Raw genomic sequence first — 115,381 nt, forward strand, 5'->3', positions numbered from 1 at the left:
TGGCGCCGCTGCCATTCTAAAGACCTAAGGACCTGTGCTTACAAACTGGAATTGCTCTACGGGGAAACCCCCCACTCTCATCCTTTCATTTATTTCATTTTCTTGAGTTTCTTCATTTTTTTTTTGAAATTTCCCGCGTTTTGCTACTGATCTGCATACTTCTTTTGGTTGCACTTACAGGTTCCAAATGCATCGACCTAGAAACTAGCTCACTACACCATAATAGGATATTTGCAACACACACCTTTTTTGATTTGCAACGGTTATTTAGCGTTAGTAAGTTTCCAACGTTAAATAAGCGTTGGTAATGTTGTAAAGCGTTGCTTTATTTGGGTGAATTTCCGGAATTAACTGCTAACGCTTAAAAAGCGTTGGAGAAGTGTTAGAAATTAAAAACTTAAAAATTTCTCTCTCACTCTCACCGCCGCATTATTTCAAGATCCCTAATTTTCTCACTCCTCAAAATCAAAATCAAAATCGTTACTAGTAAAGAAAGAAGAAGAAGAAGAAGAAGAAAACAAGGAGTTTGCAGTTTGAGGTAATAATCTTTCATTTTCCTTCTAGTTACTTTTGTTTCTGTTATTTCATTATGCAGTCATCTGGGGCTTGTTGAGCTAGGTTGCAGTTTCTTTGATTCAATAAGTTTAGTCTACAAAATGGTTCCATCAGAAGAGAATTTCGGTAGCTTAGTTGATTTATTTTCACGAAATGGGTTCCTTGAAGAAGCCAAACATGTGCTTGAAGTAATGCCCTTCGCGCCTTGGCCAGCTGTTTGGAGATCCATACTGAATGGCTGTAGGATTCATGGGAACAGAAACTTGGGTGAATGGGCATCCAAGCATTTACTTCAGTTGGTTCCTAAAAATGATGCAGCTTATGTTTTGTTGTCAGTAAAAGCTTAAGGCAAATGTGACTGGTCAAATGAGGGAGAGTCCTAAAAAAGAAACAAAGAGTGTATGTTAACAAAGAAGAAATATGTTGCTAATTTCATCTCTATTCCATTCTTTTCTATAGTTCGTCACCAAAGGTATCAATCTGGCTTTCCCTGTAGAATTTGCTTAATATTGTTTCAACAGGGAAACTGTGTAATCTTGAATCTGATAGCTGCAACTTTTGTTTCTGTTTTATTTTTCAAAATTGCACGCCAGGTTGGTTACCGAAGCTTTTCTATAATAGAGAGAAAGTAGCAGTCAATGTATCTGGAACTTAATTCAAAACAAGTTACACTTAAGCTATGAACCTCAAATTGCTCGTGTTTGGTTGGAAAGTTGCAAGTCTGACAAGGGTGGATGGAAGGATATCTTGTGGAAGTATTGGTTTTGTGTTTAAGTTTAAACAACCATTTTGTTACAGGTAAAACCAACAAACAAATGAAGCGGCCCTGTTATTTTTTTTTAACTCCATTGGAAGTTATCAAATTATGTTGATGGTCCTAAGGTTACAACACCTTATTCAGGTTTATGGTGTGATCTGGTATCCCCTCATTGACAAAATATGGAGGGGAAAAATCATGCAGAGAGAGTGGCATTGGACATCAAAGTGATGATTTGGTACTAGTTGTCTAGTGCTTATTTGCAAGGAGGAAGGACTGGTTTCAAAACCTGGTTTTCTATTGTGCCTATTTATTCAAGCGATAAAAGTTCAGCAGGCTATCTCAAGTAAGTCAGTTTTCTACCTAGTACTTACATGTCAGTATGTCACAGAACAGAGTAACTGAATGCAAGGGTGTGGGCATGTAGCTCTGTTTATGTGGGGGTTTGCAGATTTAGTAGGAGATCTACATAGTCGCTTTGGACTTTAGGTGCCACTCGAAACCATTGCCTGGTAACTACTGCTACTTTAAGGCAGAATTAGGATACGCATTTGTTTCAGTGTCCTTTGCTTTTCTACTTTGGGCCTTTTTGTTTTAATGACATAGGTCCTCCAAGCCCATTTTGTCAAGATCTTATTAATGTTTGGTGAACTCAACCACTGTATTCATTTTTTGTCAACTTTACAACCTGTCCTTATTTTACTAGCTTAATTAAAGAGAGAGACCAGAGGCTAGCTGGTCTACTTGAGAACATGATTTTATTAATACAAGTCGAGGTCTGCCTAACCTCTAGCTTCTTAAAAAAAAAAAAGACTAGCTGATCTACTGTAACGACGTTATTGGATGCAGACTTGGCAGTAAATTATGGACACTGCAAATAAATATATTTACGGTCTTTATATGGTATTTTAAAGTTTTGAAATGGAATCAATCAATTGATTTTAAGTGGTTGTAATAACATTTGTATGTTAAACTGTTCTAGCTTTTTAATAGTAAGCTTTCAATGGAATGGAGGCAATCTCTAACCCACCGGGAGGGTATAGGTTTGAATGCGATTGTGATATCTCTCAACTGCAGCAAGCATAACAAAATGAAGTAGAAATTGACGGGCTCACAGTAGGCTCAGAATGCTACGCAATGAGACCCAACCCAGAGGTCAATGTATTTAGAAAATGGTTCCATTTGTGATCGTGTGGGATATGGTTGGAAAGTATTAGATGACAGTTTGATGGTAGAGGTATGAATATCCAGAATGTCATCCTGACCATAAAAGGCCTTCTTTGCTAGTGGAATAAAGTGTTTGTGGATTTTAGAAGCATTAATTTTGAGTCTTTTATTGCGAGATGGAGTGATATTATTTATAGAGTTCCTGGATGTGGGGTTGTTAGGGTTTTAGTCTTTGATGATGTTCTTGTATTTTTTTTCTTTCCTTTTTTCCTTGTGCTTTTAGGTTACTCCTTTTTTATTTGAATGAAAATCTTCACTTTACCGATGAAAGCATAAAATAAGAAGTCCCTACTGATAAAAAAAAAAACAGAAAAGACAAGTTCTACCCTACTACTTGAGTTATTAGTTATTACATATTGCATGTTTTCTTATGTATTACACATGGACATGTGTTTCCTTATCTATGGTACTACTTACCAGCATATAAGTAAATGCAAGTAATTATGGTACATGTTTATCCATTTATGCACTTTTTTGGTTAGCTGGTTATATTACATTTAACATTGCATAAACTGCTGGCTTTCTTGAAACCTATAAGCTCACGCTCCTGAGAATTTATGCCATTGCAGATGTTAGAACTGCAGTGAAAAATAAAGTTCCCCTCGTCCGCTCTTTAACCTTGAATTGGGTTACATATTGTATCGAGACTAGCAACAAGGCTGTTGTTCTTAAGTTGCATAAGGAATATGTGCCCATATGTATGGAGGTCAGTGAATATGTGCACATCAATGCTCACTTATTATTCTTTTTACTTTTTTTTACATTATGATGTTGGGCAAAATAAGTATAAGCTGTTTATTTCGTACATTTGATAAACTTTTATGTGTTTTGTAATGCTTAAATGATGGAACCCCTGAAGTTAGAGATGCCTCATTTTCTGTCATGGCAGCAATAGCTAAGGTAGTTTGTTGTAAAGTATGTTACTGTTAGTGAGATTACTTTGATGGTAAATAAAGGAAAAATCCAACCTTTGAAAGCAACTGTGTTTTAGATTCTACTTTTGTAGTCTCTACTTCTCTCTTTTGACATGGAATGTTTTTTTATTGTTCTTTGTTCTTTCTGATAGTCTGTTGGAATGAGACCTTTAGAAAGGTCTCTTGAGAAACTTGACGAGGTGAGGAAAAAGAAGCTCGCAGAAATGATTGGGGGCTCTGGAGGTGGTCTTCTTCCTAGCACAACTACAGGTCCGCGTATTTTTAATTCAGTCATCCTTTTTTGTTAGAATATGCATTTTTTTGAATTTTTTATATTCGGAAGGCTTTTGGCGCTGTTCTTTTCGCTGTTTTACTCACAATTTGGTTTACCAGCACCGGTTTCAACTTCAAGTGGGAGCCTCTCAGGTCCAGAGGTGTGTTCAGTTCTTGGTTTATCTTCTTTCACATATTTTTACTATTTTTTTTTGTTGTGGCAATGATTCAACTGGCTTCATCGTTAGGATCTATTATCGTTGTTGTGTTCTTCTATGAGTTCTGTCTCTCGTTATTTATTTGATAGATAAATATTTAGTTAGTTCATATTTCTTATTAACACATACCTAATTGATTATGCTCCGATCATGCCAATACTAAATTTTCAAGTGTATAATATTGTTTCCAGTTCCACAATTAACAAACTTATTTGATATTCTCAGGAAATCTGCTTTTAAGTTTGAAGGATCGATTACGTTGTATTATTGATTAAGAAAAGAAAACCCTCGACACGCATACTATTATGTCTACCTGTTCTAAATGTTATCAGGGGCTCTTTGATTCTTCTACCAAATTTGTTCCTCTTGTGCTAGTTCATTGTCCATTTTGTTTGTTTGGTGTATTATTTGTTGTTGTGAAAACTACAATTCAGTGATTAAGTAGGTTCATTTGACCCTCCTTTACTGCTTATTTGTTAAAGTAACATGATGACCAATACTTGTAGTCCTGTACTGAATGCATACCATACCATTAGCATTAAGCAACCACACATTTCTTTTATGTTTTCTTGTTTTTGGGTTTGTTATTTGTATCCGCTTAATATGATTTTGTACCTTTTTTCCTTTTATATTTTCATTTGTCTTGTGGCTTTTATATTGTACTGTATTTAAGTGTATTGCCTGTGTTTAACTTCAGTGCTACAAAGTCCATAAATATTTTTATAAGACTGTTGAAGTAATAGTTTGAATTATTTGACTTGAAGAGTTCAATGTAGAAGGAGAAAGAGAAGATAGAATGATGAAAGAAGACGAAAAGAGAATGTTGTGTGTTGTTGTCACATGCACTTGCACTTATATTTAGTTAAAGTGATTGAGCCACTGCATGAGAAAGCATAAATGGCCATTTTGTCCAGACCTTGTAATAACGCAATTTGTTAATTGTCTCGTACACTTGCCTCCATGTTGGTGCACTCTCAATAATGACAGCTATGAAATTACCTAGAGTTGATCTTTTGGTAGGATGTTAGAAAATAGCTCATTAGTCTTCAGGAAGTGGGCACCTATAGCTCCTGATGGTGTTGTCTCATGAATGAGATTTGTATAACTTCAACATGCTTTTGAAGGCCATATGTATTGGATTTTTTGCAATATACTAATAGCAGCCCAAGTGACTAATAACAATCTGGAACTTCCTGTTAGATTTTACCTCTGTTATATGGCTCCTAAATAATGGTCCTGGGCTCTGGTGATGAGGGGAACTGAGGGACTGTCTGATGTTGTATGATATAGAATCAGAATGGTGATGCCATATTGGTTACTTTTCTTTTTAGGTTGTTGGGAGTTCACTTGTAAGAAAATCGGCAGCAAGCATGCTCAGTGGGAAGAATCCCATTCAAGCTGTTGTGAGTATCTTTCCTTTTCATTATTCTTAGTTAAATATGCAACATTTTGTCAATATCAACATGGTCATCGTCATTTTCATTCGTTTGACTTCCTTGGCTATTTTAATAGGCAAGCAAACAAAAAAGTGTTGTTAGCAAGAAAGGGGATGGTGGTGTGCATTCAAAGGCTTTGGGATCAGTTAAACTTGAAGATGTTGAGGTAAACTATCTATAGTCTGAACTGGTTTCGGTCTTCGGTTTGAGATATCTATAAGAGCTTTTGGTGGTTGTATTGTTCAATGTTTTCAGCCGGCAGATATGTCCCTTGAAGAAATTGAAAGCCGATTAGGGTCTCTTCTAAAAGAAGATACAATTTCCCAACTGAAGAGTACTGTATGGAAGGAACAACTTACAGGTTCTGAACTATCATCTTGTGTCGTCTCTTCTTTAATTTTAATAACTCTGGTCATATGATCAAGTCCTGCCTGTTGCTTTTGTCTGTGTTACTTAATTTACTTCATAAGATCCTATTGTAAATTTTATTTCTAAAGGATTTGAAATGATATATTCCTCCCAAAGCGTCAATTTCATGCAATTTGTTGGAAGGCATGTGATGCGGACATCAATTAGGCCCAAGCCCAGGACGTTCCATAATAGGAACGCCTCTTTTCTTTTAGTATTAGTTCTTTCCTTTTAGAAGTTGACACATGTTGTGTTACTATTAGTTGCTTTTATTCTAGCATTATTATAAATAAGGGCTTGGAATCTAGGGTTAGTTAGTTCATTGGTTGAATGCTATTTTAATTCCAGAGTGAATAAAGAGAAACCTTCGTGGTTCTTTTCTTCTTCTTAGTTGTAGATTTCTTTTATTAAATCGCTTCCGCTCGATTAAATCTACATCATATCATATGGCTTGAGAAGATTTTTGGAAAAAAATGTAATTGCTTTGAGCATATTGTACATAATTTTGATCATTGTCGTGAGGTGTTGGGCTTCGGGGCACTACACCATAACATGCTATTTGCAACACACTTTTTTTGCTTTGTAACATTTTTTTAGCGTTGGTAAGTTGCCTACGCTATATAATTTTTTCTTGATCCCCTTATTGTCTGCTTCATGATCTTTTCTTGGTTGACTATTTTATCTTAATGCTAGGATCTCTTTTGGAGCATTTGTGGAAGTAAATGGGCGTAGGGTTTTCCACAACGCAAGCTGTTATCTCTTGTTTAGGATCATATAGTATGAAAACTTTTTTTATGGTGATAGTTCAACAATAAGTTTGTGAGGTTTAGAAAATCGCTCAAAATTGTGAATGTATATGGTTGGATTAGTTTTGTACTTCATCAGTTTTTTTTCCCATATATATTATGGTTTCTTTGTAAAATAGTATGAAAATGTATTGTGTACAGGATAAATTTAGCTTAAATAAGAATTTATGATTTATGTATATGGTGTAAGAGGGGGTATCTTTTTGTAGGTTTAGCTAGTCGCTACAAAATATGAGAAATTATTTTTTTTATCAACAACCCATCAGCAACGGTTCATAACCGTTACAAATGATTTTTAAATTAATTTTTTTTACATTAACTAACAACTTTGCAACGGTTAATAACCGTTACAAATTACCAACGCTTAAAAAGCGTTTGTGAAATAAAAAAAACCGTTGGAAATGTTTTAAATTTGTATACAAAATAGTTATAAAAAGTGTTGCAAATCATTATTGCAACGCTTATTAAGCGTTGGAAATTTCTATTTGCAACGCTTATTAACCGTTGCAAAAATTTCTAACACTTTATCCACGCCATATTTGCAACACTTAAAAAGCGTTGCGAAAATTATTAACAACGCTTTTTTGCCGTTGTAAATAGCATATTATGGTGTAGCTACAACAAACACTAACCTTATTGTGAAAATTTTGGCCTGCTGTGCACATTTCTTTTCTTTGGCGGACTTGCGGGAAGCTTGCAGGTTCCAAATTTTAAATATTTTTGCATGATTCACATGTATATAGTAGTTATGTCGTAACATGGACTATTATTTGTATATTATATTAGAAATATGCATGAATCATGTGAATACGCCTGTGAATATGAATTGCATCTAAATATATATGTACATGTATATGGTAATGTTTTGCATGGTTATATATATATATATATATATATATATATATATATATATATATATATATATATATATATATATATATATATATATATATAATAAGTTGCATGTTTAGCATATATATAAATATGGATGGAATAGTTATACATAGTAATTAGGGTGTGTTTTGGTATTTTGGCCATAACTTTGGCTACGGTTCTCTGAATTACGCGTGTGAGCTCAATTCGGAAAGATCTCGACGGTGCGCACGCTGTTGCCACCAAGCTATGAGGTCATTTTCGAGGTCAAAATCAACTGTTTTCCCCTTCAAAATCATTATTTTAGAAAATTGTCTTGTTTAATAAGTCGATTTTGTCATGAAAGAGGAGAACATTCCAATGAGGGTTAAAATCTGAGTTTGGTAAGTTGTTTCTAAACCCTCTGGGGTGAAGTTGCTCTCTATATGACACTCGCAATCTCAATGAGTATTGACAAAATCAAATTATTATGCAATACAAGAGTCGTATTTTAGTATAATACATTGCATGTTTAGTATGTCTTTGCCTAGTCGTATATATCTATGTACGTATAGTATCTTCGCATGCTACTGTAACTAGATACGTATGAGTGATTACAATTTACCTATTACTGTAGATTTACGTATCCGTAATATATATCTACCTATTTGCCTATATATACATATTACTGATGTGTATTTGCCTGTACATATCGAAGTATTTATTAATGATACAACATTGCCTATTCGTATTGCTATACATATGAGTAGAGTATCTTCACATATTACTGTATCTAGTAATGTATGAGTAGGTCGTATTTGCCTGATTATACTTTCTCCCTTGCATAAATTTTAAATTTAAAAAAAAAAAAAAAAAAAAAAAAAAAAAAAGTAAGACATTGCATAAATTTTAATTCCATAAATCTTAATCATATTCCAACGGTGTCTAGGAAACTTGAAAGATTGAGGTTACTTAATTAGAACCGTGCTTGCACGAAAAGCCTCCCTCATATCTCTCTTGTGACCTGGCTATTGGTTTATGCACACGTATTCCTAGCTTCATTGCTACGTTAGCATCAGCTTAGGCCTACGTTGTTCAACTCTAATGCTTGAATATAATCATAAAATTCAAGAAATAATAAGTTTCTTCTGTCAATTAGATCTAATTTTATGCTTGCATGAGATTAAGGTCTGGTTCTACTAAAGAATTTGAACATACTTATCGTAGGAGAAAATACGATAAGCATTTGGCGTAAGTTTTCACCTCCACAAAGTTCTTCATCTATTAATCCAAATCAAAAGATTCGTCACCATTCCCATCATTCATTATGGCTGACGAAAATCCACCAGCTGAGAAGCCCCTTTCGGACTTCTATACAGCATTACAGGAAGGACCTTCTTCCTGCATCAAACTCGAAGACATTGTCGGTGATTTTCAAATTCTGCCAAATATTTTTAGTTTGTTACCTGTGTATCATGGTTTGGATCATGAAAAACCGTACAATCATTTTAGTAGGCTTTAGCAAGTGGCCACAACATTTCACCATCCAGCTGTCTCTAAGGAACAACTCTTGCTACGGCTGTTTCCATTCACTTTAGCGGAGAAAGCGTCAATTTGGCTAGCAGGACAACAACCACAATCCATAAACACATGGAATAAACTTGTTCAAGCTTACATCCTTCAATTTTATACTCAGAAGAAAACTACTTAAATACTTCAGAAAATTCAATTCTTTCATCAAAATCCTCATGAATCCTTTACGGAAGCATGGAGTTGCTTTACTGATCTTCTTTTAGAATGTCCTCATCACCAACTAGACAAAGCTGTCCTTGTTCATTCATTCTTTAATGAACTTTCTGATCATCAAAAAGAAACTCTTGATATAATGAACGGCGGTTGCTTCATGGACAAAGGAGCAACTAAAGCATATACTTTTCTAGAAAAACAAGCGAAAAAAAGATACACATTGGGGTAACACTGATTCTTCTAGGTCATCTAAGGATAATGTTACAAAAGCTACGTCTATTTTTGAGGTAAAACTCGACCCCGAATTAAAAAATTTTGATAAAATCCTTCACTAAAAAAGTAGATGCCCTTGCAGTTCAAGTAAACAATCAACTCCCAAAACAAGTCATGAACGTTGACACATCCCTATGTGTTATTTGTCTCAGTCCTGAACATCCTGATGCTTATTGTCCCTTGTTATATGCCTCACCTTCTCAACCATTAGAAGAGGCATGTGCATTCAACATTCCTAACACACCTTGGCGACAACATCCAAATTTCGTTTGGCGCCCACCTCCACCACAGATGGCTCCTCCAGGTTTCGCTAATCTACCTGTTCGACCACCCAACAACTTGATTCCATACCGCCAAGGAAATAATCAGCAATACCAACAAAGTCAAAATCAAATTCAAAGTAATTCTAATGCTAACTATCACAACAACCGTAGTCTTGTTCCCACAAATCCCAATCCTGGCTATAATAAACAACTTCTCAGCAATAATCGCGAACTAGTACCTGTTGCACAACCTGAGCCAATCGTTATGGATAGGACAAGCAAGACTTTCTTAGCTTACATGAACCAACAATATCAAATTTTGACGTCTATCCAACAATCACTTCAACAATTGGAGCAAGAAAAGAGTCAGAAAGGCGTGTTTCCTGGACAAGCAGTTCCAAACCCTAACCCCCAAAACACGCCTTTGAACTCACCAATGCACCTGGTACAAGTACTCCAAACCAAGGTGAGGTGCACGCAATCACTACTCTTCGATCTGGCAAAACTATAGACAATCAAATACGTATGCCAGATGATCAACCAAAGGAATTCGAAGGTTCCAATGAATCTATTTCCAATAATGAACATACGGAGGATTCACTATATCCAACAAAATCAACATCTCAGAAATTAGGAAACAAGCAAGTGGACCCCTTTGCCAAATTCTGCCCTAAGGCACTGTTTCCTGCACGCTTGGCAAAGAATAAACCTGATGAGAATTTTGATGAAATTCGAGAAACTTTTTAGAATTTGAAAATCAACTTACCTTTTCTCGATGCCCTAAAGTTATTACCAAAACATGCAAAATTTTTGAAAGATATGTGCACCACAAAAAGGAGAACTAATGTTCCTCAACAAGCATTCCTCACCGAACAGGTTCCATCCATCAACGAACACAATGGTATAGTCAAATACAAAGACCCTGGTAGACCAACAGTTCCATGCACCTTAGGTGACAAATATACGGCTACTACGCTACTAGACCTAGGTGCTAGTGTGAACTTACTTCCATATTACTTATTTAAACAACTAGGTCTTCATGAGCTTAAACCTACCACCATGACTCTATAGTTAGCCGATCGTTCCGTTAAGTATCCAAAAGGAATTGTGGAAAATGTCCTTATAAAAGTCCAAGACTTTTACTATCCTATAGACTTTGTTATTTTGGATACAAAAGTTGCATGTGATTCCATTCCTATTATCTTAGGACGCCCGTTCCTAGCAACTGATAATGCTCTCATTAACTGTAGGGATGGTTCTATGACCATGTCTTTCGGAAATCTTTCGGTCGAGGTGAATGTGTTCAAGTTGATGAAACAAATTCCAGAGCCTGACATTGATGGTGAAGTGAACATGGTTGACAGCCTTGTGCACGAGTATTTAACAAACTCTTTTCTTGACGATGAAGTACAACAATTTCTTTCCTTTGGCGAATCTGAATTTGACGTCAATGATTATACACAGAAAGTAAACACGTTATTAGAGTCAATACCACTATTTGACCCTACTACCGTGATATCCAGTGACTTGGATGAACATCAATCTGTTTACTCCATGGAAGACGACTTTTCTCAAGAATCTTTAATACCCACTCCTCCCGCCCTTGATTTAAAGCCTCTTCCTTCGGAATTAAAATACGTACATCTTGATCCAGATGGTAGTCATCCAATTATCATATCCTCACAATTGACTGACAATCAAGAATCCCGTTTAATAGATGTCATTCAACAACACCGTTCTGCTATTGGATGGTCCCTCGATGACATTAAAGGCATTGACCCTACTGTGTGCACCCATCGCATACACCTTGAAGAAAATGCTAAGATGTCGCGCGAACCACAGCGTCGTCTAAACCCAACCATGAAAGATGTGGTACGGGAGGAAGTTTTAAGATTACTCGATGCGGGTATTATTTACCCTATCTCTGATAGTGTTTGGGTGAGTCCAGTACACGTTGTTCTCAAGAAATCTGGCATTACAGTTGTGCGAAATGATAAAGATGAATGCATTTCTGCTCGTATTCTAGTGAAATGGCGAATATGCATTGACTATCACAAACTTAATACAGTCACTCGTAAGGATCACTTTCCACTTCCCTTTATTGATCAGATGCTTGAACGATTAGACGGTCATGCATATTACTATTTTCTTGATGGTTATTCAGGATATTTTCAAATAGTCATAGATCCTGCTGACCAAGAATAGACCACGTTCACCTGTCCATTTGGTACATTTACATATAAAAGCGAATGCCTTTCGGCCTTTGCAATGCACCTGGTACTTTCTGTTTCGACCCCCACCTACGTGGCAAATGTCCATTAGTAGGGGTCTCTATTTTATTCATTTAATCAACAGGGCTAAAGCCCAATTCGCAATATCATGGATCAATGTATAAGCCTATTAACTCATGTGTCTAAGGCTGAACCTTAGCCACATGACTTGCCACTAATGTACATTGATTTATGTCCAGATTCATTTCTTATCAAAGAGATAATTATCAGTTGACAGTTGTATTCTATCACAATTACTCAAGCAACAAGATTACTTGAGCTACAAGGACTCTCTACTCTACCTATATAAATATCACATTATTTTTCATAAGGAACTACGTGGAAACTTGATCCCTAGATAACAGATCTTGGGTACGTAGGCAGCCATTATTTGGTTCAGTTTCATCTCCCCCAACATCAAATTCCTCTATTTCTTAGTGTGTTCTTTACCATTGCTCTCGTTGTGTTGAAGCAGTTTATTGCCGAAACACTTTCCAACGCTGCATACTTCACATTTTCAGTGATATGGTTGAACGTTTTATGGAAGTATTCATGGATGACTTCTCAATATATGGTGATTCTTTTGATAATTGTTTGTCCAATCTGGAAAAGGTTTTCACACGTTGTGAAGAGAAAAACCTCGTTCTTAATTGGGAAAATGTCATTTCATAGTTACAAAAGGAATAGTTCTAGGACATATTGTTTCAAAAGACGGAATCAAAGTCGATAAAGCTAAGATTGAAAAAATTGCTTCACTTCCTATACCAAAAATAGTTCGCAACATTCGCACATTTTTAGGACACGCAGATTTCTATAGGAGATTTATTCAAGATTTCTCAAAGGTTGCTCGACCTTTAACCAATCTCCTGCTTAAAGATGCCGTTTTTTACTTCACTTTCAATTGCAAACAAGATTTTGAGACATTAAAATCCGCCTTAACTACCACTCCCATAATTCAACCACCTGATTGGTCTAAACCTTTTGAATTAATGTGTGATGTGAGGGACTATGCTATTGGAGCTGTACTAGGGCAACGCCGAGAAGATAAGCCAATTGTCATTTACTACGCGAGTAAAACCCTTAATGAAGCTCAACGTAACTATACCACCACTGAGAAAGAGTTTCTCGCCGTTGTATATGCCTTGGATAAGTTTCGTCCGTACTTAGTGGGTTCTTCCACAATTGTCTACACTGACCATGCTGCGCTTCGTTACCTATTAACGAAAAAAGATGCAAAACAAAGGTTGATCCGTTGGATTCTCCTCTTGCAAGAATTTACTCTAGAAATTAGAGATAAAAAAGGTTAGGAAAATGTGGTTGCAGACCATTTATCACGACTCGTCAATGAGGTCGATAATGATACAAAATCTGTGATTTTTTCTCGATGAGCACTTGTATTCTGTCTTTTCGTCTCCTTGGTATGCTAATATAGTAAATTACCTAGTTACCGAGGAAGTTCCTTCATCTTGGTCTCGTAATGACATAAAAAAGTTCTTATCCACTGTGAAATTTTATTTCTGGGATGATCCTTACCTCTTCAAGTATTGTTCTGACCAACTAATCCGCCGTTGCATTCCCGACTGGGAACACAATGACGTGTTATCCTTCTGCCATGAACAATCTTGTGGTGGTCATTTCAATGGAAAGAAAACAACGGCCAAGGTTCTACAATGTGGATTTTATTGGCCAACACTGTTTCGAAATGCACATGATCATTGCAAAGCATACAACCGCTGCCAGCAGCTAGGATGCATTACTCAACGCAATATGATGCCCTTAAATCCCATTTTAATTGTGGAAATCTTTGATGTATGGGGCATCAACTTCATGGGTCCCTTTCTAAATTCTCATGGCTTCCTATACATACTGGTAGCTGTTGACTACGTGTCAAAATGGATTGAGGCTTTGGCATATCGTGCTAATGATCATAAAATGGTCGTTTTGTTCGTAAAGGAAAATATTTTCTCTCGATTTGGTGTTCCCAAAGCTATAATTAGTGATGGGGGAAAACATTTATGTAATAAAAAATTTGAATCATTAGTAAAGAAATATGGAGTCACGCACAAAGTGGCAACTCCGTATCATCCTCAGACCAGTGGCCAAGTATAAGTCTCTAATAGAGAGATCAAATCAATTTTAGAAAAGACAGTTAATCCATCTAGAAAAGACTGGTCTCTAAGATTATCTGATGCCTTGTGGGCATATAGAACAGCTTTTAAGACACTTATAGGGATGTCTCCTTATCGCCTCGTTTTTGGAAAACCTTGTCATCTGCCGGTTGAACTTGAGCATCGTGCTCTATGGGCCATCAAAAGCCTCAATTATAATACCAATGCGGCAGGCGAGAAGCGAAAATTGCAGTTAAATGAGCTTGAGGAGATTCGGAGTGATGCCTATGATCTCTCGAAATCCTATAAAGTCAACATGAAAAGAGTGCATGACAAGCACATATTGAGAAAAGATTTCAAAGTTGGTCAAAAAGTTTTGTTGTACAACTCAAGATTACACATTTTTCCAAGAAAATTAAAAACTCGATGGTCTGGTCCTTTCATTGTCAGTGCTGTTACCCCTTATGGGTCTATATCTTTGAAAATTGTAAACGATAATAGCGAATTTCAAGTAAATGACCAACGTCTAAAACATTATCATGAGTTGCGCTCTCTAGATGTCGAAAAGACTCTTCTCCAAGATCCAGTCTACACAGACTAATAGATTCGCTGGTGTACTTCCTTCCATGTGATTAAAACAGGGAAAGTACGCCATTAGGGTAGCCGAGCCCTCTTCTATTTTCTTTTCTAAAAATCCCTAGAGTGTGTGGTTGCAAGCGCCGAAACCTTAGTCCACAAAAACTCTAATAAGAACTGAGTATAAATATCTTCTGTTAATTGAGCAAACGTGCCTTCTGGTAAACAATGGGTTCCAAAAATTTCCCCTCCTTCATTCTCTTTCCTTTTCTATTCTTTCCCACGCGAACTTCAGCTCATCATTTGGTGTAAGTCTCACCCATCTCGAATAGGTAATGGTCGTAGTACTTTTGCTCGAAAGCGACGTGAACAAAGGATGGGGTGGTGTATGAATTGTCAAACACCTTTCTGTCCAGGTCTTGAACTACTATCCGATATAAGCCGGTATAAGGTATATTATTGTCTGACACCAGCTCAGCAGGATAAACTTTGTCATCATCCCATTGCTCCCACAGGTTGGGATTCATATTGAGGATTTGACGTTAAAAGACTCACATTCGTCTTGAGGATCTAACGTTAAAAAACTCAAAATGTATATACTCGTGTCTTTTATTTTCACCTTTGCACTAAGCATTGTGCACAAAGAGAGTCGTGATGTGCAACATCGGATGGTCCCTCGTTCGCACGGGCAATGGATTTCACCAGGCTAACCCCGAATAGTTTTCTATTTGATGACAATTCGGGGCGGTTTGAGGCTATACCATATGTACTAAGGGTAATATTATTATTAGACCATTGCACATTGGTCAGGGATGGTACCGTCCTGAACCCTAGTCCCCCAAAATATAAAGGTTAAGCCACAGTCTGGCTGGATTGGGTTCGCCCCAGAACCGACATGACAGTTGCTTGATTTTACAGTAATGGTTTTCTTCTTGAAGTCCGGTGTTGTTGACCCGTTCATCTCCCCTTGTAAATTTGTACATAAAAAAAAGGGGGTTGCATTCTATTTTTACAAGACTCAACCAAAAACAAAAAAAAAACAAAAAAAACAAAAGAAAATAATAATAAAAAAAAAAAGGTTTGAATGTGCATTTGTCATATTTCGTTGGATAGCATTTTTAATGTCGGTCGTTTTGACATCTAATTCGTTCAATTTGGAGTTAAAACGAATCGAAATTCGGCATTTGAAATTTTGGGACATTTCGAAACATAAAGGGAATTTGGGCTTGGGCCAAAAATTAGAACCGACCCAAATCACGTGTACGGTCAGATACCCAACGGTCAGATTTCTAAATGATCAGATGTTCACCTATAAATTCCGACACTCCTCATCACCTTTCACTCACCACATTCTCTCACTCTCCAAAGCTTAATCTTCACATATTATCTTTTCATTCAAAACAATGGATTCGATCGAGCGGGATTGGAAAAGGAGCAACGTGAATGGGCTATCACAGTATTCGTGATAACAGTATTTATCATTGTTATACTGTCGATCATGCATAACTTCATCCAGAATATCTAGATCTATGTAACCTACGTATTTATTTCCCTTTGTCGCTTATTTCTTTCCCTTTGTCGCTTTATATATTACTATGGTGTGTTAAATAATTCTCAACCATTTGTACGGTTACGTATTAAATGGAGAAGTCGTCTATTTAATAAATATGTGTATTACTTGTATTACTTTCACCTGATATATATATATATATATATATATATATATAAAGGAAGAAAAATCAATAATTCACAAAGATAATTCAATCTGAACTCAATAGGTTCTTAGACGCTCACGCACGCCGCTCATTTTGTCTATCCATCTTCCATTATTGAGGTATGATAATCAATTCTGAAATTACGTGTAGGTTTAACTGCCCTGTGAAACCTTCCTCCATACTTTCTATCATTTTAATACCTCATTAATTGTTGTTAGACATCTGACATGAAAAAGACATACTATGGATACCTATAGTTTCTGTACATAATAGTGTGTACCAACACCACATGGTTCACTTGTATTTTCACATATTAATTATGGACCTAACTGCACTTGGCATCCTGATTCGTACAGACTCATATATTGGCTATAAATCTCTTCTTTTCAGCCAGTTCTTCTCATGCATTCTTCACTATCCTTCCCTCACTTATCACTCAAGAAAGATAGTGCCCGAGAAGAACTACCTGAAATTTTTGGATGATGGTCAATTTTCTCCTTTTTATGACACAAAAATTGTACGTCGAGGATGGATGCCTCTTCTATATCATGCAGAAGCAGCTTATTCCAGAGATTTGGTCTTGATGTTTTACCAATTTAGCGGACCTGAAAATGGAAAATTATATTTCCATGCCTACGGACAACGATTTGAATTGACTAGGGAAATTATCTCCGACATACTTCAAATTCCAATTAATAACTCAGAGTTCAATCTTTCAGAGCCCCCATTTCATTCCGTCAAAAATTTAATACGGGCCACCGTATCTCATGGCGAAGTCGGAAATAAAAATCACGTTGTTCTTCAACGCTCTTTGAAACAGAATCAACGAGCTGTGCTCCACTGGTTGGGACACAATGTGGTGGGTACGTCACACCAATCTGAAGTCACCAAGCCACAACTCCACCTACTTTGGATTATGCAGAATCAAAGAGATAATTTTTGTATAATCCAACACCTCTGGAACGTGATCACCAGGAAAACAAAATGGTTAGCACCTCTGCCTACTTTAGTCACGAAAATTATGATGCATTGGGGTTATCCAGCAGTTTCTCCAGTAATACCTCTTCAAAAAGCGGTTGTTACTGTACTTCACAAAGACTGTGCCAGTGGTTCTTGGACTCCAGATACTCTGACAAAGGAACAGGACGACCCAAGCTCAAACTCATAACATTTCCTCTATAAAAATGTCATACAGAACATTTTTAATCCCATGGAAGGCATTCAATTTCTTCATCAAGGCATGAGGGAACTACACGCACGTCTAGAACTCATCATCAAAAGCTTCATGGAATTCCAAGAACGTCAAGCAATGCACGATGTTCAACAGGGGGAAATCTTGGAAAATCATTCTCAGTCCTTGCAAAATCACGATCTCCTAATGGAAAATCAATCTACACTTTTTGTCAACCAAGGCGACATTCAACTGCAGCTAAGCCAACAAATTGATGAACTAAACAGTCTTGTGCATGATCTGCGCCTCCATAGTCATCATACTGATCCGTGTTTTCCTTATATATAATAATACTAAGTAAATAAATAAATAATCGAATATATTATTACATTTATCATCGTATTATGAATTTTGTTGTTATTTTTGTGTCTTCTTTTGTAAGAAATGTCTACTAGCATTGTCATAATTCACGTTGTGACAAGAACAATTTTAACATGTGATTTTCAATGTCATTACAGGAGGGTCTATTTTCTTCCATACTCATTTATCCATCCAGTTTGCCTTTATCCTTACCCATTTCTTTACTTCATCCAACATGGCATCTTCATCAAACATTGCATCTTCATCAAACATAACACCTCCAAAACTCATTCCTGAGCAATCCTTTCAGTCTATGATGGATTCCAATACTTATGGTCATCTCTTCTGTGACTACATCACTAACATTGGGTAGTCTTCCCTAGTTCTTCAACCTGACCAAACTTATTCTCTGAGTTTGGCTGCATACTTTTATGCTAATATGGAAGACACCAGCATTTAACCATGTGCATGGCTTTTACTTAGACGACTTTACAATCCTAGTTGGTGACACACGACATATTTTTTCTGAACAACAACTTGCCCTAACTTTGGATCTTCCATATCACGAACCGGCCACATCATGGCATTACATCTATCACAATTCTTAATGTTCCTTTCATTGGCATGTTTTTCGCGAAGCTTACGGTGATGGTCTTGGGATTACACGAGAAGGAGATGGCCATGTGCCATGGCGCGACATCACCATTCCCTTAGCAAGCATGACCATGAACATGGGGACTACAATGTTGTTTATACTCCTAAACATCATGGGAGATTGGCACTTTTCTACGGCCAATGAGGCTGCCTGCGTGGTATTCAATGCACTGGCTCAAGGTCATACATTATTTGATATCTTAGGTTGTGTTATCTCAATCAAACGCGAGCTCGCACTCTTCGGGACCGATATACTTTTACTCAGACCGCTTGCCGAATCATGAAGACACATTTCCCATAGTTTTCAGCTACTTTTCATGATTGGGTCAAGGTAGATTCTATGTGCCCAGCAAACAAAATCATTCGTTCATTAAGGTTTAGGCAATGGAAACGTCCTGCTCGGTACCTGAGGCATGTTCGTTGTTACCCAAAGGATGAAAAAATGATGACACATTTGAACAAATCCAGAGACAAAGAATGGGCAGAAATTTGTCGGACTATTATCTTTTGGCGCGATGCTAAGGAAATGCATTTCATTTTAGAAGACGCCAGACCAACACACCCTGCTAGATGGTAAATTTAAGCATGCCATTGTACATATATCTAACTGTAAATAGTTATGTTTCGTGTGCTACTGTTTTTCTTTGTTTATTTATGTATAATATATTAGGTTATCCAAACTTTGTGTTCCAGCAATCCAGCCCTAATTTTGCTCACGGTTCTCAGGTAATTTCTTTCTTTATCTATTGATACTTCGAGGACTAAGCATCATTCAGTTTGGGGGTGCTTTAAACCTGTAGCAAAAATTAGGCAACTTGTAGGTTGTATATAGTTTCACTTTCTTGTTAGTAAATGTACTTAGTGACAACGTTTTGTTTCATTTTCAATGATGAAAATTGTCTAGAAATCTCACATTAGCATTCGAATTAGGGTTTGTTTTTAAGAAACTTAAGATAATACGTACGCAATAGTTTTAACATCTTTTCATGAGTATTCATGCATTGATTATCATCAATTGTATATAGTAGTAAGTTTCTAGAACCTACGGTTAGTTTACTTAAACTATCAATCCTGTGATAATATAACCAAAAAGCCTTGATATGTGTGATATGTGAGTAATGACACAAAGGAGTAGTGTTCCGAGTAGAGAAAATCACGCGTCTACTTACTTGATCACCATCTGAACCCTAGGCGAGAATTTAGGCTGTCTTTGGATTGACATAGCCAAAAATTCATACTTGTTACACATTCTACCGCTAGTCACTCCATTGGACCTTTCATCAAACCTTTCATTTTCACCAAAAATCCCTTACCCATCTAGTAACCCTAAATAAATTAAACCTAGCCAAATGAGGAGTATGAGAAATAGGATGAAATGTAGAAAAATAAAGAAAAAGACTTGTCCCAAATAAAAGTCAGTTACTTGCTTCAGGAAAGAAAAAATATAATTGTGGTCTTAAGCCTTGGTAAAAAATACAAAAATAAATAAATAAAAAATTAAGTACAAAGGCTTAAGAGCAAAGTAGGAAACTCAGGTAGAAGCAGGAAAAGAAGACAAAGATTTCTCTAGTGTAAATATCTTGAAGACCAGATTCTCTCATACTTGTCATTTTTTATTATCCATTTCCATTTTCTTCTACACCAACTCCAAAGCCCCACAATACCTAATAAAGACCTCTAGCTCAATTAGGAGTATGATGGTGTGATATTAAGTAGTAGTTGTGATCGATCGACCTCGGCTCCTTTGTTGTCATTGAGATGTGAGGAAAAGTGTGTCAATGCACACTGGAGTTAGCAAAACTTGAGTGAAAAAAATTATGAGCGAATTTGTGTTTCGACACATACATGTGAGAACCCATTTAGGGAAGCTCTCCAAAGGATCCAGAAATGGCCCTGCTTGTACATTTTAATGTAAAGTTCATTGTATGCATGTTCATATGTAGATGTTTTAATTATTGTATGCATATTAACTTGAGTTTCAAAGGAACTAATCATCTTTCCCCGCTAAGGAGATGTATAGATATCTAAGATTAATTTAGGAAACAAGCTTGTGTTACTAAGTCGTTGTAGTATAAATGAAGTTTGTGAGTATCTTCTCTGGAAAACTCTCACGAGACTATAACTCGTCCACTAGGGAATTCCTAGTGATTTAAGGCCTTGTTGCATATGGTCGATGCAACCGCACTCAACGAAACGAGAATTAGTTAGGACTACACACTTTTGGCCACTTATCTGTTTTAATGTCTTTTCCTTGCTTGAGGACAAACAAAGTGCTGTATGGGGGTAGTGTGATAAGCACCCAAAACTGTGATATTATACCCCATAGAGACAACAATTTGGTTAATTATGTGTTTAATAATAATAAAATAATCGCATTTTCGTGTTTTTGTAGGTTAGAGCAACTAACGTAAAAATGATGATAAAACCAGCATTTAAGCACGAAATAGGGAGTATACAGAAGCTTTCTAATTAAGCCCATGTGAAGCTCAACAAAATCTAGACTAAAGCCCAAAGACTCAAACAGTACAGAATCTAGCAGAAACGGGATTACGTGTACAGAAGCGTCAAACTTCCGAAGCTCATATCTCTTGAACCAGGACTCCGAATGCAGTGAGTGAGCTGCCCCGACGATCAGTGCGATGAACTCTACGCATAGGCGAGAAGTTGTAAAAATATCAAAAGACCAGACTGCCACTAGACACTGCACATAGACCCACTAGGCGGGCCTACAAGATTTGATGAGTCATCATGCAAGTCAAGACAAAGGTGTAAATTTGACACCTTGCATGAAGTTAATGAGTTGGTTGGATTTAGGTGCTAATTGTCTAAAAAATGAAAGGTGTCAAATGGGGGTTAGTTGTGGATAAAAGAAAAATAAATGAGATAAGAGTGTTTCACGTGGGAGAAGAGAAAAATGCTCTCTTATGTAAAGGGGGGCTGTTTTTAGGGAGTTGGCTAGCTTTTACTTCCTTGACTTTTACTTTTCATTTAGTTTCATGTATTTACTTTTGGTTTTAGTTTTTAGCGTTAAGAAAAAAAAAACTTGTAACTTGTTAATGGAGGACTACACCTTCTAGTTCTTGAATAAAATTTCTTTGATCCTTAGGTAAAATAGTTGGTACATTTTGTATTCCTTTCTTCTTTCTCTCTCTCTTTTAGATATCTTCTTATAACTTTTATTTTAATTCCAAGGATCATGAGCTAAAACCCTCCCTTTGTGGAGGGTTAGTGATGCTTATGTGAGGAATCCCTTTTTATTGTTTTTCTAGATAGTTGTTTTGGAAAAACAACTAGACTTGCATCCTATCCCAAAATGGTAGTTGGTGTAGAGTCTAGTTAGGAATCAAGGTGATGATCTTAGAGATAAATCATTATTTGGGTTCCACATGCTAAAAATATGATATTAGAGATGAATCATATTTTTAGGGATCAAAATAATCTTATTAGGATTTGTCTTTGAGTTTTAGGAAGATTAAGTTGCAATAATCTAGAGTTAACAATAGAGATCGCCTTCACATAAGGAGAACTAACTCTCCACACCTTTCCTATAAATCGATTTTCATTTTATTTTAGTTTGCATGTGACATAAACTTAAAAGCTATAAGAAAACTAAGTAGTTAGTATCAATTCAATCATAGTTTAAAAACTTACTCACTAGTTTCCTAAGGAGCAAAAACAAGTTGTAAGTTGTCCTAGACTTAGGTTGGTTTGAAATCTCTACTCAAAATTATGCACACGGATATTGTGAGTAAGGAAAAATCTTTGTATTCACACTTTGCCGAAACAGATAATCAAATCTTTAACATACTGAAAAAGGTGAACATCATACATTCTTAATGCTGGATTTAAAACGACATTGTGTAATGTCAAACTTCAACATCATATGGAAGTAACTTGAGTCGAATACGGACGCCAAAGATATTACAGAACAGGTGCAAAAGGATATTCTTAGCAACCTATTGCAGATTTACAAATTCGCAACCAGTACTCACAATGAAGAAATAGATTCAGGTAAGCACTATATGAACATGTATATAATTAATCTTAATTTTGGTAGTTTTTAAACATATTTTTTCCATCTTTTTTTTTTTTAATAACTTGAAAACATATTCCATCAAGCCAATAAATTGCTTGTACTGTGTTCTTGATTGGTGGGGAGTTCGATGCCAATGAAATTGATCAACATATTAAAGAGCTTCATATATATATAAGAATTATGAGGCTTACTGTGGTGTTATTCACAACCCTTTCAAGATGAAGGGGGATAAGGTGGTTTATGCATATTCATAGATACCATTTGTGCTAAAGGGGTACGATGGAGGATGAAGTTATGAGTTAGAGTGACAAACAACATCGTTTTGAAGGGGCATGTTGTGAGAGATAAACTTGAGATGTATTTTGAATTATAAGTTTTTTTTTTTTTTTAACAAACTTACCAAAGAGAATTAGAATACAAGATATTCCAATTTAAAATGACATTGTACTAAATCACTTGGCCTCTTGCTTTGATTTGTTTTAAATTTTCATTCATTAATTTTGCTCAAATTCGGAGAAACCCTTATGAAAGGTAAAATAAAATAAGGTACTAGGTGAAGTCGGGGTAGAGTATCAGCAAACGGAGGTAGAAACATGTAGAGTATAGAATGTAACGTACTTACCAGTTTTAAAAACTACTTTATTCAACTTATTTCCATCATGTTGCTCAAGATTATCATGTGTATTTTTATCTCATTGAATTAAAAATAAAACTATACAAACAAAATTATGTTTTCTTCCATCATAATTTTATTATTATTATTATTATTATTGTATTTTATTATGTTTATGTTTCTAGGTCAAAACCCGCCCCCTTTTATAATGTTCACCTATTTCCGTAAAGATAGTTATTACCACATTTCTCTACACTATTAGTTTTTCGGACCATTTTGGAATCCCATTGAACTAACAAATAATACATTTTTACTCTCATGTTTTTCAATATCCGTAATCAAGTGAGCGGAGCAAACTTTCTGGGCCAAGGGGTATGTGGTCCAAAATGTTGTTTTATTGGTTTCTGTCTGAGTGTCCCTATCCTACCTATATTAATATCCGTTTCTCCCAAGATGCTCATAGTGAGCCACATCAGCAAAGTTTTTAAAATAGTCCATATTTGAAAAATAATTACTTGCCTTCTTACCAAACTAACCCTGAATTTGGCCTGCTCTCTAATTTAATATAAATGAAAATTATCCTTTCATGTGTTATGCTAAAACAAAAAACAAAGCTACGCATTATTTCATTATTTCAAATGTACGCATGGGATTAGTTAATAGATATGGATATGTATTAGTTAATAGATATGGATATGGATTACTTATTGGATATGGATATGTTAAACTTCCAAGTGCTTCCCTTAAATATAGGCGAGACATGATGGGTTTAAGAATAACAGGCCCGGCCACAGGTCGGGCTGCATGGCTAGTTCTCTCTTCTATTCTTGTTCGCCCCAAACTCACCTTCCTCTCGGCTCACTCTCCACTCCTAGTAGTTATCTAGAGACAAATTGACGCAAACAAAAAAGTCAAAATGTCGCAAAATGCCGCGGCATTTTACACCTATATAAAATATCAAGGCGGCTAGCTAGTTCCGTTTTTCGTAGAGGCCAAAGCGGGAAAGCTAAAAAAATGTACGGATCTACAGGAGCAACAACTCCCGACGATTCCGAACGAACGGCTTTTAGAAAAGCCGAGAAAAAATACAAGCTCTTGAAAAACAACAACAACGCTTCGTCCAAACGGTAAAAAAAAAAAGAAATTTAAAACCCTAGTGAAAAAAATAATAGTATTTAACATTATTATTTTCTTGACAGCAAAAGCAAAAGCAAAAGCAACCAAAGGCGGTAGATTTATCAGATGTGCTCGACTTTAAAAAAGCCGCCCAAGGAGAAATTCCGCCTGGAATATATCAGCTCCATTCTGATTTCGAATTTCCGGTTTTTTGCATCGAAAATCGACCGGGTATGGCCTTATATATTGTTCTTCACATGTATATAGGATTATAGATACTCATTCGTGTGTTATATGTGATGTAGGATTTTACTTTATTCCGGGAGCGTTGAGTATTGAGGAACAATGTCATTGGATTAAAGAGAGTTTGATAAGTTTCCCACAGCCACCTAATAGAACTAATCATTATGCAATTTATGGACATATACATGACTTGTTCGTTGCGGCGCAAAACAAGAAGGTTCTTAGGTGGCAGAGTTCTAATATGGATAAAAAAGAGGTTGCAGCGACTACTTTGTTGAGGAAATTGCGGTGGAGTACTCTTGGTCTTCAGTTTGACTGGTCTAAGGTCAGTGTGGAATTCATACTCTTATTATGTTTTTAAGTATTTAAAGTTTAACCCTGTTGACTGGAATTCATACATTTTGCATTGGCTACTGTGCAGCGTGACTACAATGTTACACTTCCACATAACAAGATCCCGGAGTCTCTTTGTCAGCTAGCCAAAAGAATGGCAGCACCTGCAATGGGCACAGGGGAAGAATTTCAACCGGAAGCTGCTATAGTGAATTACTTCTCTTCAGGTATGAAGACTAATACTCTTAGGCTGTATTAAGACTGTTTCTGGAATTTGTTTTAATGGTAAAAAGATTCCTCTTTAATTGTCACTAGTGAACTGCTTTTTTGTTGTTTGATACTTTGGTCGCAATGAACATATTCGCTTTTACTGGTTTCACTTTATGAGAATACGAGACAGAAAAAAGGAATTGCTACTATTATTTATCATCACCTTATTGCTCTTGTCACCATTACTATGACATCATTATCTGTGTAATCCTAACCGTCTAGTTTGCTTTTATTGCTTATTACTGTTCAGTATCATCTGCCATCACTATAAAACTTGTGATTTCTTACTCTAGATAACCTTAAGAAATGAAGAATGATTATGGTGATTTTTTTTACTTTTGTGGAAGACTGGAAAGTCTTTGAATGATGTGCATCTTTGGTGTCCTTTCTCTTTGAAAAATTTCTCCTGTTTTCTGATTAGAGTCTAGAGTTACTTTGGGTGTCTCTGATCTGGATATTGGGTTTGCTTAAAGGTTGGCCCATTTGGTTAGAGTGGGATCGTCTATATTTTGTGATTTCTAATAGCTACACATTAGGTTGTGCTGTCGATTAAGGTTCTTTTTTGTCATTGATCTAAGATGGTGATGGATTGTATTGTGCTCATGGGATATGCTAGGCTGTTCTGTTTTTCTGGTCTTCCTTTTGCCCATTATGCTTTGAAAAAATGAACGTTTTGTACCATGAACTTTGTTGTTTTTATCAATTTAGGCCAAGAACTTTTTTTTTGAGCAAATTGAGCCATGACCTTTCTTTTTTTTATCAAGTTAGCCACCGTTATCATTCCGTTACTTCACATGCTTATGTGGCGTGCCGGATGTATATGTGTCCAGCCAAATGCTCATGTGGGCCTGTTGAAGTGCGCACTTAATAGGCCAACTATTTTTACTATTTTTTTTTGTTACTAGAAAAAAGTGACGAAAAATCCCATACCCTTTTATTTCTAAAATGCCGCCAACTAATGTGGCCCATGAACACTTAAGTTAGTGCCACATGTTGTTACCAGAAAGAGACATATAACCCACGATCCAACGACTACAATTTAATCTAATCTGACGGTCCTTGTTCATCTTCTTTATCTAATCAACAAACGAAGGGTACGGAGGTTTTCAAGAAAAAAGACTGACTGTGGAAGGGATACAATACGGATGTGACTCAAATCTAGTTTCAAAAGGTTTTTCATTTCTTTGAAAAAATCATCAGGGAATTCACTGAAACCCTTATTTCCACTCAGGGACAAGGTTAATAGGTGTGGAGCTTGAATTTGATAGGATGGGCCGCGCCTGAGTTTGTTAGCTATTAAGGACAATCTCCTGCATTTACCCAAATCAATATTTGGCCAGTTGCTCAATCCCATGGCAGCTTTCACAATAAACTCCTTGCTATCTTCGTGTGCAATTGATATGACTACATCACGAACAAGGTCGTGCATCTTTATATATTGCTCATCTCTTAGTAACAAACACGAAGATACAAGTTCATCAACAATTACATAAAATTTTCTCCTTGCAACCAATATAGTGTCTCCATCTCCCAGGAGTTTTTCACCCGTTAGATAGCAAAACAATTCTTCCATGTCGATCTTAAAATCTTCCGGAAATAAGCTACAAAATAAAAAACACATTTTGTGCTCTTCACTTTGCATGTAATTGTAAATCATTTTGATGGAGGAGAAAACCGGCGTCACTGTAAATTAAATAGGGTAGCATAGTAAGTAAGAGACAGATTTTGCTTTTTATTGTTTTTTTCATTATGAAACTTCTCGTTTTACTGTTGGCACTGAACTTCTCGTATTTGGGAAGGAGATAACATCACGTGCAACAAGCGTGATGTTGCTTGTCACGTAAGCGCCACATCAGATTTTGTTAGTTGTCCATTTGAATACCGACACGTCATCTTCCGTTAGCGCACATAGGCAGCCATTTGTATACATAGGCAGCTATTTGTACACATAGGCGGCCGTTTGTAACGGAACTACACCGGTGGCCCAAATTGATACAAACAAGAAAGGTCATGGCCCAATTTGCTAAAAAAAAAAGTTCTTGGCCCAAATTGATAAAAACAACAAAGTTCATGGTACAAAACGTCCATTTTTTCTTATGCTTTAGGCTCAAATTGAAAGAGGAGAGGTTTAGTGTATCGATTAGCATAAGAGACACTTCAAATCCCTCAAGGAGGAGGAGTGGATTCTACTTATAAAAAACCTGGACTTCAGAAGTTTGATGTTTGAGAAAATTTGAGCAATAAGAGAGTGTAATTACTGTATCAGCTGCGTTGTTTCTCAGTAATTTTGTGTGGATATATGGATCTTTGGAAAGTGGAAAGTGACACAGTTGAGATGTCACTGTAGCTTATCCCAAACTTGTTTGCTCAAATTATTCCTATTCCTATTGCTATTCTTCGTTTTTTTATCAACACTATTTGTTTATTTTTGGATTACAATCAACATTACGTTTGTGTGTTCATTTAATTGGAGTACATTGTTTTTAATATTAGAAATGTATTTCAACTCTTGTAGTTGTCCAAGAACGTAACTGAAACAGGTTGCGTGGGTTGGAGATACTTGTGTCCCTAAGTAAAACTGATGGCTTTGAACTTTTGAAAAATTCAGTGGGTTCTTATGATTTGGGCAAAACAAATGACAGTCACTTAGCCATGTCATTTTTCACCTTTGTCAATCAATGTACAAATTGTGTTGTATGGATGCATGTGCTTCATCACACTATCAGTGAAGTAATAACAATCTAAACCATGGCTTCTACAGTAAATGCAAATGGCTATCGAATTTATGGTTAAATGTGACAGAGTCAAAACTGTAATTTGTCATGGTGGTTGGGGTGGGTGGAGGGGTAGGGGGTGGGGGTGCATCAGGACCATACCCCTCGGAGCTCCATACGTTAGCGGAAAACCTTCATCAACAAAATTAGGATGCCACTACATTCTTAGTAGAAAGCAAGCCCTGAAACACACTTTGCCCAGTCCTTTAAAACTGCAGTTTTTGCATTTTGTAAAAGGGCAATCACTGAACCAAAAAATTTGTTTGTTGTTGATGGCTTGATCTTTTCGAGGTCAAACCAGACCATACAGTGAGCATCAGCTGGACTTATTGAGTTTCCTGCATTCTTGTGGGGAACTTTACCCTACTTATTAGTGATATTTTAACTTTGACCATTTTTTATTTTTATTTTTATTTTATTTTTTGCTTTTGGCCACTTATTGAAATTGTCGTAATGGCAGTTCCTACACAAATGTATATGTACAACCAAGAACAGGTTAACTATGCAGTATTGCAATGGGAGTTGTATTTCTTTGTTATGTAATCACTTACTAGGTATTAGGTTGCCACTAGCTTGTAGGATTTGTTAACCCTTCAGGCTGGGTACTCATGTATTATTGGCCCTTCCCCACAATTTCATGAAGTCTGTGTGTGAGTTCTGTATAATAGTTTTGACTATTAATAGACAGATCGGGGTCTGCCTAACCCTAAGCTTTATTCAAAACAAAGCCTATGCAATGAGAGGATAAAATTTACTTAGTGAGATCTCATTACTTAAAATGATTTTTAACATGCCCTGTTTTCAGGTGATATGCTTGGTGGCCACCTTGATGACATGGAAGCAGACTGGAATAAACCTATAGTAAGCATCAGGTATAAGTTAGTGAGATGCTTGTGAATGTTGAAATCCAATTAAGGGCTCTTCATGCTCACTTTCTAAGTTTCTATTTTTCCTCAGTCTGGGATGCAAAGCTATTTTTCTATTGGGAGGAAAGTCTAGGGAGGATATGCCAATAGCAATGTTCCTTCGGAGTGGTGACGTGGTCCTTATGGCTGGACAAGCAAGGGAGTGCTTCCATGGTGAGTATAGATTTATCTAGTTCTCACTGACCACCTTAAATGCAAATTAATCTTGATTTATGAAAAGTAGAAAATATCCTTACGTCTGTGGGGTTTGAAAGTGTATTATGGGGGAGTCTCCACTGACGAACAAAAGGAAACAAAGCATGGGGTTTGGCTACAATTGCTTTTTGGCCGTCGTATATTTGACCTGTGGGGTTCGATTGAAATCATTATCTCTTCACTAAACCATTTTCGGTGTCTAGACGCTCGGAGCTTTGGTAGAAGTGTGGAACATAAAAATCTCTGTTAATGTCTCCATCTTCACTTGGTCTCAACTCATTGTAGAATCCTCACAATTGACCACTTTTGGCAGAAAGAGAAAAATGTAAAAGCTGTTATCATAACATATGTGGACCATGGCTGCATATGTGTGGATGCCCGCCACATCTTCTCTAACTCATTATCTCATCCTTTTGTTCTTGTACTACAATTGAATTGTAGTTTATTAAGACCCTTTGGGTTATCCTCCTCTAATAGTATATAAAGAAGTGGTAGGAATGACAATAAGATAACAAGAGTCTCTACAACTTATTTGTTTTCATTACAATGTACTATTATCAGGATAGTTACAAGCAGGAACAAGAGTAACATTAAGTGGTGGACCGCTTTTTTTTGGTTGTTTGTTTTTCAACTACTTATAAGTGGTTTGGCTCTAACTTTGGTATATTTAGCTACTTATAAGTGCTAAAAGTTTAAGTAGCAAAACTTGACTTACACAAACTTATAAGTAGCAAGCACTTATAAGTACTAAAAAAACAAACAGGCCCTAAAGGTCTTTTAAAATTGTAGATAACTCGCCAAACAGGATATAAAGAAAACAAAGAAAGCGTCGAGTTCCCTTTCTGTGTCAATCTCATTCTGTTTATTCATTTATATGGGCTCCATACCATTAAGGTAGGACAACCCAAGTGTTTTAAGTTACAACTTACAACTCATTGAAGAGGGACATCCACACATGTGTCAATGTATATATAGTCATGACACATTAACGCTTCCCCATGGATGACAAATAATACTAGAGAAATTGCTCCACTTCAATCAGCTACAACGCGGTTGTTTTAGAGCAGACGAATATATTAGAATTTTAGAGGAATGTGTTTCTTCTTATAACCCTTGATGTAGCCTCCTGTAATTTGAGTGATACATGCAACATTTGTGTAACATAGTTGAGGAGTCTGTTATTAAAAAGAGTTCTCATGTACTTCAAATGTGAATATTACTTCACCCAAATGAAAACAGTTGTCACTCATTTAGTGGTACTGTTTTATAATGATTGGACAATGTGGATGATATAGTGAACGAGATATCTTGGACACAAAAATCGAAGGTTCAGGAGAGGGCATTTGAATACCAAGTTTTTCCATCAAAGATTCAGGGCTAGAAATAAAGATAATATGCTAGAGAGCTTGAGAATCAATAAGAGCGTAGTTTGGGGTGACTGGTGAGGATAGCTTGACAGGGGAGGTGGTTTCCTTCTACTCGAGGTTATACAGTGAGTCAGGAGGGAGGTGTCCACTTGTGGATGAACTCCCTTTCCTAGCATCTCTGTGACGAGGGCGCCGAGCTATAGAGAGAGATTGACGAGGAAGAGATTTGGAATGCGATCATTGATCTGGGAATGATGATATTGGGAGAGAGGACGTGATGGAGACTATCCACGAGTTTTGGAGATTTTCTTTCTTGGCTAATAGCTTGAACAACACGTTTATAAAACTAATCCAAAGAGATGGACTAAAAACATCAACCATTTCACACCCGGTTTACTTGGTTGACAGTATATAACTTCATATCTAAGGTCTTGTTGGTGAGGTTAAGGGGATCTCTAATCTCATTGCAGAGGAACAAGGGTCTCTTGTTAGTGATTTGCAGATTTTGGAGGGTGTTTTGGCTGCCAATGAGGCTTGACCTGGCCTTGTATGTAAAATTGATTTGACAAAAGCTTATGACCACGTTAGTTGGGGCTTCTTAGCCTAGTATGTAAAATTGATTTGACAAAAGCTTATGACCACGTTGGTTGGGGCTTCTTAGATTATGTGAGAAGACGCATGGGGTTTGATTGAAAATGGCGTAGTTGGAGTAGGTGATGTATCTCGTCGCCTTCTTTCTCCATTCTGATTAATGGATCTCCTGTGTATTTCTTCAAGAGGTATAAGATAGGGTGATCTGGAGGTCTTGGGCAGGATGATCTGGAGACCTAAGGAGCTCAGTTTTATCGATGGTTTAGGGTAAGGCAAGATCAGATCCTCGTCTCTCATTTGCAATATGCAGATGATATTGTGGATTTTTTAAGTTGGGACCTCATGCAGCTTAGATTCCTCTGCGGATTTTTTTTGCTGTTTTGAGGCAGTTTTTGGTCTTAAGGTTAATATAGCCAAGAGCAAGGTGTTTGGGGGAGTTCATAGGATTGATGATAGTATCAGGGGTGGATTATGTAGGGGCCGGGGAGACGGTCCCTTGCTCAACTTTGAACAAAAAAATGAAAAAGAAATCCGCTACTGTGTAATGTGCTTCATGTTAAATTAGGCCCATTTTCATTGAAGAAATGAACTTAACAGTTAGAGAGCCCGGTTAGCTATAACAGTTCTTACTCAAACATTCAAACCCATGTAACATAAGTCTTCAATCATACCCATGTAATATAGGACTATGTAACTCCCTTTGCCAATAGATTCCAAAGCAGAAGCATGGAAATAATTAGATAAATCTCCCAAGTTTAGTTCTTCAATTATTGCAACTACTTCCTTTTTCCCTTTCTTTTTTCAAATCATATTTATATTTCTATGAGACTATGACTTATATTTCAATTTGATTTCCATACTTAGTGCTACCACATGCTCAATTTTTTCCCCTGCTTGCTGTAACTTTATAATGATTTTTGAATTTCTTGTAAATGAGTACAATGGTGTTGGATTTAATTTATTTGCAATTATAATATTGGAAACTCAAAGGGTCAAACGTGTGGAAGAGTTTGAAAGTAAATGAGATAAAATACATGACAAGAGGGGGCTTGCTATTCCAAAGGGCTCAATTGGTAGAACCATTTCCATTTACTCTTAAATTCTTCAGCTTCAACAACGGCAGTTGCAAATGATACTTTCGCCATCTTTTTGATATTCTTAAACTCCAAATTTAATTACAAGGTACAACATAAAATGTTCCTAGAAAATGCATTTTGATAGGCAATAGTTTTTGGTATTTTTGAAGTAATGATAGATTTTAAATTCCGTTGTTGTTAAGAATAAATGCACTTCTCCTTAGCGTGCCACTTTGCCTAGTGTCCTCCTGGAGGAAGTTTCCGGCTCCGCCAATGGATTGGGTGGCGGGTGTTATTAGGTATGGTGCCGATTCTTACCTTCGGGATATCTCAGGCTTCCGCTTGGTGCCTAGGCCTAGGCGCCTAGCACATCTCAGTTACCATGTGGGAACCGATCAATGAGAATCTCTGTCAGAAGTTAGAATGCCGCTATATATCAAGAGGAGCGAGTGTGATTTTGATTAAGAGCTATCAAGCCTTCCAGTCTACTCTATGCCATGTTTCTGATGCCTTATAGCGTGGTTAAAACGGTAGAGAGGACAACCAGTGATTTTTTGTCGGACGATCATGAGGAGAACCATAGGTATCACCTAGTTAATTGGTAGAGTATGTGTTTGTTCAAGAGAGATGGGGGTTTGGAGTTGTGGAGGATCTTAGAGTTCAATTTGGCCTTAATAGGCAAATGGCCCTGGAGGCTGTGGAGGCGAAAGATTAAATCTAGATATGGGGAGACTAACCTTGGATGGTCACAGTTGAGGTCCGTATTGGGGCGGGGTGTGGAAGAGTATCCAGAGTGATCTTGAAAGGTTTCAGAGAGAGGGGACTGCTATTTGATTTTGGGAGGATAAATGGGTTACAGAGAGATTGTTGTTCTTAAACTTCCAAGAGCCCCCACCCCAATTTGAAAAAGTCACCCTATTTGCGAATTCGTGCCAGTTAAATTATGGTAATGTTGGTTGGGATATGGTTCTTTATTTTTCCATATGACAGATTGCGACATTGCAAGTTTTGCTGCCACAATGTTGAGGTTAGAGGTGATTTCAGCTGTAAGACCGGAAATCGATTTTTGTATTTGGGCTATAGGCAGTGATGGGGGATACCATAATTTCCCTATTTTATTTAATGTCAAATTGATCTATTTTACCAATTTTAGGATTTTATATTATATCTTAAATGATCAATTGATTGGAAACAAATAAGTTTGACTTAAAAAAAGGAGGGAAAATTGTTTGATTATTTTAAAAAAGGGTTTAACAAGGAAATGTTCTAAGTTTTAAAGGATATCTGTAGAGATTTATTAGAATGGAAAGAACTTGAGTTGAGGGAAAGATTTTAGGAGAGAAGAAATAACTTCATTCGTAAAATGAAAAATTTGGGAAATAATTTTATTAAAAAGGAAAGATGTTTTTTTGGGTGAAAAAGATTTTAAAAGGTAGGGAATAGTTCATTTTGCTTATGGAAAGAAGTTTGCTAACATGGAAATATTTAAGTCAATGGAGAGATTTTTAATTCAAATATGGGGCTGGACTAATGTAAGAGAAGGTCCTGATTATTATGTGGTGGGTGCGGTTTGGACTGGAGTATATAATTAGAGTGGGTTGGGCCCAAAGATGTACTGCTAGTGGACTTTAACAGTAATAACAGGAACAAACTAAAATCTAGTCAGTCTTATAATCTTAGGCTTTGCAAGTAAACTGCTCAACGTACCTGCTGCAATATGTTGAGAGGGTATTCCTCCCAGAACAAAAAAATAAAGAATTAGAATATGAGCCTTAGAAGATTGTAAGCTAATGGACTGATGGGTTAAACTACTAAAGAAATATGGTTCGTAAGTGTGTTGTTTTGGTTGGGCTGAACCATCAGGTAGTGTGAACTGTGAACACAAAAGTCAATATAAATAGAAAGAGGAAAACACAAGTAGTAACAGGGAAGCTACTACCGTAGATTTGTAAAAGGTTTGAAAACGCTAAAGTGGCAGCGGTGATGGTGAACAAATGCAGGTTTCTCTTCTTTGCCCTTCTCCTATTGTTTTTTCTTCTTAATGATACGGTGGTAGTAATGGCGAGTTGCAGAAGCGATTTTGGGTTGAGTTGGGCCTCAACTTCTAGTAATGGGCTTATGATGGACTAATGGTAATTAATAGAAACCCATGGATTAGTGCTGGCGTATAGAATTAACGAGAAGTCTTCTTATCTCTCTCTTGAACACTCTCTAAATGAAAAGGCGGTGAACAATCACCAATAGGAGGAGGCAGTGTACAGATTTGAGGTTGATGATAAGTTAGGCTGAGTCCAATGGCTCTGTATCCTTGTAAAAGTGGAGACAAAACCGGTGGAATTAACTCTGTATCCGTAAATCACTCCCTATATATACGGTGTGTTATTGAGGAACAGAGAGTTCATTTTGCGCCACTTGATTTGGCTCAATTTGTAATTCTTCATTTGGCGCCTCTTCAAATTGCTCAAAATGGTATTTGCCCCCACCAACCCCTCTTCTATTTTTGGCTCCTTCATATTACGCCAAACAATCTGGTGCAGGATGTGTGCAACCATTGGACACTAATATCAACTCTCTATCCTTAAAAGCGGTTTTTGAGGAATAGATAAAGAGTTGACAACCATTGGACTTGGCCTTAAAGGAGATGGTACTTGTCAAGATGGGGCGTCCTGACATACTATAGCCTAGGGTTATCAGCTGGGCCAAAGTTTGTTGGGGCATTACAATAGGAAAACAACTTCTAAAACAAGTTAAATTCCCTAAATTCGGAATTAAATATAACCCAAATATACCCTTATACTGAATAACCTCAAATTAGTAACTTAACCAAGTTATAATACTCCCTAACCATATAGAAACCAATATGAACTCATTCAGGGTGTTGAACCCCGAATGCATCTTATGTACTCATTGATTTCTTTATAGAGATGTAAGGACATATAGGATTATGGATTTGACACTATGCTTTGAACTTTGAACTTTTCAGAAGCTATTCATTCCTTATATATGTTTTGTACTCCAGTCTAGTTACATTAGAGGTGAACTTCTTGGTTGGTGGATGATTAAGAATACCATTGACCTTATTTATGTAGCTTAAATATCTTCCTTAAGTATTATGTGACAGATATGTAGAGAACGGAAGAGCAATGGAATGATATTTTTTGTTGACTGTTAGGCATCTGTCCTACATGTCTGTTCATAATAGCAACTTCAAACAATAATGGTTGTCCCTGGTATAGCTTTCTGTGTCCGTCAAACATGTTGACAAGTGAAGAATCTAGATTGATACTTACGCACAATTTCATGTGCAGTCCTTACAACTTGATTAGGACATGACAGCAGAGTTTTCAATAAGTCATAATTTCTTAGTGGAGGTCTCTATCTTTCATAATTCGAGTGGAAGGGATACTTAATTTTAAGAACATAATTTTAGTGGAGGTCTCTACCTTGTTTAAGTCTGCCAGTTAAATGTCAACACACTTCTGTAGAAGTAACAGAAACGGTCATCTAGTCTGGGCAGCTTATCAGATAGTTCTTTCCCATATCGAACTTGGCACATATGTCTGCGTCTTTGTCACATTATAGATCTCAGGTTTCTTTAAGAATTTTCACTATCTTATTATAGCCTCGTTCCCCAATTAAAGTGAAAATGGCAAATAAGTAAGTAGAAGCAAAGAAAAGAAATGTATCCCAGATGATGACTTGTTATTTTTATTAGCTAAATACCATACTTTCGTACCGATAATACTGTTTCACTTTTTGAACTTTTTGGTCGCATATAATTGTCACTATAAGCATTATTACTTTAGTAATAAAAGTTGTTGCAAGTCTTTCCCGAGTTTACTTAGTGACCTGCATGAATCCTGTAGCTTATAACCATCGACCTGGTGAGATTCTTGTGGAAGTGTGGATTTTAAAGATGCTTGGTTGTACTTATGGAATTGTGGATTTTAAAGATGCTTGGTAGTACTTGCTACTGCTGTCTGGTATTAAGATATAATGAAAAAAGAGCTTCCTCAAGTAAGTGCTCTGTCTATTGGTGATATCAGATTGCTGCTAGGCATTCCTTGGACGATGGATTCACTGTCCCATAAGGCTGTAAATGTTGCACTTGTATTTGGCGATCTGCTGATCTCAACACAGAGGTTTACCTAGAAAGCCATTTCCTCATTGTTGGAACATTGGTTAAATTCCAAGCTGTGATAACTATGCACCTAAGAATGGCCCAAATAAATCATAGGGAAAAATATTTGGGAGATAGTTCGGAGCTTAATGTGTGCTTTTTCCCATTGGCTGTCATCCTCCCCCCTTTAGAAGGGAACATATGAACATAGTAAGTTTTCCAGAACTTTTGGATAATCTTAATTACTTGACAAACTATCAGCTAGATGCCATGTGAATGGTCTGTTGTAGTTTTCACTCTACAAGAAAAAAGTCTCGTATATTCATGGACAAATGTAGTAATTGAGTAGTAGTGTAGTAGTTGAATACATTTGTTTTTTTATGTGGCTTTTATTCTTATGTTTGAGCAATACATTTAAGGGTGATTCATCTGCAATCAGCACATTCAAGTATTTAACAACAAAAATAACAAAGTTTCTTGTTAGATGGTTTCTTCATGAAAAATCCAAGTGCCTTTGACTAATGAGATCCTAATATCAGTATAGATTACAAATACCATATCTATATTTCATGAAGAGCGTGGTAAACTCACTATTAGGTACATTCTTGTATAAGAAAGTGACAATTAGGTAGTATGAAAAAAGCAAAAGATACCCAAGAGGGTTTTCGTTGCAATCAAGATTGGCTATATTTCTTTTCTCGGAAAGTGGCTTCCTTTCTGTTGTTTTTTTATTGTTACATTTGAGTACAACTATTTGATCACGTTTTAGGAGGATCACTGAACTGCGAATTCTTGCACCAGAGGATTTTTTTCATTCTTGTCAAAGAATCTGACGATTCATAGCTGAAGTAATCCTTGATGTGTTGTGTTGTGTTGTGTTTGTTGTGTTATTGCTGACAGAACAGTCTGCCACTCTGCCCCATTCTTGTTTCATCTTTGTTTGCCACTATGTTACATATATGACGTGGCAATTTTCATTAAAAAAAGCTTTTCTTCGTGTTCGACACGGGAAATGTGTCATTGGTGCTTAAGAGGTTAGGTAAAGCCATCTCATCTGATGTTTAGAGCTATATTTCCTAGTTGCTATGGTTCTAGCCACATTGATTAGCTGAGTCAGAGGTTTCTTTTAGCTCTGAGCTTGAACTTCGTTAAAGAATATGGCAGTTCCACTTACTGGATGCAGGGCTTCTCTTTTATATTTCAGATAATCTGGGAAACCGTATGAGCTATAAATAGTTATGTTGTTTGCAGTTATGAGAACTGTCAGAAAGGATGACGTACATAAAAGAGAGGAACGCACTCAACCATTGGATACTCACATTTATGAATATAAGAGCAGTTATGAGTACAAAAACATAAGATGTTGGGAATATATATGTCAAAGTTACTGTTTTTTCTTCCACTAAGTTTTATTCTGTTTCCTAATTGCATGGTACAGCCATTGATCTCTCTTTGGATTCTCCGCAGGGGTGCCACGGATCTTTACAGACAAAGAGAATGCTGAAATCACCCCACTTGCTCTGAATTTATCACACGAAGACGATGTTTATGTTTTGGACTATATCAGAAGTTCAAGAATCAACATAAATATCAGACAAGTATTTTAAGTGTAATTTCTTATCCAAATTTTGTATACCGCATTTATTCCCTTTGATCCGAAGATATCCAAATCTCACTGTATTATTCATTAAAACTGCAACGTGAAAGCGCAATACGAAGTTCTCTTGCTATATTGTTGTAAACTTGCATTTTTTCTGTTTCATTCTTAGAGAGATGCCAGGCTTGAGTGCTTGATTTGTCACCTCGGTTGTATTCAGGCATGACTTGTTTTGAGACACGAAGTTACTCCAGATTGCAACTTGGTGAATCGATTAAGATACCACTCAAAATGGTTGGACCGAAAATGGCAGTAAAGGTTGACAATTCAGATGCATATTCAATGTGAATCTATGGTTGAAATTTTCTTTGGCAAGCTTGGCAAGTAATCTCCATGCATGATGTATCTGTCTGACGGGTTGCTCTTGCCTTGAGCCTCTCGGCTCTCTCTACTTCTTCCCGTGCTTTTTCCCATATTTGCCTTGCCCTTGCAAACTCCGAATGTGCCAACTCCATCTCCCGCCTTGTCAGTTCCTTAACTTGCTCTGCATAAGCCTTCTCAATGGAAGCTAGTCGAAACTGCTCAGCAGCCTGCCACTTCAAAGCCTCAATGTAGTTCATGTCAATCTTTCTCTCACAATGCTCACGAAGAGGCCTTGTCCTGACACACTCAGGTGGTGGCCGAAGTGGTTGGAGGCTGATAGATAGTTGCAAGTCAAGTGATGGCGTATGAAATGGTTCAGATGTTGTTGATTTTGAACTCCCAGAAGGACCTGACCAAGCAGGAAGATACGTCGAGGAAGGTTTGTGACTCAAATGTGTTGTAGGTATTAGTTGCAATTCTCTTTGATTTTGTTCTTCCATTTGTGAGTAATGAAGAACCAAGTAAGGTGGTGGCAGAACTAGTGCTCATATATACAAGAATGAGTGGGGACTATAACCAAAACTACCCTTGCAACTCAAACTCTTTAACTGACTAGACTGCCCTTTGTAATGAGCAGTCAACTGTCAAAGTCGATATCTAGTGGGGTAATTTTGTTATTAGCATGATGCTTGTGGTTTGAACAACAGTGTGAAAACCGTTTACGTATACAGTTTAGTGAAGGAAGAAGAACGGATCGAGTTATATGCGAATAATGAAGATGGAATGAGTGAATAGCTTTTTGGTTATGAGAAGGGGGTGTGGAGACGAGTGGGTGTGTAATAATTACAAATACACGTGCACTGGGGTGGTGTTAGTGTTATTGGTTTGACAAACTTTCTTTCTTATTTTTTTCACCATGGTAGGCCAAAAGGTTGTCGGCCTGCAAATACACCCAAAAAAGGCAAAACAAAACCAGTTTGGCACGTGCTAAGGACATGCATCTTATCATCAACGCCATCTCTTGAAAACAAAAAGAAGCTAATGTCCTCAATCCATCTCTTGACTATCCACTCCAACAGAGTAGTGGGTCTGAAGTCTGAACGTGCACTTTATATAGTTCATTCATGGCTCTTTTCTTATCCAAATTTCTGTATGTAGTTTTGGTCAGATAAATGTAGATGATTACAGACAATCTTAGTATCATATTACTTTCCAAGCTTCATGTTAGCTTTGCCTTTGAGGATACAATAGATTGACTTTGCGAGAAATCATTACGTCTGCTGTATGGACACTCGAATCTACGACAAATGCTCGACAGTATGGCTGTATAGAGTATAGACACAATATTTCTACCTTGAGGATATTCTATTCTAGTCACCAAGAGACTAGAGTGCATTTCTATAGGTTTCTGTGGTAACACGCAAGTTTATGTATGTCTTTGTAGGAATTTAAAGTTTTAAACTATCACAATAGAATTTGATACTATAAGCTCTTTTCGCCCTTCGGATTATGCACAACATTGTTGTTTTTAGGAATGTTGATTAGGTATTTCAGAACCTTTTGGCCAACGAGGCAACGAGAACACAAGTATTATGTGAATGAATGTCATTTGGCCTTCATTCTCACTGGAAATTCCAATGAGAATACATCTAAGGAATCAACACAGACAAAAATAGGGAATATCAGTGAAACAAACGGTTTGGATACGGGAGATGAAACAAATAAAATGGAAAAGCTGAAAAGATAAAAGGTCAAAAATAACTACTTGTTGACAGTGGGATTCGAACCCACGCCCTTTCGGACCAGAACCTTAATCTGGCGCCTTAGACCAACTCGGCCATATCAACTTGATGATATTCTACCCTACTTATTTTCAATATATATATAACACATAGTTTGGTGGATAGTAAGTACGAATGCATAAAGCTACTTGTGTTAAGCCAGACAAAAGCTGAAGTCTTAAACAATCACATTGAATTTATCACAAATCAAAGAAAATCATATTTGATAACTATGAGTCCTACCTACGCTGTTGAAAGGGTCCATGAGCAACGGCAACATTGTTTGTACCTATTTGTCTCAATAGATGCCCCATGAGATTCATGTAGCAGATGTTACTCACTTTATGGGATTAGGAAAGGAAAGGAAAAGCTGCATGAAGGAATGGGCATAGAGCATGTGATAGGTTGGGGGGTATGTGCTGTGCACCCTTAAGAATCCATCAAACAGCTTTAGTCCTGCCCGAGGAGGAATCCATTTTATTTAGAGAGAGAGAGGGTAGTGATGTCATGGGATCGAAGAAAGGTGGGTGTGTTTCCATTGTGGACAATGATTTGTTTATAATTGTCTCCCACTAACTCTTTGTCAATTTGTTATTTTCTGGACCCTTCTTTATACACTGACTTAATAAAGCTGTTCGACTCAAAAGTTTATGTACCAAGTCAAGGAAAAGACCTCAAGTGGAGAAGTTCCCTACTCAACTCTCTCACATGTTTGGTTCCAGCCAGGGATGTTACTTCTCGCTTTTCTTTTTGTGTCCTTTCGGATTTTGGATCATGGTACTTAAATGGTTTGACATCTTATTAGCGATCATTACAGCCTAAGCTAGCTTAAAACATTAAACTGATCATTTAAACATCAGAACATGTTTCTATGTGTTTAATTAACAATTGAATTATAAATATAATTTCATATTCTTGTAGGTCGTTATTTCCTACTTTACATATAAAAAGAGAGATCCTTTTCTGATCTATCATGAGCTGGAACGGGCCGGGGCTAATATGAATATGAACTCATTCTTATCTACGCCAAAGTTTAGCTAGCTAAGAGCTTCCCTGTTATAACTTATTGTGCAAGTTCCTAAGATTGAACGTAAAATGTCCATTAGGAAAAGAGTCTAACTTAATTAGGAGTTTGGACCCACATCTTGCAAGGTAGATGGAAATCTTTGCAACTGTAGTTGCCTAATTCAGTTAAAACGCTCGAACACTTCTTGTGTCATTCTCTCACTCGAAATATGACCGTAGCTACTACAAACTCTGCAATGAGTCTAAAGGCATAAATAATGCCTTGCAAAGAAGGGGAGGCCATTGCGTCACTTTGATAACCGACATCCCACATAGGTTGATATCCAGCATCCCACCTAGGTTGATATACAGTCACCGTCTATCATTTGCACAACTCGCCGATATTCTAGACAGAGGCTTTATATCGTCTCTTTTGCCGATGAAATTGTATCGTCCAAATTAATAAATATACATATCCCAATCTGCGGTATTTACAAATTGCTTTGGTATTATGGTTTTGATTTCCTTTTCCTTTTCCACCACAACCGTACGTCAATGTCACAACTGGAGCACAATCCAAAATTCTAAACTTTGGTGTCTATAGGCAAGTTCCAAGGAAGATGCAATCCAAGTTCCTGAGTGAGGCTGTCAGATGTTCCATGACTTCCATCACAGGAATATGCAAATGGCAAAGTGACGCAACCAAAGTGCTATTCTGAAGTCACACTAAAGAGGTACTCAAGTCCATTTGCAGATGAAAGAGAGTAAAGCATTTTTGGCTTATTAAAAACATTATCAAGATGATCACAAGTGGGAAGAAAAGCTGTTGGTATCATTTCCGTAAAAATTCTCTCACGAGGACTGTTTTCCGAGTGCCTAGTTAGTACTTAGTTGGCCAAACAGTTTCCATGAACTCGATTTGCTGTATAACTGCACAAATGATTAGAGTTCATCTTTTGGTTTGAATCCGACTTAGGACATTAGTATTAAGAGGAGCAAAAAACAATCGCAACATGTAATAATAACAAGAACTTAACCGAAATTAAGGAAGAGCAGGAACAAGAGAATCCAAACATATTAGAGAACTCTGATTTCTGAGTTTTTAGAGTTCTGAAGGCCGACATTCTAAAACTAAAAGGAGTTTGGCAAGATTATCATAAAATAGGAGATAAGCATCGAGCTGAGCAAGATTCTTTAGTTTTCCTGCCTTTGTGCGCCCAGTACAAGGAACCTTGACTTCATCAACATAGTTAGGCGGGCTTGTACTCTTGAAGTACCTTGCTTTGTCAAACCAGCTTACCAGCTAGTCTTTCACTACAAATTACGAAATTAAAGCCATTGAACACTCAGATGGTTTTCTGCCCAAAAACAGTGAGGGACCTAGCTAGATAAGTTGTATCTGGTTCCACAGCCTGGTACAAATTTGGTGCGCAATGATGTGTGTTTACAACACATCAATTTTCATTTCACTTAAGTTCAAATTTCCCCAGATATCATATCATCAAAGGATAACAACATATCCAAACCTTAGGCATTATAGAAGAAGCATAAAGCAGACTGAAACGAAAATTACCATTTACTAAGTAAGCGAATCAAAAGATCTTACTCATGCTAAAACATTCTTTCCATCAAATGATAAGCAAACATATTAGATAACAACTAACATCAAAGAACACCATTTGAGAAAACACCAATGAGATCATGCTCTCAGATTCCATAATATTTCTTCCAGAATGGACTCATTCTCTTTAGAAAATGAAATATACTATTACAGTTGCCTGTTAGGTTGAGTCTTGAGAGCAGAACAGAGACTAAATATTCATAAGAATATGACACTTATATAGGAATTGAACAAACCCAAGATTGTCGGACAAATCAACCAAAATTGTGGGAAAAATCCTAAACGAAAATGATAAATTAGCTCAAAAGGCTAAGTTAAGTAGTTGAGTAAAGATAATTAGCTCATAAGCACAAGTTGATGCTCTTAGAAAGAATTTCATAAAAGCAAACTTGTCTTCCAGTTGTTGTTTATTCAACCTCATCGATAGGTTGATCGTACATCATGACAAACTGAATCATTTGATAGCAATCAAATCGTTGCATTCCTATTATATAAGGATAAACATAAGTCCCTACTAACCATATCTAAACTTGCCTGAATCTCTTCCACAAAATACTTCACTTGCAACTCTAGACTCCAAGTCAATTGGCTGTTTTAACAGTTTCAAGAATGTAAGTTCTGGTCAATCACATGATTACTAGTGGATTTCACACCCGTCATGTTTATCAACTGTTTCCAGGCAAGAAAGTTTTTGTAAGATGATACTTCTTGTCATCCTTCACAGATATGCATCCTGAAATGTGGATGGAATGTCGGATGTCACTTGCCATCTCAAAGGTTTCAAGGATTCTCTCTTTATAATTGCTACTTGTAAACCAAGAACTCTGCCTTCTTTTCCTTTCATTTTCTAGAGTGTCTAAGTCAAGACTGTTAACAGTCCCAGTTAAAAATGTTGTAGAGATTCTAAAGGAGCAAGTTGAAGACTAAAAATCCTTAGAATTCTGATTATAGAATGAATTGCAGCATTACTACCAAAACCAGCTCCATCTCATTTGCATAACGCAAGGATGTAGATCCTACGACAGTCATATTTGACAAAAAAAAGTGACAAAAGTTAAAGTTTGTTACTACGCCACAGACTGTTCTAGTATAACAATTATCATTGGATGCAATAAACATTCAACAGAAATCTAGAATGTCTGAATGTCAGAAATTCGGAATAAGATATGTGAGCCACTGACTCTTACTTGCGGTGAAGGAATTTTATAGTAAATTTACTTGCAAAAACACTTCATACGACCAAACAGTTGTATGCAGAAAGCCATAGTAAACTGAAAACTGCATTAGATGATACCAAGTTAAAACAAGGTGGGAACATAAAACAACATTGTGAAACAGAGTCGGGAACTGAAAATAAGGCTATTAAGTAGCAACTGTTGTAAACTCTCTCAAAAACAATTTCATACGAGTTTAGACTTGTCTTGTTTAAGCTCTTTTGAATCAACATCACTATTGAGAATAGTTTAACAGTGTTATACTAGCATATTAAATCCAAGACTCCAAAGTGCCGATCCAATGTCATTCTAAGGGCAGCTAGAGTTTTTCGTACAAGGGGAAGATTTGCTACATACAAAGGAAGACTAACTCAGGAGAGGAAGAACAGGTAACTAATCATACAAGCTTCCTCTCTTTCTCAACTTAGCCCTAGTAACTTAATCATATCTTCTATTGAGAATAGTAACTGATCATTAAAACATTAACAGTCCTCAAGTAGTAAATGTAAAAAGCACCTTAATCGTGTTCTAAGCTTCTACAAGGAAGTCAAGCTCCAAGATAAAGCCATGAGAACACAACCATCTATAAATTACAAAATTTAACTCTAAAAACCAAGTCCCCGTTAACAGTTTGAAGAGCTAGAACATTAGGGCAGAGATCGGGTCGGATATGGCTATATCCGAATCCGAATAGTTTCCCAATATCCAAACCCGAACCCAAACCCGAATAAAACCGAAATTTAATATTCGAATCCGACCGAACCGATCGGATAACACTAAAAATTCAAAAAAAAACCCCAAAATTTTATCCAAACCCAAACCCGACCTGAATAAATAAACGGATACGAAAATACACCCGAACCCGATGTATTCGGTAATAAGGTCGGGTTGGATTCGGGTCTACCCAACCCGACTCCCTGCCTAGTATACATGGATTCACTATGGTGTGAGATATATATGAGATAGGGAGATACTGACAACTCTCGAAGCCCATTTCTAATCAAAATCAGTAAGATTTTCTTTGCTATCTTTTGTTCCTTACTTATCGGAGCCATAAAGCAACAAGCCAACAGCCTATACAATAGTGATGTAACAATTGCATGATTTCTAAAGATACAAAAAGAACAAGATAACCTAATCAAGAAAATAAATAATTGAATGCTAAGCTATAAATAAGATGCATTCAATTCTCCCACCATGATAGTTGGTAAAAATGCAACACAGACCCCGACACGCTTTAGTGTTCGTTCATCTATTCCAGAAGCCATAACCTAAGACAATAGGACCAAGAAAGGAAAACAAATGAATAATATTCCATTTCAATTTCAAACTTACCATTCACCAATGCACATAGATCAACAATGCAGGGAGCTTCTTCAAGGAATACTACATAATCAAATGGAGGTAATATGACAAGACCCTGAGAAAAAGTACAACAAATTTTCAAGAGTTTGCCATATTTTTTTTTTTGTCAGTAAAATTCACTTTGTATATATAGTAATGATGATAAAGATTACAATGTTTTCGGCCCAAGTGGCAAGTAGCCACTCGACCAAAATCACACTCCCAATACCCTTTACGAAAGGCGCTCATCTCACTATCCCATCCCAATTGCACATCAAATCAACAATTCTTACACCCTTCAACAATGATGTACCATACGCCCAATCAAAAAGAAACTCCTTGATCTCCTCTACTAGCTTATGCGTACCCTCCTCTTTTTGGTCAAATATTCTCATGTTTCTTTCTTTTCATAGTGTTCATAGAATGGCATTTGGAAAGTGATCCGCTAACCATTTTCCTTTGTTAGAGAGTGGACCGGCAATGATACTTGTGTGATGATATTTTGTAATCTAGAAACACAAGTATTTTGTTGATGATCAAAGAACAATGAAAAATATGAAATCAAGAAGAAGAGATCTAAAAGATGATGAGTTGAACCACATTCTTTAATGGCTGCCTGCGTATCTTGTGAAGAGGAATCAAACTCAAAACATAGTTCAACTATTTTATTTATAATACACGCATTCATTGTCAATATTCATTCCCCTCCGATTTAGATTGTCAATGGTTTCAATCTTATCCAAAAAAAAACACCCCAACAAAAGAAAGCAACTCTATGTGGGATAGAGTTCTTCCAAATCCGCTTGAATGGAAAACTAATGATTCTTTCATCCGCCTCAAGCACCACCGAGGCATACTCCTTCTCCAAAACATTGTAAAATGATTTCACGGTAAACACTTCATCGTCCTTCCATACCCATAATCTCTTATCCACTTCTCCAAAGTTTTTACCCGCTTCATAAATTGTACGCAATAGTTCATATTTACAAATTCTTGATAATTTTCTCTCTCCCCACCCCAAAATTCCTTTGGCAAAACAGCACTAGGAGGGCTTGGCTTTTGGCATTTTTTCGATAGGGCTCTGTTATGCTATAGCAGTGTGGGAGGCTTTGGCTCTTAGAGTAAAGGTTGAACATATGAATTTTTTTCTATAGTAAACACCTCACTTATAACATATTACAACGCATAAGAAGATATAAATATATAATACCCCAAAACTACAAAGAAAGTAGACAAAATCTGCAACAAGCCAAACTGAAAATAAACCTACACTACCAGTCTATCTACCATGATAAAGAACTACAATCCCATCAAACTGAACAGAAAATTATGGTGTATACTTGTTCAATCACCACAAATTGTAGCAACCTACCAATTTCACACCAAATAGTGAAAAATTCAAACGTAAAGACACGATTATTTCATCTATAATTCAACATATCCTGATTGACGTCTATATTTAGACTCCAGAGCTGCAATCCTCTCTGGCCAGTTGCCCAAACTGCATGAAAACGTTAGATTGCTAATAACGCAAACTCCCTTGGTGGATTAGGGCTGTAATCAGTAGAAACAAAAGAAAATTGGTGTTGCTCCACCAACGAGGAGTTTACCTAGAGTCTATTTGCTTCCCTCGGGGTTGACACGTCGGACTTGACTATTTGGTAGTTTGTTATCTCAACCAATCTTAGTTTCGAATAGTTTTATTAAGAATATTTTCCTTAAAAAAACTAATCTCCCAAAAAAGTGTTGTTCGGGGACAAAGATAAGTCGTCATTCCACTTACCAAAGTCGGTTAGTATACTCCCATAGTGGGAGTTTTAAGCCTACCATGAAAATATGTAAATCCTAAGGCCATTCATCGCCAATTGGTTTGAGTTGGTTGCTTCAAATTTAAGATGATATCAGAATGGGCTATTTGCCCCAATGGGGCAATGTATTCCAAGTCACCCACTATAATTGAAGTCCACGATTAGGCCCAAGTCACACCACACGTGACGGGGCGTGTTGAGATATATAGTCCCAGCCTAGTATTATATAGATTCTGGAGCCACTCCACTCCACTCATTACAAGCTCCCAAAAAAAAATCTTGTTGCGAAACAATCTCAATATGAATTACGTAATTTGAAAAATAATTGCTTTTGGTTTAATTTTTCTCCTTTTTTACATAAGTTCTTTCCTCTCGGATTTATCTCATGTTTTACCGAAGTAACTCTGCATTAAAACAAAGAATCAAACGTTTACTCCAACAGAAAGTCCAACAAGGTTCCAGTATTATAAATCTAAAAATGATTACTATTGTGAAAGAAGCCAGGATCAGTTGACATGCATCCTTCTTAATGACATTTTCTTTTCTTTTTTGAACTTGTGGAAACCAATTTTTTTATCTCTTTCTTCTGCTTTTTTCGAAAATGTAGACATTTATTACGGAGTTTAGATCTCTAGCCCCAAGAACTTTGACTAAATGACTTACCCCCCACTCCAAAAGAACTTTGAAAAAATGACTCCCCCCTCCCCAAACTTTACAGCACGTGTGACAGTTATCCTTCATGTCAAGCCAATTAAAAAGACAAGACTACGCTTCCCAACCTAAAATTACACAAACACCCCCTTGACTTCTCAAGACCAAATTTGACAGGGTTTACAAATTTTCCATTAAGTGGTCCACAAAATTGATCTCGATGGACATGTGTCTTGATCTCGATGGTCCACAAAATTTAATCCTATGAATGTGATTTACTTAAAAGCAAACACCTATTTTAATATAGACCGTCCATTCAAATTGATCCTACGATTAATTCATTGTCTTCATCCTCTAGCAAAAAACATTTTCTAAAGCTCTTCATCAACTAATTGTAAATCCTTTAAACAAGATCCAACTGAAATTGATCGATATATGCCATTCCCTTTAAATGAGATGTTTCCAACGTTTTTAGTGACCTATCTTTGAGAAGTCAAAGTACAGTATTAAATCCTTTATCATTCAAGTCTAGTAGGAATTGATCGTTGACATCTTCACACGAAAATTCAAGACTGCAATTTTATAATGGTTGGGGACTGTAATCAACATTTGATTCTTGTATCTCACTGTGTACATTGTTCTAGCATCTTGAATTTCAACGTGTGCTACTTATTTAGCTTCAATTTCCATAGCTTTTTTTTTTTTTTCTAATTCATATCCCTCCCTCCCCACCACCACCACCACACACACACACACACACACACACAGCAGGTTTGTTAACAAAGTAAGAGGAGTGTTGCAGAAACTCCAATGTTGTATTAAATATTAAAATGGATAAAATTCACAAAGATGAGTTCTTGTATGGACTTTGAATTCTCAATGCCATTATCAGTTGGCATACAAATGACCTTGGGCCAAGATTGCCGTACAGTACTAAGAAGTTCTATAAAAGCACTTCGGGCAGTGTCTTCATTATCACAGCGTATACATTGAAAAGGTAAGCATTTCTTTTGGAACTTCAGTTGTAAGACATTATTATCCCCTCAATTAGCTCGTGCCCAACTGTAACACCATTATATATCTTGGAACTGATTATGTACAAGATGTGATGACGAGCATGGAATCGTTGTCAAGAAAGGAATGATAGAGATTAAAGAAGATTTGACAATATCCATTACTATCTTGTCAAATAATATCAGATATATTGTGTATGGAAAACATGTAGAATTATATTTCAAATAACTATTCTTCAATTCTTCATAGGAAGTTATCAAACCCTACCCATAAGTTGTATACAGATTCAAGATCAATGGTACTTATGAATACCCTGCTAGATTATGCAATTTAGAAGTTACAGCACGAGATATAATCTTAGGAAAAAATAAATAAGTAAATAAATGCTAAAAACTGTGAGTATACTGAACCAAACATACCAAAGGAGGAGCACATGCAAAGCAAGCACTTTCCCCAGGAATCAGCAATTGTATGTGACCAGAAACAGCATCTTCAGATACACCTGAAAAAGGTTTTTTTTCCTTGTCAATATCTTGTTTACTAGTTTTTAATAAAACTGACATACATCAGTACATGTACATATTGTAGCATCATGATTTCAAGGGATTTGAAAAATCTTGCAACAGAAGAACACATGCATCGAAGACATAGTTATATACAATCAACAGTTCTGTATTACCAGAAACAACATCCTCATACAGCTGAAAATATTATTTTTCATGTCAATATCCTATTTTTTCTTTAACTCTTTGAGTGTCAACATTGACGTATAGAGTACGTATTCAGCAACATGTTTTAAGGATTCAACTCTTTTGCAACACACATAAATTTGAAAGTCAGAGATGCTTTAAAATCCAATTATTTGGAATGCCGAGATATGCACATCCAATTATGTGTCTGATAGATTTAAGTTTTCAGAGATAACTTTATCTTTCACTAAATTAAACTAATAGTTGACTGAATTTGATAATACTAGCTCAATACTGAACAGTTACAAAATTCCAATGAATGGGGTTATTGTTATGTGTTGTTTCAGTACAGCACAACGACATAAGTAATTACAACAATCACCAGCTTCTATTTTAAAGAGCATGAAAAGCATTAAATCATTTACAATGGTACTACCACAAGTATAGTTTTAGTTCTCACATAGCAGCAGTAATAGAAATTATCAATTTAGAAAGCGAGTAGCAATTATCTTACCAGACTCCATCCAGGTCTGACTCAGTTCATTGCAAGCCTGAATAACCACCAGCACATCAGATATGACATGAAAAATACTAAAAAAAAAATCCTAAAGATACAAAGACACGTCACAAATAATTGCTGATACAGAAGGGGGTTTTTAAACAAACAAGTTTGAAACTTTGAAAATGAAGAAACCCAAAACTATAACTTTGACAAATATGGTTACTGACCCAGATCCTTAATTATCCATTCTTGTTACCTGGTTTACAACCATCCGTGCTTCATAATTATCCACACAGCTCAACACAAGATCGACTCCAGTTCCATTTGCAGTCGAGCCGAAATTCTGATTCCTCAAGCTTTCCATGAATGTATCAAAACCTTCCATCGTTGTTATGTTCAATGTGTAGCTCTAAACATGTTAAACAGCAATCATTACAGAGAAGGAAATTAGAAACAGAGATGGAGGTAAAGAAACGAATTACAGTGAACCAAAATCTAATTTGCTCTTTATTCATTATCAAATGGAAAAAGTCTAATCTGCAAGCAACTAATTTGTTAGATTATCACCAATATCAGTTTTGTGAACGTCATATTTTATTCAAATCATTAAATATAGGAACATGGTTAGTTGTTAATGGGGAACTCCAAGGGGGCGATTTTATTCTTTAGGGATAATTGAGTCTTTACAAAAAAATTGGGAAAAACATGGAAAAAACACAAGAGATGAGAGACATAGGCATCGTTAGCCCAAGCACACCAAATCGTGAGGAGAGTATAGATGAATATGGAGAGCTCACAGCGGGCAAGTTCGAAACGATCTTTGGCCAAGGATCATTAGAGAAATTCATGCAAAAACGCTTGATGAAAATTCACAGAGACATGTTGACCCAACAGGAGGAACAAGAAGAGAATGAGGATGAGTCAGCTCGAGGAATTGACCCAGATGGCTCAGCAAAACCAGTGGTAACCAAAGCAATAGTTCCAGCTCTGCTACAAGAAGTTGTTTAAGAGCAAACCAATGATGGGCCAGAGTAGCAGCAGTACTCAAAGCGTTGCTGCCGTTGTTTCAGCAGCAAAAACTAGCTCCTGGGTAGATGTTTTGGGCCGAGAAGCTGTTGGAAAAGAAACACTAAGATACATTCCGCCTACAATGGTGAATGGAAAACCAGTCATCCATGTCCAAAGCTCAAAATTTTCGCTGGTTAATGACAAATATGAGAAATTGGTGGTGGGGTATTTCATTGGTAGACGCCCCAGCTATGGGTATGTGAAAGATGTTGTTAGCAAGACGTGGAGGCTTCAGCACAAGTTCACGATGCAAACACGGGGAGACTGTGTTTACATTTAAATTTGAGAGTGAGGATGACAGAAGAAAGGTGCTGGATATAGGCTCATTTCATGTTGCAAGTAAACTGCTTGTAATAAGGCCATGGAAACTCTTCATAGAATCAGAAGTGTCCGAACTGAAAACCTTACCGATTTGGGTGATCATGAAACGGCTGCCAATGGAGTTGTGGGATAAGGAAGGTTTTAGTTTGGCTGGGAGTGCCATTAGGGTGCCACTATTTGCAGACAAACTTACGGAAGATAAGAGGAGGACCTCATATGCAAGAGTATGTATTGAGGTAGATATTGATTGTCCATATCCTGAAGGTCCAACGGTAGTGGTGGATCAGAAAAAGGCTTTTGATGGAGCTTTCGAGTACAATTGGAAACCTCCTCTAGGTTCGGAATGTAAGGTATTTTGTCACCTGGATACCCACTGTGCCAAACAGCTAGCAAAAAAAGGTAACATGAGGCAAAAGAAGGAAGTCTGGCTAAAGAAAGATAGGACACAAGCAGCCCAGAAGGGTCTGACCCCAGCTGGAGAAACCCAACCCAAAGGAACTGAGACAGAAGGAGAAGGACAGGGAAATACAAAAGTGGATGAAGCACTCACTATAACTGATCAGGGGGAGTGGGAGACTCCGACCAGGAAGCATACCACCAAGCAGAAACGCCAGCAATTACCAGAGAGGGAAGGCACCCAAGGTACTGAAGCACCATGTTCTGAGAACCCAGTGACTAAGGAGACACAGGACACTCAAGGTGAGAAACATGGAAGGAACAAAGGGGTAGAAACAGAAACAACAGAGGATGCAGCTGAAAAAGGGACATCGAGCGGAGGAGGGACTGACATGCATTGGGAAAAACAGAAAGGTCCAACTGAAATCAAAGACATTCACAAACAAGGGAAGTCTTTACACATCCTCAGAAGGCCAGAGGCATCAGGCACAAGTAAGAAGGGCAATCCACAGAGTGGGTCTCAGTTTGGCCCACTGTCCACTCAAAATTAATTTTTTATGATTAGTGTGGGCTGTTGGAATATACGGGGACTTAATAAAAGGTTCATGCAGTATGAAATAAAGGATATGATTAGAAGATCAGAGCTGAGCATTATGGGTATTGTTGAGACAAGAGTTAAACTACAGAATGTGCAAGCAGTGAGTAATGTATGTTGTCCAGGCTAGCTAGTCGAGCATAACTATGAACACAGTGACTTGGGTAGAATATGGTGCTGTTAGAATCCACAGACATGTAGAATGAGTCTCATAGAGAAAGATGCGCAAAGCATAACCATGGATGTCTCACTGATGAGTGGGAAGATTTTGTCACCTCAGTAGTATATGGATCGAATAACCGAGAAAGGACTGCATTATGGAGGAACCTGATTCCACTCTCTTCTATTCAGAAACCATGGATGATACTCAGGAATTTTAATTCAGTGCTGAGCCCACAAGAGAGGGTCGGGGGAACAGAAACAAGGCCACACCGCTACTCGGATCTGTTGCAATGTGTCACTATGAGTGGACTGATGGATCTGAAACAGACAGGAAACTTCTCAACATGGAACAATAAGCAGGAACAGAGAGCATGGAGAAAGCTTGGCAGAGTTATGGTGAATGCTGAGTGGGTGAGTGAGCACGTTTACTGATAAGGCACATTACAAGAGCCCCGAGGCAATTTATAATCACTCGTCCATAGTGGTAGCGTCAACCAGAAGCACAGGGAGGTATAAAAAATCTTTTCGCTTCTTCAATTACTGGATTCAACAAGAGGGATTCAGAGAAGTTATTCAGGGGGCATGGGACATTCCTATTGTAGGCAACCCGATGTTCACATTTATGACAAAATTGAAACATGCGAAAGATGCACTGATCAAATGGAATGGGGAGAGAGGAAGGATAACATCTGAGAAAGAGGAAGCAGAGAAGGCAATAGCTGAAATCCAGGGGAGACTACAGACTCAGCCCCTCAGCCATGAGTACAACATACAACAGAAAGTGCTAACAGCTAGGTATGTTAAAGCAGCGGTGGCCGAGGAGTCAGAATGCAAACAAAAGTCGAGAGATCAGGTGGTGACTCTAGGGGACAACAATACAACATATTTCTTCAACTCTATTGAGGTTAGAAGGATGACTAACAAGATCAACTGTCTTACAGATGAGCATGGTACAGTGTATGAAGACTTAGCTGACATCGGAAATGAATGTGTCAAGTACCACCAAGAGATGTACAGCCCTGAGGTGTTAGAGGAACTGGATTTCACAGAAATGGGGGACATTCAGGTCGCCCAGGTGGATGAGAATACTAAGAATCTGCTTGTTCAGGAGGTAACGCGAGATGAGATCATTGAGTGTCTTGCCCACATAGAAGATGACAAGGCTCCGGGCAGTGATGAGTTTTCTGCACTATTTTTCAAAGCGGCTTGGAGAATAGTGGGAGATGACTTTGTAAAGGCAGTTAGGAATTTCTTCAGATCGGGCAGGATTCTACAGGAGGTGAATGCCACATGCATAACCTTGATACCAAAAGTGCTATCGCCTAATTCACTAGCAGATTATAAACCCATTGCATACTACAATGTGATCTACAAGTGCATAACCAAGATAATTACATGCAGGATGAAGGCATTTATGCCTCAAGTGATATCTCTCAATTAGTCCATGTTTATTGCTGAGCGATGCATTCAGGATAATGTGTTACTGTCCCATGAGTTGCTACACAATTATCATAGAGACAAGGACCCCCGAGATGTGCAGCGAAGATTAACTTAAAGGTGTATGATACAATGAGATGGGAAGCAATGAGATATGCCCTCAACAAAATTGGAATTCCTCCAATGTTTGTCAGTTGGATACAAAATTACATCGAAACCCCCAGTTATAGCATAATGATCAACGGAACACCTTTTGGGTATTTCAGAGGCAGGAAAGAAATCAAGCAAGGAGATCATCTATCACCATATTTGTTTATGCTTGTCATGGATTTTTTCACCCAAATGATTCGGAAACGAGTTGACAAAGAGAGTTACCGCCTACATCCCAAATGCTCCAACCTGATAGTAACGCACTTATCCTTCGCTGATGACCTCATTGCCTTCATGAATGGGGATCTAAATACAGTGAGCACACTCAAAAATACCTTTCAAAGCTTAGCCAGATGCATGGGGCTACAAGTGAATTTTCAGAAGAGTCAAATGTTCTACTTGGGAATTTCAGACACTGTTGTTGTTCAAATAGGGGAGATACTACAATTTTCGAGAGGGGCACTTCCAATCAAGTATCTTGGGCTCCCGTTGATTATCACAAGATTAAAAGCCAAAGATTGTACTCCATTGATAGAAAAGGTGAGACAAATAATTCAGGCGTGGAAAGGTAGAGCGTTGTCCTATGCAGGAAGACTCTAACTTCTTAAGGCAATTCTAAATGGAATGAGTGTATAATGGACAACATCCTTTGTGTTACCTCAATCGACAATTGATGCGCCATCAATTAGCTATGCAGAAACTTTCTATGGAATGGACCTGAGTGTTCCACGTCTCATGCATGATTAGTTGGGATGACATTTGTTTTCCTTATGAAGAAAGGGGATCGGGATTTGAAATTTTAAAAAGTGCTGAATGTAGCAACAAACCTCAAGCATCTCTAGAACCTTGTCAGCTCGAGCAATACCTTATGGACCAAATGGGTTATAAAGAATTTGATCCGAAATAGAAATATTTGGCAGCTCAAGATCCTCATTGACTGCTCCTGGGTATGGCGCAATATACTGAAGAAACGGAAAGAAGCTCAGAACATAGTTCAACACCAAATTGGTGATGGCAAAGGTACTCAGTTTTGGTTGGATCCATGGCACCCCGAAAGTATTTTGAAAGGCAAGTTTCTCCTATCACTCACATATAACTCTTTTGGACGGGTGTAATAGGTGTGGGACCACTAGATCATAGCCCACACCTTCTTAGGTTAAATATAAACTCTGAGATTGTGTGGCCATGCAAGTATGCCACTCTTCTCCTTCTCTGCCTCTTTCTTCTTCTAACTCTTGCCCTTTGATTAACCAAAACTAACTTGGTATCGGAGCGGTCTCCTCTATCAAATCTCTTCTCTCCCTTCCACCAAGCCACACAAACCACAAAAGGACAAAACAAAACCTTGCTGAACAGGGGGAGGAACTCCTCTCCCCTTGTTCAATCTGATCCAAACTTGGATCTTTATCCTATGATGATACTCTACTAATCTTTGGCATTATTTATATATGTTTTTTGTTACTGTTGTTTGTTGATACAGTCAAATGGAAGACTATTTGAACGGTTTGTTAATTGTTTTTTTTTCCGACTTGATGGTATGATAGGATATCTATGGATTGTTGGATTAGTGATCTGATTATTGTCGTCTAGTGCTTCCTTATTCTTTTTTTTTTTTGTTTTGAATCTCTAGAGATTATTGTCCCGTTTGCTACACTTTTTTTTCTCTTTTGAAAGCTACTATTTTGCACTATGGCTGAACCCAAAACTGCCCAATCCGTCTTGCCTCTTGTTGATGATTTCTTGTATGTTGGTAAGTCTCTTACGTCTGTCAAGTTTAATGGACACAATTATCTTACCTGGAAACACGCTATCTCACACTTTTTGATTGGAAAGAGGAAACTAAAGTATGTTAATGATGAACCACCGGATAAAAAGGACTCAGGATATGATGACTAGGTTGCTGAAAACTCAATGGTAATGACTTGGCTTTAGAATAGTATGGAGCCATATGTGGCTGTGAATGTGCAATTGCTTGACACAATAAAGAAAATCTGGGTTTCTCTACATGAGATGTACTCTCAAGAAAATAATGTCACCATAATTCATGATCTGTTCTCGACTATGTTTGACTTGAAACAAGCAGAAAGCACATCTATTAACGAGTATTTTAGCAAGTTTAAGGGACTTTGGGATGAATGGCTTGTTTATCACCCTTACACCACGGATCTTAAGATTCAGAAGGAACAACGAGATCAAATGCAGACTATGATGTTCTTACATAGTCTCAATTCTGAGTATACTACATTTAAAGACCAAATTCTTGCTGGCGAGACCATACCCATGGCCTCTCAAGCTCTTTCTCGACTCATGAGGAAGAAACAGGAAAACGTAGTGACTTTACCACACCCTATGGAGAGTTCAGTACTGATTTCTTCAGGATTTCGTGGAGGCCGTGGTAATGGTAGTGGAAGTGTTCGTGGCGACCGTGGTGGTGGTCGTGGTAGTAAACGTGGTGGCGGTCGTGGAGGCCGAGGTAACCTGGGTCATCTAAAATGTACTTTTTGTGGTCGAACTAACCACTTGGAGGACAGGTGTTGGAAGAAATATGGCAAACCTGAGTGGGCTAATCAAGTTTTTGAGGAATCTTCTACTTCTAATGTTTTTGTTCCCTTAGCGGGAGCTGTCTCCCCAGCTTCTTCATTTGCCGGTATGCGTGATGAAATACTGCATCAAATTATTCACCAACTTTCAAATCTGCCGCCTTCTAATCATGTTCCTACAACGGCAACACTTGCTAATTCAGGTAATACAACATTTATGGATACTTCACCCTCATCATGGGTGATTGATTCTGGTGCAAGTTCACATAGTTGGTAATATATCTCATTTTGATCATTTTATGCCTTCTTAATCCAATATTATTCTTGTTGATGGATCCTCTCGACCGGTTCTTGGAACTGAAGTCTTACAACCCACCAAGAATTTAACTTTAAAATCTAGTTTATATGTTCCAACATTTCCATTTAATTTGTTATCCATGAGCCAATTGACCAAGTCCATGAATTGTTCCATAACAGTTACCCCAACATCTTGTGTATTTCAGGATCTCACAACCAAGGCCCAAAATATCGAATTCGATGAATATTTCGATGTACTCAAAAACCAATATATATCGAAAATATCAAAAATATCTATTTTTTTGTTGATCAGTCAAAATTTTATTTTGTATGTCGATATATCAGAAATATCATCAATAATATCGGAAATATCATCAATATATCGATCAAAGTCAACAATTTATATCGGTCAATATATATTGTTATATTAGAAATTACAATATATATCGAGAAAAAAAGAATTTAATATTCGGTTGAAATATATCAAATATATCCATGTCGGTGTACCAAAAAAACGATATATATTGGCGATATATCGGATATATCGACAATATTTTGGGCCTTGCTCACGACGAGGATTGTGATTGGTTCAAGACATGAAAAAAATGGGTTATATTATCTAAATGTTGCAAAGTCAAGTTCACCTTCCGCTTTGAGTGCTTCAATTTCTGCCTACCAGTGGCATTGTCGGTTAGGTCATCCATCAGTTGATAGGTTAAGGATGTTAATTCCACAGTTGAGTCCAATGTCTATATTAGAATGTGATGTTTGTCAATTAGGCAAGCACCACCGTAGTTCTTTCCCTAGTCGTGGTGTTCAACGTCAATCGAGTCATTTTGATCTTATACACACAAATATTTGGGGTCCTACTCGAATAAAAAGCACTCTTGGTTATTCTTATTTTGTTATCTTTGTGGAATGATTTTTCTCGCATGACTCGGTTGTTTTATTAAAAGATAGATCTAAATTACCTCATGTTTTTATGTCATTTTACAATGAGATTTTGACACAATTTGACAAAAAGATTAAAATTTTGCATTCAGATAATGCTCTTGAATATGCTAGGAGTACTACTCTCCAAGCCTTTTGTGCTAAAAGGGGCCTTATTCATCAGACCACTTGTCCACATACGTCTCAACAGAATGGTGTTGCTGAGCGTAAACATAGACACTTGTTGGATGTAGCCCGCACTTTAATGTTCACTACACATGTTCCCAAAACCTTTTGGGTTGATGTTGTCCTTACTGCATGCTACCTCATTAATCGAATGCCATCTCCTGTCTTGGGTCAAAAGAGTCCTTTCTCTTTACTTTATCCTTCCCAAAATCCATTCGCTTTATCACCACGGGTGTTTGGTTGTGTAGCCTTTGTTCATAACTTAGGTCCTGGTCAAGATAAACTAGCTCCTCATTCCACCAAGTGTGTCTTTCTTGGCTACCCTCATACCCAAAAAGGGTATCAATGTTATTCTCCTACGACTCGTCACTATTTTGTTAGTGCTGACATTACCTTTTTTGAGTCAATTCGATATTTTTCGTCCACTGGTCAAATTTATGATACTAGATTTATGATACTGACTTGGTCTCATCTGGCCAGGGGGAGTTCTTGTTGCCAATGATTCCATCTACAGTGTCTGTCTCCACATGCAGTGTCTCCACCTCCACCCACAGTAACTCCGCACCCATTTCAGGTTTATCGACATAAAAAGAATTGTCGTGAGCTCTCAAAGGTACCTGCCGTTAAACAATCACAGTCCTCACATGAGGTTCCTTCTGCGGTGTCAAAAACACCTAGAGTTGAAAATTCACTGCCCATATTTGAGATTTCTTCTTCGATAATCTCAAAAGCACCTACTGTTGAACAATCACAGTCCACGCTAGAGATCCCTCCTGAGTTTGACCTTGATGTACCCATTGCTCAAAGGAAAGATACTCGCCATTGCACCAATCCTTCTTCGGTTGTCTCAAAGGCTCCAATAGTTGAACAATCACTACCCCCACTAGAAATTCCTCCTGATCTTGATGTACCAATTGCTCAAAGGAAAGGTACTCGCCATTGCACCCAACACCCGCTCTCCAACTTTGTATCATTACACTGCATATCTCCATCTTTCCATTCCTTTGTTGCTGCTTTGTCTACTACATCTGTTCCTACTTCCTATACACAGGCTCTTACTTCACCAGGGTGGAAGCTTGCCATGAATGAGGAGATAGATACCCTTCGTGCCAATCTTAATTGGGAACTTGTTCATCTTCCCACTGGGAAGAAAACTATTGGATGTCGATGGGTTTATACAATTAAACATCTACCAGATGGTTCAATTGAACGTCTTAAAGCAAAGCTGGTAGCAAAAGGGTATACACAAACTTATGGGGTGGATTATATGGAGACGTTTTCTCCAGTTGCTCGTTTAGACTCCATGCGAATTTTAATATTTGTTGTTGTCCACTATAATTGGCCTTTGTACCAACTTGATATTAAAAATGCCTTCTTACATGGAGACCTTCAAGAGGAAGTGTACATGGATCAACCTACAGGTTACTGTGTCTAGAAATGAGCATATGGTTTGTCGTCTCAAGAAAGCTATCTATAGGCTAAAGCAAGCAATCACCTAGGGCCTAGTTTGATAAATTCAGCTCAGTGCTACTTCAATATGGCTTTAAGCGTTCATCCTCTGACCACTCAGTGTTTGTTCATCGCTCTATTGGGGGTATTGTTCTATTGATTAGTGTATGTAGACAACATCATTATAGGGAGTGATTCTACTGGTATCGCAAACTTGAAAACCCACCTTGCTACTCAGTTTCATACCAAAGACTTGGGTCTTTTTCGTTATTTCCTTGGCATTGAGGTAGCATGGTCCAAGGACAGTGTTGCATTATCACAAGGAAAATGTGTTAGATATTCTTTCTGATGCTGGGATTCTTGGCTCTCGACCTGTTGACACTCCCATGGATCCAGCTATAAAACTAGATGCTACACAGGGTGTGGTTTTCCAGATCCTGGTTGCTATCACCGCATGGTTGGTCATCTTATTTATTTAACTACCACTCATCCAGACATCACCTTTGTTGTTGGAGTTGTGAGTCAGTTCATGCATGCTCTTGGGCAACCTCATTGGGACACTGTAATCCGCATTTTGAGATATCTCAAGGGTGCTCCTGGCGAGAGTTTGATTTACCGGCGTTCTTTAAATTTGTTGATTTATGGATACTCCGATGCCGATTGGGCAGGTAGTATCATGGATAGATGCTCTAGATCTAGTTATTGCACCTTTGTTGGTGGTAATCTTGTCACATGGCGTAGCAAGAAACAAAGTGTGGTTGCTCGATCTAGTGTGGAGGTTGAGTATCGTGCTATGGCACATATTGCTAGTGAAATGTTGTGGGGTCGGTCTTTGCTTTATGACTTTGGGAACGTTCTCATCAGCCTATGGAGATGTATTGTGATAATCAAGCTGCAATCTTCATTGCCAATAACCCTGTGTTTCATAAGGGCACCAAACACATTAAAGTTGATTGTCATTTTATCCGAGACCTTTTGATGCGTAAATTGATTGCTACTCCCTATGTCAAATCTGAAGATCAGTTAGGTGATATCTTCACGAAGCCGTTGAGTCAAGTAATCCTTAATATGTTATGTTCCAAGCTAGGCATATTTGATTTATATGCTCCAGCTTTAGGGGGAGTTTTGGACAAGTGTAATAAGTGTGGGACCACTAGATCATGGCCCACACTTTATTAGGTTAAATATAAACTCTGAGATTTTGTGGTCATGCAAGTATGCTACTCTTCTCCTTCTCTGCCTCTCTTTTTTCTTCTAACTCTTGCCTTTTGATTAACCAAAACTAACTACTCAACGTGTCAACTGAATGCACATGTCAAAGCTCACATACCTGATATTACTCTAGCCATTGAAAAACCTAAAAGTAGGACATGGGACTGACAAGGTAATATGGACAGCTACAAAGCGCGGTGATTATAATCTCCGAGAGACCTATGATAGTGTAAGAACCACCAAAGCTTCAAACTCTTGGCACCATCTCGTCTGGTTTGCTAATAGAATTCCGCGGCATTTATTTATTGCATGGCTCACGCTCAAGGGGGGACTGAAAACAACAAGTTGAAAAATCGGGTGTTGTACTTGATGACACGTGTGTTGTGCTGGAAGGAAAGGAAAACCGAGGAACATATGTTCTTTCAATGCACATTTGCTCAATTCATATGGCAACACAATTTGAAGCAAGCAAGCTATGATAAACCAAGAAGTGTGAATTGGCAGACTGAACTTGAGTGGGTGTAACTCAAAACAAAAAGAAAAGGGGTGCAACAAGACATATTAAGGCTTCTATTTAATGGGTTCATTTATTGTGTGTGGCAAAAAAGGAACAGACACATCTTCCAACACAAAAACACAATAGCTTTGCAGGTTAATAAATTACTTATTCAAGATGTTTCCACAAAGCTCCATTCTCTTAAACTAGAAATGGACAAAGGGTCCAAAAGGAACAGGATCATACAGATGTGGGGTTTATCAGTGACACCGAGACAACATGAACTAAGGCAGTGCGTATGGGAGAAACCACCTACAAGAATGTGTTCACTCAACACAGATGGGTCTCTAAATGGTACACTAGGTGGGTGGGTGGGCAGTAGCAATTCGGAATTGTCAAAGGGAAGTGATTGTGGCTGCACAGGGAAGATTAGAGTACACGACAATCGATCTCATTGAGCTACAAGACCTCAAACTTGCTATGGATCACAAGTGTCTTATAATTCAATCCCAGATAGACTCTGCTACAGTTGTCTCATATTTGAAAGACACAGACAAACACCCATGGCACGCCAACCATCTGATGGGGTAGATTAATAGCTTAACAACATAATTACAAATGTTTACTCTCAAACATGTATTCCAAGAAGCAAACAAGTTGGCCTACATTTTGGCAGGACATATACCATCCATAAGTTCATGGTAATTATACCTAGCTCTTTTTCTGAGGATGTATGGAAAATTGTGCATGATGATGCCTCAGCAAAATATATGTAAGACTCTAATCCATGTAACCAAATTAGTGCTTTCATTTTAATAAAATAGGGGTAAAAGACCTCTCAAAAACCCTGCTTGCCTTTCAAAAGAAAAAAGAAAAAATCATTAAATATATTAGCTACCACAAGCAACAGCCAAGGAAAGCATAGAGGACAATGATTGTAGCTTGCTAACAAGATACATTTCACTTAGTTTTACAAAGTAATCATGGATGAATTAAAATAAATATGTTCAATTCTTGGTATCAGTTATGTTTCGGTATTAATGATGAACACCAATGCATGGTAAACATCTATTATCAGCTAAAAGGAATAATGTTAGAACATTTTCAGGATAAGTAATAGAATTATATTGTATATAAAAGAATACAAAGTGAGACATAAATGGTCGCCAGGATAGGAGTGGGGCGTCAAACTGTTTCCAACAATGTTTTCACATCAAATTTATCATGATCATTTCTTAGATTTCTGTTTTAAAAATAATCACAATATCACATCTGCAATCTTCCTACTTTATGTGATGTATGCTCATCCCTAGGGAAAAGCTTCTGCTTCCCCTCCCCAACTTTTACAATCCAATTAATAGCAGGACAGCCCTAAAAAATTATATATATGATATTCACACAAAATACTTTTCTAGTTCACTCTTTTGCTAGAGAGTTAGAATTACATATGTATTATGTAAGATGTAACCTTCTGACAGGTAATTCAGCATTTTGAAATGTTAAACCTGATATGATAAGAAACTTCGTTTTAGCGGAAAGAAAACCAAGTATTGCAGTGTAGAAGTAATTTTCTTCTACCTAACACACCAGACATCTGTCGTGCATGTTGCTAAGCACACAACATGGTTATGAACAAAGGAATTGAGTGAAGAAAATTGAATGATAAGCATACCCAAATAATTTCCAAACAGACCCATATATGAAGTCATACTTCACCACTCACCTCAAGCACAACATCGGGATTAATATCTGAAAGTGTCTGAACAGCAGCATCTGTCTTGGTCATACCAACCTATAATGGTAAGATGAGAAGCTGAATGAGAGACAGAAATATAATTTAAATTTCTTGTTGACCAGAAAGACTTTTATGCATATAGCCACAGTTAACAAAAAGCCATTATGTCGAACTATTGGGGGGGTTAAACATAAGTCCCTACTAACCATATCTAAACTTGCCTGAATCTCTTCCACAAAATACATCACTTGCAACTCTAGACACCCAAGTCAACTGGCTGTTTAACAGTTTCAAGAATGTAAGTTCTGGTCAGTCACATGATTGCTGGTGGATTTCACACCCGTCATGTTTATCAACTGTTTCCAAGCAAGAAAGTTTTTGTAAGATGATACTTCTTGTCATCCTTCACAGATATGCATCTTGAAATGTGGATAGAATGTCGGTGTCACTTGCCATCTCAAAGGTTTCAAGAATTCTCTCTTTATAACTGCTACTTGTAAACCAAGAACTCTGCCTTCTTTTCCTTTCATTTTCTAGAGTGTCTAAGTCAAGACTGTTAACAGTCCCAATTAAAAAGGTTGTAGAGATTCTAAAGGAGCAAGTTAAAGACTAAAAATCCTTAGAATTCTAATTATAGCAAATTGGTTACTACCAAAACCAGCTCCATCTCATTTGCATAACACAAGGATGTAGATCCTACGACAGTCATATTTGACAAAAAAAAGTGACAAGTTTGTTACTACGCCACAAACTGTTCTAGTATAACAGTTATCATTGGATGCAATAAACATTCAACAGAAATCTAGAATGTCTGAATGTCAGAAATTCATATGTGAGCCACTGACTCTTACTTGAGGTGAAGGAATTTTATAGTAAATTTACTTACAACAACACTTCATACAACCAAACAGTTGCATGCAGAAAGCCATAGTAAACTGAAAACTGCATTAGATGATACCAGGTTAAAACAAAGTGGGAACATAAAGCAACATTGTGAAACAGAGTCAAGAACTGAAAATAAGACTATTAAGTAGCAACTGTTGTGTTGTAAACTCTCTCAAAAACAATTTCATACGAGTTTAGACTCGTCTCATTTAAGTTCTTTTGAATCAACATCACTATTGAGAATAGGTTAACAATGTTATACTAGCATATTAAATCCAAGACTCCAAAGTGCCGATCCAATGTCATTCTAAGGACGGCTGGAGTTTTTCGTACAAGGGGAAGATTTGCTACATACAAAGGAAGACTAACTCAGGAGAGAAAGAACAGGTAACTAATCATACAAGCTTCCATTCTTTCTCAACTTAGCCCTAGAGCTTAATCATATCTTCTATTGAGAATAGTAACTGATCATTAACAGTCATAAAGTAGTAAATGCAAATATTAGCTTAATCATGTTCTAAACTTCTACAAGAACGCCAAACTCCAAGATAATGCCATGAGAACACAATCATCTATAAATTACAAAATTTAACTCTAAAAACCAAGTCCCCATTAATAGTTTGAAGAGTATCATTTGAGGATCTATATCATTTGATAAAGTGAAACATATTCTAACAGCACTGCCAATTAAAGAACATCCAAAGTAAATGGTTGGTTAAAACTATAATAGGGATGAGTTGGTGGTATCAATCTAATACAATTCTTCTGTAAAATGGATTTTACAACTGATCACCCTCGACAATAATGCTCTTTTTACAAGCAGTAAATCCTAAAAGTTAGAGATCCATACAAAATACAATACTCAGTGTTACTCTAGAATCACTCAAGTCCGGACTCAGGTACAAATTTATAGCACAATGACATCTTTCACAATACATATCAGTCCCATTTAATTTTTCCACACCAAGATATGCCACATTATCAAATGACAACACACACACATAGAAATGTAAGCATTGTACAGGAAGAAAAAAATAAATGGAATAAAACAGACATTAAGTAAGTGCACAAATCATAAGATCTGAATGTTGTTAAAACCAGTATTTTTATTACATAATAACCAAGTTACCAAACATATTAGACAACCAACTAAACATTAATAAACACCATTAAAATAAATATAATATAAAAAAGCTAAAATAAAGGACTAGTTTAACATCACCCAAACTTCAGAAATCTTCATCAAGCTTGAACACGTGATTATCACCACCATTTGCATTCAAACTATTCATCACCGATGCCTTCTGATACTCTCCAACCCTCTTCTCAAAGAAATTAGTCTTCCCCTGCAAAGAAATCAACTCCATCCAATCAAAAGGATTCACAGCATTATAAATCTTCCCATACCCCAAAGCACCAATCAACCTATCAGCCACAAACTCAATATACTGACTCATCAAATCCCCATTCATCCCAACAAGCGCACACGGAAGCGCATCACAAACAAACTCCCTCTCAATCTCCACAGCATCCATAACAATCCCTCTAACTCTCTCCTCACTCAACTTATTATTCAACAAACCATACAACAAACATGCAAAATCACAATGCAAACCTTCATCTCTACTAATCAACTCATTCGAAAACGTTAAACCAGGCATTAAACCTCTCTTCTTCAACCAAAATATTGAGCAAAAACTACCCGAAAAAAATATCCCTTCCACACATGCAAATGCAATTAACCTCTCACCAAAACTCTCTCCCCCATCAATCCATTTCAAAGCCCACTCAGCTTTTTTAGCTACACATGGTATTGTATCAATTGCTCGAAACAATCTATTCTTTTCATTGGAATCTTTAATATAAGATTCCAATAAAAGACTATACATTTCAGAATGTATATTTTCTATGGCTATTTGAAAGCCATAGAAAGCACGTGCCTCGGAGACTTGTACTTCTTTTAAGAAACGTACGCCGAGGTTTTCTAATACTATACCATCTGATGCAGCAAAAAATGCTAGTACATGTTTAACAAAATGTTTCTCATCTGATGATAGATTCTCCCAGTGTTGGGTGTCTTGTGATAAGTCTACTTCTTCTGCTGTCCAAAATGAGGCTTCTGCTTTTTTATACATTTCCCATATTTGTGGATATTCAATTGGGAACATGCAGAAACGCTCTGGGTTTGGGGTTAAGAGTGGTTCTTCGTATGAAATTGAAGGCATTGTTTGATGAAGAAGAAAAAAACAGGGGTTTGAGATATGAGGATGGGATGTGAAAAGATTGGATTTTGATTAGGGATTTATAGGGAATTTGGGGGGAATTTGGAGCGGGTGGTTTTGAATTTCTGGAAAATTTTGGGAAGCTTGTGAGAGAATTTAAAACTTTTGGTGTCGGTTTAAAGGGAAATGACGGAATGGGGTTTAGGGTTGAAGGAGATGTGTGGGAGGTTTGGAAGGGTATAAATGGTATTTGATCAGTTTTAGGGTTTGAAAATTTTGAGTGGCTAGTAATAAAGTATGAAAGCGTACGAGGGAAGCCTCAAAATTGGACTGTTTTGGTGATTCAGAATTTCTGGCGGGAAAGATATTTTTAGACACGTGGTATGGATTGGGGCCTTGGGGAAATTTGGTATGTCGTATTTTGTGTGAGAACTTGGTCTTGTAAATGTTGTGCACATTCAGCCACATTCTCATAGTGATGGATGGATTTCACATTTTGTAGTTCGGCCACTTGGGCTGTTGGGCATGGCTGAACTCTGTTTATAGTGATTACTGATGCACGGATTTCACATTTTGGATCATGCGAAAGTTTGACATGAGAATTGAAGGGCCCAAAAATGATATTGTGCTATTCATATCATAATTGATCATCATAGTCCACAATTCTATCACATCTCTGATCTTGATTTGCATAGTAGCGCACTGTTAAAAATATGAAGGAATGACCGAATGACTAGCCTGCAACTCTGCAATAATTGTTAGTCCCAAAATTTTGAAATCTTTTAAGTTTCGACAAGTTGGCAGTCTAAAATTTCAACAATTTACCCAAGGAGAGTACTCAACAATTTCGGCCCAAATAAAGCCCGTCATTTGATGGGGTTAGGCGACCCAATTGGCAATCGTCATATCACTAATTTTGTAATTCAATATGTCAGCAATAATTGACGATAATTTGTCGACATGCTCGAGAAGTGCAATACCGACATACTAGAATAAGAATAGCAGGTTTGAGTTTATTCTCCATGGTTAAAAATCCGGTCCATTAAAACCCCTCAAACAACTCACAAAACCTCCATATTTTTTTAGAAAACTAGTCATTTAGGCCGGACTTGCTACACAAATAGCTAAAGACTCAAAAGCCTAAAATCCACTTAAATAAATATCCAATTAGGAGTGATAATTTATGTATTATAAGAATGAGCTTGAATTTCATAATATAACATGACCATTTTAATGATATGATATAACATGTCAGGACAAATCAAATAATCTTTTTATATATATAGTCAAATCACTTTTCTTAAAAAAAAAGATAATACCAATGTCGATCCTGTAATTGAGAGTGTTCGAGGCATACCACTTTTGAGAATTGGGAAAAAACGCTTCATATAACCAGCACAGAAAACAGGATAAGCAACATTGTTAATAACACCACTAAGAAATTTTAAAGAACCCAGAGTTCTTTTGTTTTCTCTTGGGCTTCCAAAAAATCTATACTTGCCAGTAAAGTGCTCGAGTTGTCTTGTACAACAGATGGTTTAATTTCCAAATCTCTTGTGGCTTCATCTGTATGGAGACAATCCTTCACATCTAATGCTTCCTTCTCTAGTTTTATGAATTCTCCTTCCAAAGCATTTTCCTCTTCTGGCTCTTTGATGTCTTTTTCCTCATGCTTCAATGCCCCATTGGCTAAAACTTCGTCTTTTCCTGCATCAACCTGTAACAAAACATCATTATCATAGTCAATATCACAAAACAGATTAGTCCAAAAATAGGATGAAAATACAACAATGGATACACGGGACATGCTACTTGTGAAGTTTGATATGCAAAGCCCGAGGTCAGGTTAAAAAAAGCAGCAGTCACAAAGATAGACGTAGGGTGAAGACACACGAAACGGTACTACATAAATATAGAGTTATGCAGCAATCACTTACTGAAGCACAACTTAACGACTAATTTATGGTGTTATTGTAAAGCACACAAATCTCACTCGTTTCAATGACTCAAAAACAAAAGTTCATCCTATTACAAAAAAATCTACAATAGATATCCGAACTTTGAGGAAAGTAGCTTAATAGGATGAGCAACGTCATTGTCAATGCCAATTTCAAATTTGGAAGGAAAACAATCAAAAGGCGCAACAGGTGAATATTCTCCTTGAAAAATCCATTAGTCAATTGTGCGTATGAATAATCTTACAAAAATTTCGACAGAGAATCTCCTCTGTATTTTCAACATTTCATATACTTAAATATTGTCATAACCTAAAAATCATAACAATATAGATATCTCATTGTTTAATCCAATTACTTAACCGTCCGACGAATGCCAGAACAGTTAAATAACCCTTACGCCTCGAGACAATTTAGTTCCTTCCCTAAGAAGGCATTAGTTTATCTAAGCGTCTAAAATGTACTAACAACATTGTATAATTTATATCATGACTGTTAGTTCCTCTATACATTGTGAGGCGTCCTTTTATCAAAGTTTATTCAACAAATAAAATAGATTTAGCTTGTCCAAAAATCTTTATATGGTAATCCACCCCTACAAAAATGTTAGTATACTTACCATCCTACAAAACATATTTATATTGAGTTTGAACTAACCTCCACATTAGTGCAAATCACCTTCAAACAACCATTAGTGCCTGCTTCCCTTGCTTATAGTTCTCTAAGTGAAAGCATGAATTTCATAAATCCTTGTCAATTTGAAGAAGCCTATATACTTAAGGTCATAGGATCAAAATCACAGCCATCTACATGTATGCAATTTCAAATTGGAACTAAAATAAATGTAAATGATCAAAATAGCATATGAAAATGGTGAAAGAAAATTATCACAGAAAAATATTTAGAAAGTTAACTTTCAAGCGAAGAGCAAAGTACTTAAACATTTAAGTTAAAGAAATTAAAGTTGGTGTGAAGAATTCAACCCCAATGACAATTAAATAGAACTCAAAGTCTATAAAAGTTACAAGTATCCAAAATCCTTAACTTAACCAAGTATCAAAAGCTTTGTAGACTTTTTGGTATGCATTGGGGGTTACACTAAAATTACGAAAATTAGGTGTTTCTACAACGAATTAATCATATACCTTATAATAATACATGGGATTTGCATAGAATATGTACTTAATGAAACATCAAATAACTACACAAATTATTATTTAACTCAAACAACATGCAATGAAGTATTGTTTTCTCAACGGTGGGAGCATACCTGCCAGTGTAGTATGTCGGTGATTCTAGGCCCTTTTGAACACCTTCACACAATGAACTGTTTGTTTTCCAGCAAAAAAGAGGCGATAGCACGAATTATATTTGTAATAAAACATTTGACATTTTATACCTGGACCTTTTCACTTTCTTCAAGAATTCTTGCAACAATAGATTTTTAATCATGAGTTCGATAAAGAATAGCTCAATCAGTATACATTTGATTGTGTTTGGACTTTCAGGTGAAAACAAAACACATAAGAGGAGATTACTTATTTGTGAGTACATACCTTCCAGTGATGGATTGAGATGAATTGCAAAAAATATGTATGACTAAACTTTGTCTTCTATAGGAAAGAGAAGAAATTGATACTTGCTCTTTAACTACGGGAGAGCTAAGTTTCAACGCTAAACCTTTGAGTTCTACCCGTTAAATAGTGATTTATATTTTATTGTTTGAAGGATTTTGACAATTACCAAATATTTTCTAATCCTACTAATACGGTGATCGATGCATTACACATAAATGATCATATGACCTTGGTACACCTACAATGTGGTAACTAAGTTTCCACTGCAACCATTCCCTTGAAATTTATATCAACCTCGTGGCAAGCCTTACAACCGATCTCCACCTCACATTAGCATTGACATCGTAATCCCTACAACACCTAGCCAGTGTTTCCGCAATTACCCCTTCCCCTAAAGCAAATTCAAAAACCTCAATTTCATCAATCTTCAAAATCTCGAATATTTCCGACAACAAAACAGCATCAGCAAGAATACACTCCGACCGCCGTTTAAAAAACTCATTTCTCCTCACATCGTCCCCTCCTTTCCGATCCGACTCAAACAAATTATCAACAACATTATTCAAATTATTCCTACTAAACTTCCAATTCCTTCTAAAGTCACTATGTGAGAAAACACCAGTCATTAAATCCTGTGCATAGCCCATCCAAACCGCTTTCTCAATCGCTCTAATCGTCCCCGATGATCCAACCACAACCTCAAAGCCAATCTCACCAATTTTCTCAACCAACCCAGACTGAAAAACAACTGATCTAATATACTCCCTCATTTTCCCAACTTCCCCACACTTCCCAAACATCTCAGTCAATGAAACATGTCCTAATTTCAACGAAATCGCAAACACCACCACCCCTTTCTTCCCAACAACAAACTCAGTAGAACCACCACTAATATCAACAGTCAAAACAATTTTATCATAAACAGGTAAAAACTGAAGAACCCCAAGAAAGCCTACCCTCTGCTTCCCCGGATAAAAAATCGACTTTAACATTTACTTCTTCACTAATTTTATCCAAAAACTCACCTTTATTGACTACTTCTCTAACAGCAGAAGTAGCAACAAACTTAGGATCAATAACATGTTGGGCATTATTTAACAAATGAGTAAAATTATGTAAAGCTGTTATTGCTCTTTGTTGGGATTCAAGTGTGATAGTAGGCTTGTTTTGGTTCATTCCACATCCAAGTACTACTTTTTCTTTATGACGATTAATGGAAAGGAATTTTCCAGTTGGGTTTGTTCGACGTGGACACCTTTATGACGATTAATGGAAAGTAATCCCCTTGTCGACGTGGACACCTTTAGAAGGCTTAAAAAGCAAAATCTTAACATCTCAAGTTAAGATCAAAATTAATGATACTTTTAGAAGTTGGTGTGCTTCCCCTAGTATGTCTTCTAGTCTGAATAGTTTCCCTTCCTTATCCTATAAGCTAAATGGTATTATCTCTTCTTTTAGAATTTGGTGTGCAAATTAGGGAGCTGGTTAAGAACTCAATTGATTGCTTCCCCTAGTGTTTGCTACCCAGTGAGGCGAGCTTTCTTTAAGAAGCTTCTCCTTCAGGTGTACAAATGTACAATATAAGTAAGTAGGATTCTCTTGTAACTTTCTACCCAGCCCGTCAATGAAAATTGATATGAAAGTGGATTGATTGAGTGTTCTATTAGAAAAGGTCGTTTGGTAGACTCAATATCTATCAATACTTAGTACTCGAGATATTGGGAGTACCCATGGAAATCATAAGGCCTCTACATTGAGGAAAAACCTACTCTTTGTGTCTAGCTCTGTCTAGAAGTGCTACTCTTTAGTTTATCTTGTGATCCCTACTCTTAAGATGGAATAACTAATGTGGATGAAGTAGGAGCTATACATTATTACTTTTAGTAGTTGGTTTATGTCAGATATCTCTTACTATTTTCAAAGTTTTTAAATTTAATATTGAAATTAATATACGCACAATATAAGTATGAGTTGGTTTAAGGAGAAAACTCCAATTACAAAATTGCATCTCCTCACTTAGTTACCATACAAATAATATGACTACCTCCCAACATTAACTGAAGAACATAACATAGTAGAATGCAGGTAGCATAACAAAATATTAGAGGCAACTTAGTGGTCAAGACCGTCCATTGAACCCTCTCACAAACGATATGCGACCATACCTCCTTCACTATGCCGTTTACTCTCTATGGTTGGTTTACAAACCAACGTCTGAAGTACAAACTATCTGCATAGCAATTAAAAGTGTCGAAGTACAAACTATAATGTGGGCCACCAAACTAACTGCATATCAATGTGGGCTTCATAGATAATGAGTAAAGTTATAAAGAAAGTCAGAAACATAACAAAAAAAAACCAGAGAAATATGCTACCAAAAATTTAATATCAACTATCTTTAATCAAACTAAGGCACCACAGTGGTAAACTATTTGATTAATCAGATATGAATCAAGGGTTTGCTTGGTTGATAGAATGTATAGTAACAACATTGAAGCCTTCCGCTTTTTCTCTTCACAATTTTTTTTTTTAGGTTTTTAAGAGAATAAAACTCGGGCTTATTGGTTTGAGGAGAAATCCTTCTGTGGTTGCTAAGAATAAACTAAAAATTCTTTTTTGTGAGAGAGTTTGGGGTGTTTCATGAAGGGTTGGGGCTTTGTTTTGCAATTAAAATAAAATAAACCATTATTTGTATGATTAGGAGTCAAAATTACCGTGGCTCACATTACAAAGGGTTAGGATGCATTGTATTCACAAAACATTCACCAATTTATTGTTATATCCTACAAAATCAACACAAAAAATGAAAGTACTAATATCAAGTCATGTCTATTTCATGTAAACAACAACACTTTTAAGAGAATAAAACTCGGGCTTATTGGTTCGAGGAGAAATCCTTCTGTGGTTGCTAAGAGTAAACTAAGATTTTTTTTTTGTGAGAGAGTTTGGGGTGTTTCATGAAAGGTTGGGTTTTTGTTTTGTTTTTTGGGATTCTAATCACTTAAATACCCCCAGCGTACAATTAAAATAAAATAAGCCATTATTTGTATGATTGGGAGTCAAATTACCTGTGGCTCACATTTCGAAGGGTTAGGATGTATTGTATTCAAGTTATCATACTTTGAAGTTCAAGTTATCACCATTTTTTTCAATTCAAACCGGGTCAAGTTAAAAGTCTGCATATCTACTATCTATATACTAAAGCAGAGACCTCTAGGTTAGATTTTTCTCTTTCCTAGGTGGCACTCTAATATCAAAGCTTTTGAGTCTGGTATGCCACGTGGCACTCTAATATCAAAGCTTTTGAAACACTTCCCACACTAATTGAAACACTTCCTACATGTAATTAATTAAAGAATACAAGTCCGAATGATACAAGTCCGAATGAGACATGTAATTAATTAAAGAAACAGAGTCCCGACCTCCCATAAAGGAATTGAGTTAGAAAAAATCGACTTGAAGTGCCCTTCTCAAAGCTGTTTGTCCTAAGGTTTAAGGAGATTTTATTTGTTCAGAGCTCCGTCAATAACAATGTTCCCCATACCGACCTCCATTGCATCCCTCTCATGCTCCTCTTCTTTCTTTTTTCTCGAGTTGCATCCATCCAATGACATCAATTTGCCTATCGGGCACAAGAGCTCAAGAATGCGAGGGGCGACCGATCCACGGATGGAGAAGTAATTGGGCAGTTGTTGGCCGCTTCTCGGGAACAAAATAAAGTATCGGGACTAAAAATCAGCCATATCAACTGCATCTTGCTCGCTGAATCCATATTTCTCAGAAAGCACCTTATGAAGGGGAACGCAAGCGGCGGATGTGCCTCAAATCTCCATGTCTATTGAAAAAGTCTCGTGAGTACCGATCACCAAAAGCAATCTGAAAAAGATAAACTTCTTATCAACTGGAAGTTCCAGTTGATACAAGAGTCAAAAAAAAACTCACAAATGACAACGATAGTAAGATCACCTTGCGTGGCATCATCCCAACAAGCTCCATCATCAATGCCAAGTGGTCCTGTTAAACAAAGATGAAAATTATTATCTCGAGATGAAAGAAAAGAAACCATGCAGACATACACCTTTCACATATTCGGTTACAAGTTCAAGATGAACATGTATACATACGTAAACTAATATCACACAAACAAACACCCAAACACGAGTATAAGCACACAGTCAATCAACCAATTACCATTGCAACCGGTGTTTTCTTTTGAAAGATGAATTAACTGAACTCAGAACCTCATGTTCACAATAATCAACAGTTTACTGTAGTGGTTTTAATACATAAAAGAATTGAGTTAGAAAAAATCGACTTGAAGTGCCCTTCTCAAAGTTGTTTGTCCTAAGGGATGAGACCAAGAAATCAACATACAATATGTACGAGGCTATTTCTCGATCTACTGTTCAGGTTTGTGGAAACATTTGAATTTTGCGTTTATCAATGTTTAAACATATGCCGTATGCAAGAGGTGATCCAAATTATCTTGCTTTCGTTATTTGAGAGGTATATCCAAATTCTTGGGACGGCTACATTGATAAAATTAGACAATCGGGGCATGTGGAATATAAGATCACAGGATTGAAAGATAGTATCTTGAGCAAGAGCTATATATGAGAGTAAAAGCCATTGTAGAGGGCGACCCATCGATGATTTCGGTGATTTCTTGACACCATCAAATAAACCGGTCACACAGAGTCTCCAAGCCCCACTGGATTGCATCGGATAAACCGGTCACTACAGAGTCTCCAAGTCCCACTGGACTGCATCAACATTTCTTCGCGATTTCGACTCCATCAAATAAACCGGTCACTCTGAGTCTCCAAGTCCCATTTGGATCGCATCGACAATCTGCTTTGCAAGGGCAATTCGACTGCTAGACCTTTCCCTATTATAGATGAAAACCCACTGCCCCCACCACAATGTCATGCACAAGCAACTACTTCTTCTCACTTTACACATCATGTGCTTATGTAATGCACCTGTAGACAATAGTTAGAAACATACGTTAAATAGAATTTAGATTACAAATCAAAATAGAAAACCTTCTCAGAGAAGAAAAAAAACAATGGTCTATAAAAAGGACACTAAGGAGAAACAATTTATTATAACCTTAAGTATCATAAACTCCGTCTCCTTCCGCTCCAAATCCTTGATGAGGTTGATTTGTTAATCTCCAATATCTCGCTTCTCCTAATTCCCAACAACGATCAAGTTATTTTCTTGGACTAAACAATATGGACAACTCCGTAAAGAAATCTCAACAAGACTAAAACGCCCGAAAAAATTCTAACGCGGCTCCAACTCCTACTCCAAGTAAGCAAAGTTCAAAAGAATCACGAAGATGGAGAATTCAATGTCTACAAAACAAAAGAATCTCTTCTACAATGATGCGAGGAAATACAGTAACACAACAAATTGGTAAATTCTACATACCAAGTTTTATGTTATTTATATAGATAATACATAGATGAATTGGAATCATATTTATGTCACTATATATATTTTCTACAGATACTCAGTTGCCAAACCAATCTTTTGCAACGCCTTCTCACTCCATATGTCAAAATATTGTCACACAGCCATTTGGTAAGTTTACTATATAAAACAATATTCCTAATTTCAGTTTACATATGGATTTGTACATTGTAGTCGCAACTAGGATTGAAAACAAAACAAAAAAGGTAATAAAAAAAGTAAATAATTAACATATTCTTGGAGGACTTTAAATAATCAAGTACCTGGATATGCAGCGATGCCCCATCCCCCTCTTGCTTCAAAACTGAACAAACAGCCTGCTTCGAAATATGATTCCCAAGTTCCCTTGACACTTCTATTAGTTTCAAATCAAAACTACTCCGATAATTCTTTTCGGACGACAATATGGTAGACGGAAACATGGTATGACTTGAAAAAAATGGTGAAGATCCTTGAAACCACCCCTTTGACATTATAGGTGATGTTCGACTCTCAGAGCATATGCCGTGGTTCTCCTCTGCATTCATCGATGGCCCTTGCTATTTCCTTATTCGAGAGCCACAGAGAAATCCCATCTCCTATCGGAGAAAAGAAAAGAAAAGTGGATCTTGGGCTCATTCTTACAATATCTATGTACAACAAAACGCGTTCCCACACTAAATGCTTTGTTTTGTTTTTTTTTTTTCTTTCAAACCGACATCATCTGTATATAAACCTATATAGCTACAAAGCATTTGTTGATCTCTTCAAACTCATGGCATTTTCAGTTACATATGGATTTGTACATTGTAGTCGCAACTAGGAGTGAAAACAAAACAAAAAAGGTAATAAAAAAGTAAATAATTAATGTATTCTTGGAGGACTTTAAATAATCAAGCACCTGGATATGAAGGGGATGCCTCATCCCCCTCTAGCTTCAAAACTGAACAGACAGCCTGCTTCGAAATATGATTCCCAAGTTCCCTTGACACTTCTGTTAGTTTCGAATCAAAACTACTCCGATAATTCTTTTTGGACAACAATATGGTAGACGGAAACATGGTAGGAGACCCCGAAAACTGCCTTCTAGGACTTGAAAAAAATGGTGAAGATCCTTGAAACCACCACTTTGACATTAGAGGTGATGTCCCTGACCCTGTAGCATATGCCGTGTTCTCCTCTGCATTCATCAGTGGCCCACATTTTGTCTCCAATGGCGGTGGCTTTAACTCCCCTGCCGATTTTTGTTTCATAAGTCTCTCTTTTCCCATCTCTGCTGCCATTAGAGTTTTCTCTCTGCTCATCTTAATTAACTTCCAAAGGTCAATCTTGCATGGAAGCCAGGCTTCTTTTTCAGGGTAGATGAATCTGGTTCTTTATCAATCCTTACGGAGAACCTGTTTACTTCCTGAAATAACTAGAAGTGGTTACACATACATGATCAGTGTTCGCTCATCCAGTGGATGTAGTGGCCAGTTGAGGGAAGCTGGAGTGGTCTGTTATGACCTGCAGATGGTCAAGTGGGACTGCTGGAGGGCTAAGTCCAACCGTCATGACCACATGCTTAATATAGACGAAGTCCACAGTCATGCTGATTAGGTAAGCAAGGGCCCAGCTATAGGCTGTCAGAGTGAACTGATAGTCTGTTAGGACTCTTCCTTCTATGGCATGTGATTGGCTACATAAGGCCAGATTACTGGAAACAAGCCGTTATACCAGATGAGTAAGCAATAAGCTAGCTGAAACAAAGGAGATCGTCACTCATTTATGGTGCTTCCCTAACTTATACTACAAGTGACGCTAGCCCACAATGACTTTTCGCTTACTCGGCACTAGGCCCCAGTAGGTTAGAATTCTTCACAATCACCAGATTCATAAACCCGCATACGAATAAAATAATAACATAACTATAAGCCTCTTCCTTGAGTTGCAAAAATAATCTACTCTAGCATTCCCACTCAAATCAGCAAGTACGCCCGTTCTAAGTATTGGGGTGAAGTCTTCAGTCGAATGGACATGCAAATGTATCTTACTTATGAGTGTGGTTCTTGGCTTCAAATCTATTATTAGAGAAATAAAAACATGCATAATGAAAAAAAGTATATAAAAGGTGAATTTCTATATATCATGGTTTATATATTATATTTTCTACAGGTGGGACACATACACAGTGGATGAATTGGACTACTTATGGAAATTATCCGGCAAATCAATTCCCATACCAATCTTTCACAACGCCTTTGCAAACTACTACAAAAACAAATCAACATGAAACTATTGTTGATGATATGGACATCGAAAATGAGTACGCAGACTACGATGATCAAATTTCAAGTGGTGGTAAATAAAATTATCAACTTATTATAATTTTTTTTTACTGTCGTTATATACATAATAATTAATCTTATTATGTAACAGATGAGGAAAATGTACGTTCACAAGACGAAGAAATGAATGACGATGGAGATAACAGTGAAGATACTATCACAAGTAAGTAAGATTTCCATATAACACATTCACAAATAACACTGATTAATTACAGTGAAGCATTTTGTCTAACCTAATATATCTTTTTTCAGGAAAGTTTTTTGAACCTTGGAATTTTGGTGGACCAACTTGCGTGTGCAGACACTGTGGAGCTATAATGTGGTACGAAGAAAGAACCATAAGAAGTAAGCGACCGCTTAATCCAAAATTTTCTCTGTGTTGTCAGGATGGAAAAGTTAAATTGGCATTGCTAAAAGAAACTCCAAGATTTTTAAAACAGTTGTTAGACTACAATGGGGGACCTAGATCAGCAAAGTTTAGAGAAAATATCAGGGTGTATAATATGATGTTTGCGTTTACATCAATGGGTGGCAAAATTGACAGAAAAATCAATAATGGTGGTGGACCTTACGTTTTCAAACTTGGTGGCCAAAATCACCATAAAATTGGATCTTTGCTACCAATACCTGGAACCAAACCGAAATTTGCACAGTTGTACATCTATGACACACAAAATGAAGTGGATAACAGAATAAATGCCTTGAGCGAAGCCGAGAAAAGCAAAACTTTAGATAGAGAAGTAATTGAGGGACTGATCAAAATGCTTGACAAAGAGAATGATCTGACAAAAGTTTTCAGAATGGCAAGAGATAGATTTAAGGAATCTGAATTTGTTCCTGTGCGTATAAGATTAATCGGAACGCGTAACAGAGACGCAAGACAATATAATCTACCAACGGGATCTGAAGTAGCTGCCCTAATTGTAGATGACGGATTTGAGCACAATCGAGGAAGAGATGTCATTGTGGACAGAGTCGGACAAGGGTTACAGAGAATACATCAGCTACAACCAAGTTTCATGGCTTTGCAATATCCATTGCTCTTTCCACACGGGGAAGACGGATACTCAGCAGCCATTGAGCGCAATCAAGTGCCAGGAACAAGGACGTCAAAAAGAAAGAGAATCAGCATGCGAGAATTCTATGCATTCAGAATTCAACAAAGAGAAAATGAAGGCCATACTATAATTCTAAGTGACCGTCTCTTCAAACAATATTTGGTTGACTTATACGCATGCACAGAAGAGGACAGGTTTTCCTATATAAGATCAAACCAAAACAAAATAAGATCCGAGTTGTACCAAAACCTAAAAGATGCCGTTATTATTGCGGAGACACAACAACAAAGATCTCAGTAGGGAAAGAGGGTAGTTTTACCGTCAACATTCACAGGGAGGACCACGATATATGGTACAAAATTATCAAGATCATTTCGCCATTTGTAGATTTAGGATCACCGACCTCTTCATCACTTTTACGTGCAACCAGAAATGGCCAGAGATTGAAGAGTTCACAAAGAAAACTGGGCAAACTTGACTAAAAAATAGAGAAATAAATAGTAGCCCGGGCTTTCAAAATCAAATTGGATGAACTGATGGATGATTTGTGCAAAAGAAAACACTTTGGAAAAGTTTTAAGGGTAATATCATTTTAAATTTATGTTTTAATAAATCTATTTTAGCTGATTTAGGACTACTGACAACATGATTTTGTGTTTTGCTTTTCGCTACATAAAAATCGATTTATAAATTCTGTTAGCATCAAAAGAATACTTAACAGTAAACTATATAGTGACTGCAAGGATATCAAGAACGACACAGACAAAAAAATGTTCTATAATTAGGCAATATAAATAATCAAGAGCAGAAAATGGATGTACCAGTTACTTGAACAAAGGCTATGGTGTCGTCGCTATTTTGTGGTCCTTAGGTAGAGTATCCCAGCATCTTTCTTGCCCTATCCAATTCCCCTTTTCCATCTTGAAGTGAAATTTCAGGAGGTAAATAGAGTTGTTTCATTACCTTAGATGACACAAGAAAACATACTTAGACAATATCAAATTGAGATACAACAATATAGCATTTAGCTTCAAACATTTAGCTAAAGTTTACATAACAATGGAACACTTACCATACCGTCGTTTGAAATATTCTAAGGAAGAGAAATTGTGCATTATCATAAAATCCCCCAGTTTATAGCAAAGCAGCTTCATCACACCTCTACAGACCACACAAAAAAAAAAAAAAATTGAGCAACAATAAAGAAATGATAAGCAAAGACCAAAAAAGTACAAATTAACAAAACATAACACTCTATGTATGTACACTATCTGAATTCATATTCCTATTCATGTAACTCTACTACAGTTCAAGTGTTTTGGCAAATACTAACACCTCATTTCATTTATTGTTAATTTGCAGCTGTCTACACAATTGAGTTTCAAAAAGGGGACTACCACATGCTCATATTTTGTTGTTCCTTGAAAACAAACCGAAGACCGCAAAGCAGATATTAATAAAATTATATCGCCAGAGTTGCCCAATAAAAGTGACCCCATTGCTTACGAAGCGGTTTTACAATTTATGATACATGGTCCGTGTGGACATCTAGATGAGAAATGTCCTTGCATGGTAAACAACAAGTGCAAAAGCTTCTATCCGAAGAAACTTTGCAGCCAAACCACATTTGACATCAACGGATATGCCGCGGTATAGAAGAAGAGATGACAAAAGGGTGGCCATAAAGATAAAGCGCCAAAAACAGTTTAAAGTTGATAACGGTTGGGTAGTTCCTCATAATGTTGACTTGGTTGTAAAATACCAAGCTCACATCAACGCCGAAAGTAATCAGAACCAAATGAGGTCCGTGAAGTATTTGTTCAAGTACATAAACAAAGGGAGAGACAGGGGAACATTTGTTATTGAAGAGAAAAAATCAGAATGGAGAATCAAATGGAGAACAAGTCGCTCCCGAAGTCGATGAGATAAAAAGATACTTGGACTGTCGATACATTTCAGCTCCGAAGCATGTTGGAGAATTTACTTAATTTCCAATTCAATATAGATTCCCAAGATAGAGAACGCCTTTCTTTTCATCTTGAAAATGAGCGCCCATAATATACAATGACAAAGACAATCCTGTTGTGGTAGTCAATGCAGATGGCGGTACAAAAGACAAAATTCACTGAATGGATGAGAATTAACGCGGAGAACGAAGATGCAAGGCAGCTCACATATGTTGACTTTCCAACAAAATGGGTATGGAACAAGAAGTTTAAAACATGGACAAGGAGACAATCAGGGAAGACAATCGGAAGAATTTACTATTGCCACCCAACAGCAGGGGAAAGGTTTTATCTACGTTTGCTTTTGAACATTGTAAAGGGACCACGAAACTACGATGAAGTAAAGACCATAGACAGCATTGTACATCCAAGCTTCAAATCAGCATGCATGGCGCTAGGATTACTTCAGGACGACGGAGAGTGGCACGATGCAATTGTAGAGGCATCACGCTGGGCATTACCTCCCTCACTAAGAGAAACATTCGTCACAATTCTACTATTCTGTGAAGTCACCAATCCATTAGAGTTATGGACCAGACACTGGAAGTTACTATCTGAAGACATTCTATTCCGCAAAAGACAAAGGATGAACAACAATGAACTAATGCTCACTGATGGTGAACTACAAAACGATGCTCTCTGCGAGATAGAAAAGATAATGAACAGGAATAACAGATCACTCAAGGAGTTCAAGAACTCGGGCTTCCCATTTCCTGACATGTCACTAAACAAAGGCGTTGAAAATAGGTTGATACATGAGGAGTTGAGCTACGATAGGGTCGCGCTTGAGAAGGAATTCTTTGAACTTCACAAGGACCTAAACAGAGCGAAACTCATTTTTGATGCGATCGAGGCGGTAGAAAACAAGTCGGGGAGCTATTTTTCAGATAATGGCCGTGGAGGAACCGGAAAAACATTTCTTTGGAAAACAATTCTAGCAAGGTTGAGATCTCAAGGAAAATTGTCTTAGCTGTTGCATCTTCCGGAATAGCATCTCTTTTGTTGCTGGAGGGAGAACCGCGATTCCTCGGTTCAAAATTCCAATTAACACGATGAGAACTCATCTTTGCGACATCGCCAAGGAACACATTTGGCCAAGCTAATGAAAGAAACGGATTTGGTTGTGTGGGACGAAGCACCAATGAATAATAAAACATTTTCAAGCGAAGAGATAAGACATTAAGAGATCCGATGCAATTCACATCGCTCAGAATTCCAATGAGAAATTGTTTGGTGGGAAGACCATGCTCTTAGGAGGGGATTTTAGACAAACACTCCCCGTCATTGAGAGATCAACAAGGGAACAGGTGGTGGCTGCTTCACTAAACAAATCTTATCTGTGGGATTATTGTCGGGTATTTGTGCTGACAACAAATATGCGCCTCCAAAAGAAAGACCTTGATCCAACAAAGGCCGAGTCGATATCACAGTTCAGCCAATGGGTTCTAGATGTGGGAGAAGGCAAATTGCCGGTCATAGCAATCAATGAATGGGAAGAGGCAAATTGGATAAAAATTCCAGATGAGTTCCTAATACCAGAAGGGGATGATCCAATAAAGCAAATTGTGACAAGCACTTATCCCCGATATCTTGAAAAACTACAAATGAACGTATACCTAAAAAGGACAGGTGTATTTTGGCACCAACAAATGATTGCGTAGAAGAAGTGAATGTGTTCATTCTTTCAACTCTACCAGGAGAGTCAAAGAAATATCTAAGTGCGGACTCAATTTGCCCAGTGAATGGGAAAATAAGAAACCAAGACATTTTGTTCCCCACGGAATACCTTAACACACTGCAACTGTCTGGGATGCCAAACCATGCCCTCGAGTTAAAAAAAGGTGTTCCGATTATGCTCCTACGGAACATCAATCCTGGATTGGGTCTTTGCAATGGGACAAGGCTAATAGTGACAGAATTTGGCGATAGAATTATCAGGGCAGAGATTTTAACCGGGAGAAACATAGGACAAGAAGTCTCAATACACCGTATTGTCACGTCTTCCAATCAAACGAAATGGCCATTCGTTTTAAAACGACGACAATTCCCGATTAAAATTTGCTTTGCAATGACTATTAACAAAAGCCAAGGCCAGACCTTGAAACATGTCGGACTCTACCTTCCAAAACCTGTTTTTAGCCATGGACAATTTATGCGTTCGCCTCACAAGACAAACTCACGGGAAGGACTGAAAATACTGGTAACGCGTAAAGACGGTGAACCCTATGGCTACACACAGAACATAGTATTTCAGGAAGTTTTCAACAACTTGCCTACAGGTAATACACTTTACTGGCGACCTTTAGAAAGTACATACATACGATTTAGTATTCAAAATAAAATCAACTCTCTGTAATTCCTACAATGATTCAAACAGGTACATCAAGAAACAGTGGGAACAATAGATCTATTGATGAAGCGAATACGGTTTCACATAATACAGATATTTGAAAAGGTACTTTTCAAACTACATTATACTATTCTTATAATATTATTAATTATAAAAAATTATTTTGTTTAATTTTCTCATATTTGCAGGTGAGGAAAACAATACAGACCTATTGGAGCATTTTCAATAAGAACAATTTTATATACATTGTAATGAGCATATTTTTTATTTTTTATATGAATTCAATTTAAGAGATTGGAGAATTTCTACATTATATATGCTAGACTAATAATAGAAAAAGCAGATATAGAAATAGACCTGTTGTTAACTTTGACGTAATATAGTTCCTTATTAGGATGCAGTAGGCCAATAATAAAAGACAAAGTGACAAACAAATAGTTCCTTATTTTTAGCATGTATTACCTGAGTACATTTGCAAGCAGTTGACCATGGACCATCTTCAGTCTCCATTGGAGCAAAAAAGTTTATATAGCTTGGGGATGCAACATGCAACTATTTGAAGCATTTCCTTATTTAGTTGATGTGTATGTACAGGGGTTATTTAGTTGATGTGTATGTACAGGGGTCGGGGATGGGAACTAATCATAGATGATAAGTATAATCCAAAAGGTATTTTACTGGAAAGGTATATAAGAACATCGTAGGATGTAAACAGAGGTCATTCAATATTATCAATTTATCAAAGTCTTTTACATACCTTCTTACTTTTAATTCGCCTTCCACTTCGTCAAAAGCACTCTCAATTCATATAACTTAATGTTAAAATATTAAGATCATTCACTTCACTTAAAGATTGGCATTCATTGATCTATCTGGATAACTTCTATAATTTACTGATAATCAAGTCTACTTAATAAATACATAATCACTAATTTAATCACCTTAATAGAAAATTTACAATAAGAAAAGCTCCACTTACCTTGCTGAGTGTTTGTAGGGCATGGTCAAGATGATAACTTATACTTCTGATTTCGAATGTACTCTTAGTCTGATGTTTTATCATGCGTTAATTCTTTGGCTGATATGGATTTCCACTCTGTTGCATTTAACCATAAAAAAAAATTAAATTAGTGCATTTGTTCACTCAAAAATACAAAGTTTAGCAAATACTGGCCATGATTATGACATTGTACACTTTCAGACAGATAAAGACCATGACATAAAATATGTGAAAAATCGAAGACGCCCTTTGCACTTTGTTTTCAAACAAAGTACGCCAATAATTGTGAAAATCTAGAAGAGTTTTGAAGATTAAGGATTGGATATTTGTTTAGGTCACATAAATTGGATTAAAGTCCTATTCAGATATTTTTCTTTCTTTAGTCTTTTTCAAGAACGGGCCAAATCTTTTGTCCAGACTCAGAGTGTGACCATTTAACAAACCTTTTAAACCAAGAAAACTAGAGCAGAGAATATTTTCATTTCACATGCTCGATCATGTGGGGCTAAATTATTGTACCTTTCATGTTTGGTGATAATCCTGATAAATGTTAGATACCAACTTATTTAAAAAGCTGAACAAGTGGCAACCCAAAGCTGGAAGTCTGAAATATCTTGTGAGTATATTTCCATTTAGAGGGGGGTCAGTTCCACAAGCGCACAATGCACTACATACCTCTTTTAGGTGTATGAGTGTATCTACGCAAGAATGCAACACAGAGGCCAGAATAAAGAGATGGCTCCTACACGACTTCCCATATAGAAAGTACTAAATATATTCCCGTTTTAGAGAACAACAGTAATTATGTGAAATTTGCACAAACAAAAAATGAAAGACTTTCAAAATTTTCCACAAAAAGGGGGCTTCAGGTATACCTTTCCAAGGTGCTCCTTCTGGTAACAATAGCCCTGTCTGGCAAAGAAGGAAGCATAAATGCAAAATGTTAAATTTATTTCCTAACCACAGGACACTTCAAAGAACAGTAGTGAGACAAAGACTCAAAGTGTTCTTGGTAACTAACCTTACATCAGTTCCATAAATGTAATTGCAACAAAAATCGGGACGACCTACAGATAATGAACGTATCTACATTGGCATGAAGGAGTAGCTCACTGTTCGTAAAAAGCGATAGATAAAATATCATTGCCGTTGGTAGGAATCACCACATGGTTAGAAAGTTGAGCGAGTCGTGCTCCAAAATATTGAGCTTCCCAAAGAGAAGAACCCCAGCAGCACTTCTGAATAGGACAATTCTTGCAAGCCACCTGTCCAAGAATAAGTATTACTGAGATACTTCTCCAGGTAGCAATAAACCAACACAAGCTTGAGAACCACAGAAAAGATGGAAATTCAACTTTACAGATAAAGCGGGATACTCATATTCTCTACCTGGCTCACTTAGTCGAGAATATCTGAGATTGCCGTCTTTCTAAATGCATCAACTTTTGCCAACTTTGCTTGCATGGGTTTGTTTGGAAATACATTATCTCCCTTCATCCTATCTCTGAAGCCGTAAGCTGGAACCTTCGCATGTACGTAAGTATCAAGAAGAGCAGTTTACTACCGCAAATGACCTACATACCCTGCCTGCTTCAATCTATTAAATATTTTCTCAGCATTATGAACATCACCCCTCTTTGCATCTTGATCCATAATGTACATGTATGAAGTAAACATTGGCGACTTTAATTGGTTTGCTCACGAGATGACTTCAAGGAAGGATTGAGTCCGCCTACTCTACCTCCCGGCCTCCACATAGAGCTTCACAAGTGCATCCCACATAAGCGGGTCCAGACGTTGTCCACTTTCTGCCATATGCTTAGCGAGATCCTTTCCTTTGGTCAGCATCTTATGGTTTGCGTAAACCTTCAATAGCGTGGTGTAGTTTCTTGAGGAGAGCTTTTTCCATGTTTGCGTCATTCAATCAAAGACTGCCTCTGCTTTTTCAACTTTCCCAACCTTACCCCAAGCTTCAATAGCAACCAGACACTCCTCCACGTGAGGATTTGGATCACAAATCTTCCAAATTCTACCGACCTCATCATCCTTACCGAGGTCTGCATAGAGAGGGAGTAAAATTCGGCATGCCCAACAATTCTGTTTGAGGTTGGCCCCTTCCATCTCCTTCAATATTGCCTCTGCTTTCTTAGTGAATCCCCCAGTGACATAGTAGTGTCTAACAAGTAGCCCTTGGGTCTGGATATCGGGTTCAAAGCCGTCTTCCTTCATGGTCTCAACACACTTCTCCATCTCTTCAATGTCATTGGCCTGGCCTCTGGCATCTATCAAGAGCCTATATCTGAAAACAAATAATTTGATGTTTTGAAGCTCCATCAACTTTAGGACGTCAGCTATTTTCTTCTCCAATTTGCTCGAACGGCAATTTGAAACAAATAATACTCAAGATAACCAAGGCATCATTTAGAACCTCAAAGAAATGTCCGACCACTCATCCCTTTCAAATCTTGCTCCATGTGCAAAGGGTGTCTCAGGCTCCATTTTCCTTATATGCTCCATGTGGGACTGGAGGGAACTTCTTTCTGTGTTTGAAATCCTTGAAAGAAAACCCTATAATGCACCGAACCTAGCAAAAAAGACACAAAATAATATAAAATACCTGGCTAAAAAAGAGCAGAACTCTTGCGCTTCCAGAATTGGAAAAAATTTACAAGTGGCAAAACCTTGCAAAATCAAATGGAAACACATTCAAATAATGAAGTATTGTGCATTTCTGTGTTCAAACCAGTAATTCGAAACAAAGTGAGTCTATTCACTTGCCTATTTTTTAGGAACTATATAAGAGTCCTAATCATATTTGATATCTACTCTCTAATAACATAACTATGCGGACAACAATCCTAATAAATTTAGAATTTAGATTACAAATCAAAATATAAAACCTTCTCTGAGAAAAAATACACAATGGTCTATATAAAAGGCACTAAGGAGAAACAATTTATTATAACTCCTGTGACCTCCTACTTGAAACATAATCTTGGTGTATTAATTGACTGCTCAAAGGTATGTTTTCTCAGTTCTCACTACTATTCTATGATCATCAAACCTATTAATATATTACTTTTATGTTCTTTAACTTGCTACAGCACAACTCATCCCATCTGCAATTAGACTATTCATCACATCTGCAATCTTCTTATACATTACAAATTTTAGTTCACAATGAACAATACCAGTCAAGCTAAATCCCATCAGAACAACAACTATTTTAATTTTCAAGTGTTTGACTCAGACTAACTTTTTACACAGGAACATGGCTGAAAAAGGATACAAAAGAATAAAGGAGATCAATGACACCAATGGAAGTTCTGAGAATAAAAAGTCGAGTGAGTAGAATATGGGAAGCAACCGACTTCAATGAGATAAAATCAAAAGTTTAGACATGGTGCTGATAGATGAGCATGTAAGTACAAGTATTTTAGAAATTACAAATATTAGATACATGAAATTTTATGATCTGACAATTTTAAAATCTAACAGCGAGATCAGATACATGCAAAAATCCCAATTTCCTTTGTGCTCAAATATAAACCACAGCTGAAAGAGATGCAAATCTACTACATGGAAGAGTTTTCTACATTCAAAATATATGAAAAAGTGACATACCGTCCCGTCAATCATGACTACATTATTATGTTCAATTGGAATAATGATCTTGAAGCCATCCAAAGAAGTAGATATACAGTTTCCAAAACAGCTATTTAACTTCACAAATTTTTCTGAAGTGTCATCAAGAAAAGACAACATACACCTAACAGGTAAATACTACATCTACATTCACTAAAACAATAAGTACTCAACTTAATTGCTATGTCATAACACAATTCTATTTCAATGTCTACAGATGTCATCGGAATAGTCAAAACGTGGACACAACCAATAGAAAAACTGAAGAAAAATAAAAATAAAACTACCATGATGAAAATATATTTAATAGATGAATGGTAAGTCTTCTAAATTGACAGCTTATTATACAACATAATCAGCCTTTGTACTAACTAAAAATTGTTGCGTGATTATTGCAGGAACTCTTCTATAGCGGTAACTATTTGGGGTGAGAATGCAAACAATGTCAAAGATTGGATAGTTCAAAACACTTCAAGGACAACTGTATTAATAATAAGTTCAACATCCGTTAGTTACTTTAACGGTACGTTATATAAATACATTTATTCGTTTATAAGTGAAATATTATCTAAAATTAACTTTATATGATAGGAACGTATTCTCTTTCTACAACATCGGCGACAAAAATATACCAGGATTCAGAAATTCCAGAATTTACCGTTCTGAAAAACAGGTACAGTCAAATAGAACTATCACAAAGTAATAATTAATCAGTTTAATAGAAATAAAACTGAAAATAAAAATAAAAATAATAAAAAAAAAAAACTCTTTTACAGTCCAATGGAAGTTGAAATACAAGAAGAGCAAATGAAGACATCGAAAACTACCGAAGAAGTAATGACCCAAAACAGGAGGTGTTTGTCCGAGATAACAAATTGCGGGCGGATGATCTTTTTTCAGACGTAAGTTACTTCTTCTTATGAACTACTTACAAAAAATAAAACAATACAATGTTTAATGACTTATTACTTTGCAGGAAAAGTACTTTACATGCAAGGCATCCATAACAAAAGTGATGCAATTAAAGCGGTTGGTATTACAACGCTTGCCCAAACCCCAATTGTGGAAAGAAGTTGAATATGAACACGGGGAGGATATGATTGCACAAAGCATGGTGTCGTGGACCCAATTCAAAAGTAAGTCTCTTTGATCAAGTATCACTTACAATATATGAAGCATGGTATATCAACTAAACGTAAACTAAATTTCAAGGTACATCCTAAAGTTTGATATTGAGGACAACACGACCAATCTGCAAGGGCAACCGCATTTGAAGAAGTGGCATCAACTTTAATGAAAAAGAGCTGATGGAATTAATCGCGAATGGATTCAAAGGTAGATTATTTATACACAAATTGCCTACTAATATAGATAACATCCAAAATTATGTTAAGCGATCGTTGATATATCTTTATAGGAGAATGGAGCGAGTTTCTTTGAAAAGGAATTTAGGAAGTTGATTGGCCATACGGCTATATTTCAGATAAGAGTCACAAAATTCAACAAAGAACGAAACAATAATTCACTCACTATTTCTAAAGTCTTTTCACTTCACAACGACTACTACAACGGAGAAGAAAATCCAAAGGTACAACCCATATCCGTCATTAGAACAATTCATTGCAATCTAAGTTTACTTTATTTTGTGTAACATAATATAACAATACAACATCTTTATACTATTTTTTTCAACAGATTTCACATCGTTCAAAAGTGCATTTGGATGGAAGTGTCACAACCATCACTGAAGATTCAAACGAGGGAGAAGACGACCAACCACCAAACAAGAAAGTTTGCAAAACAAGTGAAGACAAACAAGATTAATAATTTACTAGCAAAATTATATTTTTAATTTATACTTGCCAATGCAACAGACATGGATATTATTAGCATACATTAGTCCATTATTGCAATAGAATGTTTCTACCTTTTTATTTTTTACTAAAGTTATTCTTCTGTATATATTATTGTTATTTCAATCAGATGCATAAGTGGAAAGTATGCAATGATAAATTAAGTGTAGTTAAAGCAAGAAAAAGTTATAACAAAGATCAAAGTAGCCAATTTGGGCTTAGTACAGTATTAATTTGGTCTTGATATACTGATGCCATAATCAATGCGACCTAAAATTGTAACATCCAAACCTAAAATGGCACAATAGACTGCCCATGAATGATACTCGTAACCCAGGAAATCCTATAAGAATGCGAAAGCAAATTGACAAAAGGTAAAATAGATTCAAAATCTTTGAGTCAATTGTTGCCAAATTTATGGTACGACTCTTCCAGAATGAAAGCCAAGAATGATACTGTTACATCAAACACAAAATGTGTGCTAGGTTACAAGGACAAGGAACAATATCCCGCTTGACAATGTTCTAGAGTACAAATCCATCCTGCGTTTACAGAAAATAAATGGCTCGAACCGTCACTTCAGTTCCCCAAGGTCAAACTCATCACGCCGCAATTTGGATATCAAATCTATATGAGAAAGTGATCATGCCTTGCCGAGAATAGTTGTATTCACCGATTTGAAACTCAAGGTAGATGAGAGAAAGTGGCAGAGCTACCTAAAACCGTAAATGACAACCTTTGCAAAGTTCCTATAAGGTTTAAGGAGATTTTATTTGTTTGAGCTCCGTCAATAACAATGTTCCCCATACCGACCTCCATTGCATCCCTCTCATGCTCCTCTTTCTTCTTTTTCTCGAGTTGCATCATGTCAATGACATCAATTTGCCTATCGGGCACAAAGAGGCTCAAGAATGCGAGGGCTGCGACGATCCACGGATGGAGAAATGGCGGGCAGTTTTGGCGCTTCTCGGGAACAAAATAAACTATCGGGACTAAAAATCAGCCATATCAACTGCATCTTGCTCGCTGAATCCATATTTCTCGAAAGCACCTTATGAAGGGGGCGAAACGCAAGCTGCGGATGTGCCTCAAATCTCCATGTCTATTGAAAAAAGTCTCGCGTGAGTACCGACCACCAAAAGCAATCTGAAAAGATAAACTTCTTATCAACTGGAAGTTCCAGTTGATACAAAGAGTCAAAAAACTCACAAATGACAACGATAGTAAGATCACCTTGCGTGGCATCATCCCAACAAGCTCCATCATCAATGCCAAGTGGTCTGTTAAACAAAGATGAAAATTATTATCTCGAGATGAAAGAAAAGAAACCATGCGGACATACACCTTTCACATATTAGGTTACAAGTTCGGTATGAACATGTATACATACTGAGAAACTAATATCACACAAACAAACACCCAAACACAGAGTATAAGCACACAAATCAATCAACCAATTACCATTGCAACGGTGTTTTCTTTTGAAAGATGAATTAACCTGAACTTCGAGAACCTCATGTTCACAATAATCAACAGTTTACTGTAGTGGTTTTAATACATAAAAGAATTGAGTTAGAAAAAATCGACTTGAAGTGCCCTTCTCAAAATTGTTTGTCCTAAGGGATGAGACCAAGAAATCAACATACAATATGTACGAGGCTATTTCTCGATCTACTGTTCAGGTTTGTGGAAACATTTGAATTTTGCGTTTATCAATGTTTAAACATATGCCGTATGCAAGAGGTGATCCAAATTATCTTGTTTTAGTTATTTGAGAGGTATATCCAAATTCTTGGGCGGCTACATTGATAAAGTTAGACAATCGGGGCATGTGGAATATAAGATCACGGGATTGAGAAAGATAGTATCTTGAGCAAGAGCTATATATGAGAGTAAAAGCCATTGTAGAGGGCGACCCATCGATGATTTGGTGATTTCTTGACACCATCAAATAAACCGGGTCACTCTGAGTCTCCAAGCCCCACTGGGATTGCATCGGATAAAACCGGTCACTACAGAGTCTCAAGTCCCACTTTGGGACTGCATCAACATTTTGCGATTTCGACTCCATCAAATAAACCGGTCACTCTGAGTCTCCAAGTCCCACTGGATCGGACATCTGTTTGCAAAGGGCAATTCGATTTGCTAGACCTTTCCCTATTATAGATGAAAACCCAATGCCCCCACCACAATGTCATGCACAAGCAACTACTTCTTCTCACTTTACACATCATGTGCTTATGTAATGCACTGTAGACAATAGTTAGAAACATCGTTAAATAGAATTTAGATTACAAATCAAAATAGAAAACCTTCAGGAAAAAAAAAAAAAAAAAAAAATGGTCTATAAAAAGGACACTAAGGAGAAATAATTTATTATAACCTTAAGTAGTATCTTATAACTTTTGTGGCCTCCGACTTATTTCATCTCCAATATCTAGCGACCATATTCTTATCTATTATTGATTGTCCGATAAAAGGTATGTTTTCTCTCTACTATTCTCTAACCTATTACAATACTAATTAAAAAAATCATAAGAAAAGTCAAGGAGATACAAGTATATAGATAGTAGATTGCATCCACAATCATCTTTTTATATCATTGTTAGTTCCTTATGTATAATAAAATATCAGATCTTATTTAATGTTCCTGTTTTGAATACTTGGAATTCTCTACACATGCACCAAGTGCAATTGCGTACACAATTCTTTGGTTATTGTTCTCATACTTATTATCTATCAGATTGAACAACTACTTTCATATTATTAGGTCTGAAATTGCAAATATTAATTTTTATTAATATGTTATTGAAGTATGAACTCACAATTATTATAAGAGAACCTTTGAAAATCTCAACTTCAAGATTACTTTACCAAGATATATGTAGATATCGTGTACTATCAAACAGCTTCAATTTAATCCAAATATCTATTCTTATGAGTTTCATATATTTAATTATGTTTTCCTGTATACAAAATTATATTGCAGGGTCATGGAATACAAAAATTACAACTTATGTAAAAATAAGTTGCTAAAGGAAATTCTAGAAGCAGAACTTGATGTTCAACAAGATCCGGTGTACAACACAAAAATAGAGAACGGACAATTCATCAGCAGTGTAACAGTACATGTACCAAAACACATATTCTTTAACAATGAAGACGTCATAGTTAAAGAATTCTTTGGAAGCCCTGCATATTCTATAGAAAAGGCACAAGATTCAGCTGCTTTTAATGCTATCAAATTTATAAAAGATGAACGTGAAATAGAAATTGAAGACTTCAATTTCAAAGAACTCTTGAAGAAAAGAAAACAAGTTGAACAAAAACAAATTCAGCTAGACACCATCAAAAACGTTATGCTAGATTGTATGATTGAAGAAAAAAGAAACAAAGACAAGATCTTTGAGCTAAAGGAAATAATTAAAGAGATGAAGGAAAATGAGAAAATTAGTTGCAAAGATATTAGCAACAAAGACAAGAAGAAGGATTTGAAAATAAAGAAAAGGAAAGCATCACAATGAATACTACTTCTCATTTATGAAAGTTTGTCACTATTGAATCCGTCTTTAATTTGTGGTTTAAATTTCATATATGATTAACAACTATGTTTAGTGATAATCTTTTCAACTATATATGCTTTAATTTTATTTCTAGCTTGATTTCCAAAACCATTTTGTCATGTATGCCTGGAAAATGGGGTTGCATTGGGCCTTGCTGGGGGGCTCATTTATTTCGTTTATTTGAGTGCTAGGTAGGTATTGCACCTTCAGAGGTAGGTGCCCAAGGTAAACACCGATAAGAGCCATCAAGTCTTTACAACTGTTTTAATGATGACAAAATTACAAAAATAGCTAACTACTCATGAGTCATGATCATAAGTAAAATTGTAAATTAACAAAAAGGGGACAAAACATATGTACGAACCACACCATATCTACCAAAACATGTCAATCTGTCAGAAGCACTAGGCAGCAAGTGTGACTCTGAAAAGTACTAGCCGTCCTAGCCAATCCGTATATATATTGGAACAAAGACACACTCTTTATTATTTGTGTTATACATTACTTTGAAATTTGACCCGAGAATCTACAGCTAACATTCACATTTGTCAAACACGTTCGCATTGATGTGTAGTAATTTTATTGAGTATTGGTCACAATCACAATATTACTCGATCAAAACAAATCTTTGCAATCAGGAGTTATTGGTTCAATCTCTTGCAATTCTACTAACATTATCATAAAACTTACAATTCCCATTCGAAGAGGGAACTTCACATATCTTATTATTATAACCAACTTAATCCTCAACCACAAAACACATTTAAATTTGAGTGTATTTTCAATTCTTATATATTTGATCAAATAAAAAAAATTACTAAAATATAGGTGATTTGTAAAAGACCATCTATTTGGATATGAATTTAAGTGTGCACAATTAAGTGATAAGGAACTCTGAATAACTCAATTCTTATAAATATTATGTAATAAATAAATAAATAATAAAATGATGATGAAATTTTAGGAGAATAATAATAATAATAATGAGCAAAAATAATTTTTAAATTCTATTTCAAAAAGTATAATATTGTATCGAGGCCGGGCGTATGCCCGGGTCCAAAAACTAGTATATCCTAATATCTAACAGGTTTGACACCTACCTACATACCTAAGAAAACCGGACAAAAAATGCCTCTATCTTCCATCACTTTTTCATTGCAAGGCAATTTGTTGTCCGTTTGAAACTAACGAAAAAAAATATGACATTTGTATTTTAGAGAGCAAGAGTGTATTTTCAAAGTCCCAGAATGATTATCTCTATTAGAAAGCACCAACGTGGTGTAACCCTCCTTAATCACTTAGTGTGCTTCAACTATCCAGTATCTCATCCAATTTCTTCCTACTCCGGGTAAATTCAAATATAGAATAAAAAATAAATTGGGTGGAACAAAAATTTGGAACTTTAATATATATATATACAAATTCAGAACTAAAGTAAATTAAGTGAAGGTAAAAAAAAAAAAAAATACCTATAATTAACAAAATATACAATCTTGCTCTCTGGATTATTGACGAAAACCCAAATATATTCCACCATTAACAAAGAAAATTCCAATTTTTTTTTTGCCAGAGTTTCAGGTTATGGCAAATCAACTGTAAAGAAAACAATCAGAATATCAAAGGGAAAAAAAATGGTATTTTGAATCAAAATTTCCGTCAAGAAACATATATTGATCAACCCATTAAATCAAATGCACAAAAACAGAGAATGGGTATTCGAAAATGTACGATTCCAATCGAGAAACTTAAATTAATGAATCAGTTAAAAAATGAAAAGGGCAGTGGAAGTCTACTTAATCTAGAAAAAGAATGGCACCTTCAAAACAGATGGGGCAATCCTCTTCTTCTGTTACGGACAATGACTCACTCAACTTTGAGGGTTCAACTTCTGCCTCCTTTGACGATGGAAGCACAGAATCCACTTGACCTTTGCAATCTGACTCCTTAAGTTCATCACCTGAAGCAGGAGTTCCAACCACACAGCCACTAATTATCCCTTCCATAGATTGAGAATCTGTTGCATGCAGTACTGCTGCCTATCTTGTTGCATCTGCTTCCCTGAATGACATGTGGTGTTTGTGGACGTCCAAGATCTGTGTCATAAGGCATTGGTGCAGGGGGGTGCTCTATAGGTATCAGGTGTCGATGTATCCAGGTTTGTGTCCAATAAAAGTCCACTCAATGCTGCCGAGGGTGCACCATGGGAGGAAGACAAAGGTTCTCGTTCTTCCAAAGATTGTGGGCACTGCAGGGAACAGTTGGAATGGGAGAATGAATCAAATATCAAAAACAAAATAATGGGTATTCAAAGAAACAGTCTATTACCTTTTGTTGATAGAAGCAAAGAGAATTGCCCAAACAACCACAATGGTAGGTGTCCGGTTATGGCGTCCCATCAGACCCTTAAGGAAGGGATACAGGTAACCCAGAAAGCAAAGAATAACTTCCCAAATAGGGGACCCCAAGAAGCATATCCACTGTTAATGGCATAAGAGATTCCAGCAACCACTCCTACTAAGTTAATTATGAGGATCGTCGTTGGTGGTATCAACAGTGTTGTCCATTTGAACATGTAGAGCTCTGCATAATCTCCATCCTCATCAGAAGACTTGGAGGTGACAGTGAAACTAGTGTCAATCCTGACAAGAACTTTGAGCAACCCTTGAAAGACAACAAAGAGATGGGCTCAAAACACCTCCTATAACCCAAAACTGTTCATTTCTCCACCACTTATCAATCCCCTACACCGCTCCATCTCATCTCCAAAATACCAGTGGCAAAGATAGACAAAAAGAGGGATAGAAACCAAATGCTAGCAATGTTACTGATTTGCAAGGAGGAAAAATCATCAGATATTAAAACCATGTACCACTCAAGTCAAAGCGGTCGAACAGCTCGTCCTACGGTATAGCTTAAAGCAAAGGATAAATAAAGGGGCGTTCAGCTGTATGGCCATATTAATCAGAAGCTGACAAACAATAAATAACTAAGGCTGTGTTTAAAACCAATAGTCAACAATTGGGACTGTCTTCAAAATTTTAGCTTTTTTTCTTTTCATTTCAAGTCCTGCAAAAATGTCTTTCAACTCCATGGTACGAAACTACGCACTTTTGCAAATCCTACAAAATCATGGAGGTAGACCTCCAACTTTTTACAAACTGTTGTGGGACAAAAATCTTTAAAAAATCTGAATTTAGCTGGAAATGAATACCAGTTCCTACACTCAGCATTTAAGTATTCAAACAGGGTATTCATCTTGCTGGTGACCCTAGACATCGTATGGGAGGACAATCGTCATTACCTGTGGAATGATGAACTTCCCAGGGAGTAGACACACAGCTGGAAAAGTACAATAAGCAAGTAGAGGAATGGCTGTCATAGGGTAAATAGTGGTGTTGATATATGCAAATCTCTCGAGCCATTTCAACCTTCCACCATAACCATACCATATAGGGCAATGTCGAATAAGGAGAATTTCAACAGAACCCAGAGACCACCGAAGCACTTGATTTAGACGATCTGAGAGATTAATAGGAGCAGACCCTTTAAAGGCTGGGGGATGAGGCATGCAGTATATTGATCGCCAACCATGGGCATGCATTTTGAATCCTGTTAGAATATCTTCTGTAACAGAACCATAGATCCATCCAATCTGCAGAGTCCAGAAGTTATCAGAAACTTTAAAAGTAGAACTATTTAAGTGAACAAGAGAACCAAAATGTTTTTAGATTCCATATGAAGAAAGAACTAAGCAATATCAACTCCAAACATGAAGCCATTGAAGCCAGCATACCTCCCTTCCCCAGTCCGACTTGTCCTCATAACCACAGCTGATAACATGGATAGCTTCTCGATGTTCTCCATACAATACCAAAACTATATCAACAGATTGACCATATTCACCATGATGGTATGGAAATAACTATCACTGGGAGGAAATGTAATGAGGTTGAAAAACATACCTCGATAATGTAGAAACCCACATCAGCATTAGAGATGATCTTTCCATCACTGTCAACAGCGTGTGTCTTGTGCTTGTAAGTGAGTAAAATTGACCTGTGTGAATGTGAATCACGAACAATAAGAAAGGAAATTAGAAAGTTGAAATAGAACTCTTGTCCCCTCACAGTTATCCACTTCCATATATGTTGCAAGTTTCCCGATTGAAATTGTCGAGTACAACTTCAAGAAGCTTCCAACTCCTGAAGCTAAAATTTTAGATTCCCCCGTGCAGGAACAGATAACATTATATTTTTTATTTTCCCCTTGAATGATGCAAAGCTCATTCACGTTTATATGTGAGATCATCATCAATGAATAGATTAATCAACCCCTTTAATAACCATGCCCGAAATCAAAATACAATGAAATCGGTACTTTGCTTAAAAAGTCATCCAGATCTTCAACAGTCTTCTTAATTTCTCTAATTTTGAACTTCTTTTGCCATTTCTTTGACTGTATCCTGTAAAAACTTTGCATATTCTATCCTTGCAGTAAGTTAGGGTTCTATGTCAAGTTTCCCATGTTAGTTTTTTTTTTTTTTTTTTTTGGGTAATTTTTACGTCACTTCACTGATTCACTCACACTCACAAGCTTCACCTCAAACCCACTATGTCTTCAATCCAATATTAAAACAAGTAAACCCCAAACTTTAAATTCCTCTGTTTTAATGGTGACAAAGTTGAAATCAACAATGGGCTTACAGAAAACAAGTTCATCATCACCAGTTTCTATTACTGGTACCAAGTCTTCATCACAGAAAACAGTGTTCTTTCGGTGTTTAAAGTCTTCATCTCGTTCTTTCGGTGTTTATTTCCCACGTTCATCAGCTCAAGTTCAACCACGTCCACCAGATGTTTCCGACCTAGCTACTTCGTCTAGTAAGAAGAGTTACGTGAAAAGGAGTCAAGACTAAAAACTGAGATTCTAGTTGCTATTGTTCCCCTTTTGGAAAATGAGATTACTTTAAAAGATGCAGAGATAGAAGTTTCCAAAAAGAGGATTGAGAGTTTAGAAACTGAGAATGAAAAGTTGAAGAGGAAACTTGAAGAAAAAAGGAAAGAGAATGAGATAGTAGTAGATCTAGTAAAGAAAGAAGAAACTGATACACCAATACATTCACGTACAAATTCATCAGAAGAAATTTGTGTGAAAACCCCCTCCGAAGCCATCATCGACTTCGTCCAAAACCGCGTTGAGAAAGAACATAAAAAAGGTAAAAAATTTAAAAATAATAGAAAAAACTAACACGGCTCAGTTTGCTGGAATTATAAGTGTACAGGTGTCACCAAAATCTCAACAGTTAGGGCATCTCCAATGGGGAGTGTAAAATTACACCTCCACCTAAATAATGCGAAAGGTGCCATTGGGATTTTTGTTTCTAATTGTATAGTATTGTATAGATATTAAATATAATGACTACAATTGTTATAATTATGGATGGAAGAGTGTAAAAAATAGATTTTAAAATGCTAATGGGGAGTGGTTTCCCTATTTTATTTTAAAACAGATTGGGTTTGTTATGTTTTATAAATATATCCGTGTAAGTTAAAAATAAAGGTTAAATATGTGTTCTTGAAGTGGCGTTTAGTTTTTAAGTTAATCAGGCGTTATTTTAAGTGACGTCGGACTTTTTATTAAGTAATAGCGAGAGGGGAATTCCCCACCCTCTCTATTAGCTAATGAATTTATTACCTACCGGTTTAGCACCCCATTGGAGAGAGTTTTTTTATATTTGGGGTGTAAAATTTCCACTCTATACGGTTTACACCCCCATTGGAGATGCCCTTAAAGATTGATCTCTATACCGGTTATAGTAAATTTAAGGACTCTTTTATTTTGGACTTTATGTTTTTTGGTTTTTTTTAATGAACATTTGAAAATGGCGTGGATTTGTTTTTTTTTTTTTGATTATGTAAAGGAGAGTGGCGTGTCTCTATTAAAAAATTGACAAAAAGAGGGTGGCGTGTTTTTTGGAAGCATTCTCAATGTAAATTTAATATTCATAGTCTTTGATATGAAACTAACAAAAATACCCCCACTTAAGAGACCCGTGAATCTTTCTATTTTCTCTCTTCCTTTTCTCTAATTTTTTAGATATGAAATATCTTCTCATACAAATCTAAATTCAGATAGTACAAAAAATCATCAACAAAAGATAAAAGAAATAATTTTACAATTTTGAAAAAAATAACTGAAAATCCAAACAAAAAAAATCAAACTTTCAAGTTCTAGAAGAGATGAATATGAAATTGAGAAAATGGTTGCTCCAAAAACTATGGCAAACAAACCAAATATGGTGAGAATTTTCAACATTTAATCCTATTTTTAGAAATTTGTATGAAAAAATAAATTTTCATATGCGAGTTAGTTTGTAAATATGAATTTACATTTGTTTAATGATTTTACTATGTATTTTATAGTTTTCATAGTTTTACAATTTCAAGTTTGGGTTTATTATGTATTTTTATGTTTGTGTATGTAGTAGTTTTACTATGCATTTTGATATTTTCGTAGTAGTTTTTTCTCTACATTCTTAAATTTGTGTAGTTTTTACTATATTTTTTCATGTTTGTGTAATGTGTGGTGATAGTTTTATTCTATATTCTTAAATTTGTGCAGTAATTTTATTTTGCATTTTCATGTTTGTGTTATAATTTTACTCTGCAATATTAGATTTGTATAGTAGTTTTACTATGCACTTTTAAATTTGCGTATTAATTCATTTATGTCATTTTAAACTTTGCATAGATAGTTTGTGTTATTAATTAGGTTTATCTCAATGTAACATAAAGTAAACGAGAATAAGTCATACATGACCTTTACAACTTCTGCATTACCTACGCTTAGTCTTGTGGCAGATTTTGAGAAAAAACTTATAACTGACCATATCCCAACAATGAACATGGGATACAAAAGAATAATGCAAGAAATGATGAGTTGATTTTTGTTTAATTAGTTCTTGATGGTTTTGTTATTAGATCTTTGATGTAATGACTACAATTGTTATAATTATGGATGTAAAAAGGTTGATTTGGCTTAATGTATTGTTGGTAAATGATGTAATGGGAATCTGTTTTATATTTTCATTTGGTAAAACAGTTGGGTTTGTTATGTTTTATAAATATATTGTGTAAAAATATTTTTGCATAAGTTATGATATGCTTTCTCTATGAAAATTTAATTTTTCATAAATCAAGTTACTGTATAAATTTAAATTTACATAAATCAGTTATGTCATATATCAGTTATAGCAATCTACTGTGTAAAAATATATGTTAACATGTTGTATAAAATTACATGAATTTGTTATGTCAGATGTTAGATTGGTCAATTTCAAAGAAATGCTATGTGAAAACAATTTCTCATGCATAGTTTCTTATTTGTTTGCAGACTTATAAACACACTCTTCTAAATTTAAATTTCCATAGATCAAGTTATTATGTAAATTTAAGTTTTTATAACTCCAGTAACTATGTAAATATGGTTTTACATATATATGACTATGTAAAAATACATTTATATATATTCTGTCAGGTGTTGTGAAAGTTTCAATCCCAAAAATTACTATGTAATTTAAGTTTTCATAGTTTTAGTGATTATGTAAATACAGTTTTACATATATATGACTATGTAAAAATACATTGACATATATTCTATCATGTGTCGGAAACTTTTCAATCCCACAAGTTACTATGTAAATTTAAGTTTGTATAGCTTCAGCGATTATGTAAATATAGATTTATATATATAATGAATATATAAAAATACATTTACATATATATTATGTTAGGTGTCAGGTGCTAATTTCATTCTCAAAAGTTACTAAGTAAAAATATCATTACACAGTAATACAAAACCTCTTTTGACTAGTTGTTTTAATTAAAAATTTATAACTAAAAAATGTAACACATAAAATCCAACATAAAAAAAAAAAAAAAAAAAAACAACAACAACAACAACTACACGTCGACATCTTGTAATTGTACTTACGAGCAACATAAAATACTAGATCAGATAATGCAAATTCATCAACATATTGTTTTTATATAAGAGCAACCATCAAATAATAGATAATAGAATCGGTGCAGAGCATGTTGTAGGAGTGGAGCCCACTTTATTGGCGAGTGGCCATATAAAAAAGGGAGCTTTGTTCTTCGCATTACCTCTCTCATCACCGTCGTGGCTTTGCTTCCATCGGATGTTGTTGGGAAGCGATTGATTCAAGCGAAATCTCGGAATTCTGCCCAATATTTCAATTTTCCAAAAAATTAGAATTCCAAATATAGAGTCGAAATATTTATTATTCCAAAATCAATCGAAATTTGATGAATTTCGATTTTTGGATTTTTCAGAATTTCGAGAATTATGAAATCCCAAACTATGGCTTCCATTTCTTATATGGTTTCCTTATCTTCATTTTCAGATCCGGAGATAGTAAATCGGATAACACTTGGTATATTAGCGACCATTTTATTGTTCTTAATCTGTGTACTATAGCTTTTGAATAACTATTGATAAGTCATTGAATGTCCGAGAATAGAAGAAACTATCACGGTAACAATAGGGATACACATTCAATCCATTAGCCAAAATAGAGCGTAGTGCATTTGCATTTGTAAAGGGAATCCTTCGATTCTCCACCAATTATAATTTTTATTGTCTTCTATTCACATTCAACCAAGTGAATATGGCTAGCATGCACCTCGAAAATACCTTCCCTTGACTTGAGAACCACCCAAATTCTCCCCACCTCGATCCTCACAGCCAATAAAGTTTCCATAGATGGACATAAGATAGTAGTCCAACTCCCAGACGACTCCTGCCGATCAAACATCATATTTATGATTTTCTTACTAATCTTGTCCACCATTGTAGTGACAGTGGGATTTTTGGATTTTTCAGAATTTCGAGAATTATGAAATCCCAAACTATGGCTTCCATTTCTTATATGGTTTCCTTATCTTCATTTTCAGATCCGGAGATAGTAAATCAGACACACTTGGTATATTAGCAGCCATTTTATTGTTCTTTACAGGTACTATAGCTTTTGAATAACTATCGCGAAATGTCTGAGAATAGAAGAAACTATCATGGTAACAATAGGGATACACATTCAATCCATTAGCCAAAATAGAGCGTAGTGCATGTGCACAAGGGAATCCTTCGATTCTCCACCAATTATAAGAGCAGTGTCTTCTATTCAAGTCAACCAAGTGAATATGGCTAGCATGCACCTCGAAAATACCTTCCCTTGACTTGAGAACCACCCAAATTCTCCCCACCTCGATCCTCACAGCCAATAAAGTTTCCATAGATGGACATAAGATAGTAGTCCAACTCCCTAGACGACTCCTGCCGATCAAACATCATATTTATGATTTTCTTACTAATCTTGTCCACCATTGTAGTGACAGGTAAGTGGCATTCCAGCAAAATCCAAGAGTTGAAGTTTTCCTCAATATTGGAGCACCACCAGAAAATCTCTGTCCTACACCAATCGAAATAGACAAAGAAGAAACCTTAACATATTTGTTATCATATGCAATAGAAGACATAGAAGAACTAGCAACCAAATATGTAGAAGTACAAGAAGAAGCCTTGCGTAAAGCAAAAAATTATCTCGACGATGCTGTTATCAAGAATGCATCAAAATCTTTAACCAAATTGAAGCAAACAAGGGATTGAAGCTCCAAGTCAGTATCTATCACAATATGCTTCGAATCCATTACAAAAGAGAGTTCTATAGACAATGGAAGTAAGGTCATCATACCACTTTTTAGAAATTGTACACTTCAAATCACCAATTATACATTTTATACCATTTGTCCCAACACGAACACTCATAATTTGCGTTTCGTAGATAATAACAAAAAGAACAGTCTCATCCATATCTACATTTGCAAAAAACAACAAAGAAAAACTGATAAATCTATGTAAATGTATTTTTACATAGTCATATATCTGTAAATCTATATTTACATAGGTATGCAATATTTTTCAACAGTCATATATCCGTAAATTTATATTTACATAGGTATGCAGTATTTTCAGTATTTAAAACATGACAATATCACCAATTTAAATTTTACTGGTATGTATCTCACGAAGAAGATTTAGAAAAAGTAAAATTAAAATAACGAAGAAGATTGAAAATAGGATAATCAAAAGTTCAAAAAAGTCAATTGAAAAGAGGTTAAAACAAAAGTTAAAGGAAGACGATTTCTCTCATGCCGAACCTTATTCTTCAATGATATGAGAATGAAGAGATCAAATCGTGGAAATAGAACTCAACTCCAAACTAAAATTGGTGTGTTCTTTATGTTCTTGTTGGTTAAAAATGATGAAATAAAAACCCCAAAACAATGAGTTGTGTGCTGAAAAAGATAAAGGGTAAAAAAGAAAATAAATTTTGTTTGGAATTTAAAAGTAAATAGAGATTTTATTATTTTCACAAAAATAGAAAGTTTATTTCATAAAAACTTAAAAATAGGAGAGTTAAATGGGTTGGGCCGACATGGGGAGGTTTAAAATAATGGGTTAGGAACTAGGGGTGTGAGCCGCATTTCTAAAGATATTTTTAGACACGTGGTATGGATTGGGGCCTGGGGAAATTTGGTAGTTTTAAGTCTTGTGTCACGCGTTTGCTGTGCACGTTTTAGTATGTGGTATTTTGTGTGAGAACATGTAAATGTTGTGCGCATTGAGCCACATTCTCGTGTAATTTGGTGTTTAGTGATGGATTTCACATTTTGTAGTTTGGCCACGGGCTGTTGGGCATGACTGAACTCTGTTCAGTGATTACTGATGCATGGATTTCACATTTTGGATCATGCGAAAGTTTAACATGTGAATTGAAGGGCCCAAAAGTGATATTGTGCGATTGATGTAACAATCTCCATCTTATCATAATTGATCATCATAGTCCACAATTCTATCACATCCCTGATCTTGATTTGCATAGTAGCGCACTGTTAAAATATGAATGACTAGCCTGCAATAGTTGTTAGTCCTAAAATTTTGAAATCTTTGAAGTTTCGACAAGTTGGCAGTCTAAAATTTCAACAATTTTGGCCCAAATAAAGCCCGTCATTTGATGGGGTTAGTCTGCCCAATTGACAATCGTCATATCACTATGTCAGCAATAATTGGCGATATTTTGTCGACATGCTCGAGAAGTGCAATACCGACGTACTAGAATAAGAGTCCACCAGTCCGGCCTGGAGTAGAAAGTAGAAACAACACCCAAAATTGACCAAGTTTTTAGACCAGGTGTAGAAGCAAAGGCAAAGAATCCCAAAACATCTAACACTAAAATACAAGCGTACACTACATCTTGCTCTACGTGTTCAACTCAAACACCACTTCATCTCCTCTCCACATATATTCATATCATATTCCACTCGTTCTACCTCTCCTCAAAACATCTCATTATACTTTCTACATTTTTCTCCCTTCCATTCCTCTCATCTTTGAACCAAGGAACCAACATGGGTCTAATCGTCGCACAGCAACTAGCAACGGGTTTAGGTGTGTTAGCAGGAGCACTATTGGTGCAGTCAGTTATGGAGCAAAAGCCTATGGCAGGACCCGGAGCAAGGTGTCCAAGTTGTAATGGCACTGGACGTGTTAGCTGCCTTTGTTCTCGTTGGTCAGATGGAGATGGAGGGTGTAGGACTTGTGCCGGGTCGGGTCGTATGTCTTGTAGCAGCTGTGGTGGGTCAGGTACTGGTCGACCTTTACCTGTTCAAATCTCTGCTCGTCCTCCCAATCGTTTCTAAATTCTAATACAACGAATGAGCTTTAGAAGATATCTTTACATACTGTTCTGTGGAAATGGATAATATGTTCTTGGTTCTACAGGGAATTGAACTTAAGTATGTTCTTCATGTTTGGCATTTACTTTAATTTGGACCCAGGACAGTGGGATTTATATATGACTGGTCTGTAATTTTTATAGGGGAACTTAACAAAATTATTTGGATATATATATATGTAATTATGTATATGGTTCTAGGATAATTAATTCTATGTCTTGGCAAGTAATTGTAGTTTGCAATTGCAATGTAACTAGCTACTGCAGTAGATGTTAGGAATATACAATTTAATTGTACTTACTCTTTACCAATTATCAAACTATACAAATTTTTTGTCTTGTACTTCTTAGTTAAATATGAGCCTAGTATAGATACACTATGTCTTTAAGACATATTTTCTCCCTCACAGTGCTTGAAGGTTGATGGAAAACTGTCTCTCAAGATAGAACAAATTTTCTTCTATAGAAAGGTAACACTTTAATTCTATAAAATCACTAAACACAACATAGTATTTGACTAAAAACAGATGGAGAAGAGAAAGATCAAAACTCTATGTGATTTGGTTTGTCTTTTTCTCCAAATTAATAAACTATTTATAGGTGAGTGTTGTTCTTCGAAACAACACAATGACTCTTGGAAAAAAAATAAGCAACTCTTTGAAAAGTCACATGTTTCAAAATGACACACCATTTCAGCATAAAATACTATTTCGAACCAGTGCTTATTTCGAAATGTCACACATTTTTGGCATGATGCACTATTTTGAACCAGTACATTTCGAAAGGTCGCACATTTTCGGCATAATGCACTATTTCAAACCAATGCACCATTTTAAAAAATTCTCACTTTACGTATTGTTACAAGAGAAACCTATTTAATCTCAAGTGGGGTAACTTGGGAGACAAATTACTCGTTCATATCTCAATGGATTTGTGCAAATCCATTTTTCTAACAATCCCCCACATGAATGAAAATTTGGCTTCTTCTATCATAAGTATCGGATTTATGTTATTTAACAAATGAAAATATATCATATCAGGTCAAGTAGCATGGGAAGCCTTGAACTTGCCTTAGTGAAAAACGATCGGATTTAATTGGACGATCAATAGACTTCAATTAATGTCCTTGAACTGTTAACCGTTTGTATAAATTTAGACAATCATCTTCACGCAGTACCTTCTCGAATACTAATGGTTATCACGTTTGTGTTAATTTTAGCCTTGAACACTTATTGGTTTCAGAGAGTGCTTTTGAGACATTTGCCTTAAAATCCATAGAAACACTTTACACTCACATAAGTGATTTATATAAAGAGTATTTTGCAATACTCCACTTGGATAACATAACTTTTCAAAATATAGTAAATTATTAAAAGTTTTACTTATCCTGGGTCTCGCGGTAGATATGCAATGTCTTATATAGGAATGGGTTAGAGTATATATTATTACTCTCCAATACTAACTGAGTCACAAACATAATTCAGTTAGCCCTTTGAACCTAGATCTTGGGATCTTCAGTCAACTAGGTTAGTTTTTCCATTATGAGGACTCTTGGTTGATTATCTCAAAGGCTTTAAGCCCATTCCCCTTGATAAACCTTTTGTAAGCGGATTTGCAATGTTATCTTTTGACCTTACATAGTCGATTGAGATAACTCAATTTGATAGCAATTGTCTAACGGTGTTATGTCTACGACGTATGTGTTGAGACTTCCCGTTATACATACTACTCTGTGGTTTCTACCAATAGCAGTTATTGATCATCGTCACAATATATATACACTGGCCGACCAATGGGTTTAGTCTAGTTTAGAATATCCTATAAGAATTTTCGAAGCCATTCTGCTCTTCTACAACCTTGTCCAATGCTATGAATTCTGATTCCATAGTGAACCTCGCTATGCACGTTTGTTTTGAGGATTTTCAAGAAACAACTGCACCTCCAAGTGTAAAGACATATCCATTTGTGGACTTTAAGTCTTTAGTGTCATATATCCAATTAGCATCCCGGTACCCTTATGGAACGGTTGGATATCTTGTATAGTGTAAACCAAAATTATGAGTATACTTTAAGTATCCCAAAACTCTTAGTATAGCAATTTAATGATCTTTGCCAGGATTACTCGTAAATCGACTTAGCTTGCTCACAGAGTATGCTATGTCAGGTCTTGTATAGTTCATGACATATATTAAACTATCAAGTATACGAAAGTACTCTAGTTGAGATATGTTATCTCTAGTATTTTTGGTTAAATAAAGATTTACGTCAACTGGTGACCTTTTTGGTGTGATGTTATATTTCTTGAACTTTTCAAGAATCGTCTAAATATAATGAGATTGTGATAGAACAAATCCATCCTCTGTCCTAGAAATCTTAATTCCTAGAATAACATCTGCGACACCTAAATCTTTAATGTCAAACTTACTAGACAATATTTGTTTGGTAGATTTTATGGCATCCATATTACTATCCAAAATTAGCATATCGTCTACATAGAGACAAACAATAACACATTCCTTTTGAGTGCTTTTGACATAAACACACTTGTCACACTCATTTATTTTGAAAATGTTTGACAACATTGCATTGTCAAATTTCTCATGTCATTGCTTAGGTGCTTGTTTTAATCCATATAGGGATTTAACAAGCTTGCAAACTTTCATTTTTCGTCCAGGAGCAATCAACCCTTCGGGTTGTTATATATATATTTATTCATCTAACTCACCATTCAAAAATGTCGTATTTACATCCATTTGATGTATCTCAAATCCATGTATTGATGTTATTGCTATTAGCATCCTATGGAAGTTATTCTTGTAACTGGAGAATAAGTGTCAAAATAATCCAATCATTCCTTTTGTCTAAAGCTTTTGACCACAAGTCTAGCTTTATATTTGTCGATCGATCCATCAGTCTTAAATTTCTTTGTGAATATCCACTTATATCCCAAAGTCTTGGAACCTTGTAGTAAATCCACCAATTCCCATGTATGATTTTTTCATTATGGATTCAATCTCGCTATTTATTGCTTATTTCCAATAAGTAGCTTCTAGAGATGACATTGCCTCCTTGAATGTTTGAGTATTATTTTCCAACAAGTACTTTAGAAAATCAGGTCCAAAAGATGTTGACGTCTTTGACTTTTGCTACGTCTAGGTTCCTCATCAATTTTGCTTTGTGTAGGATGGTTACTAGTTGTAGCATCTAAAGTTCTCTTTGTTGAACTTGGCTCTATACACATGTTATACGAAAACGTATTTTCGAAGAAAAAGCATTATTTGACTCAATAATCGTATTAACATGTATATCTTGAATTTTTGATTTATGAACCAGAAAATGATATACACTAATATTGTTTGCATATCCAATGAATACACAATCAATAGTTTTGGGGTCCTACCTTCACCTTCTTAGGTTTAGAGACTTCCACTTTAACAAAACACCCCCACACTTGTAAGAATTCGTAGGAAGTCTGATGACCTTTCCACAATTCGTATGGTGTTTTAAGCGTCTTCTTGTTAGGAATCTTATTAAGAATGTAATTGGCGGAAAACAAAGTTTCCCCCCACAAATTCTGGGGTAAACCATAACTTAACAACATAACATTCATCATCTATTTTAGAGTTCAGTTTTTGCGTTCCGCAATACAGTTTGATTGAGGTGAATAAGGAGTCGTAGTTTGATGAATGATTCTATGTTCATAGCATAAACCTTCAAAAGGTGATTCATCTTCACCTCCTCTATCACTCCTTATATCTTTAATCTTTTTGCTTAGTTGATTTTCAATTTCATTTTTATAGTGTTTGAACACTTCAATTGTCTCGTCTTTACTTTTCAACACATAAATATAACTATATTTAGTGCTATCGTCAATAAAAGTAATGAAATACTTTTTACCACCTCTAGTTTGTACGTACTTAAGATCACATATATATGTGTATATTAAGTTTAGAGATTCAGTACTTATTTCAATGGAATGAAATGATGATCTGGTCAACTTGGATTCTACACAAGTTTCACATTTATGTTGTGGGTATATTTTTATCTTTGGTATATAGTCAAAATTAATTAATCTACGCAAAGTATCATAATTAACATATCCTAATCTACCATGCCATACATGTGAAGACTCGATCAAGTAAATAGAAAATTCAACTTTATTAGCGTTCTTTGGCGCAATAGTAAAACAAGACATCCTAAAGAGTTTATCTTGAAGATAACCCTTACCTACGAATACATCATTCTTAGTCTAGTACAAATTTATCATAAACAAATACTAACTTAAAGCCATTCTTGCTCAATAGCGACCTAGAAACCAAGTTCTTGCGAATGTTTGGCACATAGAGCACCTCATTCAGAGTTAGTTCATTCCCAGAAGTCAACCTCATCACCACCTTTCATTTGCCTTCAACCTTGGACGAATAAGAGTTTCAATTCCCATAAAGAGTTGTTATTCATTTTCCACAACATGATAAGTGGTGAACATCGACTTGTTGGAGCATATGTGGGGAAAGTAACACCGGTATCCACCCACCATTCCCTTTCATTTCCAATCATGAGACATTCAAAACCACAACAAATAGGTTAATGTCATTAACATTGTCAGAAATTGTGTCCATTGTCACATTTGCTTCAGTCTTTTGCTTCTTGTACTTCTTTGACTTGTGACATTCACTTGCCTTATGTCCAACCTTCCCACAGCTGCAGCACTTGCCCTTGAACTTAGTAGGCGTACTATTATCTTTGCCTTGAGCTTTGTTTTGGCGTTTTCTCTTTCTCTTAGCACTTGATCCTTCCACAACATTGGCCTTTGCCACCATGGGATTCTTGCCCTTCTTCTCAGATAGACGGTTATCTTTCTCTATCCTTAGACGGACAATCAGTTATTCAAGATTCATATTTTTGTGTTTATGCTTAATATAGTTCTTAAAATCCTTCCAAGATGGTGATAATTTCTCAATCATAGCAGCTACTTGGAAAGATTCTCCTATGGTCATTCCTTCAGCAATAACATCATAGAGGATTATTTGAAGTTCTTGGACTTGGCTTATGACGGTCTTACTATCTGTCATTTTGAAATCAAGAAATCTGCCAACTATGAATTTCTTCATGCCAGCATCTTCACTCTTGTATTTATTGTCCAACGAATCCCAAAGTTCCTTAACAGTCTTGAACACACTATACACATTGTATAATGAGTCGGCCAACCCGCTAAAAACATAATTTCTACACAATAAATCAACATGAAACTAAGCATCCTTGGCCAAAACCTTGTATTTGTCAGTTTCATTAGGGCTTACATCAGGAGCCTTATCCCACAAAAACCTTGCCAAGTTAAGGGTGGTAAGATAGAAGAGCATCTTCTGTTGCTAGCGCTTGAAATCAGTTCCATTGAACTTTTAAGGCTTCTTCCTATGAGGAACAGAATGAGGAACAATAGTAGGAACAGTAACAACAGGAGTAACTGGTGGTGTTGTCATATTCTGAAATACAACTACACTTTGTTATTCCTTTAAACCAAAAAAGAAAAAGAAAACAGAAACAAATTCTGTTGGTAAAGAAGAAAAAGAAAAAGAAATCTGTCTTAAGTTGTTAGGAATATACAACTTAATTGTATTTATTATTTACCAATTACCAAACTATACAAACTTTTTGTCTTGTAAGTGTCTTGTACTTTTTAGTTAAATCCGAGCTTAATGTAGATACACTATGTTCTTAAGACAGATTTTTCCCCTCACGGTGCTTGAAGGTTGATGGAAAACTGTCTCATAAGATAGAACGGATTTTCTTCTATAGAAAGCTAGCACTTCAAGTCATACTTTTTCGGCATGATACACTGTTTCGAACCAGTGCACTTTTTGAAATATTGCACCTTTTCGGCATAATGCACTGTTTCGAACCAGTTCACTTTTTCGAAAAGGTTTTTCTCACTTTACATACTGTTTCAAGAGAAGCCTCTTTCATCTTAAGTGGAGTAACTTGGGAGACAAATTACTCATTCATATTTTAATAGATTTGTGTAAATCCATTTTTCTAAGAATAGACAGTAGCGCTACTCTTACTATGAAACTTTAATTTACTTTTTATGCTCAAGGCACTTTCATTGATTTTGAATCACCAAATGATAATATACAAGTTGATCTGAGAAGAAACTGTGCACAACTCCAAATAATAGTACATGAGGGAAAGAGAATTTGTGAAAGTGTATCCAGATTTGAGGTTTCCAGTGTATCCAGATATATTTTTAGTAGGGAAGTTATAGTACGTGTTGTGTAATTGTGTCGAATACTCCAATGTGTACGAACGACATGGAGTTAGGCAAAGAATGATGTTGCAAACTTGCAACCATGGATTACAGGAATCGGGTTGTTTGGAAATCTTAAGCCTCACCAAACGAGAGTTACGACTATATATTAAAACTAGATTTTGGACCCGGACATACGCCCGGGATCTATTAAATATTTTGTGTGCTGAAAATGCTTTACAAAATATCTCACACAAATTTTCGAAACAGAATATATTTTTATTGAAAATAAACTGAAATATGTTAATAACCAACGATTATGGTGCATAAGTATTTGGAAACTAATTAAGGAATCAAATTGAGATAACCTCTTCACTTTGTGGTTTAGGATATTAATCTGTAATTTTCAAATAGAATTATCTTAAACTCGATCTAGCTTATATAATAGTTTTATTATATTTATGGTGATTTAGCGGCAAATTTTCTAATCAGAATATATTTTTATTAAAAATAAAACCGAAATCGTTAATGAGCGGCGATTATGGTGTATAAGTACTTGGAAACTAATTGATCAAATTGAGATAGCCCATTCACTTTGTGGTTTAGGATATTAATCCATAATTTTCAAATAGAATTATATTAAACTCGATCTAGCTTGTATAATAGTTTTCTTAGATTTATGGTGATTTAGCGGCAAATTTTTTAATCAGAATATATTTTTATTGAAAATAAACCGAAATACGTTAATGAGCAGCGATTATGGTGCATAAGTACTTGGAAACTAAGGGATCAAATTGAGATAACCTATTCACTTTGTGGTTTAGAATATTAATCCGTAATTTTCAAATAGAATTATTTTAAACTCGATCTAGCTTGTATAATAGTTTTATTAGATTTATGGTGATTTAGCGGTAAATCATCACCGTTCGGCTTACGTACTAATGTGTACAAATCACTAAAACAGATTGATTGTTTCCATATCCTCAAAGAATACACTACTCCCACTTGAAAAGATTTATCATATGCACGTGTCCTACTTAGGCGGTGTCGATTATATTAAATTATTCTAAAAAATATTAGCAACTATGCATAGTTATGAGATATGCAAATTATATTAATTACTCATTTAAATTTCTTGCACCACTCTCTATAAAAAGGAAGCACCAAACCTTGATAAAACTATTCAACTTTTTTTTTTATTGTTAGGTTTAATAATAGAAGTTTGATTGAAGTTTTGTGAGAATGCCTAATGTGGCGAAGATAATATTGAAGCTATTTGAATAGCAAGGTATTCCCAATCACAATAAAAAGAATTATAATAAACACTACTTAAAATGCAAAACTATATTTGTCGAGACATTTATTCCCTATACATAAAATACAAATATGTTTTCGAGTTATTAGTTCAATGCATTTGCATCAAGTTTATGATTTTCCATTAATTATTCTTTGAGGTTAGTTTAATATAGTACGTTGCATCCCATTTCTAATTTCTCATTAATTATTCTTTGAGGTTAGTACAATGCGGTTTCATCAAGTTTTCGATTTCCGTTAATTATTATTTGAGGTTAGTTCGATTGCAATTACATCCACTTTATGATTTCCGTTAGTTATTCATTAAGGTTAATTCAGTACGTACAGTTGCATCCAGTTTTCGATGTTTCGTTAATTAGTCTTTGAGATTAGTTCATTGCATTTGCATCCAGGTTCCAATCTCCCGTTAATTACTCTTTGAGGTTAGTTCAATATATTTACATCCAGTTTTTTATTTTTCGTTAATTGTTTTTCTAGGTTAGTTCGATAGTTTACAATTTCTATACAGTTTGCATACATGTAAGAGTCTGTTTGTATAAACTCACTTTCATTTTGGGTTCCTAATTACTTGTAATTACTCATATGAGAAGGCTAAAAAAGTGGATATTTATGCTTTTAAGTCAGTGCGATGCAGTTACATCCGACTTCCGATTTCTAGTTAACCATTTTTTGATGTTATTTCAATGCATTTGCATCCAATTTTTTATTTTCCGTTAGTTAATCTATGATTTTAGTTTAATGCAATTGCATTCAGTTTTTGGTTTTCCGTTAATTATTCTTTGAGGTTAGTTCAATGCAGTTGCATATAATTTTCGATTTTATGTTAATTGTTCTTTGAGGTTAGTTCAATGCATTTGCATCAAGTTTATGATTTCCTGTTAATTATTTTTTGAGGTTAGTTCAATGCAGTTACATCAAATTTATAATTTTCCGTTAATTATTCATTTAGGTTAGTTCAGTGTAGTTTCATCCATTTTTTAATGTTTCATTAATTAGTCTTTGAGATTAGTTCATTGCATTTGGATCCAGTTTCCGATTTCCCGTTAATAACTCTTTAAGGTTAGTTTAATACATCTGCATCTAGTTTCTGATTATTTATGCTTTGAGGTTAGTTCGATATAATTATATTTGGTTTCTGATTTCCCGTTAACTATTCTTTGAGGTTATTTTAATGCATTTGCAATTAGTTTTCGATTTCCCACCAATTATTCTATGAGGTTAGTTCAATGCAGTTGCATTCGATTTTTTTATTTTATGTTAATTATTTTTTGAGTTAAGTTCAATGCATTTGTATCAAGTTTTTAGTTTTCCATTAATTATTATTTTAAGTTTGTTTGATGTATTTGCATACCGTTTCTGATTTTCCGTTAAATATTTTTCAAGGATTTGCATTCAATTTCTAATTTTCCGTTAGTTACTCTCTTTCGTTAGTTTAATGCAATTTGCAAAAAGTTTATGATTTCCCGTTAATTACTCCTTGAGCTCAGTTATGTATTTGAATCCAGTTTCCGATTTTCTTATAATTATCCAATGTGGTGTGTAATACCAACTTCTACTGATCCATTTGTAGTGTCCTTGCAAACATGACATAAAAAGTAAATTATGCTTAATTTACTATGTGGGATCATCGAAAATTATCCAGTTTTTGATTTCTCGTTAATTATTATTTAAATTATGCATGACTCACTATGTGGAATCTTCAAAGATTATCTACGAACGGGTGTTGTTGTATTAATTATTCTAAAAAATATTTGCAAATATGCATAACTATTATATATTAATATTATATTGATCACTCAACCAAATTTCTTATAACATGAAAACCTCACTCTTCATTAAAAAAAAATAACTCACCTTTGATAAAATCCTTCAACTTCATTTTTTTTGTTTAATAATAGAAGTTTGATTGAAGTTTTGTGAGATTGCCTAATAAGGCGAAGTTCATATATATTGAAGCTACTTGAGAGATAAGATAAACATCATTTTAAATGCAAAACTATACTTATCGAGACATTCCCACAACATATAACCCAACTATGTTTTGAGGTTAGTTTAATGCATTTGCATCTAGTTTCTGATTTTTCGTTATTTATATTTTAAGGTTAGTTCAATGCAGTTGCATCAAATTTTCAATTCCCGTTATTTATTTTTTGAGATCAGTTCAATGCAGTTGCATCCAGTTTCTGATTTATCGTTAATTATTCTCTTCGGTTAGTTCAATACATTTGCATCAAATTCCCAATTTTCTATTAATTGTTCTTTGAGGTAAGTTCAATGCATTTGCATCCAGTTTCTGATTTTCCGTTAATTATTATGTTAGATTAGTTTAATACATTTGCATCTAGTTTCTGATTTCTCGTATTTATTATTTGATAAAGTTGCATTTGCATCTAGTTTCCGATTTCCCGTTAATTATTGTTTGAGGTTAGTTCAATGAGTTTGCATCCAGTTTCCGATTTTCCGTTAATTATTTCTTGAGGTTTTGCATCCAATATATTTTTTTGAGATTAGTTCAATGCAGTTGCATCCGGTTTCCGATTTCTCATTAATTAGTTTTTAAGATTAGTTCCACGCATTTGCATTATGTTCCCAATTTATAATTAATTTTTCTTTGAGGTTAGTTCAATGCGTTGCATCCAGGTTTTCGATTTCCGTTAATTTAATCTTTGAGGGTGAGCTCAATGCATTTGCATCCAGTTCTGATTTTTCGACAATAATTTTTTGATGTATTTGTATCCAAGTTTTGATTTTCCATTAATTATTCTTTTGAGGTTAGTTTAATACAGATTGTATCCATTATTCCGATTTTCTATTAATTACTTTTTTAAGATTAGTTTAATGCTTGCATTTGCATTGATTTTCGATTTCCGTTAAATATTATTTGAGGTTAGTTCGATGCATTTGCATCCGGTTTTTCCGTTTCCCATTAATTGTTTTTTTGTCGTTAGTTTCATTCAGTATTATATATATTTTAAAATATTTGTCATTATTGCTTTGCTGTATTTTTTATTTATTTATTTTCTATTATATATTTTGTATAATTGTTTTTAACTATGTTTTGAGGCCATGTTAAGGATATATTCGAAATAAGTCAGTGTTTTATCATAGATACTAAAATTGTATGATTTGTAATAGAAAATTAGTTTATACAAATCACCTATTTTTTAGCAATTTTTTTTTTATTTGATCAAATATAAATTAGTTTCTACAAATCACCTATTTTTTAGCAATTTTTTTTATTTGATCAAATATATAAGAATTGGAACACTAAAAGTGTTTGATTCGTAGTAATAGAAAATTACCTT

At 36.0% G+C, this 115,381-nt stretch overlaps 8 protein-coding genes, 2 long non-coding RNA genes, 1 other non-coding gene and 3 pseudogenes across 22 annotated transcripts; 6 read left to right on the forward strand and 8 right to left on the reverse strand.

The window, feature by feature from the left end:
• Positions 1-403: 403 nt before the first annotated feature.
• LOC147524831 (protein MOR1-like) lies at positions 404-6,771 on the forward strand. Of its 8 annotated transcripts, none has more exons than XM_086563886.1 (11): positions 404-538; positions 1,149-1,353; positions 1,457-1,658; positions 3,109-3,245; positions 3,403-3,439; positions 3,606-3,723; positions 3,847-3,887; positions 5,276-5,347; positions 5,457-5,546; positions 5,636-5,741; positions 6,482-6,771. In XM_086563886.1, the coding sequence occupies exons 4-11, from the start codon at positions 3,226-3,228 to the stop codon at positions 6,508-6,510; spliced, it is 513 nt and encodes a 170-aa protein (XP_086420012.1). In that variant the 5' UTR covers positions 404-538; positions 1,149-1,353; positions 1,457-1,658; positions 3,109-3,225; the 3' UTR covers positions 6,511-6,771. The 8 variants fall into 8 exon arrangements, with proteins under 8 accessions (XP_086420012.1, XP_086419983.1, XP_086419977.1 ...); XM_086563865.1 differs by adding an exon at positions 619-1,027 and having other exon boundaries at positions 416-538; positions 5,636-6,771; XM_086563857.1 differs by having other exon boundaries at positions 5,636-6,771.
• A 17,432-nt stretch (positions 6,772-24,203) lies between these two features.
• LOC147524832 (oxidoreductase, 2OG-Fe(II) oxygenase family protein) lies at positions 24,204-38,721 on the forward strand. Of its 2 annotated transcripts, none has more exons than XM_086604428.1 (7): positions 24,204-24,358; positions 24,430-24,578; positions 24,653-24,915; positions 25,012-25,150; positions 28,773-28,839; positions 28,925-29,046; positions 37,710-38,721. In XM_086604428.1, exons 1-7 carry the CDS (start codon positions 24,246-24,248, stop codon positions 37,847-37,849), a joined length of 993 nt encoding a protein of 330 aa, XP_086460554.1. In that variant the 5' UTR covers positions 24,204-24,245; the 3' UTR covers positions 37,850-38,721. The 2 variants fall into 2 exon arrangements, with proteins under 2 accessions (XP_086460554.1, XP_086460557.1); XM_086604431.1 differs by having other exon boundaries at positions 24,206-24,358; positions 24,436-24,578.
• On the reverse strand, positions 37,539-38,702 carry LOC147524833 (SHOOT GRAVITROPISM-like protein). Its single transcript, XM_086604437.1, has one exon. The coding sequence runs from the start codon at positions 38,700-38,702 to the stop codon at positions 38,190-38,192; it is 513 nt and encodes a 170-aa protein (XP_086460563.1). The 3' UTR covers positions 37,539-38,189.
• Positions 37,539-62,916, reverse strand: LOC147524834 (ubiquitin-like modifier-activating enzyme 5). The gene is made up of 5 exons (XM_086604443.1): positions 62,794-62,916; positions 50,088-50,240; positions 49,844-49,880; positions 49,060-49,142; positions 37,539-45,094 (listed from the first exon to the last, which is right to left on the reverse strand). Exons 1-5 carry the CDS (start codon positions 62,854-62,856, stop codon positions 44,990-44,992), a joined length of 441 nt encoding a protein of 146 aa, XP_086460569.1. The 5' UTR covers positions 62,857-62,916; the 3' UTR covers positions 37,539-44,989.
• On the reverse strand, positions 39,969-40,049 carry TRNAL-AAG (transfer RNA leucine (anticodon AAG)). The gene has a single exon. It is a non-coding gene; the product is annotated as a tRNA-Leu (tRNA).
• Positions 62,917-64,767: 1,851 nt separating the features above from the next.
• Positions 64,768-66,405, reverse strand: TSO2 (Ferritin/ribonucleotide reductase-like family protein). Its single transcript, XM_086604448.1, has one exon. It carries the CDS (start codon positions 65,913-65,915, stop codon positions 64,920-64,922), a length of 996 nt encoding a protein of 331 aa, XP_086460574.1. The 5' UTR covers positions 65,916-66,405; the 3' UTR covers positions 64,768-64,919.
• Positions 66,406-67,156: 751 nt separating this feature from the next.
• Positions 67,157-70,620, reverse strand: LOC147524837 (uncharacterized; annotated as a pseudogene). Its single transcript, XR_015220900.1, has 3 exons — positions 69,138-70,620; positions 68,525-68,635; positions 67,157-67,629 (listed from the first exon to the last, which is right to left on the reverse strand). The product of XR_015220900.1 is annotated as an uncharacterized LOC147524837 (transcript).
• A 2,648-nt stretch (positions 70,621-73,268) lies between these two features.
• LOC147524838 (pentatricopeptide repeat-containing protein At1g80270, mitochondrial pseudogene) lies at positions 73,269-86,804 on the reverse strand (annotated as a pseudogene). The gene is made up of 9 exons (XR_015204148.1): positions 86,738-86,804; positions 84,664-86,041; positions 84,518-84,554; positions 83,622-83,738; positions 79,359-79,447; positions 79,108-79,249; positions 75,803-76,640; positions 73,411-73,458; positions 73,269-73,320 (listed from the first exon to the last, which is right to left on the reverse strand). The product of XR_015204148.1 is annotated as a pentatricopeptide repeat-containing protein At1g80270, mitochondrial pseudogene (transcript).
• On the forward strand, positions 80,387-81,262 carry LOC147524839 (uncharacterized). The gene has a single exon (XM_086576686.1). The coding sequence runs from the start codon at positions 80,387-80,389 to the stop codon at positions 81,260-81,262; it is 876 nt and encodes a 291-aa protein (XP_086432812.1).
• On the forward strand, positions 81,537-81,953 carry LOC147524840 (uncharacterized). Its single transcript, XM_086576698.1, has one exon. It carries the CDS (start codon positions 81,537-81,539, stop codon positions 81,951-81,953), a length of 417 nt encoding a protein of 138 aa, XP_086432824.1.
• A 429-nt stretch (positions 86,805-87,233) lies between the features above and the next one.
• Positions 87,234-87,960, forward strand: LOC147524841 (uncharacterized). The gene is made up of 3 exons (XR_015197396.1): positions 87,234-87,604; positions 87,686-87,810; positions 87,879-87,960. It is a non-coding gene; the product is annotated as an uncharacterized LOC147524841 (long non-coding RNA).
• Positions 87,961-94,881: 6,921 nt separating this feature from the next.
• Positions 94,882-96,142, reverse strand: LOC147524842 (cellulose synthase A catalytic subunit 3 [UDP-forming] pseudogene; annotated as a pseudogene). Its single transcript, XR_015204151.1, has 3 exons — positions 96,005-96,142; positions 95,029-95,614; positions 94,882-94,948 (listed from the first exon to the last, which is right to left on the reverse strand). The product of XR_015204151.1 is annotated as a cellulose synthase A catalytic subunit 3 [UDP-forming] pseudogene (transcript).
• A 156-nt stretch (positions 96,143-96,298) lies between these two features.
• On the reverse strand, positions 96,299-98,002 carry LOC147524843 (uncharacterized). Its single transcript, XR_015220901.1, has 3 exons — positions 96,666-98,002; positions 96,497-96,579; positions 96,299-96,355 (listed from the first exon to the last, which is right to left on the reverse strand). It is a non-coding gene; the product is annotated as an uncharacterized LOC147524843 (long non-coding RNA).
• A 5,939-nt stretch (positions 98,003-103,941) lies between these two features.
• LOC147524844 (chaperone protein dnaJ-like protein) lies at positions 103,942-104,708 on the forward strand. The gene has a single exon (XM_086604462.1). The coding sequence runs from the start codon at positions 104,193-104,195 to the stop codon at positions 104,481-104,483; it is 291 nt and encodes a 96-aa protein (XP_086460588.1). The 5' UTR covers positions 103,942-104,192; the 3' UTR covers positions 104,484-104,708.
• Positions 104,709-115,381: the final 10,673 nt, after the last annotated feature.

This window comes from Coptis chinensis, chromosome 1 (assembly GCF_015680905.1).
Source record: "Coptis chinensis isolate HL-2020 chromosome 1, ASM1568090v1, whole genome shotgun sequence".
Classification (NCBI taxonomy): domain Eukaryota; kingdom Viridiplantae; phylum Streptophyta; class Magnoliopsida; order Ranunculales; family Ranunculaceae; genus Coptis; species Coptis chinensis.

Coding starts and splice junctions, on each gene's coding strand:
- LOC147524840 (XM_086576698.1), top strand. CDS start 81,537: ATGCTCTTAGGAGGGGATTTTAGACAAACACTCCCCGTCATTGAGAGA.
- LOC147524832 (XM_086604428.1), top strand. CDS start 24,246: ATGTACGGATCTACAGGAGCAACAACTCCCGACGATTCCGAACGAACG. Junction 28,840..28,924: donor AAACCTATAGTAAGCATCAG/GTATAAGTTAGT, acceptor ATTTTTCCTCAG/TCTGGGATGCAAAGCTATTT. Junction 29,047..37,709: donor AGCAAGGGAGTGCTTCCATG/GTGAGTATAGAT, acceptor GATTCTCCGCAG/GGGTGCCACGGATCTTTACA.
- LOC147524831 (XM_086563857.1), top strand. CDS start 3,226: ATGTGCCCATATGTATGGAG. Junction 3,246..3,402: donor ATGTGCCCATATGTATGGAG/GTCAGTGAATAT, acceptor CCCTGAAGTTAG/AGATGCCTCATTTTCTGTCA. Junction 5,547..5,635: donor TTAAACTTGAAGATGTTGAG/GTAAACTATCTA, acceptor CAATGTTTTCAG/CCGGCAGATATGTCCCTTGA.
- LOC147524833 (XM_086604437.1), bottom strand. CDS start 38,702: ATGGAAGAACAAAATCAAAGAGAATTGCAACTAATACCTACAACACAT.
- LOC147524834 (XM_086604443.1), bottom strand. CDS start 62,856: ATGACCAAGACAGATGCTGCTGTTCAGACACTTTCAGATATTAATCCC. Junction 49,881..50,087: donor CACGGATGGTTGTAAACCAG/GTAACAAGAATG, acceptor GTGGTTATTCAG/GCTTGCAATGAACTGAGTCA. Junction 49,143..49,843: donor TCAGACCTGGATGGAGTCTG/GTAAGATAATTG, acceptor AACCTTTTTCAG/GTGTATCTGAAGATGCTGTT.
- TSO2 (XM_086604448.1), bottom strand. CDS start 65,915: ATGCCTTCAATTTCATACGAAGAACCACTCTTAACCCCAAACCCAGAG.
- LOC147524839 (XM_086576686.1), top strand. CDS start 80,387: ATGGCGGTACAAAAGACAAAATTCACTGAATGGATGAGAATTAACGCG.
- LOC147524844 (XM_086604462.1), top strand. CDS start 104,193: ATGGGTCTAATCGTCGCACAGCAACTAGCAACGGGTTTAGGTGTGTTA.